We start from the raw sequence: 131,907 nt of genomic DNA on the forward strand, positions 1-131,907 counted from the left end.
TATTAAATAATCTTGATTAATGCTTTTAAATACAATTATGAGTGTAACACTCTCAATTAATAGTGCTTCGTAAATAAATGACATTTTAAATAAATATATAAATTTCATTAATGTATTTTAACTACAAACAAAATTTTAGCTACAAATAAGAGTAACAGTTTCACATAATGTATTAATTTTAACAAATTTGTTTAATGCTTTTAATGCTACAAATAACAGTGTAGTACTGCCACTAAATAAATTTAATTTATCTATTTTGAGCACAGTAGTGAAGCCCAACCTCTAATAAATTTACTAAATTAAAAAACATTACAATAAAATTATTATAAAATATATTTGGGAGTACTACTACACTTACACAAATATTGTGTAAAGTAGTGATTTTTAATTTGAACCATTTTATTTATTTTTTGTATTTTATTCTACCAATAATTAACAATTCTTTTGCTTTGACTGCCATCTTAAACTGTTTTTTTTTTTCCTCTTCTTTTTTTTCAATAAGCTTGAAACAGTGCAAACTTGGATTTTCTGTTCCACAAAGACACATGATGCTGCCTGAATCTTTGACCAAATGAGGTTATCTGATGAGAATGGGGCCTTAAATGTCTGTCTAGGCAGGCAGCTCGATTTTGTAACAGAGCTCATGTGTGTCACAAGTACGTGTTTATTGTTTAGACAGGCTACTCAACAAGCTTGCATATCGTCATTTGCAGTGTGTCCTGTTGCCTGTGAAAGAGCCGTTACGTCAACAGATGTCAAAAGACAAATGCATCCACACCTACCGAAGTCTATTTGTGTCCATAAACGCGTCCGTATTTGGAGCCAAGCGGCATAAACAAACATCCCAAAGGCCCTGTATTGACCTCAATGAAGGCTTGTTTCAGCAGCAAATTGCTTTTTCCTTAGCGTCGCCAAAGAATGTGTTGGCGTCTCACTTTATTTAAGTCGTTAGTTCATCATACGGAATATGTCTCTGCATGCATGTGTATATTTCCAGCATAATTTGCCACCCTTTGAGAATTAACCATCATGAAACAGCTGGCTGAATAAATTCCATACAGTTCACGCTCTATTTTTTTTTACATCTATTTCCAAACTACTCTGGATTCAGCATGTCCCTGTGGTGAAGCGTTACTGGAAATGATGCATGGTCATGACAGGACTTGCTTTAAGGGGCATGAGAGGGCCAATTCCTTAGGTTTGGTCATCATAGGGTAGATACTGAGAGGAACATGTTCTTCCTTTGAGTCACATCAAGAGCAGTGTGGTCTGAATGCAATGCCATACTTTAAGATTGAGTCGCTGTTCTGTTTCCTGCTTCCCATGTTCTTTGCATGTCGAGCGTGTTGCAACATGCTCACCCCGAATGCGTTTACACCTTGGAAAGGCTTGGAAACTAAAAACTATTTCCCAGAAATTTACTTGGAATATGATATCATTGTGACTGAATGTGCAACGATTGACTGATTTCCTTGTCCTAAGATTTAGTGGCACAAACCATATTTCTTCGAACATTTCTTACGTCATTGGTCGTCTCAGTTTCGCAAGCTTAGCTTAGCCCAGTTGCCAATTTTGACAGGTCTGGTGTTGTTTTTTTGGTAAGACACAACTTTTCTCAACTCTCCGTGAAGTCCTTCATTGCATAATTTCAGTTTCCTTTCTGCTGTGGTTGACACTCTTTTTACGGAAAAAGCTGCAGCTCAGCGGATTCTCTCAACCTTAAAACTGCAATTAGCCACAGATCAGCAGATTAATTATGGGTCTCCAAGAGTGAGTAATGGTGAGAGTTCACAGCAACCCTATATGTGCTATGTCTAATGGTGTTAGTCCACTCGCCTTTCTCCAAGTTAGTCCAAAACCACAAGAGACTCTAGTAATAACAGAAGCAGGACACTGATCCTCAGCCAAAGCCAATCACCTTGGATGGGCATGATTCATCCAGATGCATCACAAGTATTCCTCATTGTCAGTATGAACAATGATTCTCTATAACACACAAATTGTTAAAGGGTTAGTTCACCGAAAAATGAAAATTATGTCATTAATGACTCACCGTCATGTCGTTCCAAACCCGTAAGACCTCCGTTCATCTTCGGAACACAGTTTAAAATATTTTAGATTTAGTCTGAGAGCTTTCTGCCCCTCCATTGAAAATGTGTGTACGGTATACTGTCCACGTCCAGAAAGGTAATAAAAACATCTTCAAAGTAGTCCATGTGACATCAGAGGGTCAGTTAGAATTTGTTGAAGCGTCAAAAATACATTGTGGTCCAAAAATATTTATTCAGCATTGTCTTCTCTTCCGGGTCTGTTGTGAGTGTGTTCACGATGCTGCAATGACGCCGCTGACGTGTTTTCTGGTGTGCTGATGTACGCTGCTGATGTGTTTTTCTGGTTATTGCCCAATAACAAAGATAAACACGTCAGCAGCGTCATACATCAACTGCGTCGTGAGCAATCTCACTCACAACAGACCCGGAAGAGAAGACAATGCTGAATAAAGTCGTATTTTTGTTATTTTTGGACCAAAATGTATTTTCGATGCTTCAACAAATTCTAACTGACCCTCTGATGTCACATGGACTACTTTGAAGATGTTTTTATTACCTTTCTGGATATGGACAGTATATATCGTACATACATTCTCAATGGAGGGTCAGAAAGCTCTCGGACTAAATCTAAAATATCTTAAACTGTGTTCCGAAGATGAATGGAGGTCTTACGGGCTTGGAACGACATGAGGGTGAGTCATTAATGACATTATTTTCATTTTTCGGTGAACTAACCCTTTAAGCATTATAATTATTTTTTTTTTATATAATGTCCATAATTGATTCATATATTGTGCGGTGTTTTGTGCAAACCAAAAGGGAATTTAATTATTTGAGTAAATAGATTACATCAAAAGTCAATACAAAACACAAATAAATGTGAATTTGCTCAGGCAGCGTTGTCGCGCAAGCCAGTCAGCGAAGAGCTTATTGACCTTAAGTCCAGCTGTATCAGAAAATAGTAGTTATCTCCAACATGGTTGATGACAGAAAAAATGGCAGAAAGAAATGTTGTTGTTGATCTGCATGAAGACACTCCTCATCGTGCGATGTTTTCATGTGAGTGACGGGAAAAACATCCCGCGAGTAATCTAGAGTGAGTAACACATTGCAAATATTCACTTCGCTTTTAGTGTGCACACACCATTACAGTTATAGACCATTAATATTCCAGTGAATCTCAGACCCAGTTCTCAAACAAATGACGGGTAAGAACCAGGTATTTTTAGTGAATCAAAAGCCTACAGTGTGATTCTTAAACATATGGCTCTTATGAACCAGTGCTTTTAGTGAATCAATCAAAAAGACTCATAAGCTACGAAGAAACATTAGTTGAAGCCATTTGATTGTTTATATGTCTGCCAATTATAGCCAAGTTTGCAGTCAGAATGAAATGTGACAAGATGTAAAAAAGCCATGAAAGTGAATGGCAAGAAAACACTTTTTTCGATTCAGTTGTTTAATCAGACCAGTGTTTGATTCACAAACAAGTGAGTCTTATGAACAAAATAACAAAAGTTATTTTGAACTTATGTACCAGATATCAGTATAATCAACTGTGACAATAAAAAAATAAAAAATTAAGTGGTGTAATCAAGAAATTATTTGTATTTTGGAAATTATTTGTATTTTCTAAAGGGGAATTTAATATGAATTAATTATTAAATTATAATAAAATAATTCAATATAACATATAATAACATATAATATAATAAGATAATTGAAATATGAAATACAGTGTTCTCCAAAAAGTATGCAACCGCACTGACAATCTGAGATCTAAATAAAATAATAATAGTAATAATAATAAAAAAAAAATTAAATGGTACTGTATGATCAAAAGTGAAACGAGATCATGATTTGAATCACACCAAAAGCTTGTGAATCAGAATTTTATCTTGAAATTACCATGAGTTGCGTCCCATGCATAAAACAAAATCACTTAGTCTAGTCATATGGCTCTTCCTGTATAGGTGGGTGACTCTTTGCCAAAATTTGCGAACAGGGTTTTATGCAAATAGTCAAAAGTCTGGCTTTGCGAAAGTTCCAGTGAAAAGTTACATGGATGCAGGATTAAGGGAAGTGGTACTTTTATGCTGAGTTTTGCACATCCCTTTTTTTTTCAAAATGGCTGAGGTTTGGCTAGAGAAGCAGGTTTTTTTTTTCATGATCTCCATAAAGGGCAGATCCTACAACATTGTGATGCGCTGCCTAGATGTGACCTTTCAGCCTTTGAGTAGGAAGGAAAGTAGGAGAGCTGGAGAGAGATGGAGAAAAGGAATTGTTGACAGAGGAAGGACAACAGATTCAGCTTTCCCTCGGCGGATGGAATGATGGCTCAGCAGGATGAGTGGGTGTCAAAGTGGGATTAGAGCATCATCCATTTGTTCTCTTTTGTTTTTCAGCTCACTCTTCATCCTCCCCCCTCTTTTTCCCATATGCCTGTCTTGCTTGGTCTCTCTTAAGGGAATTAGGATTTTCCAAATAAACACAAGTTAATGTTTATGTCTGCCAGCGAAATGGAGTAGCGCTTCATTAACCTTGTATTGTCTTTCCCTGGGTTGTGCAGACAGGCTATTAAACAAGATCGTAGATTCTTCATGTGTCTGCAAATGGAAAACCGAACTCTGTGTTGACAGACTACACAAACACACGTTCAAAACAGTGTAGGATCAAATGGCTTCAACTAATGTTTCTCCGTAGGTGTAAACCAAAGTTATAATTCAACTCAAACCATGGACCACAGAACATCGATGTGGTAAAAAAAAAAGTCTGTTATATCATTATGAATGATCTTTTTGGCCGTTCATTGTTGTTACTGGGATTATGCAATAACATTCCAGTGGTTTTCTCATGAGTCATAATAAAACTATGGCATTCCAGACCAAAGATTTACCACTGCTAAGAGCGCTGTCCAAACGGAGTGTTAAAGTACAGATTTTTACAATATTACAGTAAAAAATTCAATAGAAAAGGGAAATTAAGAGATTAGCAGAACTCTTCTATATATTTCTCAGTTCTACTTTTTTCTTTATAGTGAAGTAATTCATACCGTATTTTTGATCTGGTTTGAAAACTGTTCACTTATGTCTCATATTTTGACTGCTCTGCCATTCTGACATTGGTGCCGCACACAGATTGATATCACTGTTTACATGTAATGGGTTGAAGTTCCATTTTTAGATGGTCTATCATGTGTATCCTCCTGCATGGGTGACTCTGTGAGCATGGTATCAGACAAATAACGAAACACCCATGAGAATACTGACTGTAAACTAAAAGAAATCCACCACAACTCATTTAACTGTATATAACTATTCCAACTGAAACTCTGGCTCTATAGCATTGAAAGCAGTATATTGAACTGCTGCCTATATAGCCTTGAGTCTCAAATGATCAAGTCTTGAAAGTTGAGTTGTGTTCTTGTTAGGCCTCAAAATCTGAGAAATTGTATATAGTATAATCATGGAAGTATATGAATTTTATATCCAAGTGTCTACTTTTATATAGGTCAATTAACGTTTATTAACTATTTTTTAAATATTGAATTAAATTAACAAAAGCTGGGTCCAAAGCATTTAAGACCATATTGGAAATCAAAAATAATAATAATATAGGCATAATAATAATAATAATAATAATAAACATAATAATAATAATAATAATAATAATAAAATGTAAACAAAAAAATCCCAAATGAAACATTAAAATCATGCATTTTTTAAAGTGTCATTTTATAAAGGATAAATAAATATTATTTAAATATTGAATTATATAAATATAGTAGGGTCCAAACAGTCTTAAGACCACAAGGTAAATCTGAGATTTAAAGAGATTTGGGACGGGGTGGGGGTGGGGGGACTAAAATAAATATAAATATAAATATAATAATAAAATTAAAACAAAAATTAAAGAATGAAATAGTCCAATCAAGCAATAATTTAAAATGTCTACTTTCCATAATATATATATATATATATATATATATATATATATATATATACAGTATATATATATATATATATATATATATATATATATATATATACACACACACACAAACCTTGCCCTTGCTATTCAGTGACCACACTGAAACAAGTCCAGAAATTAAATAGTGTAATCATGCAAATATTTAAATATTCAATTATATAAAATACAATGGGGTCCAAAAATGTTGAGAACACATTGAAAAAATCTGAGACTGTTTCATTCAAATTCTGTTTGCTGTATTTTCAATAAAAGAAAATGTATTAAATTGGAACAAAGAATCATGCAAATACACAATATAACATTATAAAGTCCCTTTAGCATAAATTTCCCCGTTCTTGGTTAATAATAAATCAGTCAGTCATATTTCTCCAGTAGTGTCTTATTTGTCATCAGTCACCATTGGGAACTGGGACACACTAAATTGTTTAATAACAGACTTTTGCTTGTTCTCACACACATGTCGTGTCGGAGCCGCACACAAGTTGCCCCCGCACCAGCCCTTAGCTCTGAGCACTCGAGGAGTAACAAAGCATTGATTTCTTTGCTATCAGTCAGAGAAAAGCCGTTTTCTTGCTGGAAACTAAACCTGAATTATTTATTTCCTCATTCAATTTTTATTGCGCTCTCCTGGTGGAAAAATAACGCTTCCTCAATTAGACAGTGTCTCTCCCCCACTATCCTGCTATCTTGCCTCTTTCTGACGCGGTCTCGCTCTCTAGCTCTCCTCTGGGTAGTTTAAATGTGGACAGTGTTTGAGCATCGGAAGTCATGGAGTGTGACAAAGAGCCACACACAGAGAGGAGAATTAGATCATGTAATCTGAACTGCTGGCACTGGTGTAACTAGAACTAACTGTATTACACACTGGCCATCTGTAGCCATTACATTCTAGTGGTTGAAACTGTACTAATGTCTAAACAGAAAAGGAAAAATGGCATTTGAAAAAGCAGGTTTATGGCCATAAACAATAATACAACAGTTAGTTCCAGTCCTCTAATTTGATTGGCTAAGCAGCGATTATTTTTGGTATTATTTATATACTATTACAGTATTTATTAATATTTTAAATTAGCTTTTATTTTTAGATTTTCAGGTTTTAATTTTAATTTTAGTTTAGTAATTTGAATTTGAAAATCTTTGCAACTCAAATAATACACAAGTTTTAACATAAGAACTAAAGTGTTTATATAAAATGTTACTTTATGTTGTTGTTTTTTAGTATCATTGAAATACTATTATAGGTTTTTTATAAAAAAAAATTTCATTTAGTTTTAGTAATTTATTTTATCTTAGTTTTATTAGCAATTTATTTTTATTAGTTGGTTTTTAAGCCTAAATTATTTTTATAAATAGTGATTTCAGTTGTAGTTTTAGTTAAGTTAAATTAAATAAAACTGAGAAATGTAGCTGAAATAAAATAGTTTAATAATATATATATATATATATATATATATATATATATATATATATATATATATATATATATATATATATATATATATATAATTTTTTTTTTTTCTTTTTTTTTACTTTAGTTAATATCTCATTTCAATTAATGAGAAATGCTGTTTTTTTTTGGGGGGGGGGGGTTAATTTTATTTTAATTTATCTATAACAACAGTGCATTGAACTTGGAATATTTCTTAACTTTATTTATAGAGCTGTCATATAAAAGCAATATTACCCGTGGCCGACTCACAGCTGCACCGAAATTCAGCACTACAGCATGATTGCGAGTGTGATATTGCTTAAGCAAAAAGATTTAAATCAGGATGTCAGGTGCCTCTGGGTAGAGGGGGTAGAATAAAAACAGAAAGGCATTGTGGGTGGATGGTGAAGGATACAGAGTGAGAGAGAGTTCGAGTTCGTCTGCTCTCCCCCCTGATTTAGCCAAAGCTCTCCTGGCGTCCTCTGCTTTCAAACCTGGCTACAACAACTGATGCGTGATCGCAGCCAGAGCGGCCTCTTTGACCCCTGCAGGTGCTTGGGTGTTGTGGTCAGGTGTGCATAACAGCACGAAAATGAAGCAGCTTGATGAGAAAGAGAGAAGGTGGGAATGAAGCAATGGCTGATGGCGACTAAGGAACAGCAGCGGGCTCTCCAGGCAAGAGATGAAATATTTGCAATTCCGCCTGGTCCCTGGGCTGCAGGCCTACACTCCATTTATATGGAAATGAGTTTGTCTTTGCTAAAGTGGGGATGGAGAGAGAGATAGAGAGAGAGAGAGAGAGAGAGAGAGTGAGAGAGAGGGAGGGAGGGAGGGAGGGAGGGAGGGAGGGAGGGAGGGGAGTGAGATCAGAGATGGTCACTGTGCTTTTTCAACACTTGTCATTTTAGAGAATTTTTGACTATGAAATTCTAGGACATTCGCATTGCTTTTAACGGAATATAACATTTAGATAGTGAAACAATATAAATAAAGAAATAATTTCACCTACTTTTTATTTTATCTAGCCATATTTGGGTGGATCTTGGAAAGTAAGCTATGATATATTTTATTTTGCATTTATATGTGTATTTTAATTAATATATTTTATATTAAAAATATAAAAACTTATATTTTATATTAACTGTTTCACAGTTTTTTTTTTTTTTTTTTACGAAAATATGCACAAATAAGTTGTGTTCTTACATGTATGATCATAAATATGACTGAATATGACTGGATTTTGAAAGATGTCCATGCTATTATTATTATTAGATAATATTTTATTTATCAGTGGAAAATATCAGCTGTTTATGCAAAGAAATGTATTACAGATTATGAAATCCATTTTAAAAGTCAACATGAATATTAATACCCATTTTTATTATGCACAATTAATTGGCACGTTATTCTAAAGAACTGTTTTTGTCAAATCTCATTCTACATTCAATCATTCATTCATTTTTTTTTTCTGAATGAATATCATATTTTACTCAGAAATGTGTAATATTATTTAAATAATATGTATTATGATCACTTTTTAAGGGATAGTCCATCCAAAATCAATTACTCACCCTCACATCATTCCAAATTTGTATGACTTTCATTTTTCTATGGAACACAAAATACAAAAACATTTTGTAGAATGTTGGTAACCAAACAATTTTGTTTACCTTTGACTTCCACTTTAGCCAAAAAAAAAACACTGAGACATTTCTCAAAATATCTACTTTGATGTTCTACAGATGAAAGATGGTCATACAGATTTGAACCAAAATGTTTGGGTGATCTGTCACTTTAAAAGCATGCCACACACTATGTCTGGACATAGACTAGACTAGACTATGGACATCATCTGGAATCTCCAGCTTTCACAGCAGTTTTGATGAACCAACCAACCCCCAATGTCCCTCATCTCTAGGCCTCAGATCATACAGCAGCGCTGCTGGAAAATTAGCAGATGTTCAAAGGACCCTTCATTCCAGATCAGTCCATTTGCAGCGAGCTCCAGAGCCCGGCCGAGTCTCGCTGGAGCATTCACGGCCAGCTGCTCCTCCGTGATGCCCAGGGCTTTAATAATACCAATGCTAATGCCCACTCTCTTTTCATACAATCAAGCTTAGTCATGATACCAGGACCCACAAGACCTCAGTGGTTGAGACACGTGACAGTGAAGGTCAGTCACGCTAGGACTGGGGGGAACACATCATTGAAAAGTCATTAACTATGTTCCAAATCCTAGTGAGCTGCCTTGTTTCCTATATAGCCTCCTAAAGAAGTATCCTAAACAGAACCTCACAAGTAACTGATTTGCAACTTTTAATATAAAAAGAAAAGGTATGTTCAAAAATATTGTAATAATTGAACATATATATATTTTATATTATATATATATGTTTTTTTAAAAAAAAAAATCTCTCTCTCTCTCTCTATATATATATGTGTGTGTGTGTGTGTGTGTGTGTGTGTGTGTGTTCATTGAAAAGTTAAAAGAGACTGCCTTAGACATATCTTTGAAGGCAAAATGGAAGCAGCTCACTAGGTTTTAGAAAACAACAAAAATCATGTAGTTGAGTTTGGGTTTGTGTAAACATGACAAAGAAGCCTCGTTGGGGGCTCCAGAGTTTAAATGTCCTCAGGGTGGTCTCTGAGGTATTGTCTGTTCATGGAACATGGTTTGTGTTGTGCACTGCCTCATAATCTGTGCCTCAATGCCTCGTTGAAAGGGTGGGAGTGTTTGTTTTTGCACTCCACTGAGAAGTCTCGTATTTTATGCGAGGACAAGGGTCTTTCTTGTGCTGATCCTGTTTCCATTGCTATGGAGGTGGTACTGGTGGAAGTCAGTCTCTCACCCTGATCTCAGACTGGTTTTAAGATTACCTTCACAATAGCTCTTGTTTAGGTTTATCTGGAGAGGCTGGTCTCGGATCAGCGTAGGAGAGATGAGCTTTCCGCGGCAATGGAGACAGATGTGACATTCTGGATTAAAAAAAAAAAAAAGTAAACACACAAGGCATGTGTTGAACAAGAATGAGAAACGAGACCACACAGGAATTCAAAAAGCTTTGATGCTATGCTAATTTTTAATTTTTTTTGTTTGTACCACATTCAATTCTTTTACTGTACTGGAGGTGTTTATTTTGACGTTTAAATAACAAAAAAGCACTTGTATCAGACCCAGAACTAGCCTGCTTTGTTTGAGGGTTAGTGTAGGTGGTCCATAAAGCCTTTAAACAGAATTTTTATTACAACGAATGGCATTAAACCATCAAATAAAGAAACGTCAACACAAAGACCTGAAAAAATTGCTTAATAAAATAATGTCTTAATGACAATATAATACATTCTGTGAGGATTAGTTATACAGTTTTGGGGAGTTATACAATGTATTTACAGCATTATTAAAGTAATTGTAGCCAAATGGAAAGTCCATGGCAGAAAAAGGTGTGTTTAATGTAAAACAGGACCAGAAAACAATGTGAGTGTAGCTTATTGTGTTTTATACACTGTTTACTACTGTCTACACTAAACGTGAGTGACATGCCAAAACTACAGCAACCAGAAACCGGAACACTGTCACAGGTTGTTGCGAGGAAGACAGAAGAAGATGAAGAGTAATGTTCCAACACAAAGTTTAATAAGAAACTATAATACGCAGACAGGGCAACACACACTAAGCATAAAGACAAAGAAACACGTGACAAATGAAAACCAACTGAAAGTAAATGGAAGCAAATTAACAAACATAACTGTGACAGCAATGAAGCTGCTGTATGCACACAACAGTGGAGTGGATTTTTAGCTAAAGGAGCTTCAGTAAATTTCTGTTCAAGACGGCGTATGACTTTGAGGTAAATAGGAATACATCAAGGTTTGGTCTTTAGCTTCTCTTACTGTAGTTATTAGTGACCTACATCACTTTTAAAGCAGTTTTGTTCATGTCCAAAATGCTACACAGACAGCAACATAGTGTTAGCCCATATCTGGTACGTGTGGATTTCATGCGGCCCAGATGTGGGTGGGATCTGGGCCGACACTATGTTGTGGTCTGGGTAGCAAAAGTAACTTTTACCAAATGTACATATTTTAAGTATACAAGCTTTCTCTTCTGGAAAATATTACACTTTTATCCAACTTGCACTTTTGTCCAATAAAATGCTTTTTAAAATGACAATGTCTGCTTCCCCAACAATACTGCAAGTGTAGATATGATAAAAGTTTGATATCAAAGTGGTTTTGTATGGTTTTGCCAGACTGTGATGTAATTTTAAGGATAAAGGCTATTTTAAAACTGTAACCAGCCCTTTGATGTCTCGCACCAGCTATTTTAATAGGAAATATGGCAGATATCTGAAAGTTTCCCTCGCTTTGTGCCTGACAGGCTGATCGGTCTTGCAGGCTCAGTAAGATTAGGGTTAGGCCCTCGTCAGCCCTCGTCAGACACAAAGCGGGGCACCATCTTTCAATGGGCGGAAATATGTCAGCAGAGATTTCAGTTTTGAACAATGTCATTGTTATTTTAACTCTATGTGGCTCAGCTGAGGATTCGGTGGCCTTTCTAAGGCACATACATTTCTCTCTTCAGAAATCAATATACTTGTTCATCACGTAATGTTTGGGCTTTGAACATTTCCAAATATTTTCGAGGTCACTTTCCGTGCATATATCAATTTCAGATAGGACTCGCCATATGAATGCAATCTTAATTATTGATCAGACGGTCAATATTAAACTATCGTGGAAAGAGAATGCACAACGACATCAAATACGCAGCCTTTTAGAGCCCTTGGGGTGTTGAAGCATCTCTGTTTAAAATAAGAACTATTCCTGATTCCAACCTTAGTATTTGTCATGGAAACAGTCAATGTGACACGTCAATATCTGTAAGTGTGTATGTATGTGCACTGTCCTCCTATTCTGCTGCTCCGTTTCTCCCTGGAAAAGCTGGTTTCTCATTCATATTCCGGCGGAATCCTCTGGCAGTGAGGCTGCAGTCGCTCTCAGAGCAGGCGTGGTCACATGGGCAAAGGATGAGGGAAGAAGACAAAAAGAGGAATGGGGGAGGGATGGAGAAGGGATGAGATGCTCAAAATGGAAAAGAAACGGACAGGGTCAATAAAAAAGATGGGTTAGGGAAAACAAAGATGGAAGGCTGAATGGGAATGGTAGAAGAAAACGGAATACAGCAGGGCTGCACAATTAATTGAAATAAAACCGCACTGGCTTAGTGACATTATCAAATCACAAAGGCTGCAATTGGATTAAATAAACACATGCACTGCGTTTTTCTAAATTAAGTGCGGCACTGTGTTCTTTTACACGCAAACAGCTCATGACCCTGGGTTTTCAGGATCTCAAAGCAGGTTGGTTCAGGTTGGCGCCATCTTATAATTGCTTAATAGTGAAATTTGAAAACATAGCATACGGCAAACCAAGTCCTGTTGTTGACACAATAGAAAAAAAAGCTTCATGGTTTAACATTTGAAAATTACTAATATTAAAACACCTATAAATATTAGTATTGTAATTTTGTAGTTGTACTGTAAAATTGATACTCTTTCTTAAATTTTCTGTTTTTTTTTACAGCAAATATTTCTTTCTTATGCAATTTTTACTGTAATATTTTGTATTTGGTATAATATGTTTATTTAGTAATAATAATAATAGATATTATTAGTATTATTAATATTATTATTACCACAATTCAGGTCGCATACTTCTGGTGCAGTTGCTCCAGCCAAGCAACTGCTGCTGAGCTGAATGGAAATGCTAACGGATTGCATTTTCCAGGTATTGGATACCTCCTTGCTTGGACCTCATGGGCAGCGAGGGCTTTGCATGCTAACCTCAAGCTCAAGCTAGTGCACCATTAAGGCCCGAACGATCACTTGTTCTATGTTTCTCTCTCTATTTTCCATCTCTTCCCCCTCTCTCCTACTCGCTCTCCCCCTCCCATAGGCTGTCAGAGAGATGTGTGTGGGCAGCATTGTGATAGGAATAGATGTTCCCCTAAGCGAGACCTGCAAAAGCCATTTGAAATCTGCTTGATGGAGAACAGTAGGTAAGAGAGTGGGCTGCTTGCTTTTCTGCGCTCTCTCTCTCTCGCTCTCTCTCCCCCCTCTGTCTGCTGTTCCCTTCTGTTTCCCCTCTCCCACCTCTTTTCCTTTCTTTCGCTGTCCTCTTTTTCACCCTCTTTCTCCTCCCTGCGTTCTGCCACTTAAAGCGTTCCTCCATCTCAGGTGGCACTTCCCCCTCCACCACCCATTCGCTTGCCTTTCTCTGTCTATCACACACACTCCCCGCTCCTCCTTTCTCCTCTGTTTTTCTTTCACTTTCTTTTCTTTTTTATCTGGGCATGCATTCCTTTCCTCCCACACTCAACATACTCTCTAAATGATTCCAAGTGTCTGGGCCCCAAGCTTCCTTGAACAGACGTGCATACACATACACACACACAATGCTTAAAAGAAAAAAAAAGGGGCTCTTGAAGCCCCTTTTCTAGTATTAACCCCATTTACCACAGTCATTTGCTTCACACCGTCAGTTTTTAGAACTGATGGTACTGCCCAGAGGAACATTTTATTGCTCCTTCATAGCTCAAGAAACGTAATGGGTTCTTAAAGCTAGTATTTGGTCTTTTTTTATCTTTTGAATCAACTTTGAACCCCACTGACTTTCATTGTATGAACAAAAATTTTTTTTTTTTGAAATTGGTGTTCAACAGACAAAAGAAAGTCATACAGGTTTGGAATGTCATGAAATTGATTTCTGAGTGTACTACCCCTTTAACTTAACTAGTGGAGCACTGGACCACTGATCGAATTCATAGCTTGAAAGCAGTAGATAAAAGTGTCTGCAAAACGCCTAAGTGTATTATATTTCATGTTAGGTTTCTGATTATGTTAGTTATATTAAGTTGCTCTCGTGGAGATCTGGGGTTAGGCCTGTTTGCCAGGTTCTTCCGAAACCAAAATGATCTGTGCTACCCACGTACATTTTTAAAATATTTTTGTTTTAGTTAAGAGCATTTTTGATAGTTAATAAAATTATATAGCTCTATTTTTAGATATTGCAGCTCTAATCACAGATGTTTCTCTTAGAATTCCATGGGAAAAATAAAAAAGAATAAGATAGAATAAGATAAAACACACAAGCAGTGCTATGGAATGAAGAAATGCCTGAGTTCATTTCGAAGTCTTATTGGATGCAAATCAAATCACAACACATATGGAACATAATTTAGATGTTTTTTGAAGAAATCAATGGAGAGAGATCTCAAAGTTTCTGAAAAACATTTTGTGATTACTTGGGTCTTTTTATCAGAGGAATGTCTGAGACTTAAGCAAGTGTCCATTTGCTCTCCATTCAAAGAGAAAGATTGGGAGTATTTTTTTTAAAACAGGTGAGGACATAGAACCCTGAGGACAGTGATTGGTAGGATGTTTTTTAAGAACACTCAACTCTCAGACACTCTCCATAGTGCTGTCTCTGTTTAATGAGGTCACTACAGGCCATAGCAGCTAATGGTAACATTTTAGAAATTATGTTTTGTGCCATTTTGTTGATAGTGAGAGTAGAGATGTAATAGGAAACATTGGGGTGAAGAAGAAGAAGAATGGAACGAGACACAGGCCGGATTCAAACCCATGTAGGCTGATTATTGCACTGAATACTGACTATTATATTAAAATAGTGTGTAAAGTCGGCAGTGTGCAGTATGCAATGGTAAACGTTTAAAATAATATTCTACATGAGCTCATTAAGTGCATGTTTAATTCAGCTATTGTTTTACATTTTAACCCAGTTTTATATTAAGAAGTGTTAAATTTTGGCAGTCTAATTAAATTGTAGCTCAACAATGGCAGCATGCTTTCCGAACATAGCCAATGTCTTCTCTTACTCTGATGCTGATTTTGTGGCGTTTTTGTATTTCCTTGCTGTTGCATCATTGTTCTTTCATATGCTTTCTCACAGTTCTTTTATTTCCTTTCTTGTTTTCTATTTTTAAAAAATAAATGAGACTCAAAATTCTCTGAAAAACAAAAAAAAAAACACTAACAACAAAACATAAAATAATAACAGCAAAGGTTTGTTATGAAGAATAAATAAAATAAATTAACAACCACCCTGTTTTGCGTAAACAAAAAAAAATTCAAACCCTCACTTTTATTTTTTCCCCCTTACTACTTGTGTTTTCTTGTTCCCTTTCACACGAAATTACATTTTCGCTCCCTCTGTCTGCCCTTTTGGTTGAAAGAAACAACACAGAAACTGGTATAAGCACCAGCGCCTGACAGGGGATTTCACTCACGATCCACTTGCTCCACAATGAAGCCCACTATCACACAAAGTAATCCCATCTCCTTAAGAGTCAAAGCATTCTGAGCATTTTGTGCATTGCAGCAACGTTTTCTTCATTTCAGAAAATCTTGTATTCCTTGACACTCAACACTCAGTTTTTTTTGTTTTTTTTCTGGATGAATACAGTGTTGTGAGTCAAAGGCTGATTTATGTTCATGGCCTTGTGGCAAAACCCTACAAGTTATTTTGAGGATGTGAGGCGCTGTAATTAAGCTCTTTCATTGTACATCAGTCTGCTTTTTTATAAATGTCCTCTGGTTAGGAATATTGGCACTGTGCAGGTTTGTGAAGTAACATGAGTAAATTAAGCTATTGAATTTCACGGTTGTTATTAGACATCGACAGTCGGTGCAAAATGATCACGTTTCAATGACACAATCAAAATTAAAGGGCTGTTTTGTAGTCTGTCCGCATTGGATATTGGTATTTTTATGGATTTTTAAAAAAAAAAATTATGTCAATAGTAACCTCAACCCTGCAAACTTGGGATATGTTTTCCAAACGCATTGTAAGACTGTAGAAATCATTGGCACCAGTGATGTACTTTGGATTACAATGGTTTTGGGAAATGTAGCCTTGGACATATTTATTTCAGAACCCATTTTAATAAATTATAGCATTCACATTGCCAGTGTAAGCAGTGTGTTGCAGCATAGCAGAAGCAGCGCTGCAAGTGCAGTTTTGGCATTTCGCCTGTTTTAATTGCACTGAACAATGCTGAAAGTTTAAGTTTGTTTATCAACATTTTTTATATAGGCTTTTAATAAGTAAAATGAAACAATGGGATGACCTTCTCATACCCTCCCACTTTTTTTTTTTTTTTTTTTTTTTTTTTTGCGCTGAAAGTCTGACAGAATCCAAAAAAAATCATAGCTTATCACTACACTTCTAGCATTCTGTGTGGATTAATTAAAACTTGGACAGGAATAAGGCATCCCTCCAAATGTAAATTAGATTTCATGACAATCAAGTTTTAAAAAACTCACATACACACACCTCATAAAACACACCATAGACACATTCTCTTTCTTTTTTTTTTGGTATAGATCTGAAGTTCAGTTATGCTATCAGTGTGGAAACACTGTCAGTCTTGCAGTTATGCAGACAATTATGTGCTGCTTACATTGTAGTATGGAACAGCTCCCCCCAGATCTTCATGAAAGCAACTAAACATAGCTAACATAATCAAAAACTTGAGATAAAACAGGCAAAAAGGAGAACAAAAAGTTTGGGGTCTGAATGACAACAGCGAAACTTTTAAAACAATAATTCCTTCCATTTGTTTTTCTTTTCACTTCACTCGTTCCCGCACCTCAGCCGCAGTGTTTAAGTTCCTGTCATGTAAGAATTCACCACAACCCTCCCTGGAGGATGAGTCTGTTTACACTTCACACTAAAGGCACTTTTGAACCACCCCGACGACTCTCTGAACATCAGTAGACGTATGTACACAGAACTGAATGCTGACTGATCAGTATGTTGTGTTTGTTTAGTAAATAAAGCAGTTCTGTGGCAGGATCTCTCTAAGCCAGTTGGGTATGTCTGGGGCGACGCTCTAGAACAATGGTTTTTATGTTGGACACCAAGTAGTGAACCAAACACAAAATTCTTTAGCAAACACAAGTAAACAAAAATGTCCTTAAAATCAACCGTAAAATGTAATAACATTTTTATGACTCTCATTATTTATGAGCTGGTTGTTTTTAGTGACTCAAAATGATCAAGCAAGTGAATCTGTCTTAAAAGGTAACATTGCCAATTTGCATACAGCTTTGTATTGTTAAAATGTCAATAGTTATTTAAAAAAAATAACAATGTTTATTTTTCTCCACTTTACCAGGATGGTGATGAGTCTGCATATAGAAGTCAGATTGAGCAGTTGGCTTTCTGGTGCAGCCTTAACAACCTGGAGCTGAACACGCTCAAAACAGTGGAGATGATCGTGGACTTCAGGAGAAACCCCACTGCACTCTCTCCACTCACCATCATGAACAGCACTGTGGCTGTAGTAGAGTCATTCAGATTCCTGGGAACCACCATCTCTCAGGACCTGAAGTGGGACAATCACATAGACTCCATTGTGAAGAAGGTCCAACAGAGATTGTACTTCCATCGCCAGCCGAGGAAGTTCAACCTGCCACAGGAGCTGCTCACACAGTTCTTCTCAGCCGTCATTGAGTCAGTCCTGTGCACTTCTATAACTGTCTGGTTTGGCTCAGCTACAAAATCAGACATTAGAAGACAAAAGTCGACTATTCGGACTGCTGAAAGGATTTCTGGTGCTCCCCTGCCCACGCTTCAAGAACTGTATATATCCAGAGTGAGCGAAAGAGCTCAGAAAATCACTTTGGATGCCTCACATCCAAGCCATCTCCTTTTTTGAATTTTTACCATCTGGCCGGTGCTACAGAGCACTGAACACCAGGACAGCCAGGTACAAGAAAAGTTTCTTCCCCCAGGCAATCTACCACATGAACAGTTAAATGTTCTCCCCTACTGTTAAATAAAACTATGTGCAATACCAATTTTGTTTACTTAATATACTACCCTACATCTTATTCCATCTATATCTTATTCCATTTTATTTAGTCACCTAGCATTAGGGTGACCATATGTGCCCTTTTTCCCAGACACGTCCTGGCCAGGATTTTAATATTGCCTAAAATTACAGGTTTTGTTTTTCTGTTTTCATGCTTGCTGAAGGTAATAATCGAACATTAGTTTGACCAATAACATGCAGGCATTGTACATAATCGACCAGTTGTGGCACATAAAGAAAGAGGGATCTATAGAATGGTCAAATTGCAAATATGGGCTCATGTTAGGTGTGCTTAACTTGAAGTGGCACTGCACAGACTGATTGGTGTATCATGTCAAAGTACAGCAAGAGCGATTCGGAAGAATAAGGAGCCGTCTGCTCTCTGTAGCTCTCACGGTACTTTGATCTCATACACCGATAAATCTGAACAGCACAAACAAAGCCAAAACCTGAATATTTTAGGCAATATAGAAATCCTGGCCAGGACGTGTCAGGAAAAAGGGCACATATGGTCACCCTACGTAGCATTGAGTTCCAAAAATCATTTTGTCTTTCTAGTGCAGCCAATTTTATTAAAAGTCCATCTTGCCTGTAGTGAATTACCACTTTAATAAAACAATCTGATTCCCTTAGCTGAACTTGAAAGCATGAAATGAACTAAAAAATGCATTTAATAATAAGTCCCATCCCTAATTCTCTTATTTTCTGACAGTTTTCGCCCATGTTGGCATTTACCAGAATTTATCTACTTTACACTGTAGTGTTTGATTAAATGCACAATCTTTGACATCAACAACAAATTTACAAGAAGCATTTCATGCTCCCTTTTAAACGTTTTAGAAGATTTAGAGATTAGTACTGCAGTACATAACATACAAACCCTTTTTAGGGTCTTGTTGGAGAGCATCACCCTGATGTTGGTTAAGATGGCTGGAAATGATTTAGTGGCAAAATGAAAACGTCTTTTAATGAGCTAACAGCAACAAAATGCATGATTTTGTTTTCTTGCCTTTTGGCGACTCTCGCATTTCTGAACAAAAATAAATAAAGGAGTTTGTCTAGCAGAATACACAAGAAAAATCCTCCAATCAGCCTACAGTGTTTTGAAAAACAAACAGAGGAGACATGCTGAACTCCTAAAAAGTGCAGATTTTGTCACGCATAAGTCAGGGGTCGAGTTTGAAAAGGCTTCGGTTCATGGTTGACTGGTCTTCTATGGCTGAATGCCCGCTGTTAAAAACACACTAAATTTCACAAAGAAGAGGTCTGAGAAGTAGGCAAACAGATGACTGCTCTTTCAAAAAGGTTGAAGGGGGCATTTCGCTGAAGCTGTGCTCCAGGAACCAGCTTGAAGGTCAAACCGAATTGGCCATGTGCCGGCTGCTAATGTCTGTGGTGTGTGGTCAGCAGTATTGCGCTCATTCACAGTCTTCACACAAAGGGAATTGCCTCAGCTTCCTGTGCTGGGGACAGTACCCGTTTTCTGCTCATCTGTCTTTTTTTCTTCACAGGTTAAGAGTGCTTTGTTCTGGTGGCCTTTCTCAGCCCCTGTGGGTTGATGTGTCAGCGGATGAAGCCCTCTGGTCTTGACTACAAAGGTCAAAATCTAACAGGAGGAAATGGCCTTCATGTACATGAGCACAGCTTTGTTCTAGCCTGTGCTAAAATTAGCACCCAGAACTGGATACTACAACGCTTATCTTTACTATATTATACATGTAAATTAATGTCAGTGCCACGTCACGGCTGTCCTTTGGCTCGCCGGTAACGGCACTTTTACATACGGTGTGTCCCGCTTATTTGCCTGCGGGCTGTTTTAGCTTCTCCGCGTGTCGTCACGGCGTGCCATCTTTTTTTTTTTTCCGTTTTGAACAGACACTTTTAAAGCGATGGCTTTCCTCCCAGGCCTGGCATGCCTGCAGCTCCCTCCTATATCGCCACTGGCCAGATTCCCAGCCTGTGTACTCTGGCAGAGTGGCCCTGAAGCGTCAGCCGCTTCCTTGCAAAAGTAGCAGCCAAAACCGTTAGTCACCAGCCCCGCTGTGACACAGTGATGGCTGAAAGGGCCTGGGGACAGGCCTGAAGAGGTGGCTTCTCAACTGTATATGTGCGGCTGATTTCCGGAGGAGGAAGCTTGGCACGCCGAACACCTATATCAATGTTTTTCAGAAGCTGGGATGTGAACAATGTGGGGTTTTCAGCACCAACTTCTCCTGTAAAGGCTGACGAGGTGAAATGAGTCACTCTGCGGTTCCTCAGATGAGTCTAAGCTACCAACGCCCTAATCGGCCGTTGCTTTGAAACCCAACCTGTATATGAGGCAGGCACTCTGTAACGGCATATCCGCTGTGATGCGTTTTGACATGGTGAATCTGAGAAGAAGGAAAAACAAAATATGCAGTGGGGCAACACGTAATGCAATGAAGTTGTGTCAACGAAGCCAAAGGAACAGCATTGAATGGAGGCACAGGGCAGGTTTGTTATGACACCAAACAAGGGGCCCTCTGGAAAAACATAAAAAGTTGAAACCAGAGACGAAGTGCACAAACAAAGAATAAATAACATCCAGCTGCTAGAATAATATCCACCTATAAATTCTCAGTGCTGTCTAGCTAACTAATTTATGTTAGCAATAATACAGAACTCAGTTCATTGGTCGAGCAAAGACTGTAATTGATTTTACTTCCCGTTCTTGGTCCGACAGTTCCTTCCTGTTTAAAGTCATATGATCAGCAAAGACTGTAATTGATTTTACTTCCTGTTTAAAGTCATATGATCTAGTTTGACTTAGCTTTCATGTAAATCAATTCATGAGTCAATCGCTGAACAAACATTTTTAAAATCACATAGTCTTTCAATATTAGAAACTCCAATGGGGTCTCGTTCACTAACCGGCAATGGAATTGTGGGTGGGGGGGGTGCGTACAGTTCTCAGAAATTTGTGTGAATGAACCCCCAACTCTTGTGCCCATTTATTTATTTATTTGTTCAAATTTATTTAATGGGTTAAATGGAAAAAAAATTTTTGGGTCACCATACTTGGCTGAATCACATTTTTTGGGTGGCCTTATATGTGTTAAATATGTCTTAAATATGTCTCTAAACAAAATCTTTATAAAAAATTGAACTTGAACTGGTTTTGAGGATGGCACACTTAGTAGTGCTCAAGGTTCTTACTGCGCAAGTGTCATGTTTGCAGAGCGTGACAAAAGTAAAGTTTATTTAGAAAGTTCTTATATGGCTATGGTTTAGCAGTGTTTTATTTAAATGACTAACCTCATTTCAAATTCATTAACATTAGAACAAGGTTAAGAACAAATTCACGTGCGTATGCATGTGTTGCAAATTAGGCGAAAATTGTTCACAAGAAGTTCTCCTGTCCATACAAAGATGAATAATCTATGCAATTGTTATTGAATGAGACCCAGTGTTTTTAAGGTAATTACAAAACCAAACACACCCACCCGAGCTCTTATTTTTATTGCATATTTACGATTTCACACTGCCGTCAGATATCCAAATGTGGGTAAATTAGTGAGACAGTGTGTAATGACTTTCATAAGGGTTTGTTTAAGGTCAGGACCCTTGTGTGTGTTGACACAGCTGCTGCAGAGGCACTGCCGAAGAAAGACTCGGGGAAGTTTATGTAAAGCCGGCCGGAGCGCAGGGTCAGGGCCAATCATGGCATGTATACATTTGTGCATTAAATGCGAATTCTGGCATTTCAGCTCCTTCACGACAGAAATATTGGTCTCCTGGATTTGGTATTTCTGTTGCATTAGCAAAGTAGGGTGGATAAGGTTATGTTTTTGTTAGTTGTGCCAGACCACTTGATGGGGGTAGGGCAGCAGTTGCTACCTGCATTTCAAGGCTCCTTTGTCCAGATTCATCTCTCAACATGGCCCTCAGTGCTGTCACCAGAGTCTGTAGCGTTACAAACTAAAGAAGGGAAGTGAGGATTGCATGCTCATCAGTTCTTGAGCTCAACCACTAGTGACCTTTGTCCTTTACAGACTTCCATTAGGTGTGTATATTAGAATATCTCTCCAAATGCTAATTACATTATATATTATTATTATATTATATAAAATTCCAAATCTCCAATGGCAGTTCAATTTCATTTCTGTTACTGAGCATCCAAAATTCTAATTATACAAGTGTTCCAGCACAGGTAACCATCCAGACTCCATCATCTCAATCTGAACAGCAGGCCGTCCAGCGATCTATTCAGATATATCAAGAATCAACGTGACACATTGTAATTATCTCTTAACTTTAAACTTTATGAAGCTCGACTGCTCATTCGTCTTTTCCGCTCCACCCATGGAGCTCGATTAGCATCTAGATGTCACAATGTGATGGGGCTCACCTACGTGAAATGGTCCATGAACACACAAGTTGATATGACTTGTATCTACTGATCACTTTGGCTCGACTGACATTTCATGCCCTTTGTCTGCGACTGCCTACAATGAAACGGATGGAAAATTTCTGGACTTGGCAGTGATGACATTTAGATGAATGGAGCTGGCTTTGCATTAGATGACTGGAAATATTCAATTGTTTCACGGCACTGCACTTTTGGTACTGTCCACTGCAACTAAAACAAATGACAGTCAGTTTTAATAATAAATATTTGTCTGTTACTTTTTCACATAAATGTTATTCTACAATATTATGTGGTAAGTACGTCTTATATTGGTACTGAGACACTCAAATCCCCACTGCCTTTTCGGTGTCAGTTGAACTTGCTTTGAACCTCTACCCTCTTAAGGAAAAACCAATATCATGTTTATCTGTGTAATCTCATTGTTCACACTTTTTGTGAGTACAAGACACTCCCTGTGTTTTCACCTTTCGTGGAATTCACAGAACATCCTTGTTTGGAGATACTGCTGTGTCATGTGACCAGTGATAGATGGTGACGGAAAATGGAAGATATTGACTTTCAAGTGTGACAGAAATGTTAAACATGACATATATTTAAATCAATGATTTGGATCTATTCTGTATATTCCTTTGTCAGGATAGTGCCTATGTTGTATAACATCATACTAACTGTTCAGCTGATGAAACATATTTCACGATTTCACACTTATATATGATCAGATAGAGTAAAGGTTATGCATATTTGGTGTGCTATCCGAGGGGAGGGTTCTGAGCTCGGAATTCTGCCCGAACCCTGAGTACTCCCCCGTGCCCCTAGCTAGGAATAGGATCAAGCCAAGAGTGAGGAGCTAGGGTGGTGGAAGGATACGGAAAACTGTTGAGAAACATAGGTGAGTTGGCTATATATACATACATATATATATATATATATATATATATATATATATATATAGATAGATAGATAGATAGATAGATAGATAGATAGATAGATAGATAGATAGGCCTCCTCTCACACTGATTGGGTATATAATTTGAATGTGCACCTCCAGAACATTGTTTATAAAACATCATTTATGAAAAATAAAAAAAAATCATCCTTTTGTGTTTCACAGAATAAAAGCCATATTTTTGGAACGACAGGAGAGTGAGTAAGATGATAATTATTCCCTCTGAGACGTTATTTTATGCTCATAGGCCTACCGTAAGTTGCATTCATATAAATTGACACCTGAAGTAGGATTTTAGGGATTGTTCTGTTTACATCGAGCCGCCTTAGTCTAGCGTTCCATTGTTGTCGGTTCTTGAAAGGGAATATAAATGGTTGCATTTGAGGATTAGAGACAGGGATTTGTTTAGAGCAGCAGCATGAGATAGATGGCAGTGCTGTGTTCCGTTTGCCGCGCGTCGGCTGTGTACTCGCCGTGAGGTGATGCTTCCCCTCATGACGCACTAACCCGCACGCTGACGCTCTCTGAGATTACATTCACTGAGGTAAATGGAGGAAAGAACACCAGGCACTGTCAACAATAGCGATTGCGTGGGTGTGGATGGCGAGATACAAGCACGGGACTACCGTGGTTTATGAACGCCACGAAGGGATGCATAACAATAATCCATCTTTTGATAACTTTGCCTTTCTGTCTACCTTCCAGCCGAAAGTGAGTCACCGTGAGAGATGTGTAAATGTCAAGGGAATTAGCTGCCGCCGCCTTATTTACCGGCACCCACGGACGAACCGCTGACAATGGCTGTGATAGGACAGGTTAAAGAACTTTACGTCACCTTAACAGAAATAAAAAAGCTCCCCACTCCTTCTCTTGCTGCATGGAGAACGCAGAACAAACGTGTTTCTTGTGCCTCTCTTTGTAAACACATACCAGGAACTTCATTATGTACTACCACAATAGGCACCCTTTTAGCACGCGTGCTTTTATTAATGCTTCCAGTTGCATTAGGCACCATGACAAATCACTACATTTATAGATTTCTTATGTGAAGTCAAATTACTAAGAATAATATATATATATATATATATATATATATATATATATATATATATATATATATATATATATATATATATATATATATTAGTAGATCTTTCATATACCATGTTACCTATTATTATTGTTGTTGTTCCTTGTCATGTACTATTTAGAAATGTTACATTGTGCAAAAATGATTATACTTTAATATTGCTGGAATTGTTCTGATTCCTAAAATAAAAATAAAAAAGTAACAATATGCATTACTTTTTGCATTGCGCTTTCAGAATATATCTTTATAATTTTTGCAGTTATCCGTATACTATATATATTTGTAAACATAAATCTAACATAAATCTTAAACAAATGATCATTTTTTGTTTACTAATATTTAATTTATATTTACAAATATTTAATATGTAATATATTAATATATTTTTTAAATGGGCTTATAACAGGAAAAAAATTAACAGTTGCCATTTTTTATTTACTTTTTATTTTAATAAAATATAAAAATATTTAACATTTTAATATTTTTAAAAATCTGACTATCTGTACCTTTGTTTCTCAACTAATAATGATGTTTAAATTGGATTAAATGTTGTTAAATGAAGGCTTAAAGCAAGAAAGAAAAATGCAACTCTGGCATTTTTAAATTACTTTTTTAATTTAATAAAATATTATTCAAAAATACATTATGTGGAAAATGTTTTAACATTTTATTATTTTTTTTAACATAAATCTGACTGCCTGTAGCTTTGTTTCTCAACAATGATGTTAGGATGTTTAAATATTTTTCCTGGAAATCAAGACAAAAATGCTATATCAATAAATCATTCTGGGTTCATATTCGTTCAAGTGCATAAATGTTATCTCGTCAACATGTTTACTGTGGCCAAAAACAAGCCTAACAGGATTTTTTTCATGATTTAAACCCAGCCGTGTGCAAGCATGTGATGTGGAGGCGGAGGGGGCGTTTAGGGAGGATGATCAGAGGGTTTTGGAGAGTGTGAGTTCAGATCAGACGCAGCTTTTTACAGTCTGATATTCAAACCCTTTGTCCTAATGTAGCTCTGTGAAAACTGACTCAGACTGAGGCCTGTGTAGGCAACTTCCTGGCCTGAACTCCACTCAATACGCCCACACAGCCAGCCGGCTCTTTTTAGATACTCAACATTAGGTCTGGCCAAGACTCATCGCAGAGTGTGGACTGGAGGAGACGGAGGTAGGCTGGAAGTGTTTGTGAATAACTTTCGTGGCCCCGACTGAGTGCTTCGCAGACCTACCAGCGTAGTGCAAGACGCTACGAAGAGCTGAAGTACAAGTAGATCAAATGCCTTTGACTTGTAGTTTTCAATTGGCTCCAATGTAAACATGATACAACAGTGCAAAACTGTTCATGAGGAAATATTTTGTCATCATTTACTCACCCTCGTGTCCTTCCAAACCAAAAATATATCAGTTTTTTTTTTTTTTTTTTTTTTATTCTACACAATGAAAGTCAATGGGCTCCAGTGTTGTTTGGGCTTGATTGACTTTCACTGGGGTCCTATTTTGTTTTGGACCCCATTCACTTTCAGTGGGGTCCAAAGCTGTTTTGGGCCCCATTAACTTTTGGAGGGCTCCAGTGTTGTTTTGGACCGCATGGACTTTCATTGTATAGACAAAAACAGTTGAAACATCTTTTTGGTTGGTCTATCCCATTAATCAGCTGACAATATCAACATGTTGATTTGTAACCTGATATGAAACAGTGAGCTTGTTCACCAAAAAAAGTATCTACATTTGTTATTTCATATAAAAGAACAGTGTGTACCAGTGATTACTTCAAGCACGATTGTTCAGTTAAATAATTGCTTAATAATCTGTAGTCTTTTTTTGTGTTATGACATCATGGGTGGTAAGTGCTGTTTACTTATGGCGGTTATGACAGAGACGTCACAATGTTCCAAGTGTACAACATTGGGTTACTAATGGGCGAGGCTGCATGCTGTGTACTCAGATTGACTTGTTGCACAAGTACACCTAACTAGTAATTGTTTTAACTCCTTTATTTTTTGTCTGCTAAACAGCCAGCCTGGTAAAGAGCCCAACTCACCACCGCTGATGAAGCACAGCACTTCCTCAAAGACAAGAGAATGCCCACTTCTGTATCAAAAAGAGCATCTCAGTCCCCTAATCAAGAGGACTTCTGATAGTCCTTGTTTTGAGGGGCTCAGATGAAAAGATTCATTGAATTAAGGTGTTTTTCTAATGGAACAGATGCACTTGGATATCCTCATGAATAGAGAAGCTTAGACAGTCGCCATGTTAGTTTAAATGACTAATGTGAAATCTGCACAAACACAATTGCTTTTAACATAATTGATATTTACACTGGCTATTTCTGTGTATTAAGTGTGATTATAATATTTTAGAATACAAAACAAATGTCTAAAATGTAATAGAAATAATTAGAATGATATTTAAATATATATTCAATACTAAATATATTTGAGTATGAGTATGATTAGACGACTAGAACCAAAAAAGAATACATGGTGGAAATCGGCTATTTAAAAATGAATTTTATGGTTAAATGGGAAAAATGGCTGCAAAACTCAAACACATTCTGTATTTTTTGTATTTAACTGATACTACATGACTAAGCTTTAGGCTTAAATCACATGCAGTAGTAGCGTCTATGATGTATTGTCTCTGTGGACTCTTTTTGGCACTGGTTTCATGTTTGTGCGGGCTGTAGTTTTAAGTCTGGTTATGAAAGCCAGGGAAGACAAAGACACGCTTTGAGCCAATCCATTTGGAAATTACCCCTCTACCTTCATTCGCCGGCCTAAAATCCCATCCAGAATGTAGTCAACCCCCACACAGATCTGTGACTGCAGATGCTTGGGTAAAAAGAGCAATTCAACAAAAGGAGTACATAAACCTGAACAAAAACTGCATGAACCTAGATAGATAGATAGACAGACAGACAGACAGACAGACAGACAGACAGACAAATAGATAGATGGATGGATAGATAGATAGATAGATAGATAGATAGATAGATAGATAGATAGATAGATAGATAGATAGATAACTGCATAGAACATACCATGCAGTTGGAGGTTTTATAAAAAGCAACACAATGTTCCGACAGCAGAGCTTAAATTAAACTGGCCGAACAAAAGCATGAATAGGCGCGATCGCACACACCATTTTCAGAGAGGGATCCCTTTTCTTTTCTTGTGCCGGCTGCTTCTCCGCCGTTGCTAGGCGACGGCACTCACAGTCCTCCTCGAGCTCGAGGTGCTTGACACCGATGCGAGGGCCCGTCTGGCTCCTCAGCTGTCATTTGAAATGTAAAGCAAATGAAAATAGACACACAGGCATTCTCAATTAGCACGGCAAGGACTACTGAAGACATCTTGTGTTCTTTTTTTGCCCTGTCCTTTTTTTTTTTTGAAATGGCATTAGTCATGAAAGGGCTGTTGTTTTTCCTAAAAGGTGATGAAAGCAGCACTTGCTTGGGTGACTACAAAGGGCTTTTCATTTGGATTTATTTGATAATGCAATGAGAAATGTTGTGCTTTTATGTGTAATTCTCTCTTCACCTGTGATTATAAACACCTCTTGCAATATTCATACATAGCTTAGCCTATAAATGCTTATCTTTAGTATAGGGGAAACATTATACACTAACCTATATTGGCACACATATTGTCACACTGCCAGAAGTGAGCAAATGCTCTCTGTGATTGATTGGTTCTGTTTTGCAACATTTAGTGTGCTCAGATGAGCAGGAAAATTGTTTTATCCTACACAATTATTCGCTAACACGTTATTAGTCCAATTCAAAGCATATTGTATGCATTAATTTTTTTGTTAAATAAACAAAATCACTGGTTAAAAAAAAGCACACCTTAGTATCTATATTTTTTATTTGAGTATCGATACTTTCAGTACTCATATCAGTATTGATACGCCCATCCCTAATTTCCTTCCTTCAGAAGCGGTCATTTAGCCCTTCAGAAGAGATCTATCTGGTCCATGTTTTGGCTTATTTCTTTAAGTTTTTGTCTTTTGCACTTCAGCGACTGCATTCAGTGGAACCTCGTGGTGAAGTGGTGTTTCGTCACTGCCAGCCGCTGTGCTCTTGCTTTATTGCTAGCAACTACCCGCACAGTAAGTGTGTTAAATGTATGGGTTTTTGCTCTTTATGGTACTTCTATCTGCAATATTTGTCTGTAATCTCTGTATCAAGACTCTTCGCTTGAGGCTTGCGGTTTTTGAGACGGAGTCATCCGTTTTACCCCGTCGCACTGCTCCGGAGGCTGCTGAGGCCTTCCGTGAATCCACAACCTGGGGTTCGGGTGCGGAGCTTGAGGCTAGAGTGAACAGACAGGCCTCCCCCTTTCTCTCACTCTCTTGCCCGAGCACTCTCACGCAGACTCACTGGTGGATTTTATTCGCGATTATTTATGTCCCAGCCCAGGAGCACACATGGCCATTTTCCTTCAGGTTAGATGATGTTTTGTACACCGCAACATCCAACTCTGAGGTTTCTGGGCCTGCTTCAGTCGACGCTCTCCCACTTAGCAAGGAGGCATGGCTTTCTGCAGCCTATACTGAGCTAGTGGACATTTAGTGCGTGCTACTGAAAAGCTTAGTATTGAGTGGCCGGACAAACCACGTGAGTTCCAGTACCTCTAAGCTCGATGAGCATTTCTGAAGTTGGCCCTAATTCTTGTCCCACATGAAGAAAGCTGCCGTTTTTTCAGTGACCTGCATAACGAAATCTCCAGATCATTGAAGCAGCTTGCTAACGCGGTGGCCAATGACTTCACCAACCTAGTGGATTCTGGCCGCTCACATCTCACCATCTATGGCCCCCTCATGGCAGTCCTGCCCTCTCCCCCCAAATAAGCAGTGTAGGACCACTTCTGCCCTCATCAGAAAAATGTGATATGGTGGCTGACCAGGCGGGCATGGAGCTTTACACCATGGCCATCCTTCAGGCTTATCAAGCTGTTGTCCTAAAGGAGATCCAGAAGCAGTCCAAGAGCTCCATAAGGCTACAGACCTGGCGCTGCATGCAACTAAGCACACTGCACGTGCGGTTGTGACAACTTCCCTATATGACATCTAACCTTGGTCTCCACTGTATACAATAAATTGACTGAATTCAAAACAATGTAAACGCCTACAGCACATATCTTCTCAACTGCATGCGTTTCTTGTATATGGGAGAAATAACATGTGCTACTATCAATGGGTGTGACATGGTTACAAAGTGACAGTAAAAACACAAAGGATGCATACATACAGATAAGCGTGATACCCTGAAAGAATTCACGAGTTCACTCTTACATATAATAAACTGAGTAAAGGTTATGTGTATTTGGCGTGCTGTCTGAGGGGAGGGCTCCAAGCTCGGAATTTTGGCCCGAACCCAGAGTACCCCCCCCCCCCCCCCACACACAGGTTAGGACAGGAATAGTTTTAAGTGCAGAGAAGGGGTGGCGGAGGGATGCTGGAAAACTGTCAAGGAACAGAGGTAAGTCTGCTGTGTATATATACACACCTCTTGCCTTTTAAACTGGGTTGATTACTGATTGTGCTCCTTTCATGTTAATTAGGTTAATTATCTGAACATGCTCCTCCCGAACTTTGTTAATAAAACATCATATAGTTCACCCAAAAATAAAAATAAAAATTCCTGACAATTTACTTACCCTCGGGCCACCCAAGATGTAGATGAATTTGTTTCTTCATCAGAACAGATTTGAAGAAATTTACCATTGCATCACTTGCTCACCAATGGATCCTCAGCAGTGAATGGGTGCCGTCAGTCCAAAAGGCATATAAAAACATCACAATAATCTACAAGACTTAACATCTTGTGAAGTAAAAAGTTGCATGTTTATAAGAAATATTTTTAACTTTAAATTGTAATTTCTGGCCAAAATACGAGTCTAATCCATAACTACACTACCAGGAGTAAATTTCTTCAAAAGTTTTCATCAGTTTTCATTTTTGGGTAAACTATTCCTTTAACACATATCTCTTATGCATTCAAATAAAGCACCTCTCATACACACTATAAATAAGAAATAAAACACACAAACCCATGCTAACACACACTAAACCCTGTTCAAACAATCCTGCCACTCTAAGAAAGGCCATAATTTATGAGGTCAGGGTCAAAGCCCCAAAAGACATGTCATTTCCCCTTTTCCAGATGCAGACGAGTGAGGGATCAGGAGAGGAGCTGGTTTCAATCACCGGGGACGGCAGGGAGTTGACTTCCTCTGAAGTTTAAACGTAAAGGTGATTTAAGACAAACAACTAAACAAGGGAAGCTGCACATTCTTCCCTCTGTGCTAATAGCTCTTTGGAGAATCCAATCTCCTCTTCTGGCCTCCTACTACCTTGCTAATTTCTTACACACGTCTACCTGCAATAATCATTTTATGAAAGTATCAGCACTTCTCATTGCACATCTTTATATGTAATTTTTTAATTATTTTTGAATTATGGTTCAAGTGTACTGCAAAATATTGACAAGCATTTATTGTAATTAAAAATATACTTTAGAGTTTTTAAATATGTTTGTAAGTAAACATTTGTACTGAAGTTACAATGAAACATTACAACTACAATTAAAATTTAGATTAAAAACAACTTTACATGTGCTTTAATATATTAGTCAATACATTAAAATGAGTGTACTTTAAAGCACGACAAATGTTATCAAAACATAATGAATTTAAAATGTACTTTAATGTAAAACTTTTAATTTAACATCATTACAGTGCTTTTTTTTTTCTAAAAGTGTACTTGAGAAACAGTCATGAAAGTGTCTGTTTTTGAGTACACTTACCTGGCCTTTTCATTAATATCCTATATCTGCAAGTACTATTTAAAAAATATATACTTACCAGATTTAAAGTACACTCCAAGGGCACATTCAATACAATTAAGCACACTTTTTTTTTTTCACAAGTTCTGTCCTTTGAAGTACCAATAACTAGGAAACCTATGAAGTCTACTAAAATCATGATTTAGTGATTTAGTTCATATATTTCAGAAAGCAGTGTGTCATCATGTCCAGTCTCTCAGGCTGTTGGATTGTTTCCAGGAGTTAATAACGGACAGGATATCTCATAAGAAATGGGAAACAGGCCCGCTTGAGCAAAACCAGGGGCTGTAGTAAATAGACTGCAGGAGAGTGGCTCGTAAACATGAGGGATGAATTATGCTAAGGGCCTGAGAGGACCAGAGGGTCAGAGGCTTGTGCAAGAGACAGTATGAAGTGTGAAGACTGATTGCTGTATTTAGCCTGTCATTTATCAGTTGAGTCCTTTATAGTTATCAGATGCAGTTGGAAGGCACTAGCAAAGGCCATCAAATTATAAAGACTGGAGGTAAAAGGCTGTCAGGGTTTGTGTGTGCATCCGCATTTGAGAAGTGCAGATTTGGCCAGCTTCACCCCCTGCAGTGCAGCCAAGTCCCTATCTCACCCACGCAGATGCCAAAGCGACAACCCGCCTCCATGTCTGCGTCTTCAAGGGCCACACCACCTCCTCAATCCTCCTCTACCTAACACCTCATCACATTCTATCTTCTTCCTCATGGTCATCTGAGTTCAGGTGGCTGCTTTCAAAAGTTTATGTGTGTATGGGTGGGCACGCTCTGTAAATAGCACTCACTATTCTATTTTAATTAAACAATATTATGCTAATCTATTAATAATTGTGCAGTGAAAACAGTGGCAATTATTTACATAGCTATATTTATTTATTTATTATTATTATTATTAATTTTAGATTTACTTGATGCTGCCATTTACCTGAAAAAAAAAAAAAACGAGACACTCTTTTATCAACATTCTTCACCCTTTAGGAGTGTACTAGAATACAGACAGCTTCAAAGCTAGACATACTTTAGCTTTTTCCCGTATTCTTTTTTTTACTTGGAAACTAGAAAAATATCTGCAAAGAGGATAAAATGAACTTGTTTTCCATCTGAATTAAGTTTTCATTTTTCCTACCCCATTGGCAGATTATTATTATTTTTTTCTTGTTTTAAGCAAAATCACACTCAATTTTGATAGTAATATTGCTTCTGAAATAAACATATCTTTATTTAAGATGTTTGTTCTGTAAAACAAGACAAAATACTAGGAAGAATTTTAATTTTTTATTTTTTTTTCACCATTGCAGTGAAGCTTGATATATTATTTTAATCAAGCATTAGTTATAAGCAAATGTGTTAATCATCATGTTGTGAAAATGTTGATTCAGATTCAAAAAATTGTTTTCATTCTGTTGCTTTTAATTTGTTTCTTTGTTCATTTTATTACTAACTGTTTACTTGAAGTAATTGGAACTTAAATTGATAATTAAATTTAAAAACATTTAAAGGAAACATAATTATATCGGTATTAAGCTTTTCTAAACAATCCAGTATGCTCAATAACAGTTTGTGACAACCCCACTGCTGCGCTTCCACCGAATGTTGAGAGAAGGTTGCATCTAGGTTAAATAAGTAGCGGAATTCAAAGAAAGACAGGGGTGTATAACCAGCGAACAAACAGTTAGTATTTTTACTATCTGGCCTATGGTTTTAAAAGCACATCTCTGACATTAAGACAATGTTTGTTTGTCGAGGGAGAGGCTCTGCTTGGTCTCTCTCTATCGGTTTTGAGAGAGAAAGACAGTGAGAGAAAATGCCTCTGGGATATCCAAGTTCCTCTCCTCTGCAGCTTAACCGTGCGGCAGCCCACAGAACCGCAAGTGGCCTCGGGGCACAGGGAAAGGATGGGAACTTTTCCCTAGAGCCCGGTGAGGTGGGCAGCAGACACAGCAAATAAACAACCCACACTTCTCATGTGTACAAGGCTCGGGAAGGTCCTTAAGGATGGTCGCACATCTCCACAAGTCTCTCTCTCTCCAGAGTCTCCAAAAAAACAACAGTGCCACCCCCTTAAAAAAGTCTCCCAAGACAGGAGATCAAAGGCTGCCAGCATGCGAGCTTTGTCATTCTTTCTCTCTCTGCAGCCCACACCATGGTGAAGTTTCTTGTTTTTTCTTTAAGTACAATAAGAAGAGCACAACAACAATGAACAATGTGGGATCTGTCGCATGTGCTTGTCCCGAGGGGGCTTAAACTCAGACGGGAAATTTCATTAGGAGTAGGGAGGAAAACGAACAGATAAACATTGTTCAGAAGAACCTCATAATGCCACAACCGTGCATTCCTGCAACTTTCTCAAAAGTTGGACAGTTACTTTGAAAAGGATTCTGTTAAGTGTGTGCGTGAGCTCTAGATGTCTCTCTCCACACACAGCGGGGTTGACCCACTTCTGCATATTTATGCTATTGGCCCATAAAGACATCTGTATAGTTAGTTGCCTGTATCAGAGCTATACCTGATGAATAAAACATTGCATCACGACATCCTAATAATTGTAGTGATTAGATATGTGCATGGCATGCAAGTGGATATACAGCTTTAAAGAAATCTTCAACATTCCTGCGCTAACTCAACTGGTAACGCAAGATGCTAACAATACAGTTTGCAAAATTTATTTATGAAACAAATCATGCTCAAATCATACCCAGCATACTTTCTTGACACAACTACACAAACAAAAATGTAATATTAAAGGTTGTAGGTGGCTGATTAGAAATATAAGCACATTTCTCCTCAACAAGTCAAGCTATTAGCGTACACATGTTGTTAGCAAAACAGTTAATAAAAAACTTAATAAAAGTTGTTTAATATTTTTATTTTGGGGGGTTTAATGCTAGTATTAGGGTTTTTTAAATCCTTAACCATCTGTTTGAGTGATATTAGGATAATAATCATGTTAGCTTTAGCATGCTAATAAGTTACCATTCCTGGTTAGCTGCTAAAGGCTATTAGCTCTGTTATAATGAAAGCAGGAGATACAGTTTTCACTGTAACCATCTTATATATGAGCAAATTTTGTATCTGACATGTAAACTGGTGTGTAGTTCTATATTAGCAAACAAATGCAAGCTAACTTGTCATTAACTGTATGTTACTAGATAGTGACATGTATGAAAAAAACATTCAGCCCGGGTAATTTTCTTTGTATGAACTGTGCACAGAGTTCCCTGAGTGCACTCATTGCTATTATACCAGTAATAACCCTGAGGTGCTTACTTGTCATTTAGCAGACGCTTTATATCCTAAGCGCCTTATATTATGCTAATTGCACGGGAAGTCCCCTTGGATCAATTTGAGTAAAGATTCTTGCTCAAAGGCATGCAATGATGATAGAGTATTTCCTTGAGTTAAAAAAAATATTAAGTTGATCTTGTTAACAGGACATTTAATGCATTATATGTTTTAATAGTTGCCTGATTCGGAAGCTATTGTATGCTAGCTTATTTTAGATTGCAGTGCTGCACTGTAAGAAGTATATTTCTCTAGGGTTTCACTCCAGCCACAGAACGGGGAATCTGAAAAGCCACAGACACGGTCATGGTCCACAGGAACTTTAACAGCTAGAAATATCAGTACCCATGAGACAGCAAGTGCTGACAATGGCACTCATGAGAAGCCGCAGTGCCCACTGGACTACCCCAAAAGCCTGTCCAGAAGCTACATAAAGTTAGTTTGACTCTAGATATTGTGAGAGGCTATTGCCTTACACTAATAAAAGTTGGTATAGACTCCATTTTCACTCAGAAATTACTATTGAATTTCCCACTTATTTACACAGAAACAGCAAGTAACAAGTTGAATTAAAAGTAAAATGTTACAATAGTATTTTGTTTTATTTACAACTTTGTAATTTTTACAATGTATATAAATATTCATTAAACAAATTTTTTTAGCAGTGATGTGGCTTTTTCCAGGGGTTGTTTTAGCATCTTACGCCATGAGTGTCACATTTTTGAAATGCTGCGTCAAGTTCAGAGTTTGAAAATCAGTCTAACAAATCAATGGACAATGGACCAATCTGCTGAATCAGGGGACAGGATTAGCATATTTACATATGAAATTAGCATATTTACATTATCAATAGTGAATGGGAACTACTGTGCTTTAAAATGAAGCTTGAATGTGGTGGTGTGAGAACAGATGATTATAACGGAAAATTGTCTTGTCATTGTAGCCCAATGTGGCTTGTTGTTAGCATAGTCTCCTGCTAAACAAGAAGCTAAACAAGAAACTCTGCCTAGCAACCACTCCCTGCAACCCATGCTAATGACAAATGACGAGGGTCAAGTAGTAGTGCCAGCCCAACCCATCAGATGTCACAATGATCAGCACTTCTGACGGCAGGCGGGATTATGTTCGAACTATCGAGAGAGCATGTCAATATGTCTTTATCTTGTTTTTAAGAACCAAACAGGAATTATTTGCTTTAATAACTATTTCAAGTATTTTGTCCTGAATGTGCAGCTGAGATGTGCAGTCTAAACAAACAGAGAACAGGTCTCACAAATATTATGCAATATTATGCATAACTGGAAATAATGAGAACGTCTAAGATATACAAGTTTATGTCTGTTATGCGATTTCTTCCTTTGCTTTTTATCCACACCCTGTTCTTCCTCATAGTTTTCTTAATAAAACCAGGGGAATGTACCCTCAGGGAAACATGTAGCTAAAAACATTCAAGTGCCTCACGAACCGAAGCTAAAACGAACAACCTACCCAAGAAGCATGATGACGCATGTAAATGTTTGTGCATTCTTTTCAACAAACCAGACTGTAAGGCTAAGAGGTTAGGACAGTTGTTTATTATTCATTTTGACTAACAAGTGTAGGCTGTCAAACTCCAGACCACTCCGATACGTTTCTGATAAGTTCAAACCTAAATCCTAAGTCATATATTTGTTTAAAATATATTTGCCTAGTTCTTTATAGAGTATGTTACAAATAAATAAACTTTGTGCGTCTTGAAAAAGATCGAATAGCTGTCAATTTCACAATTACCGCATGGACTACTGGTCACATAGAACTCCATGAGGTGCTGTAATGTGAAATGTGTTTCATGAAGTAAACTCACAGCCCTCGGCAAAATACATAGAGCAAGTGACAAGCAAAATAATGAGGACAAAGTGTTCTCTTAATATACGCATGCATGCATTCCTGCACACATGCAAAATCAACACACACCAACACTTACCTAATCAATTTTGCGTTGCATGCCTTCTCGGCGTGGCCCTGGTCGAGAGGAGTGGCCTTTTTGTTATTTGTGCTGGCGTGTTTGGATGAGCCCAGACCCTCGTTAATGTACATAATTTACCATTACCTTTATCCTGATGGAATCTTAATTGTGCTTTTACAGTGCCTTCGAAGAGCCATTCATCAGTGTCACAACAGCACACCCACATTCAACACGCTAACACAGGCTTAATGACATTTCCTTGAAATCAAAGCGAATTTGCTGTTTTCATTTGGAATTTGCTAGCCTTCTGTTGCTATCGATCTGTATCCCCAGCATGCCCTCGTAAAGCTAAAATATATCACAGCAGCCAAATTCACATTGCGCTTTTGAGCTTTATCAATGTTTATCTGCAAATCTAAATGCTATTGCAGCAGAGTGTGTTCCAATAGAGTTGTGTCATCATCAGTTTAAGTTGGAAGTTATTTAACTCGTAGAACACGTTGAGATCAAGCTGTACAGAAATAGAAGCTATTTTTGAACTTAACACAAAAGGCCAAATGGCTGCACAGCTTTAGCAGAATAGTTCCCTTTTACCCATGACATTTAGACGAATTCAGTTCATTCGAAACTGCTAATTGCATGCATTTTACTTCCATAATTTTACCTTAATCTGTCAACTTCATAACAAAAACATTTTGTTTCCAACATTATGCTACACTGCAAAACATGTTCTCAATTGGTGTTTTTTGAGCTTGTTTTCCAGGAAAAATATCTTAAAATCTTTGAGAAGCAGCATGGCATAAGAGATTATTACTTGTTTTCACGGATTCATCTTTACTAAAAGTATATTTTGTCTGCACTGGCAGACGTTTCCTCTTTTTAAAAGCAAATCGATCTTGTTTCAAGGAACTCTCGATATTATAATAGCAAATTGATAGAAATAGAAATACTGAAATAATACATAAAAATTTATTTGCATTGTAGTAATTGCCAGGTTGTTTTGCATGGGGAGTTTCTTGGTAGTTTCGAAGCAGCCCATGTGAAAACAGTTCCTTACATCAAGATGTAGCCTCAGAAATTATAGTCTCATTTCTTAGATAAGCAGCACCTCTCTTATGAAAACTTGCTAAATCATTCAGGTCTGTAAAGTTGTAGGAGTTTTTTAGATAAAATAACAGGGATTCATGCTTTAGCAAACACCACTAATGAAAACCAGTCAGCATCATTGTGAAAGCAGTTCAATTTTCATTTTTGGGAACCACTTCTGTTTCTGTTATTTTCTTGTGGCATAATTCAGTTTCAGTTGAACCTACTACTACAAATTTAATGAAACTGCAGTTGTATTTCTTAAGGAATTAATTCAGTTGTAGAATGTGGTTGTCACTCCCATAACCAACCTTTGGGTGTATGGTTAAGCACTGAGAAGAGAAGCAACAACTGTATTTAGCTGCTGTGTGTATGTAGCCATGTAGCAGGTGAGAAGGACAAGTTTAGGAACAGGTGACGTCTTTACCCTCTTGGAGGGTAAAATGTGGGCAAAATGGTTCAGCTGACCCATATTTCGGCTTTTATAATGTCAGGGACACTCATTGATCTCAACGGTTGTTTCGATCTCAGGTTGTTTGACCCAAAAAAGCACCTCTCTTGACCCTCAACCCCATTGGCTATCATAGTTACCATTGGGGCTCTGCCTGTTCTTCATTTTTCCAATGTTCTCCACACCCTGACAGCACACCTGTTTTGGAGCCCAGACAAGAACAAACAGTAATCTGTGTGTTCTTTGCTGAGAGCCAGTGCATTGCTAAAATGCTTGGTCTTGTTGTCTGACTGCCTGGCCCAACTAAACCTTCTGCACACAGCATCGGCTGGGCTATAGATCAGGCCTGACAACACTTCCTGAATGCTGTGACGCTGCATTACACTGTAACCTCCCTGATCTGCTGCTGCAGGTGTCCTCAGGGGTAGGGTGGGATTCTTTTATGTAAGCAAATATTTGGTCAAACATGTAAGAGCTTTGGGATATCGCTGAGAAATTAATCATATTGACCCTTGAACAGAAAATGCACTTGGTGACAAAACTGGAGAAGGGGATGATGGAATCAATATTAGGGATGGATCACAATGGACAACTAGTCGATTGTTGGTCCACCAACCAACTTGTCAATTAATGAGGTCTAACAGTATATCTAGAATTTTTTTTCTTCTAATATATTGTAGTTTTGCATGTAAAAATCCTGGAAATTCTTTGACCTGTCACAGAGAACCGGAAGCACAGTGATGCATATTTGAATGGATATCTTTGGCCCCAATGCATACTAGCACCTTACTAGTCAGGGATCGACAATAAGGGCTGTCCTATGACCCGGGGCCATTCTGAAAAATGCTTGGGACAATTTATGGATTTGTCACTGATTGTTTTTTTGTGACATGAAAAAATTTCCACCAAGAATTTTCACCAGATAATTTATTTTGGCGGGTTGCCAACAAATAAATATATGCACTTCTGGATTGAGAGTGAAGCACAGCACTGTGAACCAACCTATTCAATATACACAACCAGTATCTGTTAATAGATGCTACCGCCACTAGCTCCATTGAAAGAAGACCTGTATTGGAGACCTTCGTTGGCTTTTGTTGCCCTTGAAAGAATGCTTTGTACAAGGCCTGAAAGAGCCAACTGTTTCTTTGCGCATTCCCCCAACACCCCTTACTCCAAGAAGGAAGGTTACCAAAGCTGCAAACGGTTCACATATTAATTCAAGGTATCTGGTTGCCTGGTATCTTGTTTTACAAAAAGCCTGCAAAAGACAGATTGGTTATCAGGACCAGCTGTCTCAGGCACAGCGACCCTGCTCTCCAGGAAGCCGGTGGACTTGTAGACGCAGGCTGAGAGCAGATGGACAGAATCCAGGATCAATCTGGTGAATCAATAGCCAGCGTCTGACTTGAGGAGGGGGGCTGGGGTGGAAAGGTGAGTTCAAGCGAGTGATACGAAATTGAGAGGATATGAGCAAGAGGCTCTGATGTCACTGCCTGTGCATTTCAATAGGGGGCATAAGATGTCAACAGCGGCAGTGGGCTTGTAGTTTACAAATAAGACATTTTCAAACAGAGTTTCTTTTGAACAAAACAGACACTTTGGAAGATCAGAATTTCTGTGAGAGTGAAATATCGCAAAACCATTTTCTTAGTATTTTTTTTTTTTTTTTTGAGTGAAAATATCTACATTTTTACAGTTTGCTTCTCAATGTATCTTGTTTTAAGAATATTAAGATATTTGCACTGGAAAATGACAATAGTAAGAAAATCATTTTTGCCGTGTAGTAAGTGTTTTGTCAAATTAGTGACAGTGTACATGCAAAAAAAAATCCCCCAACTTCCTCTTACATTGTTCTCTGTCTCTCTCTCTCTTATACGAATACAAACCCTCATCCGTTTTGAATAATCTGAAAACTAATTTGAATTTTAACCTGGTATAGACCTAAGGAGGCTAATTTGTTCAACAGTCCATCCATCTTCCTGCATGGATATGTTGCCTCCATGAAACAATAAGAGCTTGGGTCAGACCGGGGAGCTCCTAACACCAGGAACAAGACAACCTGGTTTCAGCTTTGTCTGCTCCCCTCCCCCTTTGCAGTAGAATCTGCTTTGTGTTAGCCTGTTAGCCATGTTAGCTGCCTAACTACTGACTCACTACTCAGTTCAAAAGTTAGTAAAAGGAAAATACGCTGCGACTGATCGTAAACTTGATGCCTATCTCTCTGAATGACACGAACTTAGTTACCGGTCACTAGCAAGGCGAGAAGAGAAATACAGTTTGTGAGGAAGAAGTCAGAGGGAGTGCACTAATGTACAGGGTTTCCTGTGAGGGTAATGAGTACCCACAGTTCCCTGCTGAGAGAGGAAGTAGAGTGTAAATAGAGGGATTCCCACCTCGGCAGCGCAGCCGTTGTCATTGAGATAAGAATGGAAATTTCACAATGGCTGCCGTTAGGGGATTCCGGCCTCTTGTTCTCTTCCAGACGCTTGCCTTTCCTGTTTAAATAACTTTTGGGTTTGCCTGCCTGCCTGGTGGGAGATTCTGCTAGTTAAAATTGGTGCACACATGAGCTAACGAGAGTCACGAAGCACAGGAAATTCTGGTGTTTGTTTTTATAGTCAGTCTGACACAAAAACATACAGCTTCTGATTACGTAAATTGGGACGTAGTTGCTAATAAGAGATTACTGAAGATGCTTAAGTCTGCATGAATTAGAAATAAACCCTATTTTCTAAACTAATCATATTGACCTTATTGTGAATAACAGTTTTTTAGAGTTCAGAACTTTTAATGAAAATTTGGTGGTCGTGTTGGAGCAGTAACACAACACAGATGTGTACAGCGTAAATAAGGGGTAAGTATCTGTCCTACGTTGTTTGTAATTAAATTTTTTTTTTTTGGACGCACTGAAAGACAATAAAATTTTAATTTAAATTACATTTATTGTGACAATTGTAAATAGTGTATTTTTATGTTAAATGCAATGTTTTGCTCTCTTTTTTAGCATCACAACCAGCCCGACACAGCAACAGTGGCTCAACCAATGGTGTGAGATTGGGGCGGGACTATTTGTTTGACCCTCCAATGGAAGACAAGAGGAATGTTCAGGAAAACTTTTAAAAAATGGCTTAAGTGGCACAGAAATTACTCACTTCAGCTTTAAAAAAGTGCTCATACATAAAGAAATACAGCACTAAATTAAATCACAAATCTTTTTAAAGCTCTATTTATACCCCTCTGCAACTTAATCTATGCAGCTTATTATGGCAGCCTATTATGATTTAGGGGTCTTTTCAGATATGTCAAAAGAGTCAGCTGGTGCTGTTACAACGCTTAAAAGATCCAGATCTAAATCCTTTGTGAATTGATTCAGCTCTTTTGAATATTTAATGTTAATGTAATGGCTTGGTGTAACAAACCAGACCCAAATCTCAATTTACCCTGTCAAGCCATCATTGATTTAATTTCAGGATTTATAGAAACATTCTCCTTTCCTGGAGGCAAGGATAAACGATGCTGGTGTAAAGAGCAGGCAAAGCACACTGTGAGATTTTCTTTCTCCTCTTTACATTTCAAAGCATCTAACTATCTCATTTGAATTATTTACTCGGGCACGTGATGGAGAGCCCAGCAGAAGGGTATTGATTGGACTGATTTAGGACCTGCTGCTTGGCTAAATGCAATTCTCTGCTGTGCTGATGCGAGTGTGGGAGGTCGGGCCATTTCGGAGTCCATCATAAAAAAAAAAAAACATCAATCAATCAGTATGTAATAAGGTAAGGGTGTGAAAACCTGCTCTGGTTATTTAGCTAAACACAGGCAGCTAAATGGCTACGGCGGTATGGTCATTAGCTATTCAATAAATGCACACAACAAAAGGATTGTACAGTTTTAGGCTCCATTCCAAAACCTAGTTAGCACTATGCAGCTGGCTTTTAAGCAGCCTAATGAAATGACCAATTTGGAATGCTCACACAACTGATTTCAGTAGAGTTTGGTATTAGCAATGCTGCCAAGCTAACAATGTTCTAAAATGCATAAAAATACACAGCACACAAATAATAGTATATTTTATAACAGATTAAACTGTATCACATTTACAGTTCATCATAATGCATTCTCAGATTGCGTTCACTTCAAAGTTTACAATGCCACCTTGAACTTGGCCAAAAGATTTATATAAAAAGTTAACATAATTATGCTAACTGCCTACTGGAATAGCATACAGTGTCTTAAAATACTGCCTACATAGGCAGGAATACTGCCTTAAACACCATATTTATTTGCCATACTTCAGTATATGCTCATTTTAGAAAATATAGAGGGCACTTTGGGAAAACAATTCTAAAGATAGCGATTAGCAGTTCGCACTGAGGGGACAGGAGTGATGATTAAGAGAATAGCCAAAGCGGGTCAAAGGATCATCTCTCCCTCTCCCTTCTCAGGTCAGTGTGCACAGATCAATACATAATATCTTTCAAATTGAATTCGACCTGGATCGACCCAAAGAGGCGGGAGCTTTGCTCTGCGATTTGTAGACGGCTTCACTGCAAATCCTGATGATCAGCATGAATTGCGTGTGCATGTATGCGTTTTGGGGTGTATAAATAGGTTTGGGACATATGGACAGAGAGTGACGTACAGCATCAAATGCACGTATTCACAAATACTCTTGATTATTCTCATAGTTTATAAGCTTCACTGCTGTGTTGAAGAGTTCCTGATTCTGACTTCCTCTTTTACCACCATAAACATGCCTGTTTTAAGGCTAGTTCAGACTGCTTCAACAAACACCAGCAGGGTTAAAGGGCTAGTTCACCTTAAAGCCCAAACTCAGTTATCATTTACTCACTCTCATGTTGTTCCAAAAGCATGATAATTGTATTATAAAAACTTGTGTACAAATATTCCAAGTCTTTTGAAGCCATATGATAGCTTTGTGTGAGAAACAGACTGAAACTTAAGTTAAGGCGCAGGCGCATTAGCCAAACTTCTGCAAATATTTGCAGTTAAAGTTGTTCCATTGTCAGTAGTATATTTCAGTCTGTTTCTTCCAAACCAAGTGGCTTTATATTGGTTAATGTGGTGAATTTTGCAAATTCAAAGTTCAATAAACTTGAGCAAAATTGTGTCAGAATATTTTGCCTCTCACATCCTTAAAACAAAAATCCAGATTCTTATTAAAATGACTGCATTTTGCACAATGCAGAATTTTGCCCTACAAAGGAAAACATGACTCACTGAAAGTCTTGACATCAATGCTATCTTTCCCTGGTGGATTTATGAGAGCAATAGCAATGTCCGATTTATGAACTTATCATTCTTTTGGGTCATATCTTTTCAATGTATCACTTGATTTGGTTCACAAAAAAATGATCTTTTACAAATCAGACTGATTTGGGTTGAGTTTCTCAAAACATTGTAAACTTAAGTAGACTGTATAAACTGTTAACACCAAAGGTGTCTATGATCCACTTAAGCTCAAAATATAAATCAGTTTTGACACAAATGCTTAGCATCAAATGCTTATTAATGAACAGCAGCATTCTTTTATTTATTTATTTTTTGTTTTGTTTGTTTGTTTTTTCCTCTCACAAAGCTATTATATCTTCAGTCATGGCAACAGCATGGAAAAGAGTGACCAGCACAGTCTTCATAATTTCTTATTTTGCGTTTAGCAGAAGAAATGATTAGTCATACAGGACATGAAGGTAGTAAATGATGAAATGATGAACTAGCCTTTACATTCTTTCCTTTTTAAAAAATTAAGGCAGGAAATTCTACATGCAAACTGTGTAAATTCCTCTTCATTTTATGGGTTACTAATGGTGTTCTCAATGCATATGTGGTTTCAGTCAGTTTCAATGCCAAAGATTTGGTTAAAGGCATTGATATGAAACCAAATGGGGGTAAAGCTGCTGCAACAAGGTCAACTGAATAAAATGCATAGCATATATATATATGTGTCTTTATACCAGAATGCGTGTTGGTGTGTGTGTAAATGTGAAACTAGCTGGGTTCCAGTGATGCGTCTGGTGAGCTCTTTGGCTGAGATGACTGTTTCTCTGAAGCTATTCAGATACTTACCAGAAACCATTTCAAAAACCTTAAAAAAAATCTGTCGGGCATGATTTGAAACGACGAAAGGCTCTTGCACACTTATTTCTAGTACAACACTTTTTGTTTTTACAGAAACCACAAAGAGTCATTTCATAAATAACCACATGATGCATTTCTCAGGGTTAAAGCGCAACTGCGATAATTGTCGCAATGCTTGCAATCTTTGCGTTGCATTCGAATAAATGGGCTCTCATGTCGGCGTTGGCGTGCAGGTTGTTTGTGCATATGCTCACCAAGGTTAAAGGCACATTCATTTGAGTCTATTCAATTGACGTCTTGCAATCGATTGAACAGAGAGGTTCTTGGCCAAGTAACACACCTACTCCCATGAGTCTTGGCGCACCGTGTCCGCCACCCCATCGGTCACACGATTGCCAATGTCTGAAAGATCTTCTCCACATTCTGCACCGGCCCGCTTAACAAAATCCCTATTGATTGAACCTCCCCCCTTTCCATAGAAAAGCGAAGACAGCACTCTGGGGTTCTTGAATGATCCCTCCATGAACAATTAAATCCAACTGAGAAGTGTTTATTTTGAAGCCTGGCGAATGTTCCTCAGATGCTAGAGGCCTTTCTTGTTGCCCAGAGGGACTGAATATGGTGGATATTAAGTCTCTGATGGAAACGTGTCTAAAAGTAGGTCATCAAAATGATGTAGCGACAAAAAGCGGTCTGAATTAATATCTTCCATTCATTTATTATGTGCAAAAGAGACTGATGCAACATGCAAATCTGAGAAACTTTAAAGGGTTCCTCTGAACAAAGAGATCTTGAAAAAGTGGATTCACTGTATACTTAGCATATGAATTACACAAAATGCAATGAAAATGAGATTTCATTGAGTAAACACACCCAGTGTTCTGGGGTGGCTAACATTTTTAAGGTGTGAAAATATTTTGACAGCAGAATATGCCGTGGATCTATTCAACACTTTGTACTCATAGTCCTCATAAATGGCAAGGCGATTTCAACAAGTCAACTCAAAATTCAGGAAACTGTTTACTTGAATAGACTTTCCAGGTTTTACTGCATGCAATGTGTTGCATGTTATATCAAATAAACGGTTATTTGTAATCATTCATCATCTTCTGGAACAACTTCTGACATCCCTAGTTCTTCTTTTCAACCCCTCCTCTCCAACCACCTGATAGGAAATGCCCACTTTTTACGATCCAATCAATCCCTGATCAGTGGGTCAAAGTTTGGCCAGTTAGCATGAGCTGGTTAGTGCCTGCTGGTAGATTGCAACTACACCATCTGGACCCAAAAAGCATGTTTTTCCATTGATGGCCATTGTATTTTTTGAATGTAATAATAATATATTGCAAATATATCTCAATTTGTTTTTCTTTTTCTTTTTAATGATTGTTCCTGAAGCTTATTTTCACCACAGATTATCTCAAAATTCTGACTTTTTCTCAGAAGTATATATTGTGCAACTGCTAGTTTCATCTAGTTTACATCTTGCAATTCTGATTTTGTTCTCAGAAGTGTGTTTTTCCACCACCATGAAATAAGAATTGCAAGTTTATATCTCACTGTTAGGACTTTTCTTCTCAGAATGAGTTTTTATCTTACAAATCTGTTTTGTAATTGAATTTTAATTCTTACAATTCAATTACAAACCAGCCAAACTTAACATGTGCCATTAAAATAAATGACTTGATGTTTGATGCTAAGTATTTTATTTGTTTACCCATTGGGACATGGCTGGTGGTTTGGCATACATCAAGCCAGAAATGCTTTAGTATGTCACTCAACCCCCAAAACCTTTACATACACAAATATACACATGCAGCACCTGTCCTTAGTCCCTCATCAGCGTATGTCTGTGAGCCGAAGTGGGTGGGTGTTACGATAGGGCCGTATGGGAAACCAAGCTGTCCGTACGATTATCACAGAAGAGTTGGGGGGGTGGGGGCGGATAACGAGGAAGGGGGGTTGTGCAGCTGACACATAAACATCAACTGAAATCCATACATACATACATACTCCCTGATATAGACAGAGGGGCCTCATGGTGTGGATGACACTGTTTTTGTTCCCTCTCTCAGCTTCTCTTTCAGTCATTGGCAAACATGCAACACAACAAATCATACCTCATTTCAGTACGCAGAAGACTTCGTCCAGATGACATTTCTTTGATTGCAGCTTGAAAGGAAACCACTGACTCATATTATTCATTCAAATCAAGTCTTGTCTACAAGAATCTAGAGCGTAAATTTCCAGCGAATCTGTGATCGCAGCGCTGTTCATCGAGCCGGTTGGTTATTGAGAGAAGACGAGGCGGTAAAGGTCAGAGGAAGGTCACCGGGAATGGGCTTCACTCAGGTTCTCCTCATTGATCTAGACTGCAAATAGCTTTCAGCGCTTTATGACACTAGTGCAGTACAATTAACAAGCAAACATTCGAAATCACTAGTAAAGATGACATTTACAGCCGTTTTTGTTTACGGTCCGGTAATTGCATTGTAATAGACAGCTTTGGAAAACAAACATTTTCAGTACCGTCCATATAGGAAAGAAAAAAAAAAATATATATATATATATATATATATATATATATATATAAAAGTATACAGAATATTATAAAAAAATTAACAAAATGCTAATATTGAAATAGTATGTTAGATTTCTTTTAAATATATTTATATTTTTAATATATTTTAAAAATGCATTATGCATTACATAAATTTCCTCTAAATATATATATATATATATATATATATATATATATATATATATATATATATATATATTGTATTACATAATTTTCCTCTAAATATCTAAACTTCCTCTAAATTTTAGGACTGGAAATGCATTTTCTTGTATTTTGGCTATATTTTGGTATTTTCTTAAGCTGTGCTATTTGTTACATATATTTAGCATATATATTTTTAAACATATTTTGGTCAGAAAAAAAATACACTTTTGCTGCAGGAAAGTGAGTTGAAATAATATTTCAAAGCTCACTATGTCAGTTCATTAATCAAAGAATGCTGTTAAACAGTCTTAAAAGAGCACCATCTGCTTTTTAACTTGTGGAGGAGGATATGCCAGAGAGACAAAAAAATAAAAATAAAATATGCCCATCCTGAAAAAATAATTTCTGAGAAGACAAACATCAGGCCATGGCTCTAAAGTTCATCCCCTCCTTTGTTTATTTTATGTCTTCGGCAGCTGTTCTCACTCGCTCTCTCTGTGCGCGAAATGACGTCAAAAGACAGCGATTCGCGAGAGCTCCACCAGGGCTGCTTCTTTCAGTTCGTTACCATAGCAGCCATCCCCACTTCCTGCCAGAGTGAGGTTTCCTGTGTTCATTCATTTCTTTTCTCTCTCTCTTTCTCTTTTTTCAGGCCTCAGCTGGATTTAAAGCGCTCTGTTTACAGCACCATAAAAGGACCTTGGTGCATTAAGTCGAAGGATCCTGGCTCGATGGAATCTGGAAGTCAGATACCATCCATGCTGTTCCTTGGCATAGATTGTAGTAAAAACTATATTTTTAGAGTGGTTCTGACTGTGCAAAAGCTGCCACCACAATGCTAGAGTGCCGTGGGTGGTTGCTAGACCTTTGTTTTGCAGTTGCTAAGGTGTTCTAAGTAGTTGCTAGGGTCTTCCGGGTGGTTCCTCAAGGGTCAATGAAATTATGCTATTTTTCACCATTCTTAATGCACAAATATATTAAAAATGACTTGAATACACCTCTTCTGTGCGACATAAAGTCAAAATGGTCAGAGCGATAAAACTGTTCCGATATCACATAATGATTAAGATACATGCTTATGTGTTCAAGGTGTAGAGAAAATATGTTTTTACTTAGTTATATTACATGATATGTTTAGAGTAATTAAAGAAAAAAAAAAGATACAATGTGGCGATCAAGTTAAAAGCAGTTCAACTTTTAAAAACGTTTCTCTAGACCTAACTTCTAAACGGAAAAGCATGTTCTTCGTGAACAGCCGCTAAGAACTTGGCATTGCCATTGACCCTAAAGTCTTTACGATATTCTAAATGTGGCACGGATCTCTTTAACACAAGTCTGCTGGGGTATATTTTGCCCAATTTGATGAGCTGAATGTTGCGAGTCAGGTTAGAAAAGTACCTCACCTCTCCTCAACAAGCCTCACAATTTGAGGTATCATTCATGTCCACAAGCACCACTAATAACTGGTGCTTTTCGTGCGAACTGCAGCCCACTTTCATTAAATGTGACACTTCTAGCACTCCTCAGACACTTGTACCCTTCAAGCACAGTCCAAGGGACGGCACCTTTTGCACAATACAGGTCACCCCTGATGTCTATTATGCAGATGAAGAAACCGCCAAAAGGAGATACACTTTACAACAGTCGTCGACGGTTCCTTAATCAACACCTGCATGTGTCGCATTAGTAGCTTCTTTCCCCAAAGCCATAGGATCCAGCTGCACAGATAAAGGGTTTACGTTACAACACCCTTCTTTCCGGGCTTGCACTTCTCCTCACAAGCGGAGTAGATGTGTCTGTTTCGGGTATGCGTGGGTTGGCTGTATTTTCCACTCAGTCAAACCTCAAGGATGTCGAGTCTCACTGTGAGGCACGAGACTACAACCACAGGTTAGTAAGGCAGTTGCACAAGGTCTCTTGGATCTTGCACAGTTGGGTGCTGTTTGAAAGTCTTTTGCAGGGGTGTTCCCGAGGTGTCGGGGAAGGCTCCATGCCAAACTTTAAATGCCAAGTGTCTTTAAATGGCATGTGTGCAATTTAACAAGGACGCCAGCTGTTCTTCACAAAGCAATGATATCCTGTAAGTTGCGTGCCTGTAAAAGTTGCTCCTAAACGATGATCTGAGACCAACTTCCCAGAACTGACATCTAACCAGAGAAATCTGAAGCTTTTTCTTGGAGCCGACGTTCAGGAGACCCTTCAGGAGAAGCAGGATGATCATCTTCCCACCTGTTTGGGACTGCAAGGATGCCTTGGCCTTTCTAGAAGCGTGCCGCAATAAATCATGTCATTTGCAGAGCAAGCCTTCAGAGGCCTTCATGTAACACAATTAGCTTCGAAAGCCTGTAATTAGACCAGAGATCATTTAGCGAGGTTCTGCCTATAGACGAGGAGCAGGTTAGGTCATGACTGGTAAATGAGAGGCAGCGATTATTAATTTCTAGGGTAATGTATGCAGTGCTTCTAGGGTAACATGGTTGCTGAATTGAGGCGGTTTTGGCATGCTGACGCATGTGCCATGTCATCACGCCTGTTAAAGGTCACATGTGAGGGGGCTCGAGCAGCACTGTACTAGAAAGACGAGGACAGACCACACTTAGCATATCGCACATAGGTGTGACACCAAAAATTCTCCCAGCACTAATTATACAATCCACATGCTGTTAATTTAATGTCATAGAAATGGGGGTAACAAGGACAAAGGACATGGGATGTTCATGCACGGTCAGTGACGAATAAATGCCATCTGAAATTTCCATTACCACACCTCAAGATGGTGTATGCATGTCCAGTTCGATACTAGAGAAAAACTCACTGTTAATTCACCATGGTGGTGGACCAGGTCAAAGGTTAACCCTGATGTTGTGACTGGACAGCTGGAAAAGCATGAGAACCTTCAAGAACAGCTTGGTGTTTTCCAGCAGTAGAGAAGGACCGAAAGGAAAAAGTATGATGGTATTAAAGGTCCATTCAGCCTCAACAGCTGCATAAATAAGATGAAATTTTAAACAGATCACCATTCTTCTCTTGCAGCTACTCAGGAAACTAACAGACGTTGATGGAGAGCAACAAATTGCCTGTCAAGAAATCACATGATGGTTTTCACTTTGTGTACTCATAAAGCAACCGTTCTGTAAACATACTACAAAAATGGGCTGGTTAGTATGTGTGAAGTAAAAATGGGTACAAAAATGATATTACAAGTGGGTGGGCGACAGTATAAAACATGTAAGCTGAACATGAATAAAATAAAATAAAACACTAATATTAATTGTGAGAAATGTTACTAAACTCTAGTTACAGTATGACAACCAGTCGTTTTCATTTAATATTTGTGTTTTACACGACTCTTTTCCTTTTGTTAAAAATAAATACAAAAATAAATTATGTCCCAGAATGTGTGGAAATGCATCTAATTGTACACAAATCACCATCTCTGTATCAATCAGCTATTGCTAAACATAGAAATGCCAGTGTCACATGACCCGTCTCAGCTGTGCCCAGTCGAACCGTGGAAAAGTATTCATAACTCAACCTCAAGATCTGCAGTTTGTGGTTTAGGTCCGTGGCCACAGACTCATCTCTGTTCCCCATTGCTAAGTTTCATTTTAAATGCGCATCGCTAACATGCACTAACTGCAGTTTTCTTCTCACCAGCTGGGTGTGGAGGCAGATGCAAAGTTAAGGCAATACATAAAAGGGTTGTCTACTTCTGGGAAACTTATCTGACAGAAGAGTTTTAGCATTACTGGAAACTTTTAAAAGGTTGCTTGGGCAGCAGTTCTTACTATGATAGTAGTAGGACGTGCATTGCTCTTGTGCTTACATGCACTTGGACTCAAGTTTTGTCTCTGCACATCCTATAAATTGCTAGTGACAATTTCACATATGACTTGCATATGTAGAAATGTATGTGAGCTGCATGCTACTGTCAGATGCTAAAAGTGATACAAAACCATGGACATCAATGTCAGTGGTTAGCTAATTGCTTTAGGTGGCACAGCTAACTAAAGAATACATTCTAAGTTCTTTTTTTTTTTTTGTCAGTTTCTCTTTTATTATTATTTTGTATAACAAATAAAGTGATTTCAGAGTAGATGAATCATTTGAAATGGTGCTGAATGAGGAAATGAACAAAGTTCAAAGTAGTTTTAAATGAATCAGTGAAATGGAAATGTTATTGTTGATACTGGCAAAATGGTAGAAGTTCTCAAAAGCTGGATTTTAAGATTTGTCCATGAAAGGGGTTAATATGTGCTAATGCTAAATATGATAACTAGCCTACTGGTAAATATCATTACTGAGGGAAGACCATAAGGAACTTGGGGAATTGGTGGGTTTCCCTCGTTTGCCAACAAAAATTACACAAGCTGCTTCTGGCACACCACAGATGTAAACAGCCATAATTCATTTACCATAAATAGCACGGGGAAAGAATAAATAGATAAGTAGATGTATTCATTTAGCAGATGGGTTGTTGACATTTTAAAGGGGTCATATGACGTTGCTAAAAATAACATTATGTTGTGTATTTGGTGTAATGCAATGTGTTTATGCGGTTTAGGGTTCAGAAAACACATTATTTTCCACATACTGTACATTTTTGTTGCTCCTCTATGCCCTGCCTTTCTGAAACGCGCCGATTTTTACAAAGCTCATTGTTCTGAAAAGTGAGGTGTGCGCTTAATGGCCAGCTATCCAGTGCTTTGTGATTGGCTGAATACCTTAGCATGTGATGGGAATGCTACCATACTGTGATGCCGTCTCCTGGCACGATGAGACAAAACCACTAAAACCCATTAGAAACGAGGCATTTGGTGCATCCAGTGGGGACATAATTACTGATTATAATGACTTATACTGCCTTTTTACATGTTGCGTTGCGTATCGCGCTGCATAAACAATAAACCATGTCTGCATTTGTGATCGGAGAAATGACAAACAACAAGCGCTACACTTCACTGCTCAAAACTTGTGTTTGAATCATCAGTGGCAAATTCTTTAAATATGAAAAGGTACTTACAGGCTGTGAGTCAGAATCGCCAGACTGTCCTTGCAAAGTTGGAATTGCCCCACTTTATAATTCTGTAAACAAGTATGCAGGGCATTCGTAGCTTATATTGGCCACACACACTTTGCATTTAGACACTAGATTTAATGTTTATACTTAATTTGCATGACTAATAATTGAACTTAAAGCCTAAAAGGTTATTTAAAATGTCAAAGCACGCTTATACATCCATACATTTTTTAATATAGCTATTCAAAATACATCATTTGAACCAAAAATCTTTAAAATTTGCTTTGACCTAGAAAAAGTGCAAAGCATTTCTTAAGTATTTCTTATTAATTTGACCTTTTATGCCATGAAGCTTAAAACTATGTTTTAATTCGATTTTGAGTCCAATATTTTCAGTTTGGTTTCCGACCTGACTGTAAATATAAATCCATGGATCCATGTAAATTCTAAAACTAAAAACACAAAATAAAATATAATAGGCCTATAGATGTTTTATAATTGTGAAATATGAAAGAAGATGTTTTATAATTGTGTTTGGCATTGCAGATTGAAAAGACCCAGAGGGAAGTCACCCACATACTATTTTCAAGATGACCCCACTCACTGGCAGGGAGTAATCTTCCTCATTTGAATACCAATTTGAACTCCGATGTTCTTGTCAGTTGCTTTTATGTTTCTGCAGATGGCTACCTCTTATATTCTGATAAATTTTATTCACATTTCTTCGGGAGAGAGTGGGAGCTTTGAGCTGAAGACTTCTCCTTAAAACAGCATATGACTGTGCACCACTTGCCTACTGTACCAGCCAGTCCTTGCGTTCACCCTCAATCTGTCATCTCGTCTCAGCTCTCAGGAGGAGGACGGACTGCCTGACAGATGGGGGGAGCATTCGAGTCTCAGTCGCCATCACGTCACTCGATCCATCTCTGATCTGGCACCCCTGCGGTTGAGCGAACAGCAGACACATATAAATCTGTACGGTTTAAAGCTAGCTTTCATCACGAAACTGCGCAGCCGCTATGAGACTCTGCGCTACTATTAGCATTTGTACCTTTTTTTTTTTTTTTTTTTTGCACAACACAACATTTTCAAGCATCACAAATATGTTCTAGAAACATATTGTGTTGCAAAAGTTATGTATTTCAGCTATCCAGCCTCATAAGATATCCACCTTTGGCCAAATTAGCATATTCCCTTCAGACAACATTATATTAAGCTCAGTGAAAACATGAATCCACATTGGCAGAAAATGCATAGGTAGCTTACTATAGAGTGGTGGAACTATGATGTCACTTTATAGGCAAAAACCCAGAAGCGAGCTAGCATTTTAGCATTCCGGTTCCATCGTCCCAGAGTCAATAGGTTTTTTGAATGGGATTTTGGTTAAATCCCTAAAATAAAGTCCGTGGTTCACACAGGCTCTAGATACTTTCACGTTTTATTCTTCGACATAAAACACAACAGTTACACCCCACTCGTGATTTTTTTAAACTGATAAGTTTCTTAAAAAAAATGGTTGCTAACAAGTTGCTAAATGGAACTATGTGGCACCGTCAGAGACATTAAATGTCATTACGCTGAACAGTTTATCAATTTACAGTATTTTCCAGTTGTAGTATAATACAATTAATTGAAGAATAACCAACTATATTGTTAGTCGACGATGTTTTTTTGTTATCCCCCGAAAAGCAACACAAGTCTTCAGATGGAAAATGCTCGTTTTATAGCTTTCCTACTGATGCGGAGACTCTGGGTTTGTAAGGTAAACTCATATTACCATTATTCCATTTTAACACCACATTTAATGGCTTAGTCACGGTGAAAGTGAAACTTTAATGATGCATAATGCTTAAAGCCACATTAAATTTAAATGTTTACTGCCACATGAAGCTGTTAGAAAGCATATGAGGATTTCCTAGAAGCAAGGATAAAATAACATTTTGTGTAACGTTACCCACCCTAACAAAGCTGAAATGTGGTACTTTATTCACTAAAATAAGTTTAATCTTACCATATCCAAAAACTCGCTCACTCTGCTGTTATTTAATAGATTAAATGTACTAGAATTTTATTTAATAGTACATGGAGACAGGTTTTTAATTAAAATATTCATATTAATCAAGGATTTGACTTTTAATGCACCTTATTTCGAAATGTACAGAAATATGTGCTTTCAAATGTCATTTAGTTATTTTTTTAGTCATTTCGTTTTTTTTTAAGTTTTAGCGCTTTTATTTAGGTTTCAAATTTCATCAAAGTTATATAATTTTGTGAAGATTATCTTGATGAACAAAACGTGTAAGTTTCATGAACTATGGTTGAACACAGAGCTTATTTTTTGTGATAATTCAAAAGCCTATGGAAAAATCCTATAGGCTTTTTGTCGAGGGAACCAGTGTCATGCTAACAGCCGAGCCACCCTACAAAGTGACTTCATAGCTTCCACACTCTACTGATTATAGATAAACATACATTTCATTCAGTAGGCTACTAAAATGTACTGATAAAGTTACTGAAAATGATTTTACCAGTTATTTGTGTGTACAGCGCATTGTTATGCTTATTAAGAGAGCTGTGCTTTTAGCTTAACAACATGCTAATGTCAAAACATTATATTTTTATGAGACCAAGAGTAGCTGCTTATGTAGAGCATCCCAAATCTCTCTCTCTTTTGATAGCTTTTCATAGTAAAGTATATATAACATGCAAACTGCACAGGGGATAAAGTAAATAAGTCACACGTACACAATTAAAACTTTTTTTCTTTCAATTTATTACCTAAAAAAAGAAAATGTCCTATCACAAGTCACACTGAAATGTATTGCTTAAGAAAAAAATATATTTAGATATTTTCCTTTTTTTTTTTTTTTTTTTTTTTACTTGATTATTTCCATTATATTCCACAAAAACAAAACAGGGCACATCAACGCCCTTTTCTGCCTTCCGCCCACTTTAAAAAAAGCACAAAGAAATACATAATTCACAGTTACCATTTTGGTTTCATAAATTAATACAGTCACATATGTGCTACACCGGTCTATAAGCTAGAACATAGTAAATTGTTTATTTTTTTTCTCAACTCTTGTAATCAGTTTTCATTGGCTACAAGAAAGAACAGGCAACTTAAATGATGTGATCAGAACTCCAACAAACTATTGAAAATGCCCCCGGTTCCCTCCCTCCACCCTCGTTCAATTACCCCATCCTAAAACCCAGATCATCTCCTATGCTTTTTTCAGTTTTCACTTCTTTTTTTTTAAACTGTTTTACATATAGGTGAGGCACACACAGAGTATATTTCATACATATATAAAAATGAAATAATGATTTTCTCGGGGGAGAGGGAGAAATCATCCATTGAAGTCGTTTATTTGAGAAGAAGGGAAGTGCATGTTGTCAGCGTGTCCTTAAAGGACATCTCAATTGAGAGTTAGGGCACTTTGTTTCTATAGCACTGCAGTTGAAACTTCCTTTTTTTCAATTAAATTTGTTGCTTCTTTGTAGGACAGCAGGGTTCATGGGACATAATCAAACAAACAATGGAACACACTGATGGAACCTGTTTGAACTCCAGGTCGTGACTTGTAACAATCAAACCATAAAACAGACAATATTCTACCAGAGCGCCTATAAATTGATAAAAACCTGCATAAATGCGAATAATTTGTTCAGGTGTTTTTTTTTTTCGTACACACCGAAGGGGCTAAACTTTAAGGCACTGAAGCCTTGACATAATAGAGCCTCCACCTCCTAAACACAAAAATTGCCCCCGAAAAATTGACGCTTGAACAAAAACACTGGACAAAAACAACAAAAACATCCCTATGTTGTCCACCACTCTGCAAGTGTTTCGATAATGAACGGTAAGGCCACTTGAACAGAAAAAAAGGAAAAGACAATGTTCCCCTTCAGGTAGGTAATCTCATTGCAAACTCAGTGAGTGCAACATGGATGTGGTTCAGGACATTTTCACGTTTATTTCCAAGAAGTCATTAGGGGCGAACGTTGGTTGCTAACATCCCTGTTAGTCCGATGGGAGTGTCGGGGGTTTGCTCCGCGGATCCCTTGGATGTTGGGAGTAGAACATGTTCCGTTATTCCTTAGTTAGTCCAGGAATGATTCATGTACAGTAGAATTCCAGTCCTGTTTTGGTTTGCGACTGATATGTAACATCACGTTCCGAATTCGAAAAATCCCAAGTAGCTGGAGCGTTTTTTTTTTTCTTTCCATTTTAACAAATTCATGCTTGTATATCTTTTCTTTTCAGCACCAGTATCTCAGTATTGTTGTTATTATTTTCTTCTATAAAAAGGATCAGGATAGATCACACTTTTGCATGCAAAGAGAAGTCCCATATAGCAGCAGAACCGTCTGTCTGTGGAACGCCTGATTGAATATGTCAGTGCGTCTACGTATGAGGCACTATCGAGAGTGGAGGATATGCTTGGATGTTTACATCTGTAAAGAAGTCTTGCCAAATGGACAACTAAATATTGGTAGTCTTGTTAAAATCGTATCACAACTGTAAGCGGTTGCTGGGATGACACCCTTGAACGGCGTTTTGTTTTAGTCGAATGCATAAATGAGAGATTCCACTTTGGCAAAGCGAGCCATTATAATGCACAATTGTAAACTATTCCTCTGGCACCCCACCACTCTCTCTATTATAGACATTTAGACAGTAACAGGAGAGATACAGTGTGTATTTAAATGATTATATAACATCAGATTCATCTCACAGCCTTGCTGAGCAATTGCTGTTTTAAGTTTGGTTGGTTTGTATGTTTACACGGAGTCAAAAAAGGAAAGTCATTTTTTATATATTCTAAAAACAACCTACTTCAAAAGCCTTGCATCTTCAATCACGTCAGCTTATTTTCATTTCGTTTCATGTTTTAGTTTCCTACTTGAACCTCTGACTCTACAGTGAGCTGTTGTGGAGAAAGCATTTTTATTATTTATTTTTTTTAAATATATTTATACTAAACATGCACTGTGCCATCTCTTGGTTATGTTATGATGTTGTTTGTCTATTTCAAATCACGTGTGTGTGTGCAAATGAACCCTCGTCATCTACAAGATAAAAAACCTGAATGCTTTGTGGGTAATGCTACATATTTTGTTTCATAAATCATCATGATTCAAGAAAAACAGGACTTAAAAACAAAGATAACCCCCTTCAAATGATTCTTGAACTGTGAATGCCCATTTGTAATGAAAAAAAAAGGAGGAAGTAGCATCAGTTTCTGATTTTTGTTAGTTCATCGTGCCTGTATTTGGCCTGTATGGATCTTCCCCCTTGGAAAAAATAAAATAAAATAAAAAGAGTAAAGAGAAAAACATCCCAACACCAATGACGTCTGCTATGCTCATTTGTGTTTACTTCTTGGACGTTCTGAGTCCAAATTCTGTCTATTCATCAGTTCAATCCACATCCAAACATCGTCATTTGAAAATTTAGTCTATTCCAAGATCAACGTCTATCAAGGATGAAAGGTAAGTAAAAGTCTGTGACTCTTCCTTTGTGTCTTTAAGTCTTTATGGTCATGAGGAGTGAAGCCTACGAGATTCTGAATGTGCAACTTTGGACACAGTCTTCAGAAAGTCTCCTCTAGAAAAAGTGTAAACCCCAGTCTTCCTCGATGAAGATGGCACAACCGTTGTTGCTTCAGGCCATGATGAATTCTGATTTCATATCAGCTTTGACGTCGGGCTTCCACACAGAGTCTTCAAAGTCCAGGTCCAGGGAGCCTTCGCTAGACATACTGCTGTTGCTGTTGCTGCGTCCAGCCTTGCGGTTGGGGAGCCAGTGGTACGGGGCGCGGGAGTCTCGCCGGGCCTTCCTGCGCAGACGCTTCTGCTGCATGAGCAACTGCAATCGCTCCACTTTGCACCGCGTGGCTCGGTTCTCTGTTTGACGCAATCGGTCACCTGAAGAATCAGGAAGAACAAGCAACAGCAGTTAGAGTCAAGCCATGAATATTTTGGTTCAGGTTAAATGGCACTGGTTAGGGTAATATAAACTGGCAAAAGGATGTGCAAAAATACACCGTTCTAAAATCGAAATTTCATAGCGTTTGCCTTAACAACTAGTTGACTCGAACACAACAGCCTAAAACAGAATGCAGGTGTCTTGAGAATTTACAACACTTTCGGGACTCAAAAAACAATGCAAGATGTGATAGAGCAGCCAAAGGTGTTCATCAGAATATGTATGGCTGTAATGGCCATAAATTGGGTAAAAATAAAAGGATGTTGACTGACTAGTTGACCACTGACTCATCACTAGCTGGCACACCAAGCTTTCTGGCAAAACAGGTTGACCAAGAAAGACTTGGTGTGGATACGATCGGCATTTGAGCATACCATGCTAATGACTAGCATCCAAATCAGAACATATGGTGGTGACTATCTACGCTAGTCTTTTCAGCAGGGGGAAATGCTGGTGCAATACACATATTTAGTCTAGGAGAGAATGACTCAGTGCTTTGGATCCCGACTGCTGATCCTGCTGAATGTTATCAAAGGCTGGGCGCTGGATAAATAAACTCAAGTCTGAGTGGTGACGCTGATGTTCTTAAAAAGGCATGCTGCGATTACCCCCACCCCATTGCTCTCTCTCTCTCTCTCTCTCTTTGAATCAGAACAGAAATAACTACTCTCTTCTGCCGTCTCATTTCAAAAGAGAACATCCCAGTATGTGGCAACAAGTCCTCTCTTCTCTTATCAGAAACGGTTCGAAATGTCCTGGCAGGCGTGCCCTTGAGATACGCAAAAGGAAGAAGTGCGTTCTCACAAAGGAACCCACACTCTTGTGAGGAGACCGACGCCCACGCGTGCATGCACACACACATTCCCAAGTGATATGATCTTGACTTTGCTGTTTCTTTAACAGGAAGCAAATACCTTGCACTTTCTAATCTCACAAACAATGCTAGGGTTTTAGCGGCTAATGCGCCAATTAAGAGGGGGGGGGGGACACAAGGGGGTTTTCCACTCCACAACTCAACCCTAAACCTTTCTTTTATAAATATATTCAAGAGAATGGAAGAGAATAAGAAACCACAATTTCTTAGCCAGCTCCATTAGGAACTATCCCAGAATTAAATAATGAAATAGCCAGCTAGAATGTCAATAATCCTGAGCATGGACTATCTTTCATCGCATGTGCTCCGCCACACATACACACACAGCAACAGCAGCAGTAGCTTTTAACATGGATCGATGGCAAATTAAAAAGACCTATTGATTAAACCTTAGCTCTAGCGCAGCAATCCATCTCCAGGCGAGGACACTGCTATTGGCTTTCAATAGAAAATGCAAGCAAATGGAAATTGTAAGCGAAGTCGGGCCCTTTTTTCCCCCTTTCTTTTCCTGGCCTGAGCTCATTGAACGAGTAATCACCCACCCAACCCCCCAATACCAAGATCCCCACCCCCATACGCACACATAGTTCACTCCTCCCCAATGCCTCTGGAGAGAAAGACAGACAAGGAGGTCGAGAGAGAGAGAGAAAGACATGCTCTGGAATTCCACCCAGAATGCAATAGAAAAAGAGACCAGATGCATATTCTCATTCACTAATCAATTTCATCCACCTCTCTATATCAAAATGAAATCAGGATTTCATGTGGGCTCAATTTCCCCCTTTTACTTAATATCTTTCCAGGGTGGGCGGGTTTGAGCCATCTAGGAAGGATTTGCGCTATAAATGTAAGTGGTAGTTTTAATCATTTGGATATTCATAGAGAAAGAACAGACTGTACAAAGATCAACAGCAGACATCTGCCAAACAGTTCATTCTTAACCTGGTTAGACAAATGAGATTTGAGGCTTGCTCTGGCATTTTAGCATGATTAGAAGAGGTTCTGGTCAAATGGGACTTTATGGGCTATAAACGTCTTTGTCCGACTAAACAAGCTCAACAGATACACCATTCAGAAAGGGTCTCTATGCTAATGCTTGTGCTTTTCTCCTTCATCTGCCCTTTCAAAGAGTCTCCCTGCAACTCTAGGCCTCAAAAGTAGGGCAGCTACCTCACCTTGCATCCTGTCAGCTCTTCTGTGCATACCAACTGAGGCTGGTGGAGGAAAAAAAAAAAAAAAGTATTAAATGATGGTGCGGTGCCTCAAGGGACCGAACTACAGAAATCTGGGAGAAACAGAGCAGTGGACTCATTAACAGCACTGGGCACGGTGTGCCATTGTCAAGGTATTGTATGAAGCTCACAATGGTCTTGGCTTCTAAGCCAAGTCCTTTTTTGTTCTTTGTGAGAATCTGTGGCCCCTGCCAATGTCCTTTCCCACACAGTCGCCTTTCCAAACAGATCCATGTACACTGTAAAAATACATCACCGCTAGTTTGGCATGGCTTGGAGGCTGTGCTGCAAGAAAAAACTCACTTATCCTGAATGTTTGGAACAACCCCCGCATCATTATTAGGATAACCGTGGCTGCCTGAGGGAGAGACTCAATGTGGCCATTTAGAGGGTTATTATTAGGCTACGGCATGGCCAGCAGGCCTAAAGCCATCCCAACAGAACCGCCTGGGTTGTCGTGAGTACAAAAAGAGTGAACGGCTGCGGTGGGGGGCTGGGATACACCAGGAACAAAGGCAGCACAAGCAGTGCAAAAGCTCTCCCTTCTCTGTCCCTTGCTTCCAAGACCCCTCCCTGCGCAAAGGTTTGGACACATACACATACAGGGGGTGGGTGGACAAGAACAGAGTTATTTTGCTGCCAGCAACGATTGCAAGTGAACATCATGGACAGAAAAAGCCCTTCCCCCCATCTTCGCCCTCATCCTCCTTCGTCCCTACGCCAATGATGCATTGTCTCAGAGTGAGCCGTGTGTGCTGCAGTGCCCTCACTGCACCCTCGACATTCTCAGGCCTGCGGCTCATATTTGGGGGGTTGGGGCAAAAAAGGCTTGTGACGAGCTGCCCGAGCCTCAGGGGAAAGGAGTGGGGGGAGGAAAGAACAAATCAACCCCAGCCCCGCCTCCTGCTGCACAGCTGTTCGGGCCCGCACATGAGATATACACCTGGCCTTCCTTTCTACCCCCCTCCCCCCCAGTACCCACATCCACCCACGCCCCTCCTCCTCAATACAGCCTCATGACGGAGGCCTCAGAGGAACATAGAAAAAGAGAGAAAGAGGCAAATGAGAACATGTCACAGAGGGTGGAAGAGATTACACACACAAAAAAAATCCCTCTGGAATCTAAAAAGTAGCAGCGTTCTGGCAAACAAAAACTGGGATGTTGCACTCGCTTCATGCTTTTTGAAGGGAATGAGCTGATGTATGAGAATGTATTGATCCCCGCATAGAGGGAGAAAGATTCAGACCAAGTGCTGATGGCCACGTGAGGGGGAAAATGGAAAGGAGGAGGATTAGGAAAGAGGAGAGAGAGAGTGCAATGGAGGGAGGATTTTTACCCAGTCGTTGAGGCTGTTGGCCTGTCTGCAGGTTATTAGGTCAGTTGAGCAGGGTTTTGGGAGAACATTAAGCCCAACCCAGTGTGTCAGCCCACACTACAGTGATCAGGCAGTCTCTGCAAGCTTTCCTTCTGCCATTGATCCATTAAAGATCAGCTTAATTAACACTTGTCTTTGACTTGTTTGTTTGTTTGCCTTGATAAGTCCTGTGATCTTTTCGAGTCTGGGTGCTGAAATCACTCTGCATCAAGGGGAGATGTCTTGGCAGTGGAGGAGGTAGTCACACAAAAGTATGTCACGTTTGTCAGACATCAAATTTTGGCATGTAATACTTATTTTTCATCCAGATCTATTTGTTTACCAAAAATACATTTAAAATGCAATTCACACCTATAATAAGTTTCTCTATGATGAGAACGTTTTATTTAATTTTGGTATTCAAATTTTTCTGATATAGTTTTGGAGGCATAAAAGTTAAATCTGAAAAAAGAGAAAAAACAAGAAATCCCAAACTGTCCTGATATCAAAATAAAAACAAAAAAGTTTTTTTTTTTTTTTTTTAAATATATCTTACATTTTTAATAATTAAAAATAACTGTAATGATTAATACTATTGTTACTTCCTAGGAATAAAAATGTTATTAAATATTGCAACAAAGTTACTTCACTGCTTATTCATTTGAAAAACTTTTGCCTACAAAATCTAATTCATGTAGTGTAACCAACATGCAAGAAACAAATAGAACAGAGAATTGTCATTGAATTGAAACTTTACCTAAAAATGGTATGAAAGATTTTTTAAAAACCATATAGATTTAGCATTTGCTCTGTCTAACCAAATCCCCTCAGGATCTTCAAACCGAGTGACTAGATTTCCCCCCTAACAAAACACACTTTCATAGTTCTCAAGCCTCTGCAATTCTCCTGTTTAGATGTACTCTGTGATCAGTAGGTGCTCCTGTTCTATTAGCCAGCTGTAGCTAACTCCCAAAGAGTTGGGACAGGTGCCAGTGTTGCCTCTGGGTTGGGAGGAGCTCGGAGTGGGTGCACAGCACAGGACAAGCATTGTGTTCAGCCATCTGAAACCTTTAGTAAGAACTAAACCAGGGGAGCGGTCAAATCCTGACATCTCCATTGCTTTTCTGATACGACGGCACCAATGACCCTGCAGGGAGCTGTGGTCTCAAATGACCACAATTTGCATACAAGGAGCAATAAAATGCATCGGATATGGTTTGCTACGGCCCCCGCCTGATGAGCAGCTAAGGATAGTCGGCCTGGGGGGTTTCTTACATGCTTGTTGGCAGTGAGCAAGGAGGGGGAATGAATTATTTAACCCCCGGTTGAGCTGGGCAGGTTTGAGCACCGTTGTGACATGGTGAGAGCCCTGGGGCACTTGATCAAGCAATCTGCACATAAGCAAAACTGTCTTTTTTGGGTTGGGGAAAAGAACTTGGCAGTTAAGCACCAGGGAGGCCAGGACAAAGAGGTCTGAGATCTTGACATTTCACATCGCCGCAGTATGTACACAGCAGCCGGGAGCGTTTGCTTTCAGTCGGATTAAATGAGCGAGGGAAGGAATTTGAGCACCCTTCCTTGTTCTTTCTTTTTCACTCTGCTAAAATACAGCTCCACCCTGACGCTCTTGCACAGCCCAAACTAAACTAACCTGAGTTGACAGATGCAGAACGTTGAGGGGCGAAAGCATTCCTGCACTATCCTCCCCCTCCCAGTTTATTAACCGTTTGTCTCCCCCCTTTCCCTCCCTCCATTTACCGCATTGGCCAGGCAATACCAAATCTAAAGGCCATCCCCAAGTTTTACCCTACAGGCTTTCATTCATTCACTCCATCTACAAAAGGCAAGGCTGGTGGACCACTGCAGTATTATAGCACACTAGGGCAAACAAAGGGGTTGCCTGCAGTGGGCAAAGGGGGCTGAGAGACCCTAGCAAACAAAGGAATTTGAGTCAAGAATGGCGACCCTCTTCATTCCCTCAGATCTCCATCCCCCATCTCCTCCCCAATATCTCTGCAAATACTGACTACAGTCTGTCAAAGCCAAATGTCTAGAAGAATCCAAGAGCAGTGTGCATAGATGGATGTCTAAACGAGTATGGTGGGGATATCGGGTTTGTCTGGTCTGCAATCACATCAAGTAGACAGCTGCTAAAAGTATGTGACATTTCGAAGGGGGTAATGAAAGACACTGAGGTGTCTGTCCCATGTAGGCAAGTTGGTCACGAGGTGCCAAAGCATATAGGTCTATGGCTACGTCTACACGACAACCGTTTAGTCAAAAACTGAAAAGTTTTTCATGCATTTTTAAAAATTTCACATATACACGACAATGTTTTCAAAATGATTCACGTTTATACATATCCACAAAAACGGCCAAAAATGCTGTATTATGTATGCAAGGCCAGTAGTTGGCACTGTCAACTTGTTAGTAAACAGCACCTGTAGGGAAGTGACGATTATATGTTGTATATGTTGCGTCTCTGCTGTTGGTTGTAATATCGGTGAAGTAAATCCACACTTTGCTGACGAAGCGTTAGCAAACTCTTGAGCATCAACAACAGTACCATATACTCCGCCATTGTTGTGTATGTTTGTTCGCGCTTGCCTTTAAAATCGACACGTACTGCACATGTCTACATACCTAACACGTACTACCGACGCAAATGATGTAACCGTTTTCAAAGATTCCCGTATTGGGTGTTTACATGGAAACGATAACGGTGCCGTTTTCAAAAACTTGCGCTTTGAAACCCGTTTTCAAAAAAATGCGTTTTCGGTCCCCAAAACGGCATTGACGTGTAAACGAACATTCAAAACTCATAAAAAGTTTCCAGTTTTTGACTGAAAACATTGTCGTGTAAATGGCCCCTAAAAGAGCTCAAGACAGCTATCTAGCAATCTCACATCTAAATCAGGCTGTTGACATGCAAGGTGGTGTTGTCCAGAAAATAGCCACAGCACCCTTCCCTTTTTTCCATATTGCCCAAGAGGAAGCGCCAATTAATCAGTGGGCAGTCACTGGCCGGATATAAACAACAATTTTATGAATGGACTCTTGGTATTTTCCCTCCGCCTCCTCTTGCTGACTTTCAAACACAATGAGCATTCTCTTTGAGCTCATATTTCTTGAGTGAATCTCTATTTAAAGGCTGCTCAGAAAACAAATGTCCATTGACTAGCCCTGGCCCTAACTGCTGGGATGGTTTTTGCATTCAAGCAAGAGTGGAACCAGTATGATGGCCCATTTACTTTCAATGTGGGAGAAGAATAACGACCAATGATGGAGCATTATGCAAGTGGAAAAATAAGTCTGTATCAATTCAAAAAAAAAAAAAAAAAAAAAACACGTAGGATTTCCTAACCCTTTGCAAAAATCGAGTGACCGAAGTTATCCCACCCCAGTAGTTGATGATATGTTTTCATATTGTGCAGCGTTAGCTTGGTATGCTTTTAATCTAGTCTAGATTGATAACAGGCCTGTGCTTTGAACAGTGCTAGGATGATATTTCTTCATTATCTCTGTACTCTCCAACAGTGGTGTTTCATGACAGAGCAGTTCAATTTCCTCCTCAGCGCTGAAGCGAGCTGCCCCAGATAATCAGTTTTTACCAGACAGAGCGGCGTACCTGCCACACGTCTGTGAGTGCTATCTCGCTTCGTTATCTCTCTCCCTCTGGCTCTCTGCCTCTTTCCTCTTGGTAACAGAGTAGTCCACCCCCATTCTTTGCTTCTCAGAGGAAAGAGGACACCGTCAGCACAGAAACAAAGCCAGACATGCTGTGGCTGCTGAAGCATGACTACCAGGGCCTGAAAGAACAAGCTTAGTTCTTCCTCCCCCTCTTTAACATCTTCACTTTTTTTATCCATGCACTCTTGTCTTGGACACTCTGAAACTACATAAACTCTACCTTGAATATGAATCTTGAACCTCTTGGCTAGATCCTAAATGCTACTGGCTACAGTAAATGCACTAGGAAATACATCACTGTATAATTTCTGGCAAATGCAATACAACTTACCAGGAGGCTTGCACATGCGGATCTGGCTCTGGCACTGCACCAGTGGGTGGAGAGTGGGCTGGGCCTCAGGGGGCACTATGGTAGGCAGGCTGCTTAGTCTGGGGGTGTGGGGAGGTGAAGGCGGTGGCGACGGCGACGGTGTGGGTGAGCTGGGGCTGTTACACTGGGTCTGGTAGCGGAGCTGTGTGAGCGACAGTGGCATGCCCTGGTAATGCCGAGTGGCACTTAAAAGGTCATTCAAGATTTGAAGGATGGTGCCTATGTCTCGCCTTGGACGTCCGGTGCTGTCCTGACAGTTTGGATGCAAAGTGCCTTAGGAAAGAAAAAAAACAATATAGAAATAAGATATAAATTACAGATATATATCTATTATAAATAAAACTGTCGTATGCTGAGAAGTTGTACCTGAAAATGTCCCAGAAAAAACTCCAGGAGCATGGTTCACAAAACTTTCGATGATAGCGCCTGGTTTGCGGGATCGTGAGGGAGTGTTACAATTGCCAGACGTCTTTGCTGGGCAGTTGGCCTGTGCAAGACATGGGCCAGTGGTCAACCGTAAGTATAGTTTCACATCTTACCAATTTAATTGGTAAACGTAATATATCACCATTATTATACAAAATTACTGAATTGGATAATGCAGGGCAAACACTGACTAACCTCTGGACAGGAAGCTGCAGGGCTAGGGCTGCTTGGAGAGGTGGGACAGGCTGAAGATGGCTGCTGGGAGTGAAGAAAACTTCCTGGGAGTTGAGAGGGGTGTGGTGGAGGGCTACAGTGCCCTGAGGCTGAGGTGGGGTACATGGGAGGAACAGATGGGATAGAGGGGGAAGGTGGGAAGGCCGCTGGGTTAGATGGGAGTGCAGTGTTTGGATGATGAGGATGTGGGTGCGGGTGATGTGGATGAGGGTTGTGTGAAACCCTTGCCATCCCAGAGGCAGAGCCTGAGGCTGCATGAGACTGTCCTGTCGTGCCCTCTGAACTCCCACGTGATATGAGATGTCGATGTTGTAACTGTGGGCCGCCAGAGTGCTGAGCTGCCAACTGCAGTTGGACAAACATCATATGATCGCCTACTCGCAGAGCCAGGGTTAAAGGAGACCGTCCCGACAGGAAGTCGCTGACCTGTGAACAGAAAATGAAGAGGGGGTGGCTTTAGTAATGCCCTTTGCACTGCTCTAAACTGGAAAAGAATTTGGCAACATGACTGAATGCCTTTTTATGAATAAGCAGAAGTATACAAAAGGCGCACACACACAAAACACTCTACCATTCAGCACTCCCACGAAACACTAACTTCTGTCTGGCCCCAGGCCTGAAAAATCAGCCATAGAAACAGGATGCAGACCCACTCGCCACACAGTCACATAAAAGCTAATTGTTTGAAAGGCTGGACCGGAAAGGCTTGCCCATTTTAGGAGTACCCAGAATGGAAGCTGAGCCAAGGGGCTCTTCGACCCCTGGAAAACTAGGCAAGAAATACGGAATACTTGTCTTGACTTTGCACTTCAAACATTGAAACTACCTCATCCTTGTTCGATTTCAACCCTGAGACTTTCTTGGTTGCATCTTCAGCTTTGATAACAATAACTGTGGAAAGATGCAGTATGACTCTAATGCACAAGCATAGAAGAATCGAATGTACCAGAAAAAAACAACGATAGCTGTGAAGATTCCTTCAGTAGATCTATTCAGCATCCAAGTGTGCTTGTGTTGGCTGACCTGTTGTTAACTTTTTAAATCTTCTCTAGCTCTTTTGCTGATCTATTTTTCCATCAAGCAGCCACTCTTGCAGTTGGGTGACCTTTACTATTCTGTGCATTTTACTGACAGACCCTAACAGCCAGGTACAGAGACCCTTTTCCCATCTTTAGGAGAGATGAAGTTAAAACCCCCCTTGATAGCTAAGTATGATAATAATAAGAATAAGAATAAATATACTGTCAAGTTTTATGGTAAACCCTGTTTAGATGTCATTTGTGGCTAACCCCTGTGTGAGGGTGCATCCCACCCCTGACTGACAGCTGTCTTGCGAGTTGATTTGCATCTAATGCACAATTCAGATTCCAACAAAAGGTCTCTGTAATTTCTCAGCTTCCATTAGCATATAGTGGAGCGACTCTGTTATAGGCTTTGAATATCTGAAGCAAGGAGGGCATTGAACATCCAAGCACTAATAATTAAAATTATTTGGGACTGCAAATCGTTAAGTAAAGCATGCCAGACCCCACATTAGCCTAGCCTTGCAGATCAGTCATCATCAAGGCCAAGCATCTCACTGACTCACTCAAAGCCCAGACTCATCCCACATAATAAGAGAGTGCGTGAACCTCCACAAACCAGTAAAAGTGCCTCTGAAAGGCGAGGACATGGTCTGCAGAGACATTCCCCACAGCAGCCGTCAGTTTGAGTCACACAGACCTTTGTCAATACACTGGCCAACCCACATGCTTCTGGTGCAATGACTGAATGACCACAAAGACAAAGACACAGCGGGTTTATGGATCTGCAGTCTTCACTTACATAGCATCTAAGGAATGTGTGTGCAAGTATACATTGTGCAATGTTTCTGTGGTGTTTAAGAGTTCTTGACCTGACTGGAAAAACAAAGATATATTAACAGACCATTTTGGACAGCCTTGGTGCTTGTGGAAGAAAGCCCATATTTAGTTACCCTCAGAAATCCGCCTATAATCAAGAGTTTTAGAAGACTTGTGGTCAGAAATTCCACACTTCACCTAGCACAGCTATATAGAATCTGTCAGGTGTACATAGCCTGAAGTGTCAACATGTAGTCTATAGCACCTATAATGGATAAGGTACTCAAAAGAGACCGCAAGTGTACATTTGCACAGGGCTCTTTGTTCTTAAGGCCACTGACTCTCTCTCTCATCAAGGCACACAGATCAAGTTCTATAACAGAGTGCTCTTGACACTGGTTAGGAAATTCTTTTGAAACCAGTAGCCTATCTGGACCCACCCCTTCTTCTCTCACTACATGAAAAATGAATAAACTGGAGGTCATATTCTCTAAAAAACAGCCCCACATGGAATATGCAGCCATAAAGTTTTCCGCAGAACTGGAACGCCAATAATTCAAAGTTTTACTCTTCTATTTTCATTTATACAACATAATTTGCTATTAATAAGAATGTAGTATAATGCAGATTCATACAAAATATAGTATTTTGTAAAGGGAATGTCTTTTAAAAAACTTTTTAAAATATAAACAACTTAGAAAGTATTTGTTTTATCTCTAGAGCTATTAATTGTATCTTAAATACAAGTATAATTTGTCTTACTGCATTTGCAGATTTTTTTTTCCCTTAAGTATAAACAAGTTCACTACAAATAAAAAATCTGCCAGTGTAGTGAAACAAAACTTAGAAACTCTTATGCAGTTGCTTCTTATGTAAATTTGTTTCGATACAAGGATTTTTAGACATTTAACTGGAATACAAGTCAAAAACACTAGTTAAAAAGACTTATAAACTCTTTTTATTCGTCAAATTTCGCCCTAAAATCAGTGCAGTATCTGCAGATTTTGTTTAGGCTGATTTAAAGGCAACAAAGGCAGATACGTACATACATCTATGGCAACAAAGTTACCATGTTGAAGAATTGTATACTTGGCTAAGCCAACAGACTAGAGCTACTATTCCTTTATTTTTACACTTCGTCCATTTTGATTTGTTGGGGAGGCATTTTGCTCTGCAGTGGGCTGCGGTTGCTATGCAGTGAAAAGCGAGTGAAGGAGAGAGAAAGAAAACATGATAAGGGGAGACAGGGGAGGAGGGCTAGGGGAGAAGCCTTGTAGCGAGAGAGAGAAGGGTGGAGGGGTGTGAGGATGCCAGTAGAGGCTGATGAAATATTCAGTGAGAGTACGCCTCTAGCTCCTTCCGTTTTTTTCCTCCCTTCCAACTCTATAGCTGACAGTTTTATTTATTGGGGTCCCTGCGGTTCAAGGAACTCATTTGCAGGCGGTTTCTTCTGTAACACAGGAGATGCGGGGCAAGAGCTTGGAACAGCACCAGACTGACGTTCATCCACAGCCTGAAGACACCTGTCTATGAGGGGTCAAGTAAGAAAACGGGTTCTTTTGATACCAAGCATGACTAAAAGACTACTGGTCACCTATCAAAGGCCTCAGTAAACACGGAAAGTTCAAAACCAGCTTATTAACCCTCACCATCGACTGGTGGGTTTTGATCATACCATGGGGCCATCAATATAGTCCTCACATAGGGGTATGAAGGGTGTGGATGCAATAACAATAATCAATCACTTGCATCTTTCTTCAAACCCTAAAGAGAAGACTACCTTCAAAGATCTCACTCAAGGGGTTTGACCTACTCAAGATCTACAAGTGATTGAATGGTGAGGATTCAGTAGGTAAAGACTAAACCCGATCAGTCAGAACCTGCAAGGAGCCTCTTTCCATCATGTCTGTTGACCAAAACCATTAATGTGATTCCAAACCTATATGGCTTCTTTCTTCTTCTGTGGAGAACAAATGAAGATAAGTTTTTTCCCATAAAATGAAGGTCAATGGGGTCCAATTTTTTTTATCCACAGAATAAAGGGCATACAGGTTCAGAAAGACATGAAGCAAATGATCAGAATCAGAATCAGAATCAGAAAGAGCTTTATTGCCAAGTATGCTTGCGCATACAAGGAATTTGTTTTAGTGACATAAGCTTCCAGTACACAAAAGACAACAACACACAGTCAAAAAAAATAAAAAAATAAAAACCCTTTGCAGATAAATAAGTGTATAAACAATTGTGCTATAAATGATAATGGAATTGGATTGAGTAAGATGCAGGGATGTACTAGGATGAAGGGGTAACAAATAAATATAAGGATACTGCACATTTTTATTGTATAAGTGGGGAACATTTAACTGTTCATGAGGTAGATTGCCTGGGGGAAGAAACTGTTCTTGTGCCTGACTGTCCTGGTATTTGCGGCTCTGAAGCGCCGGCCAGATGGCAAGAGTTCAAAGATGGGGTAACTTGGGTGTGAGGGATCCAGAGTGATTTTCTGAGCCCTTTTCCTCACTCTGGATGTATACAGTTCTTGAAGGGTGGGCAGGGGAGTACCAATAATCCTTTCAGCAGTCCGAACCGTTCTCTGTAGTCTTCTGATGTCTGATTTTGTAGCTGAGCCAAACCACACAGTTATTGAAGTGCACAGGACAGACTCAATGACGGCTGAGTAGAACTGCTTCAGCAGCTCCTGTGGAAACTTAAACAACCTCAGCTGGCGAAGGAAGTACAGCCTTTGTTGGGCCTTTTTAACAATGGAGTCAATGTGATTGTCCCACTTCAGGTCCTGAGAGATGGTGGTTCCCAGGAATCTGAATGACTTCACTGCAGCCACAGTGCTGTTCATGATGGTGAGTGGGGGGAGTGCAGGGTGGTTTTTTTCTGAAGTCCACGATCATCTCCACTGTTTTGAACATGTTCAGCTCCAAGTTGTTAAGACTGCACCAGACAGCCAGCTGCTCAACCTCTTGTCTGTAAGCAGACTCGTCACCGTCCTGGATGAGACCGATGAGTGTGGTGTCGTCTGCAAACTTCAGGAGCTTGACAAAGGGGTCTTTTGAGGTGCAGTCGTTGGTGTACAGCGAGAAGAGCAGGGGGGAGAGAACACATCCCTGAGGGGCACCAGTGTTGGTGGAGCAGCTGTTGGACATGAATTTCCCCAGTCTCACTAGCTGTTGCCTATCTGTCAGAAAGCTGGTGATCCACTGACAGATAGAACTAGGAACAGAGAGCTGGGTCAGTTTGGTCTGGAGGACTGTTGGGATGATGGTGTTGAAAGCCGAACTGAAGTCCACAAACAGGATCCTCACATAAGTCCCTGTTTTGTCCAGATGTTGCAGGATGAAGTGCAATCCCATGTTGATTGCATCATCCACAGACCTGTTTGCTCGGTAAGCAAACTGCAGGGGGTCCAGTAAGGGTCCAGTGATGTCCTTCAGATAAGCCAGAACCAGTTTTTTTCAAACGACTTCATGACGACAGATGTTAGAGCCACAGGTCTGTAGTCGTTAAGTCCTGTAATCTTGGGTTTCTTTGGAATGGGGATGATGGTGGAGCGTTTGAAGCAGGAAGGCACTTCACACAACTCCAGAGATCTGTTGAAGATCTGTGAAAAGATGGGGGCCAGCTGGTCAGCACAGGTTTTCAAACAGGCTGAGGCATTTTGATGGCATTTTAAATTTTTGCTCCTGCTGTGTCCACTCTTCCTCATTCTCTGAGCATCAAAGATATGCACCGTGAAAGCGCAACACCTTTTTCCTCAGATGACTGAACAGATTTGTCTGGGTAGGCGAGAGACTGAGTCAAAACAGACGTGTCGCACACTCAACAGGATTCAAAATATCTACAATCATGGGACTCGGTATTAATTAATGACTAAAACATGTAGAGAAATGTCACCCAATAAAGAAACACTAAGAAGGGCACGCATAAGGAACAGTGCTAAAAAAAGAAGAAGAAACGGCTCAGTACAGAAGAGGAGTTTGACCCTAATTAAAAAAGCTGGTGGCTTGGTTATCAGCTAATGAGAAGTTCTCCATAGCACCCCCCCACCCCACCCCCCTCCTTCCTTTTCAGTTCAGTCACGAAACTGAACACTTCAATCACAAAGGCGGATGGAAAACAGGAACAGTCACGAATCCAAGTGATTGCCCATGTCAACATAGTCCCTCTTGGATCGGGAGTGCTCTCCGTGCGAACATACATAGGCATGGGCCAGATCGCTGATCAGGGAAACAAAAACTAATCTCTCCTCCCATGTGCCAGCTGTTCACATGACACGCCAGCACCAGTCTCTTCTATTTCAAATATCTGTAAACTAAAAAAAAAAATCATTGTAGATATGGCACAAAAGCCATCGGCATCCTGTGGAGCCTTGCCATTCAGCGTGACGTGCGTTCCCACCGCTTCTATTTTCATCCTCAATCTATACCTAGGATTCTGACTCATCACTCTCCTTCCTGGCAATCACATACAGATCAGACCCTCGTCCGGGGTGACGTCACTACGGCCATCTCTCAGATTTAGTTACTCTCATTCCCTTGCTCCCTCCGGGAAGGGGGTTGGGTGGGTGTTAATGACAAGGGGTGACTGAGAGGTGACTCGCTCTATATGGTTGCATTCTATTATTTGCATCTGTCCGTTTCCAGACACAATGACAAGCCCCCCAGCCCCATTCTAAAGTGGGTAGGTGGGTGTCTGGAGGGTGGAGAGTTATGACAGGAAAACATCTCTAGTATGTAGCGTTGAGACTAGGGGAGAGGCGCTTGCTTATGGAAACAAACCGCTATGTTATCCTCCAAGGACAAAGCGAGCAAGCTACCTGCCTTTAGAGGCGGGATAGCACCGAAACCGCTAATTAACAAACTCTGTCGCCTGAAGAATCAGACACCAGTCATTATTTCTACTTGATGGGCAGAGTTACCAACAACAAAACGCAAAAGTGGCATTTTAATGTTCAAGAGGACGGCTGATCTATCAAGTGGAGTGCAGAAACTGGGCTAGATTTTCCCTTGGAACTAAGAAGCTCCTTGATGTCATTTTATTCTTCCTCTTTAACGGCGGGAGACTACGGAGAGACACGCGAAACCACAGCGGCTTTAAATTATAGGCCAGAAAAAGCTGTTAGGCCAGAGTAATAAGGGGAAAAATGCCATTCCAATAACTGCAGGCCTTCCCTTCCCATAAAACAGTCTGGTTACAAGGAGTCTGAGATAGATCTTTCCCTGGAAGCAAGAGCCATAGCTCTTGGAATTCTGTAGTGCAATTCTGTAAGGTAGTGTGTATGTGGTTGTCCACTTTAACTACGAATCCAACCTTATCTATTCCTACATGGCAAGATTATGAGGTAGGTATCACTGAGCGCAGATCACTCCAGTCGTTGTGGCTGCACAATTGACTAATTTCAATTCTGAAAGAGTGAAATGTCTCATATTTGACAATTATACTGACTCATTCAGTTCATGTTCGTAACCATGAAGCTACAAAAAAAAGAAGACACAAACGATGACTAAAAAATGATGATTTCTAAAAAGAGGCCATTTCGTAAGCGACCAGATGACACAGTTAGCTGCCTACAAATATTAGATCAGAGAAAAAGAACAAGGAATGTTTGCACAGTACTGCTAAAGGTTTTTCAAAGAGAAAGGCCGAACACAGCCACTTTTAACAGGTTAAAAAGCTTTTCTACAGAAACAGGGGACACTGCTAGGAGAGAAGGCGTATTGAATAAGAGCGGTGCACTCCCCAGTCTACCCTTCCCGCTCGTACGCACACATCCACACTCCGTCACACTATCGTCATTACAGATAGACGCTTTCCTCTCCTACACAAATGCACATGCATATCACTCACACAAAAACAGAATAACTCAGAATAACTAAGGATTTCCCAAAATATCAGCAAGAAGATGCCGCAGAGGCATGTGGCGGACCAATTTCATGCCAAAGTGTATCTGGAAGATATTTTTGTCAATATCCAGCAACTGATTGGATAAACAATGTAAACAATATGTTAAATGAGTTAAAATATCTAATAGATAAGATTTAACCATTAGCTAGAAATAAAAATACTAATTAGAAAGCAGCATAAACATAGTTGGACACAGTTTCCTTTCACATGAAAGGTGGCATCTCAATGAAGTGGCTTGTAGGTGGGGTTTGCCTCAGCTCACAGATGTTGCCTGGAAACTGGAAGGTGCTTCTTAAAATATGCGTAGTAAGTGTGTGGAGGTCTTTAAGTTAAAAGCTTAGGAGGGCATCATCTGTATCCCATTCACCTATGTGTCAGTGCAACATCTTGCCAAGTAGAGAGTTTAAAAATATATAAATGATCCTTTAAAAAAGAGCCAACTGCGCTGCTGCCCTGGCAATTAGATTAAGTGTACACACAACTGTCCAATGTAGTGGGCCACTGTGTAATTCAAGCATCTACTGGGATGACCTTATTAGAGTGAAACCTTACCTGTGTTTCCGTCAAGCTCTCCAGCGCCTGCATTACTGACTGCTCAGGTCTTGATGCTTGAGACTTTGAGAAGAGAGATACGGCAGGGTAAATATGTGTGGCAAAAAGAGTTGGCGAAGAATAGCACATGTAATGTAGCTCAAGCTCTTTTTACCATTAGGCCTGCTTCAACTGTTGGAACCAGCGTTAACTTGCTCCCATCCGTTATTCCCAAATCTTGAAGTTTTCCTGAACTCAGGCGTCTAGAAAAAAACAAGGAGATGTTAGACTTTCCTAGACGAATTCCAGCATGTTGTTTCCAAAACAGATCTGTTTAGGACTTACTTTCTTCTGCCAAATACAAACGATATTAAGAAGAATGCTGCAATTGATTTTGTCGAAAACAACATTGGACCCTACTGAATTTCATTGTATGGATAAAAAACAGAGGCACTTTCCAAAATATTTTCTTTTTTTTTTTCCACAGAAGAAGGTCTTAAAGGTTCGGAATGACACAAGGGTGAGTAAACGATGAAAGAATCTTCGTTTTCGGGTGAACTTTCTCTTTAATTATACACAAAACCATCATAAAAAAATCTATTTTGGTTCAGTTATGATGTAGATGTTTTTTAGACAAGTATATGAAACAAAGTAAAATAATTCTAGGCTAGTACATCTGTAGCCTATACCAGCAGACGAAAAACCACGAGGGGTGTCTTAGTCTTACAGCGTATGTAAATAAGCATGTTTATTCCCGAAACACCCCCGCATGAATCCCAGTGTTTCAAATACACAGTCTAAATGTATTATTAGATAAAAATATCTGTCTTAGTGGCATAAATGTGTATACATGTGCTCAGGCTAAATGTCACCACCTCCTACAAAGGGACTGAGCACTTGGCCTGGAGGCAGCTAAACCAAACAGAAGAGATTAAGCGACTCTCTTAGTTTTAAAAGGATGATGTAATTTGGTGGTGATTACTCGTGAGGGCTTTTCAATCGGCCCAATTCAAAGCACAAACAATGCAACTGTTAGGGTCATTTGCAAGTGACAAAAGAGCTTCTCTCTCACCTCCCAGCTCCACCACCCAAGTGCAATTGTTAGGCAATGTGCAAACTGCACTGAAACTAACATTACTCCCTTTTCCCTTAATGTTTGCTCAGAATATTCTAACACAGTGGTGCGAGTCCCACTAGGAATGCTTTATTCCCCGACATTCAGTTTAAAATGACAAATACTAACGCCATGCATATTCTAATCAAGCAAGGCAACCAGTTTAATCAAGAGATTAGGAATTTCTATTTATATGCATGCACTACTGTCACTAAAACTGCGCACACCGTTGGGCCCTTTATAAGGGAAATAGTAGTACAGTTTCAGGTGTAATGCAGGTTTCTGCACCTTGCACATAGCCTACATAAAACTGACTTCCACAGCACACTGTCAACAGCATAGATCTTTCACTTCTCTATTTGAGAGGTTGTGGACTGCCACAGCAAAAATATCATGGAAGATATACAACATGGACTGCAAAGTTGCTATGCATTTAACAACACAAACCAGGGCTCCATGATGCAGGTGTCTATGGCAAGCCATTTAAATATGTAGTCCTTAAAACTACATATTTTGTACTAGTAACCGTCTGCCTTTCTTTGTCATGAATACAAGCACTTGACTACCCCAGTAGTGACTACTATCTATTCAGTTAGCCAGCAACTCATTCTTTGCATACTAGTGATGACTGTTTTGCTAGTCCTCAATATCCCAATATTGGCAACCATAACAGTAGTACAGATAATACTGACTATTAGAATAGCTCAACACTACTAGTACCTAATGAATACCTAAACTGGAATAGATACTAATACTACTTGTTAGAAGTGAAATATATATGAACCACATAATTGCAAATGGTTACTAGTAACAACAATAGCTACTTGTCATTACTGAAAAACAAACTAGTTAAGGAATAGGCTCCAGTGTTTACTGAATAATTACAAGTGATTAATTGAATAGATACTAATCGAATGTAATGTTTCCTCGTTTATATTTTCTAGTGAAATAGAAAGATACACTAATCACTACTGGAACAAGTGGTAGTAATAAAAACAAATGCTCATAACGTAATGATATAAAAGCCTACTAGGCAGTTTAAATGAAGAAATGTTAAAACGGCTTGCCATCAGAGGCTGAAAATCTCCATTCGGAAGCCCAGCCAGGAACCCACCTTCTGACCGGCTCCAACCATTGTTAAAAATAACTAACCGTGCAGTCTAACAGTAACACATCAGACTACTACTCACGTTTCTTTGTGTAGCAGCGCGAGTCTTTCTTTGGGTACTTTCAGTCTTTGAGAGAGTCTTCGCTTTAGCCCTTCCACGGTCTCTTCTGCGGGAAGGGAGATCTCGAAGCGTGTGCCGGTGGTGGAGTGGATGTACAAATTCATGGGGGGCTCGCCGGAGACGCTCTCGCAGGACGGCGCAGCTCCGCGACTGCTGCAGCTCCGGGCGCTCGGATGCTGGTCCATTCGATAGCCTACGATAGAGGAGACAGGGTCGATGGGAGCGGACGGATAGGGCTGGATCTCTCAATGGAAAGCTATCTGTGAAAGCTCTTGGAAAATATTCCCAATGATTATTCCCGTTTGTTGATCGATCCTGCTTCTTATACCGCAGTATTTAATTCTCTCTTTCCGATAGTGCATTAAAATGCGTATTCAGTAAAATGCATAACTGTAGTCCTTTGTCGTTGACAGTGTACTGCAAAACCAGCGCGACTTTTCTCTTTTCTTCCTTCTTTCTTTTTAAAGCGAAGCCCTCATCGCGAAGAGAAACTCACGCATAATAATGCCCGTTGTTTCACCGAATCTCGCTTCCACTTGTGCCGCTGTGGTTACGCCCACAATCGCACTGCCCAATCAGAGGAGACGCATGTAATGCCGTCACCTGTCTAGCCAATGAGAGGATGTGCTTCTCACCCACGTGGAGCAAACTCCGCCTCCCCCCTCCCAACCCCAACACCGCTTTCCTCATTGAGGACAAATCCAATCTGAGTGGGCGAGGAGCTCCAATCCTGGAGTTCCAGCCCACTCGAACCAATTCCACACCATTCATGAGGCAAACTGTCAAAGTAACAAAAGTCACCCAATATAACCTTCACTATTTAAATAGCAACACTGAACGCTCTGTTTACTAAATAAAATCTTACATATAGCTAAGAATAATAACCAAGAAGTGTCTCAGGTTGCATATTTGTTGCCCACTGTGTCAGTTTTTTAACGTCTTCTTCCACAACCCACATTTTTTTTTTTTAGCGATTTTTGTGATATATTTATGATATGTAGGCCTATTGTACACATTGATATGGGTGAATCTTCTATGTTTTTTTTCTTTTCTTTTTCTACGGATTCTAGAACAGAAGTTCTAGCAATTAACTTTTGTATGTATGTAAGTAGTATTAGTAACGTTTCTGGGAACAGTGTTTAGGCTGCTTGTTATAACTATACTCATTTGTATTACATAAATTTAAATTGTATTTAGAAATACGTATAAATGTTGAAATGCCTTGGTGAGGGACAAGTTCAATATTGAGAAATTTAACATTTATAACGTCTTGAGATATTCTAGAGAATGAGTATAAGCAGAGTTTAATGTTTAATGCTATATAACGATCTATCTTTCAAAGCCAAAATGCATTTTTAGGTCATTGCTAGACGACAGAACACTTCCCTTAATTGAAGAATCATCCATATGCAAATACAGGCTATCATTATACACGCATGTTCTAATAGCCTGTAATCTTTCTACGTGTGCAGCTTACGGTTAAAAGCATGTATTACGGTTATCATTATCTCTATTCAAATAGTACCCCATAAAAGACAGTATGCTCTTAAGGAAACGCTGCGTCCCAGTCATACAGTATAATAAGCATCGCTTGGGGCGATAGGCTACACAAATTGACACTTACGTCACTCACTATCACGATCTCGTGCCAAATGTGCTGTAAGCTACAGTCTGCAAACGTCTGCAGATGGGAGGCCAGCTCTGATACAGCACCTTATCTGCGCAGCAAAACTTAGATTACTGATTAAAAACCTACTTGTTTTTGGGTTATATAGCAGATCCGGCTATGCGAAATGCAATTGTGCCTTATGGCAGAATTTACAACTTATTCACGTGGTGCACGAGCACACTCATCACTGACTTATGTTAACCTGTGTAAAAAAAAAAAAAAAAAAAAAAAAAAAAAAAAAAACCGATCCATCCATCTGTAATTTACAAAATACTTGAGCGCCTACCAGTGGTAAAAAGTGGTAATGGCAACTCTTATTTCTAATTTAGCAGGTCCAAAACAACCAATTTTTTGTATAAGCAAGAAATAAACATAAAGCGGAAGCTTATGGGCTTATTATATTTGCGCAACTTACAGGAAAAGTTAACACAAAATTTAATATTTTGTCATTTACATATTCTCATGTTGTTCCAAACCTGTATGACTTCCGTAGAGACCAAAAGGAGACTTTAGGCAGAATGGCAAGCTGAGTTACTATTTTAAGGAAAAAAGATGCAAGTGCAAGAAAACTGTTCCTAATATTTTCTTTTTGTTCCACCTTAGAAAGTAACACGGAACAAAACGAGGATGAGTAACATGACACTATTTACATTTTTTGGTGAAAAAAGTTCCAAGTTCAACTAAGTCACAAATCATCTAAAAAGTCAGAAACTAGTTTTTACAAAGAGTTTTACCCAAAAGCTTAAGAAAAAGTCAAATAATAATAATAATAAAGTCCTACGGCAAAACTCAAATAGAATGGACAGCAACCCAGCTGTTGCACAAAAAAAGTTAATCATCCTTATTAGAAAATATCATTCTGACACTCACCAATTATTGTGGCGAAAACCTCAAAGTTTCGCGACAATGTCTCAGAATCCTCCACAAGGTTGCCTAGTTTTGGCATGTATGGAGAAAATTTTAATGTAGTTTAGATTTGTCCACCATAAAAAAAATAATAATAAAAAAAACTCCACTAGGATGTGTCTACAACAGCCGGTACGCTTGGTTAAATGAATCAGCCGTCCCAGTGCAGACGCCGGGTTAAATCCCAAGTCTATTCCAGTGCTCCTGCTATCCGAAACTACACCGTGTGACAGCATTCGAGCGTTGGAGTTGAAGTATAACACCTCTTTACAAAGCTGCTCACAGAATGGGTGGAGACTTTGCGTCATGCGATGTCAGCATGTGTTTTAAGGTGGAGGCCCTAAATCACATGCTTTATTAGATTCTGTATGGGCATTTCAAAATATTGTATACGTTTCTCACTTAAGATTAACTCAGATGCAATCTAAGAGTGCACACGAGGTTTGTTTGGTTGGAAAAACACACGTATAGCAAAAGTATAAGATCTCAGCCACCTTAAAAGATGTTAACGTGGAGAAGCGTATGATTTAGGAGGGGCCTAACTATGTCCTGACGTCATAAAGAAGTAACTGGGCAACCAGTCAAGGAAAACACATTGCTTGGTTACAAGAGAAGTCTACGAAAAACAACAAACTTACGTGGAATTCCAAACTCAGGAAGTTTGTGACGCCACTTCAATATAACAGCAGAGATGTTAAAGATGAGAAATTATGATGCAATGGTTCAATATTTCAAGATATAAAAGTATGCATATTATATTTACTTGGGAGTTTTCAGAGCAAACTCTAAAATATAGGACAACTGTGTTTCACATTAGTAACTGAGAAGTCATAATGCAGAAATAGCACATATGATAGTGTATATTAATATGTAGTGGAGTCCAGCACGAGGAAGTTGGCAAGGGTGATATATATTGGTTTTAAACATCTCATTCAAGACCCATTAATACTTGAATAAAATTAATAATAAAAACTAATTTTCAGCTTAAAGATCTATTAATGCATTAAATGTTGTTAGTAGGCATAATAACAATGTAATTACAACTTTATAGCTAACTGGTTTCATCCAAACATTAAAATACAACAGTACTGAAATATGTTCCGTATTCTCGCATTAATATCGAGTCTTAACACCTTCCCTCATCTCCTTTTCAAAACAGTGACACAGCAAGGTGGAGGCCGTAAACCTGAAACTGACTGACAAATTGTAGATGATTAATAATGTCTTTGTATTGGGTTTTTAATAAGCTGACACAATGTGTTGTAAGAAGGTTTAGCTGCTTTTCCACCCTAAAGGGAATTAGGTTGAAGAGGTTTTTTGCTCCTGCCAATTAAACAGCATTCAATGAATCAATTAGCCTTATTCATGCAAGCTCGTCTTTAAATGGAAAGGGTGGATGTGAACGATTTGAAGTGTCACGTACAATGGGTATATTTATGTGTATTCAAATGTGTGAGACATGTGTGGGACATATGTAGGCGTCTGTGCATATGTGGGTGAGCAGCATTCCAAACCATCAAAGTCATTCCCGTTCCCATTTTCATGTTTGAGAAATGTTCAAGTCTGTATCCGTCCACCCATTCCGATTGTTTTTTTACCCTGATTCCTTTGTTAAAAACAGAGGGGGAAGCATTAGGCCACACCTGTCAATGCGTAGAGCGATGGCTCATAGGTCTGTCAACAGGAAGCGGGAATAAATGAGTATTGTGGGAATACAAAAATTACACAAGAATCATTTACATCTCCACCTAATTCACGTGAAAAGGTTATTAAGCAAGAAGATGGCAAACTTTGCAAGTCTGGTTTTTTTTTTTTAAGAGAGTGTGGGTGATTTTTGACTACCATTCAAAAGCTTGGGGCTGGTAATATTTTTTAATGATTTTTGGTAAATTGATTTACAGTAAAATAATAGTAATGTGAAATATTATTGCAATTTAAAATGGCTGTTTTCTACTTTAATATATTTTACAATAAAATGTATTAATACTGAGTATATATTGAGTTTGTACGAACGTTGCAATGGACGACTGCGAATATCTGACCCGCAATTAACCAATGAGAATCAAGTATTCTAGATACCGAGCCACTCTGCCAGTGATTTGTTGACTGAAAATAACTGTTGTATAAATTATGACACACTTAACATAGCTCTTAAAATCATCTAGCATATGTGATGCAAATAGCAGCTTTCTCATTACTTCAAGTGGTTAATGCTAAATTAATCATGAGCCCACTGATGGAGGTGTTCCATGTATATAATCACAATATTGCATCTTTTGTTCCAGGCCTTAGTAGCTTTGTAGGCATATCTCATTTGTATAGTCTTGCATAAGTAGCCACCTGCAGCGCTTGACCACATTATAAATGAAAAAGTTCTCGTAAGCACTTCTTTATGGAAACCGAGTGCTACAGAATTCACTCAACACTTCAGCCAAATTCCAATGCAAATTAAGCGTGTATTGCTTGTTATTAATACACATTTCATTTGATTTTATACAAGACATCACATGATGAATTAAGACAAAATGGAATTACAGGAGAATCTTTGTTGGCCTCATGTTCTGCAAGGTTTATTTGTTCTCCGAAAACCCTCGTTATCCACCACCCACTTAGCGGCCCACACTCAAACACACATTCTCCCATGTACTCTTGGTAGCCTGCAGGCTTAATCCTGGTTTGGCTCGGATTAGCAACTTCCCACGTTAGGCTAATTTAATCAGAACACAGCTCTTGAGAAAAGCAATACACGGGGGCTGCGTGGCACACTGACATTTCACCTGTATCCGCTGTTGGGCTGGTTGCGGTAATCTAATCATTGATATGGAAGGTTATTCTGGCCCTCTGATTCCATCTGTGACGTATGAAGCTCAGTCATCTCGCGTCCAATCAGACTTTAAAAATAGAAGCCTACACTTCACAAGAAAGCCATTATTTCCCGTCGCTCTTTGAGCTGCAGTCCCCACGACTGGCCTTTCTTGCTAATGTTCCTATTGCTTACTTCCTTATTTCCCTGTGCTGTTGGAGTCCACCACAGAGAGTTCAATTGTGTCCGTCCGGTAAAGCATTTACATGTGGGCCAATGAGCTTGTTTACTTTTACAGCTTCCCACATAGTGGCCGAAGGAATCGGCTTATGACCTCTATGAAGTGTTCTTGGGGAAAGCTGGATTAAGTCTAAAACATTGCTGGCTTCCTAGAAACAAGGTAATCCTGCTCCTGCACAAGATTGCACTGTCAGTTGGGCTTGTCTTCTGAATACGGTCCATATGTTGCTTAATTAGTGACTTTAGAAGTCTGTGCAGTATTAAAAGTGGTTGATAATTATTTAGGTTCACGACTCAAGCATTAAAACGATGTATTTTTAAAAGTGCAATATTGCTAACATATCGGAAAGGTTCAAGTTTCGACATTCTTATATTGCTTGATTTCTAAGGAAATATGTCATTTGTTCATGCAAATTAATTCTTTTCTGTGCCTTTCAGTTCCTCATTAGTTGACAGCCAAACAGCTGCAAAGGTATTATGAAGCAAGAATTTGACAAAGCAAAACTGGCTGCATCAAAACTGACAGAATCTGAACAGAATTAAAGTATATTTAGCATAAATAAAAATAACATCAAAAACAGTACATTTATATGTTACATCCAAGGAAGTTATAATACCTGGAGAACCTATCCGTCTGCATTCCCAGTCATCTCAATGGCACTTGCTCGGCTGGCGTGGAACACCCATAGAAGTATGCATATGAAATCCGCTGGCTGTGTTCATGAGCACTTGTTTTTGCAGCCAGCCATGTGACTAATCACTCTAGAGCCACAGCAAAATGACGTGGACTTGGTGCTGATTGGATAACGAATGGACACAATGTACAATCCCAAACTGTTTACTGGTGTTTATCCAGCCTTGATGTCAAAAGCAGCAGATAGAAACAAAAATGAGGCGTTAAATAAATGAAGTAAATAAATGCACTGATACAACATCAAAACATCACACATGGCTAAATTTTAAAGGCCATCAATAATGCCCAAGCAGGGGCTGAGGGGCTGAGGGGCCATGCTAAATAACAAAACCTTGACCCTTAATTACATCAAACATTTCTTTGTGATGCTTTATATCACAATTATGTAATGACTAAAAATGAAGCGTGAAACGTTGGGGTTGAAATTACATTAAACATAGTGAGAAAAACCTTTTAATTGCTAAAATAAGAGTATATAATGTCCAGTGGAAAGAACAGCACACTGGCAATCATGACTTTTCACTGGATCCCGGAACAAACTCTCAACCTCTAAATACTTTTCAATTAATAACCCTTTATGCTATGAGGAGAAGAGACTGATGCAGTCCATGTTTAGTCATGTCAGCATTAGACGCTTTGTACACTAATATTGCACACTGTCCATGAGGTTGTGATGAGAGGGGCGGGGCCGAGAGCCGTGGGAACGGAGCGAGGCCGGTGGAGTAAATGCTAATACGCGACACCTGCGCCACTCACTGGTCTCGAGTCCCACAGAGGAGCTCCGGAAGGATAAAAGGAGAAGTTATGACAGTGTTGGACGAGAGAGGACCAGGCCTGGATTTTATCTTGTTTTTTGGTTCTGTTTGTGCGCGACAGTCATCCGCGAGGGGCTGTCGCATTATTTTGTGTTTATTTTATTATTAAAGTTTTATTTGAATGTTTGCTTCTGAATCTGAATTTGTTCCCACCTCCTACATCCCGAACTACGAACGTTGTTACAGAGGTGTTCTTATTTGGCAAAACCACACCAGCAACCTTCTACTTATTACATGTAGTGGCTTCCCATAATCTGAGGCCTTGTGAATTCTAGGAGGGGATCTATTTGAGGGTTTGTCCTCAATTGAACCCAGTAACTTCTGCCCATGTAATACCTTATGAGTATTCTGCAACTGCTGTGATAATATGCATGCTACATAACACCATGGCTAAACAGCTAAGATGCATTGACCAGTCAGTGATAAGTTACATGTTCCCCAGTGCACAAGGGATCCTTTTTGCTCCAAGTCACCCTAAGGCTAAAAGCTTTTATTAGCTTGAGTCAGTAAAAGCTAGCTTTAGCATGCACGTTGACTTTCTGGAATGATGAAGAGTCGGGAGTTCCTGGGAGCATTGCCTCAGAGAGATCGTCATAGCATAACTTGGTGAAAGGGCAACACGGCGGTAAACATAAATAAGGTCACTGTCAAGCATTTGTTTTGGCATATAAGGCCAGGCTATTCATTTGCATACTGCAAAGCTGCTGTCATTACTTGTCGTCACCGTGTCCACCATAAACTTAAGTGACTAATGGGCGTCACTGTTTTCCGTTGAGTAACTACAGTCAGTGCATTCCTGACCTCGCCTAACCACCCAACCTTCCCTGCCCCCCCTCAATCCCCCAATCACCAGCTGCTCATACCGGGTCAGCTGACAGAATAAGATCAATGGCTGGGCTCATGGTTATGTTTGATCTGCTGTCTGCCAGCACTGGAAGGCGTCATACATTTGCATGCGGGTGTGGGGTCTTGTGCCAGAGTCCGGGACTTGTCCAAAACAGCATACGCATGTAAATCTAGCCAAGTCTACTTGGGTAGTGCTGGATGGAAACTAGCTTGATGCCATATTTTCCTAGCACTTCAGCACAAGGACATGTGATTAGGAAACCAGCACAAGTCACTATATTGGGAAAGGACTCATACACAAACCTGAATCTACTAGGACTAGGAATTTACTTTTTTGCTCAATTGAATGTGCTAATTAGGCGGAATTAATAATAACAATAATAATAATATTAGATAAAATGAAAAAAAAAAAACAATCCATGCCCCATGACCTGTATGTAAATTCCAAAGTAATGTTCCTATAGCATGCGATCCATTTACGCTTGAAAACCGAAAATGCAAAGCATATTTTTACGAATTATACAGTCTGCAGAACTGCTACTACAGGCCAGTGCACTTACAAATAGCTGGTAACACAAGAGTAAAGGCTCATTCCTACAAGATGCATTCTTGTATGCAAGACATAGTGTAACAGAATTTATTAGAATGAAGGGTATCAAAAGTTGAGCTACTTTTAACTTTTAAAGTTGAATGCAAAAATTGCAGTGGAAGGCAAAAAGGCATTCAGTGTGAACGGCCCTTTACAATGCATTAAAGGTTACATTTGATCAGTTTGTATGTCCCCTAGGAATCAAACTTAAGACCCTGGGATTGCTAATACTCTGCCTCTAATGCATTTACATAATAGCATAAAAAAACAAAACAAAACCTCTTCTTATATTGTTAATTGCTTGTACAGTGTTCACTTGGAATGTTGCCCCCGCAGTCTTCTGCACACAATTCACTCAATGTTCTTGTCAATCAAAAGGTGCTACTTTGAGAGTACAGATTCATGCACAGACATGTGAGTTTACTTTTTTTAGGGAAATAGTAGGTCTATGTGACAACTGGGTTTTCCCCCAATTGGTTTTCCATGCAGTGCTGGTTGATTCCGCTTGTGTAATGCATTCTGAGGGGCAATGTTTTGCACTTAAGAGGAAAAATCAGAGCTGTTTTTCCAGCTGGATACCTTACGTGGGAAAATGTGATGGGGGCGGAGAAGGAATGTGTTTCTTGATTGGTAAGTTTAAGACTAGACACTTCTAGGTGACATGAAGTCATATGCTGGAAACTGTACAGGAAGTCTTTGGATTCTGGCATGTTTAGGGGGAAGGTTATTTGAACTGTCAGTCAATTCTTGATGTGCCTTACAAAGGATGTTTCCCCTTAGAAAAACACTGCCTCCTCAAAATGAGTGCGCCTCAACTTCTCTAGCCATAGATTTAAACCTTTACACCATACAAATGTATTATGATCAGTCAAACATGGCTTTACTGAAACCATGCTGTAGAGTTTGTGTACAGGGTTTCACTCTGTGAGAGAACCCTGTGCCCATGCCTCACCCTCGCTTTCCCAGTCAACTGATTTAACAACCTCACCCTTCTGGAATGTGACACTTTGCTTGGTGGAACACAAGACCGCCGAAACATCACTGTTAGCCTGAGGGAGGTACAAAGAATTAGCACAACCTTCCGGGTACTGCAGCAGTAACATGCTTTATTTGCAATCAATAATTAAAAAGTATGTCCTACCTAAGTACGTCCTATAATAATGCAGAAAGTTAGCCATTGGCATTCCCATTCATCTCCATTGTGAAGCTTGGACCCCCGAAAGTAAATGCCTGGTAGCCAATCTGATCTCTCTGGAAAGATATATGCAGCCAGATGGTCTACTTGCGACATCTACTAGCATGGGCTAACCGTTCAAAGATAACCAGCCAAGAAAAGACAGGAGGAGTCATTATTTTTGCGATTCTGTTTAGTACCACAAAAAAAAAAAAACCTTAACAAGAAGTACACTCAATATGACTGCTACGAAAGAACTACGAAGGAATGCTATGCTAAATGACCACATGTATAACTGGTTACTTGATTGATTACTTCTCGCTAGAGCAAAGTTGTCAAAGTTCAGCCAAAAGGTTTTGAGGAGTCTTGTGGATTTGCAGGTTTCTCTAGAATGATTGCTCTATGTTCTATTTGTAGACACCTTTGCATGTGTGGGTGAGAATGACAAAAAAGGATGTGGTGTAGGGTCTACATTGAGAAACAGCCTTGAAAGACTGACCTAAGAGCGGCTGCTTTTCTCAGACCTCCAGCCTTAGTCAGTTCCAGTAACTGCAGAACTGGTCGCGGATCTGCGCTGGTCCGTATGCCTGTGTAGGCGGGAGTGTCAGGCCTCTGCGCCCACTCCCAGCCTGCATGCAGTATCTCACAGCCACCTGAGAGTCTGAAGCTGTGCAGACGGCAAGCAAAACAAGGTCAGAGCTTCAAGCAGCAAGTTTCTTACAGCTGTCCATTTTCCTGCAAACATCTGAAGCATGACTGTTACACCTATGCAAGACCCCTGCAATAGAGGTGTCCAGTCCTTCTCTGGAAGCGCCATTCCTGCAGAGTTCAGTCCAGTCCTGCTCCTGTGTTTCAGACATGCGTGTTGAAGCTTAAAGGGTTACTCCACCCCAAAATTATTTTTTTTTTCATTAATCACTTACCCCAATGTCATTCCAAGTCTGTAAAAGCTTCGTTCATCTTCGGAAAAAATTTAAGATATTTTGGATGAAAACCGGGAGGCACTGCACTGCACTGTCAAGGTCCAAAAAAAGTATGAAAAACATTGTCAGAATAGTCCATCTGACATCAGTGGTTAAGTTTTAATTTTATGAAGCGACAAAAATACTTTGTATGCGAAGAAATCAAAAACAACAACTTTATTCAACAATTAGACAATGTCTTTCATACTTTTCTGGACCTTGACAGTCCAATTTACTTGGCAGTCAATGAGACAGTCACAAACCTCCCGGTTTTCATCCAAAATATCTTAAATTATGTTCCGAAGACGAACAAAGCTTTTACGGGTTTGGAACGACATGGAGATAAATGATTAATGACAAAATTTTCTTTTGGGGTGAAGTATCCCTTTAATTCTGCAAGAATTTTGACCTCTGGGGGCAGGATTGGACAGCCCTGGTTTAGCTAGACCCTTAATTAAACACACTTCAACTATTATAGGTACTATGGGAATAGGCAAATAACCAGAAGAACAACAAAAGTGCAGTAAACAGTAGAACTATTTGCTTTACAAACCAGTGTTCATGATAATTATAATAAATTAAAATAGTACTATATAGTGGTCATTTCTAGATCATTTTGTATCAATCTGGGATATCGTTTCTTCAAAAACCTTTGGTGCTTTAAGCTAGGACATCTTGTTCCTAAAGTTTCATATCTGCATACAGAGGTTTATAAAGTTATCATGAAGAGTTTTGCTAGGGCTGGACTTCTGACATAAAACTGTCCTTTCTTAAGACTGCAGAATAGTAATTAAGTTTATCCTCTAGAGGAAGTTTAAGAATAGAGGCTATTCTCACACTTGAGATGTAGGAGCAAAATATGAAAACAAGGGAAACATTGTGTGGCATAAATAGGTCCTTGTGGTTCCTTAACGAACCTAAGTAATCTTAAAATCTTTGCAACACTTATTTTTGACACTACCAGAATGTGAAAGTAAAAATTATCTTTTTGTCAACATATGTATTCATTGTTGGCAATGGTTTTTCATGCAATTTGGTCAACTATTTAAGGGGGTCATATGACGTTGCTAAAAATAAAATTATTGTGCATATTTGGTGTAAGGCAATGTGTTTATGTGGTTTTAGGTAAAAAACCACATAATTTTCCACATACTGTACATTATTGTTTCTCCTCTATGCCTGAAACGCAAAAGTTTTTTTCTTGCAAAGTTGGAATTGCCCCACTTTAAAGAAACAGACAATGGCATTGTAGGCTACTCTCACAGGAAACAGTCCTCTTACTCCGTAAAATGCGCTGCACACATCTGAATATTTTGGTTGAACTGTTCTGGAACAGTGTTGTAAATACAACTTAACCACTGATTTCTAGTTGTCCTCTTTTGGAAGGCCAAACAAAGTAGCTTTGCTTTCACAACGAAACACAGCGTCTCCATGACATGGTACCGGTGGCAACAGCAGAATAAAAGTTATGTCTTCTTTCTTTGTGTGAACATTTGGGCGGCGTTATGGAAATCTTCCCACATCGTGACGTAGACATGTGAGGCCGTGTTAGAATGAGCCGTTTTAGGTAGGAGTGGTTGACCATAGATTTATATACATGGATGCCTCATTAGCGACTGTTTCTATGGGCCGCTATACGTAAGCTGTCCGCCATATTGTAAGTCAACTTGATGTCATTCACCATAGTATTCACTGAATATTCAAAAGATGCCACAATCCTGCACAGAATGGCTCAATGGCTCTGTGAGAACCTACAGTATGGTGAATGAGGTCAATTTGACCGTTCCAAGATGACGGCCGCATCTACGTGCCTGAAGCAGTCGAATGGGGAATCTATACATATCTATGTTGTTGACTCTTAACTTTTATACTCTTTGGAATTGAGACTTTAGTCTTTGCAACTTTACAGCTCTTCTTTATGCACCAAGAGCTAGTAACACTCCAAAGATAAAGAAAACATTTAAATCACATCATATGACCCCTTTAAAATGATTTCAGCACAAATATACAGTAAACATGCAAGTTATGCAGTGCAAACAACAATTTAGACACTACTGAGCTGTACATGTGCAACTAGAGCAAGCTGCAGCATGTTGCCACGATAGACGTCTGACGTTCACAAAGACGTATGTGGTTTAGTCTCGTAAAACTCCAGTTGGCACATGCTTATAGCTCTGGAGCAGCCATGTAAAATCACCCTGTACTTAAGGAAATTCTAGCCTTTTACACCACAATGTCCACTGTCTGTAGGATGTTTCTTCTGGCAGCTTAGACTAGCTGTATTTCTAACTCTGTAGCTGGCTTGTGAGTGCATTTAGCCAATCTTTTATCAGTTTTTAGGGAACTATAAAATGCATATGAATGCAGCTTGAGTAGGCTGAAAATTAGCATAATGGTTACAAGGCTTGAAGATGCACGGAAAAATTAATGGATAAAAATAGTATATCTGGTACAAAAATAGTGTCATTGACTGAACGATGCACCAGTAGCACCTCACTGCAGAACACAAGATCCAGGGGGCGTGGTTGATCCACATCTGGGGGTGGAGATTGGTAGGTTTAGGTAACAGGAGGTGGAGATAGGTAGGTTAAGGTATGTGAATTGTGGGAGGAGTTGGATCAGGATCCAACCACGCCCACTGGCTCTTGTGTTCTGCAGTGAGGACCACCTCTCTTGGACTTGGAGATCATTTAGGTTTGAACAGTACCACACTGCCCCCTTTCTGTCATGAACAGTACTCTATTCATCCTCAAACAAATTCATATCACAGCAAATACAGCTTAAACCAATTTTGTGAAAAGCAAACAATATTAAAGTGACACAGTATGTTATTTCAAATTATTTTATTGTTAATTTCATCCACTGTACAAAGCAAGCAGCTAATTCTTGCGGTTTCTGACTTCACTGGGGTGGGAAACAGACAAAGGCGGAGACTTTTTCACACTGACAGAATATCCTACAGAGAAACAAAATGAGAAATTTGACAAGTACATTCATATGCAACATTCATTATACTGTATTTAACGAGTGCAGTCCTGCATGTGTCTAAAATGTGTACATACCAACACAAATCATTACTCCAGTGCTTTGACGATTGCCTCGTTTGCCTCCACGCTGATCAGAACCTCTGCCCGGGCCGCTTCATCTGAAACGCCCACCAGTTCCGACTGGGCTTTCTCGAGGTTTGCTTTCGCCGTCTGTACAAAAGACATGGCACTCCTGACATTCGTTTCACATTCACTGTAATCTTGTAACTGATGTATTGGGCGACGATTCAATCTATAACAGCTGACATTATAAAAGGTGCCATCAATTGGAACAAGCGTCATACAGAACTGAGAACTTCAATATCTTGAAGCACCTTATAAGAAAACTCATCTTTGCCTTAAAAATCAATGCTACTGCTGCTTAAGCCACATTCTAGACTAGCATGGCCATTTTCTCAACAGTGTGAGCAAATAAACGTGGCATCTTTCCTGTGAAGGACATTTGTCACAGTGGCGATTACACAGTGTAAAGGCCAAACATTGCTAGGAGTTAAAGGTCTCTCAGTGGGGATTTGACACATCTGCACCACTTCAACAGTGACTGACCTTTCCTTCCTTATTAACCAGCAAGGCCCCCGAGCACAGCTATCTCCAGGAAGAATAAAAAAACGGCCTATTTATTTGGAATGAACCCGAAAGTGCTCTATATTCTGTGTCAGAGAAAGGGCAAGTCTGAGACCATTTTTGGTGTGTCATTACGAATGTTCGACTGTGAAAGCAGTGACTAACAGTCTTTGTTTTCAAAAATTGTGAAAACCCAAAACACCTGTGTCCCTTTAATTCTTGAAATGGTACTCGTCACCCATTTTTCTTGCATAATGTGACACATTACACATAATGTGAATGAATTCAACTAAAAAAAAAAACCCATCAGGAATGGATTGTGAAAAGTGGAAAATGAAGCCATGCTTGAATGAGTTTTCTAATGTTTCCTTGTGTTGAGGTAACAGCATAGCAGGGACTCACTGCGAGGTCCAGGCTGTCCAGAGAAACGGCCTCCTCTGCCAGCAGCTGCACTGAAGAGTCAGCATTGACGGTGACTGATCCGCTGCTCACTGCAAAACACAAACCATGTTTAATCTCAAGCACGTATGAGAGCTCACGGTTGATGCTTGAAGAGGCTCTCACTTGTGGGACAATCCTGACCCCTTCTGGATGAATTTCTATAAGCAAATTGATGTATAAAACTAATCAGTATGCCAGTAAAAAGAGTAGTCATGTGTCTTTACAGTGGAGCACATTTAAATCTAATTATTTCACCAAAGAAAATCATGTTACGAATCTGAATCACTCCCTTTTGAAGTGTGCAAATGAGGACTAAAATATCCATAAGTCACAGTCACATCTATTTCATCAGACTGGATTTAAGGGTCAAATTATTGTTCAGGAAGTAAAAACCTCTGAAAATTACCAAAGCTAAAATTTCTTTAAATGTATTTTCATTGCTATTTTAATGGCAAGTAGGTTGAAATACTATAAAAGACCAATTTAAAAACCTATGCAAGATTTGAAAAGCCACTGTCCCCATGGTAAATTCTTTTTGCTTCAAATCAAATACTGCAGTTCATCTCAGATTTTGTTGGGTTTGGAATTGTCTGAAATCCCTTTATAACCAAGGCCAAAAGAAGTGGGTGCCCATTATTGAGCATTATAATGGTTGGTAAAACAGCACTAGAGAACTCACCGAAATACTTAGTAGAGGAACCATCGTCACCGAAGACGGTGACTACGCCGGGCCGGAGCACCTGCAGTGTGGGGACGTGGGCTGGGAGGATACCAAAAGCACCTGTCAGTGTTGGGACATCAATCTGTTTTACGCTGGCTTCCTTGAAGAACACCTGCAAAAGACATAACAAGCTTTACTGCACCAGATGAACACAGTTTGATGTTAAATATGAAAGCTGGCAAGCAAATTATTAAAAGATTGAACAGCCCAAAGGTACAACGAAGCTGAATGCATCAACTATGACCATTGTGCCCTTGAACAAGACATTTAACCTCAAGTCGCTCTAGGGAGACTTATTACAGTGACAGTGCTCTAAGAAAAAATGATGAAAAGCGTTAAAAATAAAATAAAAAATAGAAATTACAATTATTAAATACAAAGCACCTGATTAACTGGAACCATTTCTTAAAAAAAAGAAAAAAAAAGTTCTGCTAAACACAGGGTTCCAACACCATCTGAATAACGACAGCAATCACAGGACAGTGATCAGTTGTGATACTAAATAAGAATGTAAAAAATCATTTTTTGATAGTTTAAGATATAAATTATATTTTGAAATGCTTAGAGAAAAATGCAATATAAAAAAAAGCTCCAGTCCAGACATTTAAAATGTAGGGGCACCAAAAATGCGATATGGTGCATGTCAATTTATTGACTATCTAACATTTAATGTTTCATATCCTGGGGATGAGTTTAATATTAAAACATAGTAAAGTACATTTGTCAGATTAGTTCTGTATTCCTTATGTTCTGTGCGATTGTTTTTTTTTTTTAATGATATTTGTGCATTGTTTACATACATTAATTACTCTGACATTTGATTTTGATCTGAATTTAAAATTAGCATCCAACTGAACAGACTGTAAAATCATTTTTATTTTAATTTAGAACTGTTTCTATTTTATAAGATTTAATTAAGTACCCATCATTCTGACAAATTGTATTGTAATTTTGTTGTTGTTGTTTTTTTTTTGTGGAATAAATCACACAACATATGCTTTTTTTATTATTATTTTAGTAAAAAAAAAAATGCTCCTGAAAATCTAAATAATATTAAATAATAAAAACAACAACAACAAAATGTTGTCGCTGATTAACTATATAAATAATTATCATAATTTAAAAATACCCTTAAATATATTTTTTTTGCAAGGGTGTGAAAATATTTCAGTTTTCAATAAAAAATTCAAGGTGATCTGTAGCAATGCTAACAGTCTGCTAAAGTCATTCACACTCGAGTCCCATGATTTACAAACCAAAAAAAAAATCTTTTATTTAATTTACATGGTGTCAACATTTTACATTGTTACATTAAATGCATTCGCTTCAGGTGCAAAATTACTAACGTTAATCTACACCACAATATCTTTATATATTGTAGATCTTAGCCTTGAAAGAAACACGCCCAGCATGCACGAGTACAAACGAATTAAACCGCAGCTACAATAACGAGGACCTCTATGACAAGCTGAAAGTATATCGAGATATTCAGAACTTATAAAGTTACTCAAATAATCGTAGCCGGTGTCCATGTTAGCACTAGCGTGTTAGCGGAGTCTGTGCAGGCCTGAGCCCGGAGCGTCGGTACCTGCGTCGGCGATGCGAAAGTGAAGGACATCTGAGCGGCGGGCGCGTCGGCATAACAGCGAGCGTGCCTCAGCGCGGGCACCGCGCGACGAAGGAGAAACCTCGCCGCCATCATTTTTACCACGTAGTACCGACTCGACCTTTACAGCACAGTAATGCAGAGCCTCGGCTTCCCAGTCCACACCGACAGACAGACAGTGCGCGCCGCGGCTGATAGGACAAGGGCACGTGCGACCTTTCCCGTCAGGCCTTGCGAAGACTGTGGGGCTGATGGGACATGTATTTTTTTCCCCTTAATGCGGAGGGCGTACAGTAATTAATTCACATAAATACGTTTTTTTTTTTTTTTTTTTTTTTTTTTACATTTGTCATGCCATTTATATATAGATTTGTTTTTGTCTTATCCCAGATTAAGATTACACATTAAAATAAACATTAAAATGTTAATTATTATTATTACACGTATTATTAATAGACTGTATAAGGTATTATTACAAGTGTTATTATGATTAAACAAGGAAGGAAATTAACATAATTTTAACACTTATTGTGTAAAAATGACTTTTTTGTTTGTTTGTTTAAATGCGAAGGGTATTATTTATTAACATAATTATTAAAGTTTTTCAACATTTGCCATGCCATTTTTATATAGATTTGTTTTACGAATGATGTGTTGGTAATTAGTAAACAAGGTAATTGTCAAAATTCCTCTTATATACAAACAAAAAAAAAGTCATTTTTTACGCAATAAGTGTTAAAATTATGCCATTTTTATATAGATTTGATTTTTCATGATTTTCAACTGTAGCTCATAAGCCATTAAATATTTTTTATAGGCCGTTGGGGCACGTTGTCACAAAATGTCCTTCTGTGGAGTAAACCAAGCTGTATATTTGTTCCTAGTCAATAAAAATCACAATCATGTGTTTTTTTATTTTCTTTTTTTTTTTTTTTTTTTTTTTTTGTAGTCTGATTCAAAAATAAACTTGATAATAGAAATATTCACTTAAAAATGACTATAAGGGTGTACGACCAGGAGGGGGCGCTCAGTAAATGACATTTAACATTCATCTCACGAATTGAATTGACTCATATTTGTTAAGGCTCAACCTGAGCACTGAATAATAACCCACCTCTGTGTTATTGCGCTCGTTTATTCAGCACGAGATATACATTAACCAAAGCTGCAGTGAGCCCGGGCCGCCTGGGGATGCCCGTTCCTGGGGACCCAAATGGGGGATCACCTCATTCTCATCACACGAGGACAGCACGAGCGCTTGACAGACAGACACTTGTGATTTCAGGAGCGCTGCACGTCACAGCCTGCGCTCCTCACTGGGCGCCGGGAGAGTGGGTGTGTTTAACGGGGCACTTCATTCATAAATACAAACAGTTTTAAAAGCCCGAATCCCGCAGAAGATCCGGGAATCGTTTGCGAGCGTTTCGTCTCATGGACCTCGTGAATTACAGTTAGGTGAGTTTTGTCGGCTTGTCATTCATTCACGCTGTTTTTGTTTCCGTGACGAGCGTCTCGGTCTTACAGCGACATCGTGCTTATTCTTGGAAATGATGGTAGTCTAAAATGCGGAAAACGGAGATGGTTATCGATCAGATATAATAGCATAAACGATTGGGAATTCGATTTAAATATGGGTTTGTAGCCTACTGCCTGTCTGTTGATGCTTACATCGCTGTTATTTCTATTTATTCACGAAGACTAACTAGTATCTATTTTTATATTACTAATGGTTTTTAAATTACTAGTGAGTGGTCCAATACTGACTAATCAATCATTAGTGACTATTCATTTAATCCTAATGCTTATCTCAATATCTAATAGGCTACTCCAGCTGTACCAATTTATTTTATTTTTATTATTATTATTTATTATTTTTTTTTTAGAATTTATGAGACTTTTATTCATCACGATTGTTACAATAAATACTTTTTTTTTTTTTAATCTCAATAGATTTTTCATGTCATATTAAATTAGGCTACCATGCAGAATATCTTGCCTAGTTATACTTTAAATATTACCAGTACAATTAAAAATGTTAACTGATAACAATAATTAAAAAATAGTAACACTAGTGTCTAAAAGATACTAATATCTACTCAATTAGCACAAGGAAAACTGAAGAACTAACTTTTTAAACAGTTACCAGTGTTATTTTATCACTGAGATACAATTATAGTTTTATATAATATTTTGAATTAGTTTATATATATATATATATATATATATATATATAATATATATATATATATATATATATATATATATATATATATATATATATATATAATCTTTTATCATTTTGTTTTTGTAATGTTTAAGAATTTTTTTATTTTTTAAATTTTGAATCATTTTTCATTTTAGTACAATGGCTTAAACTACATACAGATTTAAAATGTAGCCTTGGCAACTAGCTGAAATTAAATTAAATTATTCTATAATTTATTTTAGTTCAGTTAGAATGTATTTTACTTTGAGAAATTTTATTATTATTGTTTTTATTATTATTATTATTATTATTATTCTTTGTATGGTTTTAGTTTTAGTTAACTATAATACCCCAGTAGTTACAATTAACTCAAATAAATACTGGTCCCTAATGAATATGAGTAAAAATGGAATAAATACCAGCAACAATTTGAGTACAGGTTATATATTTGAACAAAATAATACAATTTTCCCAAGTGGAATCAAATGAAATCTGCTGGATAGTCCATAGTGATTCTGAAAAAAAGATAATTCTTGGTATTGTATTACTTACTAGTGATTAAACATGAAATAATCAGATACAGTTTGTTTCAGGAATTAATGTTAACATGTAAATAATTCATTAAAAGTTCTATAAATCATTTTTAAGAAATGTTTATAGAGAGATTTTTGGAATATATTACACCTCCGCAGAGTCTGCCAAGAGCATATGTTGCATAACGTTCATGATAGTTGTTAGAGACTGTAAAATATATCTCTTCAGGTAACATAAAATGAGAACACAAACTAACAAGTTTTAAGTCAAAATATAACCGAATCAACCTGACTACTTAGGCTACACCAACAAAGTTTGTCTTGAATGTGCATTTTGCACGTTTTCATTTTTTTTCGCAGTGTATCAAGCAAAATATTGCATTACAAAGAGAATTGGTGTAAACCAAATAAATCACAAGTGAACTGACAGTGACAAAGTAATTAAAAAGGGAAATCTGGCAATGCCATTCAATCTGAAAGAACAGTCCGGAACGGTTCAAACGGTTCTCTGTTGATTTGTTTTAATAATTATACCTAATAATGAAGTACATTAGGCATCTCTGTGAACACTTCAACAGCATTATGCATTCAAAATACACACACACACACACACACACACACACACACACACACACACACACACACACACACACACACACACACAAAGCAGCTTAAATGATCTCAGGAACGCTAAAGACCCTGAGATGGAGAAAGAGAGAGAGAAGCTATGAAAACAGGTAGGTGGGCAGAAGCAGGATGAGTATGCAGCAGGAGCTGAATGCTTTGCAGTCCGAGCCTTCAAACACACTGCTATCTCTGCATCTTTTGCACACAAACACATGCTGCTTTCAAATAATGGGAGAAAAGGCAGCATCGCGGCATTAAAGAAACAAGGACTGCTTGGGAGGTGAGTGCAGGAGTCAAAGAGAGTTTTTTTTTTTTGGCGGTTTAAGCAGAAAGCCGTGGTGATGATGGTATTAAGGGGAGCATATGCTGCCGGGCCTCAGCCACTAGATAAAAGAGGAAATGAAAAGGGATTTTTGGGGTGAAAGGGTGATATTTTGTCACAGAATTCTGTAAGTATGTGTTTGTATGAACAAGAGATGCATTCAAATATATTTAGAAGGAGATTAGGAACTATATTTTTGTTTAAAAGCTGAATATTTAAGGAAACTGTCAGTTCAGGGATGCATTTGGTTTATTCTCCTTGTGAAGGAGAATTCAAATCCTTCTTTAGTGCCATAATTGGCTTCAAAGCAGCTGCCTGACTTCCTGTAATGTCTTCCTCAGGGGGGACACTCTCTCTGGCTTGGACCATGAGCAATGAGTCTGCCATATGGACACACCAGAACAGAACTTACCCCACCGTAAGTACTTGTGCTTCTCCTTCCTGTGCTGGTTACTTTCATTACGCCCAGTTCCTCTTTTTGCAGCGCTATCTCCAGACATGCAAATTGAAAATATCCTGTTCTGCGTCCCTCGTAATTGGATCCACCGCAAGATCTAAGCAAATTAGCCTTTGTGAGAGAACTTTGAGTCAGCCGATGTGAAAGAGCATCACAACCCAGAGTTACTGTCAGGAACTTCAATTATTGGCATAAGCAGCATCATTAGGTTAAAACAGAGACATTTATTTAGGAATAGTGACTAATTCCAGGATCCTCTGGGATTCTGAACTTTATAAATATATAGTATATTGTTTAATTACACACCTTCATGTTGTTCTAAACCTATATGACTGACTGGCTTCAAAAAAGGAGAAATTTTGAAGAACATTCTAGCTGCTCTTTTCCATGAACCTTTCAGTCTTCAAAAAAGATGAATAAGCACCATAAAATGATCATAAACGTGATCAACATGACTCATGCTCTATTTTTGAGTCTTCTGAACTCATATTGTAGCTTTGTTTGAGGACAAGGAAAGAAGTAGTGATGTCTGAAAAGCCAGGCCTTTTCTTTGAATCATTTGTGTTTCATGGAAGAGCGAAAGTCATACTGGTTTGGAACAACATGAGGGTAAGTAAATGAAGACAGAATTAGTGATGCACCAAATAGTTTTTTTTTTATATATAGAAACTAAAATGACAAAAAAATTCTATATTTAATTTGGCCGAAAACCTGAATCGAAAATAATCTCTCGATATTTTAGCCAAACAAATTTTGCATACTTCTCTAGGATAATCTTTGGTCAAAATGTACTTTTTTCCCACTGGAAATTAGTGCATCATTTGACAAGGATAGTTTAAAGGGATAGTTCACCCAAAAATTAAAATTACCACATTGTTTACTCACCCTCAAGTCATCCAAGGTGTGTATGACTTTCTTCTTTCAGACGAATACAGTCTGAGTTATAATAAAAATAAAAATAAATGTCCTGGCTCTTCTAAGTTTTATAATGGCAGTGAATGATTATGAAGCTCAAAAAAGTGCATCCATCCATCATAAAAAGTGCTCCACATGACTCTGGGGGGTTAATAAAGGCCTCCTGAAGTGAGTCGATGTGTTTGTGTAAGAAAAGTATCCATATTTAATACTTTATAAACAATAATCTCAAGCTTACGCTAACCGCCGTACACATGTTCACAAGAGAGTGGTGGAGTACTTTTTTGATGGATGCACTTTATTTTGCTTCAAAACATTTCTGCCTGATTGAGCATAAAATTAACCCTAGACTGCTGTTTCATGTTTATTTTGAAAAAACATTTTGGGGGTATCCCAATGTAGCTTGGTTAATTGAGTCACTTTGAATAATGTTTTTCGACTTGAATAAAAGCAGGTAATTTAGATATGACACATTTTTAGAAAACATTTTGTTGGATTTGTATGGAGTTTCAATATGTTTTTTTGGAAATTAATTGATGTTGCATTATCAGTATATAAATTCTGGGATCCTTAAAGCACCAAAACTGCAATGGTTTTCTGAAGAACAACAGAATAAAAAGTTCAGAATGTAAACTTTTAAAAGTGTGAAATATCGTTTGGTCCATTTTGCTGTCCCTTCTGAAAACAAGTTAGCTTGGCTATACTTGAGACCTCCATGATGCTACTGTCCAAGAAACAGTTCCCAGTTTCTCCACTGAAAACATCCTTCGCTCAAGCTAGGTTAACGGCGGACTCAGTGATAAATAGCTTTCTGCCATTTATAGTTTAATGAAGAGAAATCAGTCTTCCAAACTCTTTCAGTAACAAAGTAATAGACCTGAACAATGGCTGGTAATTAGGATGTTCTGCTCCACGATTGAAACACAATGTAAGAGTAATTCTAAGATATTTCAAAGGCCTGAATGTTCTTATGCTCTTCTTATTTAGCATTCTTACCATTGAACATTTCTTCGGGAACATGAACGAAGATGACATTTAAGCAGGTGGCATTGCAAGAGGTGTTGTATGGCTTTGTGCTGGGATGTCTTTGAGGAAGGAAACTTTTGTCTCTTCCTTTCTTGTCTCTTAAGGTCTCCGCCTCTAGATTCTTTTAAACTCGTCTTTGGCATGGTGAACACTGTACTTAACATCTCAACTCAGAAACAAAAGCCCCCACACCTGAAGGTCCTTCTCTCCAGAAACTGGGCTTTATGTATATTACCAGAAGGACCACTCTTGAACAAAGGGCTTTTATGCAAAAAATGTCTGTGGTTTATGTCTATGTCAGTAAAATGGTAGCAATCAAGGTTTTTTTTTTTTTTTTTGGTTGGGGGAGGTTGAGACCTGAAAAGGTTGGACAATAGAATTGGAGAAACCTATATAATGTGAAAATTGAAGTCATGCGGTTTGACGTGGAGAAGAAGTTTCCATTGTGACTGGTTTGTTTCTTTCTCTGGTGTTTACCTAGGACGTCCCGCTCTTATCAGGGACACAGAATGGCTATGTCCTCCTGCTGGTCCTCTTGTCCATCTTTGTCGGGGGGACGCTGGTCCTGCTCTCTGTCCTTCTGATTGTCTGTCGCCGCAGTTGTGAAGGGGACAGACGCCATGCATGGTAAGAACAAACCCTCACAATTTATACATTCACAGGCCCCTGAACATACTTGGTTCTGGATGAATATTTCAACCAATCAGACTTTTATAATTTTTTAAAATTTATTTTAGGGGTTTTAGTATTTTAACATAGCTTTTCCAACTTTGTTCATTGTCCCTAAAAATGTCATGTGGTGCGATCAAATTATATATTTAAATAATATATTACCTTCCTATAATATTTTAAGTTAGTAGTAGTAATAGTCAGTTATTTTATTATTAGCTTTATATACTATTACATCATTTATTAATATTTTGAATTAGATTTATATATATTTTTTCTACTTTTTTCATTTAAATTTTAGCTTAAGTTAGATTAGTAATTTTAAGTTTTAATTTTGGTATGCCAAAGCAACATATATAATTTTATAAAGTTTTTCATGTTTAAGTTTTTCATCAAATATTTATATTTTATTGTATTTTAATTCAGTTTCAGTTTCATTTACTGAAAATAATTGTAATATTTTCATTTTTAATTTTAGTGACGGTACACTGATAGTAGTACAGTAAAAGGTTTTTAATATGAGTTTGCACTGTTTATTTAGTTTACAAGACAAAAAGTCTAATTTCTTTAAAGTTTTTAATTTAATATTTCATATTTCATTTAATACTTTTAATTTTCATAGTTTAAATTTTACTTATAGTACACTGATGAAAGAGTAAAAGGTTTTTAAAATAAGTTTTCACTTTGCTTATATATATATATATATATATATATATATATATATTTTTTTTTTTTTTTTTTTTTTTTTTTTTTTTTTCATAATTGGTTGCACTGCCTGACAGATGGTCGCACCAAATGATAAGACTGCATGAGGTTAAGGTTAGAATGCTTCCACACAAGACATGTTTTTAAATTAAGAAGGGTTTTCAGCTTGAAACATTTAATAAAAACATAAATGTAAAAAATAGTTCCAAAAAAATGAGAAAATGCGTTCTGTGAATATTGAGAATATACATTGCTTACAGCGTGATGTTTGCATGTTGACAGATGATGCATATGATTGCATTTGACACTAAATTCTACATCAAATAGAACCTTAACACAGAGATTCAGCTGGGATAAACTGTTCCTCTAGTGAAGCCAAGGACGCTCAGCCTTGAAAATGTTTTCTGTGCACATTTGTCACAGCCTGGCTGTATTTCTCAGCGGCTGCCTGCTCTCCAGGCTCACACAAATGACGAGTTTAATGAGATCTCATAGCAGCCATCATCCACGATAAATCACTCCTGGTGCGGGAGAGAGTGCTCTCTAGCCAACACCCACTTAAACACACACACTCACAGTGTGCCACCGTTCACTGTGGTTATAGGACTGGAAACTCATTTCCAGTTTCTCATTACTCACAGTGCCTTATGGCGAATGAAACTGTATATTGTCGTAATAAAGCCATTGTTGTTATTGTGGCTATCATACGGCATTTATTTAGATGTCAATGCAGGTGAAAGTGAATGAGATTTTTTTCCCACAATTATTCCCAGCTGGTGACATTTTTAAAATCTGGTGACTTTGCATAACGTTTAAAGACCCCATAAAATCATATTTTGGAGGATATCTCGATTGGTTTCAATTACATCAAAGCCATGAACCGTGATTTACTACACTTGGTGGAGAAACAATTTTTACGAAATTGCTAGTAAATTTCACGTTTAATTAGAAGGAAACGACAAGTAACACACTCAATTAAACATGCAAGGTTGCAAGTTGCATTGGGGGAGGGACATTGTCATTCTAAACAGCATTTGATTGGACACAAATCTGTAGTGCATGATGACATCTTCAGTATTTTTGCTCAGTTTTTTTTTTTTTTTTTTTGAAAGAAAAAGACTGTAAATTGTGACCATGGAGCACAAAACCAGTCTTAATTCGCTGGGGTATATCTGTAGCAATAGCCAAAAATACATTGTGTGGGGTAAAATTATTTATTTTTCTTTTATGCCAAAAATCATTAGGATATTAAGTAAAGATCATGTTCCATGAAGATATTTTGTAAATGTCCTACTGTAAATATATCAAAACTAAATTTTTGATTAGTAATATACATTGCTAAGAACTATATTTTGACAACTTTAAAGGTGATTTTCTCAATATTTAGATTTTTTTGCACCCTTAGATTCTAGATTTTCAAATAGTTGCATCTCGGCCAAATATTGTCCTCTCCTAACTTATTTATTCAGCTTGCAGATGATGTATAAATATCAGTTTTGAAAAAACTTATGACTGGTTTTGTGGTCCAGGGTCACAATTATGTTTACTATGGTATACAGCACTAGCATATAGATCACCAGAAATCTAGTACACATGCATTAAAAGTAACATATTCTTAAATTTATTTATTTTATTTTAATTTTTTTCAATTTCCTTGTCCAAACTTAAATGGGAAGTACTTCTCCACAACTTTTTTTATCATTTCAAATCATTAACAACACCAATGAAAAAAAAATAAAAAAATTCTTACATTAAATATATTATAATTTACTTTATAATATAATACAATAGGTTTTAATGCTAAATCTAAATATATAATATGATATACTGTAATGTAATATAACATGAATGGGATTTTAATGCAAAATAAAAATACTTTAAAATTATTTACATAATATAATATAATATAATATAATATAATATAATATAATATAATATAATAATAATATAATATAATATAATATAATATAATATATAATATAAAAGGGATAAAGGGGTTATCAAAATCCAAATTAAAACAACAAAAAAATTTGTGAAACAATAGACTAAAACCATGTAAAATAATTTCATAAGATGTTGTATACTATAGAATGATGCCTTTTATATAGAGTTGCTTGATTTTTTTTGTATTTATTTATTTTCCTTTTTGAGTGAAGTCCAGGAACTTTTTGGTTTGTCACCATATTTTGAGAATGCCACCGTTCTGCATGTTATGAATAAGATGAAGATGAATTTACATTTGACTGGTTACGTGTTTGCATTGAAGTTCATTGTTTGCCTCAGGGCTAGTGATGACACAGAGAAAAGTAATACCACCTATGTGGAGGAGGCCCAGCCAGTGCATGGTAAGAACTTCACTAAAAAAGTTCATGTTAATGTTATATGTCAACCTCCCAGTTACAGTTATTTATAAAAAGATGTAATGCATTTGCATGTGTATTTACATAGAGCTTCAGGGAAAGTGTCAAGGTCAAGTTTAAGTGACAGTCTCACATACATCAACTGAGGACATCATGCGAAAAACAAACATGTCCTCTGGTCTAATCTGTCTCTCCACGCACAGAGATTACGATTCGCGTCGATGAGTCAGATTGCCTGTCGGCAGCCAGCTCCCACGACATGGAGACAGAGCGTTTCCTCTCCACGGGCACAACCGGCCGCCGGGTCTCCTTCAACGAAGCAGCGCTCTTCGATCACAGCAAGAAAACACAGGAGAAAGGTCGAAGGTCAGCCGCCCACTCACTCATACCACCCACTCTAGACACACAGAGCACTCCTATTCACAGCGCTCACTCCTGCAGCAGACTGCAGCTTTCATTACTCATCTATGTGTGCGTTTTACATTTACATATGGGCTTGTCAGATGCATGAGCAGTTGATGAATAACAGGGACATTAACTTGTTTGTCAACATCAAGATTTTGGGTAAAAGTAATTAGGGGAAATAAGGAAATTTTATATTATGTAAATAAATAAATAAATAAATAAATAAATAACCTTTTTCTTTGTAGTAATTAGAAATTTACATAATTTGATGAATTAATATTTGCAAGTAATTTTCGTTCTTTATTTATAATGTCATAAAAATGGATGCATAATAATAAAGAATTATTATTATTATTATTATATTAATATTTTTTATGTATATACATTTTGTTTGAGATGTTCTTCATCAAAGTAATAAATAATAATTATTATTAATATTTAAAAATGTAAATGAATATATACAGAATATATATGTACTTCATCAAAAAGTATTTAAAAAGCATTTAATAATTTATTAAAATCTTAGTCTTTAATTTTAATTTTACATTTGATATTTGAAGAATATGTAATTTTTATAATACAAAAACAATATATATATATATATATATATATATATATATATATATATATATATATATATTATATATTGTGTTTTTGTATATATATATTAGATATATAAATAAGCGTGTATATATATATATATATATATATATATATATATAAAATTAGGACTAAAGGACTAAATGCATTACATATTTAATTTGAGATGTATTTCATCTAAAACTTTAAAAAAAAAAAAAAAATGAAGTGACAAATCCAGTATCCACCTCACCTCAGGTACACGCTTACGGAGGGCGACTTCCATCACTTGAAGAACGCGCGGCTCACCCACCTCCACCTCCCTGCACCCGCCCTCCAGATACTCACCATCCACGAGTGTGAGTCATCAGAGAACAGTATTGCCATGACAACGTGCCCCGTCGCTAAATCCAGCCTCTCAATTTTTCAGGTGACAGCCACATTGCTCTGCTAATAGGAGAATATGATGTCAGTCACAACAAGGGCAGCATGAGATCGTATTTTTCTAGGTCAGTTAAAAACATTGAGGTCGTGATGGATTGTCAGTTTGTTAAGTGATGTGGTGTGTAAGGAGACGTTCATGCAGTTGAGCAATTGATTTATCTAGATATTGGGGTCTTTAATGTTTTAACATGTTAGCTGTTACTTCTACTTTACTTTAGCCATGTAAGGATGAAGAGAGAAGTTAGGAATCCTACTGTATCTCTCAAATTATACCTTATTTTTTTAACCTAACCAGCTGATGTGACCCTTGACAAGAAATTGTCTGTGTTCAGAATAGTGTACTAATCTAGTAAATGTTGTACTATATACACTGTATACTGACTACTATTAAAAAAAATTGTATGTATGCATCATCTATACTGTCATTTGGGGTCAGTAAGAGTTTTTTTTTTGAAAGAAATTAATATTGTTATTCAACAATAACACAATAAATTAATCAAAAGTGACAGTAAAGACCTTTATAAATTATAAAAGATTTATATTTAAAATAAATGCTGCTCTTCTGACTATTTATTTATTTATTCTGCAAATTATTAAGCAGCACAACTTTTTTCAACATTGATAATAATAAGAAATGTTTCTTCAAATCAGCATAGGATCATTTCTGAAGGAGTTATGATGCTGAAAATTCAGCTTTGACATAAATTACATTTTAAAATCCATTCAAACAGAAAAGCGTTATTTAGAATGGTAGTAATATTTCAGAATTTTTACTGTTTTTACTGTATTTTTATTAAATAAATGCCTTGGTGAGCATAAGTGACTTCTTTAAGAAACATAAAAAAAAAAAGGACATTCCAAACTTTTTTTTAAATTTAATTTCTTTTCACAATTATTGGTCAGAAATAAATCGATAACTGTGTATATACTGTATTAACTAGTCTAATCAAATAGCAAAAAAGGTAAAAATAGAGTATATGGTAATATGCAATTGCGAACATTCCGCTATTGCGTCATTCCACAAGGTAGCCCCTCCCACAGTCAAATATCATTGGTCCAAAATTCTGCTCGCATAGCTATATCCAACATATTTTTAATGCAAGAGCGCAACCTTTTTAAACTTGAATGTGTGAGGCTTCCGTAATGCTGCTTGATATTGCAAACTTTCGTATAATATTATTTCAGTTCTGTATATATTGTAATCATAAACACACTGGTTTGTAGCGCAAAGAGTTATTGTAAATTACTGTTTGAATTACAGTTATTCTGCATGTTATTTACCTATAGCAACTAATAAATCGGAAGTCTTGCACATTCTGAATTCTTTTACAAACATTCTTATATCTGTACTAGACAAGTTTGGAATGACTGCATCATGGTGTTTATTCAGGTTTCTTGTAACTGTCAAAATAATAACCGCCCCTTGTGTTTGTCATGTGCACAGCCACCAGTGTGTTCACTGCCCCATACTGGTCTCAGTCCCAGCTCTACCCTTCCTGGCGACACTCTCAATTCCACTGTGGACACGACGTTCTGTGAGAGTATCACAGCGGCCAGTCCTGAGCCGTCCAGCCCGTGTTTAGTGAGTCACACACACTGATACACTCACTCACTGACACTTTATATCAAGTTCATTTGAGTCACAAACACGTGCTGAATGCATAACCTCGGATTATTCGATTGTTCATTTGTGTATTGCATTTATGTAATCTTGTGAACACAAACAGATGGAGGTCAGAGGAGGAGTTGGGAGGAGCACAGGCATCATGGGTAATGGTAGAGAGGGTGCGTCGGCCTCCTCCACGGCCCTGTCCTCCTCTGGCGGGGCCCCGCAGGGCCCCATGCTGCAGTTCTTCACCAAGCTCCGCCGACACGCCAGCCTGGAGGGAGCGAGTCCCTACTTCAAGATCAAGAAGTGGAAGTTCGACAGCAGCCAGAGAGCTTCAAGTCTAGACATGAGAGGTCAGTGACACATCCAGGAACTGGCAGCAGATTACAGAAAGCGTCCGGTGTGAATGTAGGGTGCTAATTTCATCACAATAAACAGACTGTGCTAATGAAACATGTATTGCTATTTTCTGTTGTTTAAAGCAATTTTTCTTAAATATAATGCCAACTACATTTTTTTATTGTCTATGCTGATTAAAACAGTTTAGTTTCAGTTTTTTTTTTTGTATTTTGATATTATGAGTAGTGCTTTATCTTCAATTAGTTTTAGAGTATTTTCGTGTATTTTAAAGCAGTGCATTTTTGAAACTCAAAATTTTTTAATATTTAACATTTAATTATTTTTAATAAGACAAATAATGAAAAAAAATAATAATTTGATATTTAAATATCTTATTTAAATATACAACACTGATTTCTTTAATGTTTTTAAGAGAAGTTTTATAAAAAAAATACAGTAAAAAAAAGTAATAATGTGAAACATTTTTACTATTTAAAATAACTGTTTTCTATTTTAATATATTTTAAAGCATAATTTATACTTATAATGGTAATCCTGAATTTTCAGCATCAATACTCCAGTCTTCAGAGTCACATGATCCTTTAGAAATCATTCTAATATGCTGATTTGATCAAGTTTTTACAACTGTTTAATATTTTTGCGGAAACTGTGACACTTTAAAAGAAAAGCATTTATTTGAAATCTATTGTAACATTAAAAATGTCTTCACTGTCACTTTCAATCAATTTAATGAAATTGAATTTTTTTTTTTTTTTTCCAAACATTTGAACGGTAGTGTATATTACAGTTCTTGTAGAGTTGCAATGTGTTCTTCAATGTACTGAACAATAGTGCAAATTTGGTGCCAAAAAGTTTGAATGTTGCTCGATCTCATTTTCATCTATTAATTTTGTCACCTCTGTATTATACTAATGCATTGATAAGACAAAAAGTGCTCTGATAGCACGAGTATGATATTATTCTACCTCATGTTTAAATATGAGAAAAGTGAATGGTGTAGCTAATGGGACTGAATGAATTAATAAACATGAATGAATAGATTAATAAGAATACAGCTGCATGATTATATATTCAGTGGTAGACAAAGTACTTGAAATCCACACTTAAGTAAAATTAAAGATATCTTACCAGAAAATGACTTTGGTAGAAGTTAAAGTCCCAGTTTAAAGTTTGTGTTTTTGTGATATACTCGATAATGACCGATCGCACACCGTTTAAACAACATTTACGATATTAGCACACACCCCAGCTCTGACTTAAGTGGAAAATGAAATCAACAGCGGTTGTGCGAGAACTTGTTCGCACATAAGCAAAGTCATATTTTTTAGGAGTCTTCTGTTTTCTTCCGACTTTATTTTGTAGTAACTAACAAAGTATTATTACTTTGTTAAATTACACCACTGTAAGTATTACTGTAAATATCCCTGGATTTATCTGTCAGGTCTGTCAGCATGACAGGAAGTGAGATAACACTGCTGTGGAAAGTACAGCGTTATGAACCTGTGAAGTGATCAGTTTCCTAGCCTTAGGGGATGCAAAGCAATATTGAGTGTTTCTTTGCTTTTCATTTAGCCCCTGCATTGTGTATTACCTTGGAAAAATGATTGAAGACCTTAATAGAGTTTTAGTGCCTTCATGTAGCATGGAGCAAAGAAATGGTTCGGCTTTTGTGTGTGTGTAGCAGACTATAGAATATTCTCTCAGCCAAGACGAAGCTGCTGTATTTGAGTGCCAAGACTCGCTCTCAAGCAGATGGCCTGTTGACGCAGGGCTCTTCCATTCCAAACAGGTTTTTTTTTTTTTTTTTTTTTTTTTTTTTAAATGAGATACAGCAAAAATGAGCGTCCAAACACTCAAAAAAAATTTTATTCTGTGAAACAATTTGATCATGATCAAAGCCATGCTCTCCATCTAATGTATTTCCACTGTTTTATGCCAAGGATAACAAATAAGATACATGTTACATTGTTAATATGTTCTCTGAAAGCATTAAACCTAATGGACTACGTTTAGAAAGCAAAAAAAAAAAAAAAAAAAGAGAGAGAGAGTTAGAATTAGAAGACGAGTCAACGAATTGTAAATGTTTTTAATGTTCCATATGCTATGTTGGTCTTATCTGTACTGGTTTTGTGTATATGTGTACGTGTTATATTTGGCTATATATACCTATATTGGCATATTTTGCAATATAGTTGGCATATAGTTTTTTTCCTGGTAAAAAATAAAGGTATAATAATATAATATTAATAAAAGTATATATTATTTATATATAATTCAACAATAAATTTATTTCAAAATTACACATGAACCAAATTGACCAAGAAATTGCTTTCAAAATTACACATGAACCATATATATATATATATATATATATATATATATATATATATATATATATATATATATATATATATGATTAGATTCTTATCAAAACTATGAGATTAACATAGTGATAAGTAAGAATTAATATACTGAGAATTAAAGAGCAAGGTCACAATTACCATTATATTTCCACTAAAACTTTATTATTTAAAAACTATTTTTGTAAAATGGACTGCTATGAATATTTAAGTCCGAAATTATTATTTTATAATTTGACATAAATATTTACATTGATTAGCCCTAGAAAACCTACAGTTTTTCTTTCAAACATATTGGCGGTCATTTGTTTTGTGTGGATATATTCATACATAAATTTTCCATTAATTTTACCATGGTGAATAAGCTTAGGATAACAGCTGATTTACGACCAATTTGATAGTACAACGCACTAGGGTGCGAAATGTGACAATCGTACACTTATACGCTAAGATATCAGATATAGTGGAAAGGCGGCTTAAAGGGGTCATATGAGGCGATTTCAGATTTTCCTTTCTCTTTGGAGTGTTACCATCTCTTGGTGAATAAAGAAGATCTGTGAAGTTGCAAAGACTTAAGTCTCAAATCCAAAGAGATGTTCTTTATAAAAGTAAGCCAGACAAGGCATCACAATATGTTAAGGGGCGGTACATTTCCATCACCGCTTGAGGCATTTGGCCAATCACAATGTGCTGGATATCTGGCCAATCAAAGCACACCTCGCTTTTCAGAGCGATGAGCCTTGTAAAAATTGAGGCGTTTCAGAAAGGTGGGGCATAGAGGAGAAACAATAATGTACAGTATGTGGAAAATAATGTGTTTTTTTTAACCTTAAACCACTTAAACACATTTCATTACACCAATACACAAAATAATGTTATTTTTAGCAGCATCATATGACCCCTATAAGATGGAAAAGAAAAGTCGTTTGAGAGGAAGAGCAAGTTAGAGATTACAAAAAGTAACCATAGTTGGCTAATACCAACAAGAAACTGCTTCTGACCACAGGTCTGGGGCTGTAGTACCAACCACACAACTTTGTGATACTGTTTTTGTGATTTTCCGTTGGAAATTTGGTTTTGAGAATTCGTTGAACTATGTTGGTAACGATAGAATTTGCGAATACAGGTGGCTGAAACAGTTTATTTATTTATTTATTTTTAGTGGACCAGTTAATCGCTGACAATAAAATCTGAAATGTGTACATTTTATTTCATTTTAGCATTTTAAATTGCGTTGTGACACTATTAATGATGCAAAATTCATGTCGTCCCCACAGGTTCCCCCAAGAGGAGGCAGTTCCAGCGGCAGCGTGCAGCCAGCGAGAGCATGGACCAGGAGGAGCATGACTCCCATCATATCGACCTCATCCAGTACATCGCTCGCACCAAGGATGTCACCTACTGCCCCACCCGGCCCAGTCCACGTCTTCTATCCCCCCCTTCCACACCCCCACCCTCACTCGGCAGGTATTTTTAATTGCCTCCCCCATGCATTTGCTATAGCAACCATCTGCCTCACCACGCCTCATACAGCAGACCCCATTCCATGCTGGACTGATCTCAGCTCGCTGATCGCATTGCCTTATCATGGCATCATCAGCTTACAGTGCAAAAAGCTTTGCTTTAGATTTGAAAGTTGTTTCCCTGGATCTGGGTAAATACCACAGGTGTACCTTTTGGTATTGGTTTGTATTTGTTTTGCAAAATGGGCCAAGAAGGACAATACACATGTTTATGAACATCAGTAAATTTGTTTATATTTGCTTACCTATTACAGCTGACATTCCTGTATATTTTCCTTTCACTGTGTACTGGTCTCTTCAAATTAACCATCACAGAGTGAGTCACAACCATCTGTGCGCTAATGGAGGCATCTGTTTTAACATCTCTGATTCTGGGCTCAGAGCTTTGATGGAAAGGAAAATACATAAACATATTTGACATACACCAGCGTTCAAACATTTCAGGGTCACTTTTATTCAGTAAGGGCACATGAAAGTGATCAAACGTGACATTTAAGACATTTATAATATACAATAGATTTCTATTTCACATAAATGCTGTTTTGTTGAACTTTCTATCCATCAGAGAATCCTGAAAAAAATCACAGTTTACATAAAAAAATAAATAAAGTAGCTATAAAGTAACTATTTTCAACATTGATAATAGACTTAATAGACATATAGAGATAATAGACCCCAAACTGTTTAACAGTAATGGAGAACTACAGTGACATCAAACATGATGTTGTGCTATGTCGTGGCATTTTCTAATGAAATAACATAGCAGGGATGGTCCACAATGGTTAACTACTACTCAACTAGTTTAGATTAGTCAAATAGTTAGGTTGACTGGATTACCTTAGTTTTAGATATTGCTAAACTGTAGTTTCTAAATTGTAGCAGCACTACTTAAATTATAATTTTGAAAAATTGTTTTGTGTTTTTTTATTGGTTTTGGAGCATTGCAATTTTTTACATTTAAAATGTAAATTTTATAAAAATGTTATATATTGAGAAAATATAAAAAAAAATCAGACAGACCCACACTGACATAAAACAGATGTTGTGCTACATTGAGGCATTTTCTAAAGAAATACTGACTATATTTAAGAAAATGAGCTTGACTGATTTCATATGTGTACGGTCCCTTAGGTTAGAGGTGGAGGTGATGGTGGAGCCCAGCTGCAGCAGAGCGACGGGTACCGGGGTGATCGGCCTCACCTCTGAGCCCCCGGATGAGAGTCTTGGAATGGGCTTTCATCAGGAGAGTTTAGAACCTCAGACCTTGTACCGTGATATCTGGACTCTTCGCGCCTCCCTCGAGCGGTATGTCTCATCCGACCAGAGCAGCAACAATGACAAAGACTCTATCCGTAGTGACGCAGACAGTGTGTGCTCTTTAGGGGGTAAGACTGAGATGGGAGGGCTGCCTAGGTACCCCTCACAGGATATCGGGGATGAGATGGAGGGGAATGCAGACTTGCCTCTAGATGAAGGACTGGAGAAAGGTCGCAAACAGGATAGTGTCGATTCTGAAAGGGGAAGTGATGGGGAGCCAGGAAGCCGCAAGTTGCTCCAAATGGACAGTGGTTACACCTCGATAGAAGCACCTTCGCGTGCTCCTGAGGATTTGCGACTGTTTGGTAGCAGCAGTAGCAGTAAGGATGGCTCCGCCGTGGAGCGCAGGCACTTCTTCAGTTCCGGTCACAAAGGGACCGTTTGCGAGAGTTTCGACACGGACATCTTCGACGAAGAACTCGAAGAGGAACCTGCTGGTGCCAGCGGCGGTGTGGACGGAGTGGAAACGGACGAAAGCACCATGCTCTGGTCCCCCTACAGCCAGATGTTCACTCAACGTGACGCTCAACCTCATCCCCCCGTCCTTTCCCGCCGCGACTACAGCATCGATGAGAAAACCGAAGCACTCTTCCATGAGTTCTTGCGGCACGACCCGCAGTTCGATCAGCAGGAGTCTCCACTGCGCTCCAAGCATCGTTCTCGCGTTCACCTGCGCAAGCAGTGGCAGCGCTCCAAACAGTACAGCGACCCCGGCCAGCGCTTCCAGTCCTCTTTTGACCGGTACCGCACTCCACTTCGACGCGGCGAAACTGTCAACTATCCTCTAGAGACTAGCTACCACAGCACACTCCCACGAATCATTAGTGCACCTGATGAAGAGAGCAGCGAAGGTGCAACCAGTACTCCCGAGACACCCAAGGCAGATCGGGAGACTGCTACTGAAGTGGATCCCAACATGATAAGAATATCTTCCAGCACAGAAAGCAGCGGAACCATCAACGAAAAGGAAGTCCTTGAGGCTTCGCAGCCCCCTCCAATGACTGACATTGCTGGAGAGCAATCGGTGGGCCAGGAGAACTCTAGGCAAATGTTACCACCGCCTGAGCCTCCTGATGAATGTACACCCGAATGTACAAGCTATGGCCCACAGACAATCACAGAAGAGCTGAGCGACAAGCTAGCGGCTACTCTCGAAGAGCGGCTATACTCAGATCTCCGCAGGACCAGAGAACCACCCGAGTGTAGTGCAGTGACTGTGACTTACACATCGCCCAATCACAGTCCAGTGTAGCATGTGGCTCCCTTCATCTCCTCATACAAGAACACTTCGTGGCAACTACAGGTCCAAAGTTTTGATCGACATTGGCTCCGATCTGGAAGAGGTTTGCTTTGGTCATTTAAATGGCATTGAAATCATTGTCATTATGTCCTAGACCAGTGGTGTAGAGACATTTCTTCCATGGTCATTGTTAAATAAATGGCAGTTAAGGCTCATACCTCATGTTGCTCAACGCACCAAGTCTTTAACAAATGAAATCTCAAAGTCTGTTATTAAAGCGCTCCATTTAGCTACTTGTTGACTTCTAAAGCCAATGTTTTCTCTGCACTAGGTAATCCACTGTGAAATTGGGTGCTATTAGATTAAAGATTGATTATATTTGTTATTGCATTAATTATATTGCAGTGCTGCCTATCCGAATGTCTGTTCATGACCCAAATTTATTTATAATTTTTTACTTGTTTTTAAATGTACCAGCTAGTCCTCCCTTCAGTTTTGGTTTCTGAAGTTGTAAAATACTCAATAATATTTATTATTAGCATCTGGGTTTTTGTTGTGTAGCTTCACCTGCTTTTAGATTTAATAAATCAAATTTTAGGAAAAAAATTAATAAATTCTATAAAATATAATAATAATTGGGATAAACTGTAGAAATTTCCTTTTATGGGTAGACATGTCTAAATATGTCAAATAACCTGTATTTCAAAAACAACAGCATATCTGAAACACCATGGCATTGGTCGTGTTCCTAAGCAAGCTTAAGTCTTTCCCATTTTAACTTCACAGTGTTTGTAAATTGGGTTAAATACGATGGGATTGGAACGACTAAATCAATGGGCATGCTAGCTTGTTCCCCACCGATACGTTTGCAATCCATTATAAAGTGTCCTTTTCCTTTAATAATGTTATTTTATCATTGAAGTACTGAATGTCTGAAACTGCCTCTTAGTGAGATACTATAATTTTATGACCAGTGAATTATAATTACTGTGCTTTTCATCTTTTAATTGTATCATTTGTTTGTTCTGTATTGTTGATCATATCTGTGAGAATGAAAAAAAGACTGAATGAATTTCGAGTATATAGTGCCAAATTCTTGTCAGGTAATACCAAAATTAAACAAACAAACAAACAAACAAACAACAACAACTACAACAACAAAACACTGCAAGCAACAGTTGGGGAAATGGGGAAAGAAAAAAAACAATCCTGCAAAATAACAATCAGATATGTCTCTCTAACGGTTTGAATCAGGCTTGAGATATTTTTATGAATTTCATTGTGAGAAGGGCATGCCTTTTCTTGCATGTATTTCACAAAATGAGCTCTGTGTGTTTGCTAGCATTACTTTTATGTGAAAATTACCAAGATGAGAATCCCTAGAGGTGGACAACTGCACAAACTGTCTTTGGACGGAAGCGTTATTTAAAATAATTTAAAGCAAATCCCACTGCCCAGCATAAGCAATTGCTGAATCTCTGTACAAATGCCACCATTCACATTGATCTGAATTATTTCAATAAAATGGGATTCTAGTATTCCCATCTGTCAGCTCACAGTATGGGTTGTGTTCTGTATCGATCATTATGGGTTTGATCTTCTTGTAAGCATGCAAACAAAAGGTTGTCCTTGGCAGATTCTCAAATGTGATGTGTTAGAAAGTCTATCATTGTGAAATGTGAGCGAAAAGGCCATTGGCCATATATAGAGGCTCTTGATGTAATGAAGAAAAACCTTGGGTAGCATCCACAGGCCTTGTTTATGAAGGCACACATTGTTTTGTGGCCTTTTAGGGTGATTGTTTGAGCTATTGAGTAGTTCTCTAAAAGCTCCATGTACTATTTAGGGTACATCTGAAGTGCCCTGTCCAGAAATAAAAGGCTTTCATTATCTAGGTGAACAATGACTGATGTGCATGGAGTAATTAACAATGTCAGAGAAAAGAGAGCTTCAGACTAATTGATATTGTTGATTGATTGTTTCTGGTTAAATGAAACGTACTGACCATCTCACATGATTAATATGGTGCCTTCCTGCATGTTTAACATTTAATGGGATAGTTCACCCCAAAAAATAAATAAATAAATAAGTTTTCAAAAAAAGTCCATACAATGAAAGTCAATGGGGTCCAAACAACAATGTTTAGACGCCATCGACTTTCATTGCATGGACAAAAACAGTTGAAACATCATTCAAAATATCTTCTTTTGTGTTTAACACATGAAAGGCAGTCAAACATGTTTGGAATTATGTGAGAGTGAATAAATCATGCCAGAATTTTTTTATGAACTGTCCCTTTAAGTAACCAAGTGTTATGGCCAGATCTCAGTAGAGCCCTTCTTATCATACAGTTTGTACATTAATTGAATAGGCCAAATTACCTTACAGAGGTTATTAAAAAACAGAGAGAAAAAAAAACTTATTGCATTGCAGAAATATGAATCTGAAATGTGGTACTTATCATTGTACACCAGTGTACTCCAGTGTTAGCGATTACAAATCCAGTCTTCAGTTTTGATCAACCATAATCCGTAACATGTCAGGGACAATGAAATCTGTACAAAGGAAAGTAGAATTGTATATAAGCACAATGAGGTCCCTGTGCAGGCACTAGAATAGTCTATATCTTGGATTTGACATAAACCTAGTTGGGACCTTTGGGTTGATTATTACTGTGTATAGATTTGCATGTGATGACAAATTCATGTTTAGCAGATCCAAAATGAAGCACCAAATGACAGATATTTTTAGACTCTGAGAATGAAAAGAAATAGACTTAGTACTAAAATATTGTAAAGTATTTTAAGGAGTCTGATATTTTAGAAGTTCTGCTTTGCTGACTTGATGAGATTTTTTGCCATTTTCCATGGACACAAAGGATTATTTCTATTGCTGACTATATTTCGATGAAAGAGAAAATATATTTATGTGCAAAGAAAAAACCTGTAAAAGAAAAAACATCTGTAAAAACCTGCTTGATTAATTACTCAGTCAAAAAAAAAAAAAAAACTAAAAAGAGAGAGTGAGGCGAGCTTTCTGAATGTTTGTTTTGTTTACCTGGATCTCTTTGTTCTAGATCTACTGAGCCTTGAGGGACCAACCAGTCTAAATGTTTATTTTCATGTTATGTTTTTCCAACTAGTCAATAAAGAATGATGCATTACGATTTTGCCCGAGTCGGTTTCGTTTTTTCATCTCAAGATCAAGAGATTGTCAGCTCGCTCTGGCAAACCAATATCAGTACCTGTCTATGTTCTACCCTGCCGTTCTCCATTTTAGGTGCTGAAATATCCCTTTGGGAACATCAAATATTCATATCAGCCAAGCTAAATAAATTAAAGATGGCTGTACAGTCATTATGATTCCAAATCAATAGCAACCCCTGGTAACCAGGGAGAATGGGAAAGGGCCTTTGCGCTTGTGATAGCGGCTATCAATCATTTGCGTGACGACACAAACAAAGACCACTGACACAACCTATTTATTCATGTCCCTGTGCTGTACTGAATGTTGAACTGAATCTGAATTGAAGATGACCGACCCTATGGAGGGCTTCTGAGATTCATTTCTCTATTGGAGACTGAATGTTTGATCACAATTCCATTTGGCATCAAAACTTGAACATACACAGAATAATTGAACACTGTGGTGAGGGAAGATAACAAAAATATTCCTAACCAGATCTCTAACGCCAACCCTACCGTTAACTGTCCAAAATCAGAGGGAAACAGTTTTCGAAATGGCCAACATGTATATGTTGCTCAAGCTCCATCATAAAACTCGATTTGTTCAATAGGACTGTTGTTCCAGGACCAACACAAAGACACATTGGCTGTGTCCATGAGTAGGTACTTGTTTGCACTTTCTATATGGTATGAACTTGTGTAGTATGAATTTAATGTGGATGTAGTATATTCATCATGTTGTCATGTGACCTACTGTCGTCCGTTGTGTCACTTCACTGCCTTTTACAAATCCTCTCCCATGGCCTCACGGGATAGTAAAGTGTCTATCAGATGCACACTTCAGAATCTCACATTAAATACTAGGTCGCTCAGCTACTTTTCACCTACTGTTTCATGAATACCATTAATTCAGACACACTATTCTTTTCACATACATTTTTGTCTGATATATAGCAGGAAAGTATATGATTTCGGAGTGTGCATATTTAGTGTGCATAGTGAATGTATACAATGGAGTGGGTATGTTTATGGTTTATGGTTGTCAATGAATGAGACACTACGTTTTATTCAAAATTAAAAAAAGTGAAAAGTGACGTGACATACAGCCAAGTATGGTGACCCATACTCAGAATTCGTGCTCTGCATTTAATCCATCCAAAGTGCACACACACAGCAGTGAACACACACACACACACCGTGAACACACACCCGGAGCAGGGGGCAGCCATTAATGCTGCAGCACCCGGGAAGCAGTTGGGGGTTTGGTGCCTTGCTCAAGGGCACCTCAGTCATGGTATTGCTGGCCTGAGATTCAAACCCACAACCTTAGGGTTAGCAGTCAAACTCTCTAACCACTAGGCCACGACTTCCACAAATTAATTTGATATTGAATAATTGTCTTCTATACAGTTTGGCTTTAATAATATTACCACAAGAAACAGACAAGGAGGAACCTGCTGCACTCAATGATTTTTGTTCTTTCGGCAACAAAGCACTTGAACATGACAAATTTACAATTTTAGAAGTGGGAAGTAGGAAATTTCCGATAGCACATAAAGGTATTCAGCCATGTTTAGTTTGTCAAAAAACATGAACTACGAATTGCTACTAGACAGCATTTGATTGGACAAAAATTGATGTAGTGCAGGATGACATCATTAATGTCATCACAATTTTTTTCTCCATTTTCCTGGAAGGGAAAGATTTTGCATTTTAAATGGCCTAAGTTCTTTTTCATTCTTGCTTGGGATAAATAGAGCAGTGATATACATCTCGATGCTGCCCACATCGCCAAAATTTTCCAGAAGGTTAGTTTTGGCAAGGTGATCTTAATGCCCAAGATGAACTTCAGTCAAATTTGTTTGGCCTAATTTTGCTCAAAACGCCTCACACCAGTTTGTTCTTCAATTTCACTTGAAGGATATCAGGGCCTTTAGAGTTAATTTTCTCAACGTTTTAGTAGAACACTGCCTAATAAACATGACCCACGAGCCACAGCACTCTTTAAATCTTATTTGAGTAGAGTAGTTTCTGCATGGTCACACATGCAATTTATTGCATTTTAAGCTAATTGAAACCTCATTTAGTACTTTGGAAAGGAAAGCTAAGAGAAGAAAAAGCCTCAGCTCACCCTTCGAAGCTTGGCACTCATTAGGATGACTGTGAAGCGTGCTTGGTGTACATATGCACTGCTCGAGGCTACAGAATATGATGTGCTTCTCATCATCATAGTGACAGCACATATGGTTTTAGTGGAAGTCTACTAAGAGTAAACTATCTCTTCAGCAAACTAGAGACGAGGGGATGGGTTGCCCTTGCAGACTTATCTGCACACAGTTCATTTATTCCTAAAATGGAAGCATCAACTGTGCCTAGAACCGCTGTGAGATTCGAACTCACAGGAACAAATGGTATCTGAAATATCTGTTTCGTGAAACACAATATCCTGTGCAATCCATTAAGCAGAGATGGCCAGTGAGTCACCAGCAATGCACAAATTAATGGAGATGAAAGGTGTACCTCAACTCCCCACCCCATCCCATTAGCGAGAGCACAGCATCAACATTTCAATCAAACCCATTCCCTTCTGCGAGGGAAGGGAGAGAGCGAGAGATAAAAAATGCGTGGGAGACACCGGTGACTCAGACTGGTTAAGACACACTTTTATCGGAAGGTCACTCAGGCTCTCCTCTCCAATTAAGCCGTGCTAAAATGTTAAAAACTGGTTACTGGACTTTTTAACGTATCAGACTTCAGAAGCATCGGAATGTATCTGCCAAGAACAATCCGGTTCCTACAGGAAAGAAAAATTACAACTGAGATCTCTTTCATTTCTCATTTGTTTCTCCAATATGTATAAATGTGTGTGTGTGTGTGTGTGTGTGTGTGTGTGTGTATAAAATTTAATATTTATCTATATGTATAACAATTATATAAATTTATTTAATATTTTAAACGCATAACAATATTTTCTTTAAATTTTACCAAGACTATGCTATATAATTAGCTATGTTATGCATAGATGTGTCCACATACATACAATACATACATACATACATAAATACAGGACACCACACATATAATATAATAAATACAATACATAATTACAATTGTACATATAATTAATTTTTTATGTATTATTATATTAATACATTAATACAATTATTACAATAATTTAAAAATATTTCTCATTATACACCACCAAGACCAAATTATCCACAGCTATTTTTTTTTATTTCTACAAATTGGGTCTAAATACATGAATACATATATTGTGTATATTTTAGTTTCTCTTAAGAAATTTTATAAGAGCCCAGTAAAGAAAGGGGCAACCCTTTATCTTATCTCTTCCTTTCTGTGTTTAGTTCTGACGTCACATAAAGAGTATCATCTTGCATTTGAGAACACACTTGGAATCAGATAAAACGCTGATGGACATTCAGATAAGTCTGGAAATTTCAAACCTTACCGATCTTTTTGTGCATTTCCCCCCAGGACAGAAGATGCTAATGCTTCCTGCCATGTAATCCCCAACCCTCTTTTACATTCACTATGAAGAATGGTAATGGCTGCATAGGGAGCATGATGTGAGGTGATTTTTGCAGTTGCTTTCCTAAGGAGCCGGGTAGGCAGAACAGGTTTAAAGTGGGAACTTGTTAAGAGATTGAGCCAGTGCTTCTATGAATGAGTCATAGGGAGCGTAGCCCACATGATATGGGCAGGTGCCACTGCGATGGAAAAAGAGAAACAGAGAGAGAGAGAGAGAGAGATGAGGGGGAGACTGAGAGGTATAGAAAGAGACATAGATAGAGAGAGCACAAAGAATCCCTGGAAAGCTGATTAGCACTCCAGCTCATGCCCACACGATCACCCACACACCTCTCCCTCCTCCGTTTCTCTCTTCCTCTTCTTGTGAGGATGATGAGCGTAGGGTTCCTCTTGTCTGCGTCCACCTCCATAACAGCCCTGTTGCATCTTCTTCTGTGATCAGTCTTCTATCTGTTGCAGTAAAAAAAAAAAAAAAAAAAAAACAGCAAGGTCAGGCTAATCTAAAGAAAGGCACAACCTACATAAATGTTTAACGAAGAGAGGAATGATTTTGTATAGCTTTATGTTTACTAGATATATATTTAAAGATCATACTCCCCTTCAAAATGCATTTTGGGTGAACTGGACATCTTTGAAAACCATGACTGTCCCTCAGTGTTGTCGCACAAGTCTGATTTGCTTGTGTGCACAATATTTGGCCAAAAAATGTGTGATTATATATCAACATGACTATAATTATTTGTCCTAGTCTTATAATAAATAAAAATAATACACACATATTATCTTATTGTAATGTATGTTATAAGCGACACAAACTCTGAGAGGATGCAGAGATGGAGTTCGTTTTGAAAGCAGCATTAATGCAAAATGAGCTGCTGAGACACACTGACAACCCTGGGTCAATGATCTGTTCATGTGTAAATAAACCACAGTGCTGTGATCCACTCACACACAGCGCCTATATTATATATCACAGCCTTTGTGGACTTAAAAAGGTCACACTAAGAAGTTTATTACTAGTTAGCAAGCAGCATTATATGAATCAAGCATTTAAAATAGATAAACACTTTATTTCAGACAAGCAGAATTTTTTTCTTGCATCACAGTAGCTACGTTGTTTACTCTATATTGAAAGCTTTTAGGATTGACTGATGCACAATAAACGCTTCAGTCTAACCTTATAAATAATTAGATTCTGTATCTTTGATTTGACAGTAAGTATATTAAATACAAGACCATTATAAGGTATTAGTAATAATATTGTTTGCCAGCCTTAATATATTAATAATAATGAATACAATATCTTTGAACAAATTTGTATTTAATGAAACAACTTTGACTTTAATGTTGAGTTATACAGTAGATTAAACATGGCTTAGCAAAAATGGCCTCCAATTAGCTGTTCACGGCCATGATAAGAACCTTCCACTCTGACAAAACAACAGAGTGACCATAAGTGCTCTTTTTTCCTCTTCACAACTAGGCATATGTCACCGATCGACCCAGTTCTGGCTGTCTCATAACAGCAGCTGTAAACGTCGGGATTGCAATGACAGCAGTACAACAACTCTAAATCTTTGGGTGTAAATGAGCAACACTACTAGGCTCTTTATTTAATAGTTCAGAATGCAATGAATAAGATTCTGGGGAGTTGCTTGATAAGCTTGGCCTTGCGTTATACAGCCTGTCTAGCACAAACAGCAAAGTGTACTGCCGCTTACAGTGAGTTCATCTGACTGAAATGCAATTGACCTCTATGCTTAGTGGGGTATAGGTGATGGGAAGTCATTTCCCTGTGTGTCTGTGGACACTGGAAAAAACACTACAAAAGAATGCATACTGAACTCAAGATGTGGCCGTATTAAAAGAAAGACAAAGGCGAAGCACATTCGTATTGTAGAAGTGTGACTTTTCCGCTTGCTGCAGAAGGACTCACAGTTGCCATGGTCAACTAAACCACTCACCACTTTTCAATCGGCTATTTCAGAGAGAACCAAAGCTCTGCAGGTAATCAAATGCTAATCATGCACGGAAAATAATCAACGCATGGCATATGGACCAACAAAAAAAAAAAAAAAAAATGGTGTTGCGATATCTGAAATATCTGTTTCGTGAAACACAATATCCTGTGCAATCCATTAAGCAGAAATGGCCAGTGAGTCACCAGCAATGCACAAATTAATGGAGATGAAATGTAACTCACTCCCCACCCCATCCCATTAGCGAGAGCACAGCATCAACATTTCAATCAACCCATTCCCTTCTGCGAGGGAAAGAGAGCGAGAGATAAAATGCGTGGGAGACACCGGTGACTCAGACTGGTTAAGACACACTTTTATCGGAAGGTCACTCAGGCTCTCCTCTCCAATTAAGCCGTGCTAAAATGTTAAAAACTGGTTACTGGACTTTTTGACGTACCAGACTTCAGAAGCATCGGAATGTATCTGCCAAGAACAATCCGGTTCCTACAGGAAAGAAAAATTACAACTGAGATCTCTTTCATTTCTCATTTGTTTCTCCAATATGTATAAATGTGTGTGTGTGTGTGTGTGTGTGTGTGTGTGTGTATAAATATAATATTTATCTATATGTATAACAATTATATAAATTTATTTAATATTTTAAACGCATAACAATATTTTCTTTAAATTTTACCAAGACTATGCTATATAATTAGCTATGTTATGCATAGATGTGTCCACATACATACATACATACATACATACATAAATACAGGACACACACACATATAATATATAAAATACAATACATAATTACAATTGTACATATATTAATTTTTATGTATTATTATATTAATACATTAATACAATTATTACAATAATTAAAAATATTTCTCATTATACACCACCAAGACCAAATTATCACAGCTATTTTTTTATTTCTACAAATTGGGTCTAAATACATGAATACATATATTGTGTATATTTTAGTTCTCTTAAGAAATTTTATAAGAGCCCAGTAAAGAAAGGGCAACCTTTATCTTATCTCTTCCTTTCTGTGTTAGTTCTGACGTCACATAAAGAGTATCATCTTGCATTTGAGAACACTTGGAATCAGATAAAACGCTGATGGACATTCAGATAAGTCTGGAACTTTCAAACCTTACCGATCTTTTTGTGCATTTCCCCCCAGACAGAAGATGCTAATGCTTCCTGCCATGTAATCCCCAACCCTCTTTTACATTCACTATGAAGAATGGTAATGGCTGCATAGGGAGCATGATGTGAGGTGATTTTTGCAGTTGCTTTCCTAAGGAGCCGGGTAGGCAGAGGAAAGTGGGAACTTGTTAAGAGATTGAGCCAGTGCTTATGAATGAGTCATAGGGAGCGTAGCCCACATGAATGGGCAGGTGCCACTGCGATGGAAAAAGAGAAACAGAGAGAGAGAGAGAGAGAGATGAGGGGGAGACTGAGAGGTATAGAAAGAGACATAGATAGAGAGAGCACAAGATCCCTGGAAAGCTGATTAGCATCCAGCTCATGCCCACACATCCACCCACACACTCTCCCTCCTCCGTTTCTCTTCCTCTTCTTGTGAGGATGATGAGCGTAGGGTTCCTCTTGTCTGCGTCCACCTCCATAACAGCCCTGTTGCATCATTCTTCTGTGATAGTCTTTATCTGTTGCAGTAAAAAAAAAAAAAAAAAAAAACCTTCAAAGGTGCTAATCTAAAGAAAGCACACCTACATAAATGTTTAACGAGAGAGGAATGATTTTGTATAGCTTTATGTTACATATATATATATTTAAAGATCATACTCACCTTCAAAATGCATTTTGGGTGAACTGGACATCTTTGAAACCATGACTGTCCCTCGGTGTTGTCGCACAAGTCTGATTTGCTTGTTGCACAATTTGGCCAAAAATGTGTGATTATATATCAACATGACTATAATTATTTGTAGTATTATTAATAAATAAAAATAACACATATTACTATTGTAATGTATGTTATAAGCGACACAAACTCTGAGAGGATGCAGAGATGGAGTTCGTTTGAAGCAGCATTTAATGCAAAATGAGCTGCTGAGACACTGACAACCCTGGGTCATGATCTGTTCATGTGTAAATAAACACAGTGCTGTGATTCACTCACACACAGCGCATATATTTATATCACAGCCTTTGTGACTTAAAAATCACACTAAGAATTATTACTAGTTAGCAAGCAGCATTATATGAATCAAGCATTTAAAATAGATAAACACTTTATTTTCAGACAAGCAGAATTTTTTTCTTGCATCACAGTAGCTACGTTTTTACTCTATATTGAATTTTAGGATTGACTGATGCACAATAAACTTCAGTCTAACCTTATTAAATAATTAGATTCTGTATCTTTGATTTGACAGTAAGTATATTCATAATACAAGACATTATAAGGATTAGTAATAATATTGTTTGCCAGCCTTAATATATTAATAATAATGAATACAATCTTTGAACAAATTTGTATTTAATGAAACAACTTTGACTTTAATGTAGTACAGTAGATAAACATGGCTTAGCAAAATGGCTCTCAATTATGTCACGGCCATGATAGAACCTTCCACTCTGACAAAACAGAGTGACATAAGTGCTCTTCACATAGGCATATGTCACCGATCGACCCAGTCTGGCTGTCTCATAACAGCAGCTGTAAACGTCGGGATTGCAATGACAGCAGTACAACAACTCTAAATCTTTGGGTGTAAATGAGCAACACTACTAGCTCTTTATTTAATAGTTCAGATGCAATGAATAAGATTCTGGGGAGTTGCTTGATAAAGCTGGCCTTGCGTTATCAGCCTGTCTAGCACAAACAGCAAAGTGTACTGCCGCTTACAGTGAGTTCATTTAAATGCAATTGACCTCTATGCTTGTGGTTTATAGGTGATGGAAGTCATTTCCCTGTGTGTGACACTGGAAAACACAAAAGAATGCATACTGAACTCAAGATGTGGCCGTATTAAAAGAAAGACAAAGGCGAGCACATTCTATTGTAGAAGTGTGACTATTCCGCTTGCTGCAGAATGACTCACAGTTGCCATGGCAACTAAACCACTCACCACTTTCCAATCGGCTATTTCAGAGAGAACCAAAGCTGAGTAAAATGCTACATGCCGGAAATAATCAACGCATGGCACTGGACAAAAAAAAAAAAAAAAAAAATGGTGTTGCGACAGAAAGTCTAAGTACACTATAATTTTTTTTTTTTTTTTTTTCAGCAATGTCATAGAATAACCATTTTGGGTTCCCCAAAGAACATTTCAGTGAGCCATTTTTTCTTTGTGCATATAATATTTTAATAAGAACCTTTTACCACTATAAAGAACCTTTTGTGCAATGGAAAGATTCCATGGACCTTAAAGGTTCTTCATTGAATCATATATGCCAATAAAGAACCTTTATTTTTAAGAGTGTAAATGAACAAAATGTTTGTGTGATCAAAATGATCTTACTGGAGTCTTAAAAATGTAGTATTGATTGGATTGATGGAAAAATTGTTGCAGAAGCTTTTCTGTACAGTTTGCTCAAACTGTTATGCAACAAAGAATCTGTTTGTCACCATTCAAATTCATTTGAAAAAGTGGTTTAGAGCCAAAAAATATGTGTTGGTTGAATTTAGGTTTGGACCAAGCAATCAAATGGGTAAAAGCACATCGACATTGTAAGTCTGAACATTCATCTTTGGACTAAAATCAGAACACAATTACCACCGTTATAAAATAGAAATTATCATTGTTCCTTGATTGCATACAACTAAGCATTATTCCAACTCAAGGGAAGCTTTTATTAATCAAAAGAGGACATTGAGGAAGTAACAAGTTCCCAGAAATAAAATGTACTTAAGAGTCCCGCTAGCATTATGTATTGAGGGAACAAATGAATCATTTTAGATTTCTTGCCATTTACGAGGATAATGACACTTCAAAAACTGCATCCTGATTTGTAAAGAAAATCAAGCTTGTTACACATAATGAAATGTGTAATGGGGTTGGCTCTGTCTGACCTCATTTTAGATTATCAGCTGAGAACTACAAATGCACTGGAAAAATTAACTACTTTTTCCGTTTTGAATGAATGGACTATTGCAGAGGTCTCCAATTTGCAGAGTGAGGTCTAGGAAGCAATATTGCTTACAAATAACCTTGAATTAATTATTTGCACCTCTATACTTGGTAAATACACAGGCTTAGAAAGACTATTCTGGCTACTGAAAATGTAATATTTTAGGGCATATGGCATGACTCTTTTTTTACTTGCTTTCTGCAAGTTACTGTTTAAATATTTGGTAAGAAGCAAATATTAGAGACTTGATTTCATGCACTGTCTTGCTAAAGTTACCATACCATACCAGAACCTTCCTGCAGTTAGTCTAAAGTGAGACACTGCTGGCTATTTGTTTTAATATATACAGTATGTTTGTCCAACTTCACCTTGAGAGTTTAAAACTGTGACCTTTTCGGTCACAGTAGCAGTTGCTGGCAATTCGTGCTCATGACCTCAAAGAAAAAGTCTTTTAGCCCACTCTCGATGTTGTACAAACTATGACTAATATTGCTTTCACCTCATCACCAGGGAATAATGCTCAATGTGTCACCCAATCAGACACTACATGTTAAATAATGGAAAAATGCTTGTCTGAAATTGCATATGTTTTGGTACAAACCTTGTTTTGGTACAAAGCAAATGGACACAAGGAAGTCAAACAACATTGAAAAAAGCTTTTCAGATTCTCCTCAAGGACAAATCTATGATTGTGTCTGTATATGTACGAGAGGAGAAAGCAAAAAGAGAGGCAGTGAGAAAATGAGATAAACCCAATAAACATCTATCTCTAAGATAACTTTTATTTAATGTTCATTTAAGGGTGTTTTCATTAGTTTGGGTTTACTGGATCCGGACCAAAACATAAAATGGTACATTTAGCCCTGGTTGGCTTAGTGTTCACTGTCATTTTTAACAAAAACCTAAAGTTAAAACAAAAGGCATAAGGATACTGTCACAACCTAGTTGCTGTGCAACTGTAATGTCAACATTTCTACTATGACAGGGGAAGTCTTGGCCTAGTGGTTAGAGAGTTTGACTCCTAACCCTAAGGTTGTGGGTTCGAGTCTCGGGCCAGCAATACCACGACTGAGGTCCCCTTGAGCAAGTCACCGAACCCCCAACTGCTCCCTGGGCGCCGCAGCATAAATGGCTGCTGTGCGTGTGCGCACTTTGGATGGGTTAAATGCAGAGCAATTCTGAGTATGGGTCACCATACTTGGCTGTATGTCACGTCACATGAAAAAAAAAAAAACAAGTTATCCTGTTTTTGGTTTGTTTGGTCCATGTTGTGTTCACATTTCAGTTGAACCACACCAGAGTTCATTTGGAAGCAGACAGAAAACCACTTTTTCAGGGAGTCTCTGCCCGTTTGTTTGGTGTGCACCAAGGTTCGGATGGCAGCTTATTCAAATGTTCCACATTTAACAGAGCACTAGCGTTCGTTTAAATTGAACCAAACCTGCCAAGTTTGAACACGCCCTAAGAGAACATGCAGGTTTGTCGCAATTATTTCAGTTTAAACATACATTAACTGCTCAGAATTCTTCAGTCTTTTCTCAATTAAACCCAAACACCAAAAAGTTATTACCTTATGCAGGTGATTTGTCTGAAAGGACAGGTTAATCGTAACCTTGGATGAAAATATTCTTAGGTCCAAGGAAAACAGATTAGCATACTTAGCATGAAAATAAACAGTGAGTCACGTTTTGAAGTATTATCATACCAAGTAACAATTCGGCCTCTATTATGCGGCATAGGTAGGTAATGAGGTATTTTTGACTGTATGGTCTCATACGTCAGCAACAAAAGGGTGCAACTATGTGAAAGTGTGTATACATTTATGTTCCCTAACCTAAATAAATCATGCAGAATGTAAATTTCAGCCTTACAAATGCGCAAACAATGGATGCAAAGCCATAAAAGTGAAAAAGTTATAAGATTCCAATATGTTTTCATGCAGTTCACTGGGGCGAAAAAACATTAAGAATAGACACATGCTGTGCATACAATAACTCGTTGCTTAATGCTGCTACTCAAGACAAGGACATTTTCTGAAAGAAGTCATTAAATATGCATATGTAACAGCATGGTGCCTACATCCTATGGTAAATCCCCGTAAAGTTGATATCTGCATGGAGCTGTGCTGTTAATTTTAAAGACCCATCTGCCCTTTTGGTTGTTTAAATATTTATAAAGTTTTTTCTTCTTCTTTCAACCTGTGGCTCATATCCTGCTTCATGTTGAGTACTGATGTACCCTGCAATTGAAGATTAATTTATTTCATAGAGGAGTAAATAACAGCTGCATCCTTCCTTTCTCTTTTACATTTTCCAATTTTAGTAAATTGAGTGTAAAATTGTATTTTTGAGTATTGCCAAAGCATTATACACACAAGAAAAGGAATTATTCAGTGCAACAATAGAAAATAACAATAAAATACAATTAAAATAACGTTTTAAGTAATTAATAAAATAGATTTTTATAAGATGCAACAATCTATAAGTTTTTGGTTCCCATCCCTATCAAAAAACAGTGCAAACTAGATAATTTCTTTAGTAGATATAATGAATTAATACAAATATTCTGGGTAAAACCCATAGATGTTTCGTATATACCCACAAACTGCTTCAAAAGCATTACCACAAAATGTCCTACATTCATTTGTTATGGGAGAAAATCTATGTCTCTCACAGACCACTCACACTAACCTTAGTTACAGAAACAGCGGTGACAGCCGTCAGTCCGCGCTGTAGCTAAAGATACAGCTGAAAGCGTTTGATCGTTTCGTTGATTGTTTTCACACCATTAACAGGTCGTCGAGTCCCTTTACCTCATAAAAGCGCGAGAGCGGGAAAGGTGAGAAGCGGGAAAATCTCCCGCTCTCGCTCAGCTACACAAGTTAAAACGCTGCCCTGCCGCGAGAAGTTACGCTTCAGTCGTTTGTTGCCATGGCAACTGTGTCCTGATCGTCTGAGCTAGCAAGCTTTCAAGAGTTGTGAAGTCTATATATATATTAAATTAGACCCCCCCCCCCCCCCCCAATGAGACGTTAAAACAGAAATCATTCTACTCCAGTACAGCCAGAAATAAAAACAATGAGCCAACTTGGTATTCTCTTCTGTAATCACAGCATTTTAAAGCTGCAAAATAGAATAATAATAAAAAAGTTTTATATAGCACACTCCAGTGCTATGAACATCAGATATTTGTGTATTTCTGAGAATTACCCTGATTCACACTATCCTGCTTGAAAAAAAAAAAAAAAAAAAAAAAAGCCTAACTTTGTTTGCTGGTCTTGTCATCCAGCCAGGCTGGACCTTTTGCTGGTTTTAAAGAGGTTTGGGCATTTTTGTAGATGACCAGGCTGGGAGACAAACTTTAACTTTCTAAAACCTTCTTAAAGCTTTTTTAACTGTTTAATTCTAATATCTTGCAACACATATAAATCATATAATAATAACAGTGCTATCTTAATGCTAATGCTATTATGAAATTATTGCATCAAGCTCCTTATATGGCGAGGTTGGATGTGTTCCGACTAATTGCTGTTGCAAACATACAGGTGTATCTCAATAAATTAGAATGTCGTGGAAAAGTTCATTTATTTCAGTAATTCAACTCAAATTGTGAAACTCGTGTATTAAACAAATTCAATGCACACAGACTGAAGTAGTTCAAGTCTTTGGTTCTTTTAATTGTGGTGATTTTGGCACACATTTAACAAAAACCCATCAATTCACAACAAATTAGAATATGGTGACATGCCAATCAGCTAATCAACTCAAAACACCTGCAAAGGTTTCCTGAGCCTTCAAAATGGTCTCTCAGTTTGGTTCACTAGGCTACACAATCATGGGGAAGACTGCTGATCTGACAGTTGTCCAGAAGACAATCATTGACACCCTTCACAAGGAGGGTAAGCCACAAACATTCATTGCCAAAGAAGATGGCTCTTCACAGAGTGCTGTATCCAAGCATGTTAACAGAAAGTTGAGTGGAAGGAAAAAGTGTTGAAGAAAAAATATGCACAACCAACCGAGAGAACCGCAGCCTTATGAGGATTGTCAAGCAAAATCGATTCAAGAATTTGAGTGAACTTCACAAGGAATGGACTGAGGCTGGGGTCAAGGCATCAAGAGCCACCACACACAGACGTGTCAAGGAATTTGGCTACAGTTTTCACATTCCTCTTGTTAAGCCACTCCTGAACCACAGACAACGTCAGAGGCAATTGGTGGGTTTTTGTTAAATGTGAGCCAAAATCATCACAATTAAAAGAACCAAAGACTTAAACTACTTCCGTCTGTGTGCATTGAATTTGTTTAATACACGAGTTTCACAATTTGAGTTGAATTATTGAAATAAATGAACTTTTCCACGACATTCTAATTTATTGACATGCACCTGTATATTTTGTTTGTTGATTCAACAAAAGAGTGATACTGATTCAACGGACAGACAATAGTGTAATGCAGAATTTTTTATTTTTTTTGCCTCGTTTTGTATTGAGAGTCATTTTCAAATATGTCATGAGTAAGACTCAATGCTTTGTTGTGATATTCCATCAGTGCATCACAATAGACCCTACACTACATTATTCAACTAAATGTCAAATGTTATAACTGTCATCTATGACTGCCTGTTGTTCAAAAATGAAACAGCACTGCAATAACTCCCATTAAAACATTCAGTCAGTCTCTAATTACAATGTTTTAGCAGCGCTATGTACAAATTAGTTGATCTGTTATAGTTATTTAAGCTATAAATCATACATTAGGGTTTGACATAAAAGAAAATAATAAACATTTGTGCTAACGAAGAACTAGAGCCAAGATTTCAAATGCATTTGATAACTATCTTTGCCCTCTTGACCTCTCTTATTAAAACACCTGCTCCCAAGCATCTGAAGGCAATCATAACGCCTTTTACTGTAGACCAATAATATGATCAACACATCACGACTCGCTCTTATCATACACCCACTCATTTCAGACATACAGTAGTTCAGTTTGCCAAGTGTCATAGAAGGTGGAAGTGCCATAACAGTGCCACCTACTGTACAGCTGGTAATATGTGGACATAGTATTAATCATTCTAATCTTTTTTTAACACTAAACTCAGCATTATTTCGCTACGTTTCACACATTCACAAATAGTGAGACTTACAAAATGTCCAGTTCATACAACAGTTTACATACAGCAGGGGTCTCCAACCCTGCTCCTGGAGAGCTACTGTCCTGCAAATTTCATCTCCAACCCGAATCAAACACACCTGAACCAGCTAATCAAGGTGTTCAGGGCTACTTGATAATTACAGACAG

General features: G+C 38.1%; 3 protein-coding genes across 7 annotated transcripts; 1 reads left to right on the plus strand and 2 right to left on the minus strand.

Moving 5' to 3' along the window:
• Positions 1–55,010: 55,010 nt before the first annotated feature.
• On the minus strand, positions 55,011–83,437 carry LOC109091619 (midnolin). 3 transcript variants are annotated; one of them, XM_042711848.1, is made up of 9 exons: positions 83,301–83,437; positions 77,027–77,258; positions 74,898–74,985; positions 74,744–74,806; positions 66,396–66,860; positions 66,141–66,261; positions 65,736–66,047; positions 60,303–60,341; positions 55,011–58,192 (listed from the first exon to the last, which is right to left on the minus strand). In XM_042711848.1, the coding sequence occupies exons 2-9, from the start codon at positions 77,248–77,250 to the stop codon at positions 57,930–57,932; spliced, it is 1,575 nt and encodes a 524-aa protein (XP_042567782.1). In that variant the 5' UTR covers positions 77,251–77,258; positions 83,301–83,437; the 3' UTR covers positions 55,011–57,929. The 3 variants fall into 3 exon arrangements, with proteins under 3 accessions (XP_042567782.1, XP_042567780.1, XP_042567781.1); XM_042711846.1 differs by lacking the exon at positions 83,301–83,437 and adding an exon at positions 79,605–79,887; XM_042711847.1 differs by lacking the exons at positions 60,303–60,341; positions 83,301–83,437 and adding an exon at positions 79,605–79,883.
• A 7,154-nt stretch (positions 83,438–90,591) lies between these two features.
• LOC109091628 (ATP synthase subunit delta, mitochondrial-like) lies at positions 90,592–94,379 on the minus strand. Its single transcript, XM_042711849.1, has 5 exons — positions 94,125–94,379; positions 92,495–92,648; positions 91,777–91,865; positions 90,826–90,960; positions 90,592–90,719 (listed from the first exon to the last, which is right to left on the minus strand). Exons 1-4 carry the CDS (start codon positions 94,236–94,238, stop codon positions 90,838–90,840), a joined length of 480 nt encoding a protein of 159 aa, XP_042567783.1. The 5' UTR covers positions 94,239–94,379; the 3' UTR covers positions 90,592–90,719; positions 90,826–90,837.
• An 857-nt stretch (positions 94,380–95,236) lies between these two features.
• Positions 95,237–116,965, plus strand: LOC109102512 (voltage-dependent calcium channel beta subunit-associated regulatory protein-like). 3 transcript variants are annotated; one of them, XM_042711853.1, is made up of 10 exons: positions 95,237–95,597; positions 98,172–98,248; positions 100,710–100,855; positions 103,886–103,947; positions 104,166–104,328; positions 105,205–105,376; positions 106,835–106,972; positions 107,118–107,352; positions 110,997–111,186; positions 112,374–116,965. In XM_042711853.1, exons 2-10 carry the CDS (start codon positions 98,198–98,200, stop codon positions 113,809–113,811), a joined length of 2,595 nt encoding a protein of 864 aa, XP_042567787.1. In that variant the 5' UTR covers positions 95,237–95,597; positions 98,172–98,197; the 3' UTR covers positions 113,812–116,965. The 3 variants fall into 3 exon arrangements, with proteins under 3 accessions (XP_042567787.1, XP_042567785.1, XP_042567786.1); XM_042711851.1 differs by having other exon boundaries at positions 95,238–95,597; positions 103,868–103,947; XM_042711852.1 differs by lacking the exon at positions 95,237–95,597 and adding an exon at positions 97,540–97,788 and having other exon boundaries at positions 103,868–103,947.
• Positions 116,966–131,907: the final 14,942 nt, after the last annotated feature.

Source organism: Cyprinus carpio, chromosome A22 (assembly GCF_018340385.1).
Source record: "Cyprinus carpio isolate SPL01 chromosome A22, ASM1834038v1, whole genome shotgun sequence".
NCBI classification, from domain to species: domain Eukaryota; kingdom Metazoa; phylum Chordata; class Actinopteri; order Cypriniformes; family Cyprinidae; genus Cyprinus; species Cyprinus carpio.

Bases quoted from the DNA above. Each gene is read 5' to 3' on its own strand.
- LOC109091628 (XM_042711849.1), bottom strand. From the start codon at position 94,238: ATGATGGCGGCGAGGTTTCTCCTTCGTCGCGCGGTGCCCGCGCTGAGG. The intron at 91,866-92,494 runs GTGAGTTCTCTA...TGTGTTTTGCAG, and splicing joins TTCCTCTACTAAGTATTTCG to TGAGCAGCGGATCAGTCACC. The intron at 90,961-91,776 runs GTGAGTCCCTGC...TCTTTTGTACAG, and splicing joins TGGACAGCCTGGACCTCGCA to ACGGCGAAAGCAAACCTCGA.
- LOC109102512 (XM_042711851.1), top strand. From the start codon at position 98,198: ATGAGCAATGAGTCTGCCATATGGACACACCAGAACAGAACTTACCCC. The intron at 106,973-107,117 runs GTGAGTCACACA...GAACACAAACAG, and splicing joins AGCCGTCCAGCCCGTGTTTA to ATGGAGGTCAGAGGAGGAGT. The intron at 107,353-110,996 runs GTCAGTGACACA...TCGTCCCCACAG, and splicing joins TTCAAGTCTAGACATGAGAG to GTTCCCCCAAGAGGAGGCAG.
- LOC109091619 (XM_042711846.1), bottom strand. From the start codon at position 79,680: ATGCCAAAACTAGGCAACCTTGTGGAGGATTCTGAGACATTGTCGCGA. The intron at 74,986-77,026 runs GTGAGTAGTAGT...GTTTTTTTCTAG, and splicing joins GCGCTGCTACACAAAGAAAC to ACGCCTGAGTTCAGGAAAAC. The intron at 66,861-74,743 runs GTAAGGTTTCAC...TTCTGTTCACAG, and splicing joins AGAGCTTGACGGAAACACAG to GTCAGCGACTTCCTGTCGGG.